Source organism: Teleopsis dalmanni, chromosome 2 (assembly GCF_002237135.1).
Source record: "Teleopsis dalmanni isolate 2A chromosome 2, ASM223713v2, whole genome shotgun sequence".
Taxonomy (NCBI): domain Eukaryota; kingdom Metazoa; phylum Arthropoda; class Insecta; order Diptera; family Diopsidae; genus Teleopsis; species Teleopsis dalmanni.
In genome coordinates this window covers 221,960,176-222,102,477 of record NC_051847.1, presented here as the reverse complement: position 1 = coordinate 222,102,477, position 142,302 = coordinate 221,960,176, and the positions used below count along the sequence as shown (strand labels likewise).

Sequence of the window (142,302 nt, the reverse complement as noted above, 5' to 3'; positions counted from 1 at the left end):
AAAAATTAATCATTTCATTAATCATTTTAATAAATTAATTAAAATTAACTTGAAAGAAGATTTTTACTCATATGAGTTAATTTTCTTTTTCCTTAATTGAGTCCTCGTCCTCCTTCGTTAATTTAATACTCGTCATAGAAAAAGAAGAAGCTTTGTAATTTCATAAATTCATAATGTGCGCCATATTGTGTGAAATTTCATTGCCTACTTTTCGGCATGTGAGTAATAATTTTGTATGAATGGGTTTGTGTTTAAGTGTGTGTGTATGTGTTCGCATTTATGGTAATCTACATTGGAATATGTTTTTGTTAATATTAAAGTTGTGAATAACTGACATCGTTTGGTTTTTTCTCTTTGTATACAATTTAAGTCGATTTTCAGAATAAATATATACTTTTCAAATAAATAATTATATGAATTTTCTTTTTTCTATTTTTGTAGCGAGTATTATAAAATTGATAAAAATAAATCCTATTTTGGTACATTTTATATAAGGAAAATATGTAGGTTATAGAAAATTTTTAATTTGGGTAAGCAATATTTATTATATTTTGAATTAATTTTACTTCATTTAGTTTTAAAATCTTATAATAGTCCTTTTAGTGCAATTATACTTTAAATTTACTTTATTTACGTGGTTTAAATTTATTTAGTTTATCTATGCTAGCTAATTAGTGAAATATACTATACAATATCTAATCTATATACAAAACAGATGATACAATCAAGGTTGTAGTAGTTGCAATTTTGATTGTTAGTACTTATTATTGTTTACTATTTAAAATTATATTTGTAAACAGATTCTAGTATAACAATCGCCAGTTTAAAAGATAGATTACTGCGCTAGAAGTTTTTATTCACATCTGCTATTAGAAAATCTTTCACAATAAGGGATCTGCCATGATTGCACTAGACTACTACTTTTTGATCCGTTTGATTTTGTTTTATTGTCTTGCTTTCTTAATATTTCATATATATTGCTAACAACAAAAGAAAATCTTTCACAACAAAAGATCTGCCATGATTGCACTAGACTACTCCTTTTTGATCCGTTTCATTTTGTTTTATTGTCTTGCTTTCTTAAAATTTTATAAAAATATAAATATTTTTATGAATCCAAATATAATAGGAAAATATATATATATGAGCACTAACAACTTAAACAGAATTATCAAATATGTATTTGCAAAATTCTCATAATATTTAAAGAATCAGAAAATATATAGTTTTGCTGCAAAGTAAAATACTACAATTGTAGAGAAATTTCAGTTTTTTCAACCACTTAGGTTAGGTTAGGTTGGAGTGACGAATTTTAGCCTAAAGTCCGCTTGTGCTCAAATAATGAGCCTTTGTGATATCACGGACCATAACTATTTATTATCACAGAGCTTTATATATCATTAAAATTACAGAATTATACATCTTAAAATATTGTCGATATTCTCACAACTGCATATGAGTTAGTATACAATTATTATTATTATTATTGTTAGGGGATATTTGCGACATTGCGACCGTCGAGTCTATTGTGAGGTCTGTAAGCCCTTTACGGAGTTTTATGGCCTCTTCCGTAAGAATATACATTCCCAAGAGCCTATTCCGTATGGGCATTAGCGCAGGGGATTTTAACAGCACATGTGTGACCGACTCCTCATTCTCTTAACAAAATCTACAGTTTTTATCCGTATGTATACCCATAGTTTGCAATAAGAAGTTGTCAATTCCATAAAATAAATTATTTGTTTTGAACAACAAATAACGGCCTATATTACTTATAGTTTCTCAAAGAGAAACATGTACAGCATTTCGAAATCATAATATCAATCCTAAGTGTTATTATATTTCACAGAATAGTATACTGTTTAAATATTATTAAATATTTGAGGTTAAGGACTTATACTTATCCATCAACCACACACTTGACATTAAATATGATAGATATGATAAATTACAGATTACTTGCAATTTGATATCTGCACAGTACACTTCAAAACTCGTGAACGCACGCATTAGTGCGAGTATCTTCACTTCTTCATATTTTAGTTGACTAGTAAATAGTACTAATTGAAAATTTATTATGTTAAAACCACAGTGTGTGCGCATTATTTCGAAGCTTATGTGAAGTGATTTTAATTTTAACATTTCAATTCGTTTCATTACAATTCAATTCGATGCCATTGAAGAGCAGTGCACACATTTGCTCAGCGAACATAGATATTTACTTTTATGATATTCAAGTTTCAGTGAAATTTATTACCGACACCCTAATAAAATTAACATCGAAATGGCAATTTAAGGGAATCACAAACATTCACAAGTACATCTAATCAATTTATCGCTCAATAATGGCCGAGCTGGGATTTCATTTTTACGCTCCTACTACTCCTGCCATTTGCTGTCAAAGAAATTTTTTTGTATTTGCACTGAGAAAAATCCTAGTAGGATATACTACTCAAATATGTAGAACAGAATTTGCCTATATATGGCCTATATAGCCAATTGAGCCACTGAACCACTGAACTGCTGAATTATTTTCATTTTTATTTTTATTTTTATTTAGTATTTATTCCATTTTTAGATAAAACTTTTTAATACGTGCTTAAAAGATTTTGACGTGTTTAGCGAATATATCAAATTTTGTATCTTTTTTGAAAAAACATGTAAAAAATAAATGAAATAAATTTTTAAAGTTTCATATTCGTATACCAAACCTAAAATTCAAATGATTCTGCTGTAAAAAGAACTACACAGGCTTTTTAAAGTCAATAAATATATAAAATATATATTTTATGATTTATAAACAATTGAATGACAAAACGTTTTCATTAGAAATATAAAATTTCTTTTCACTTTGAAGTAGATTAGTAAACTTATATTACTACTACAGTAACAATGATAGTAAATCACGCTGACTAATTCAGTTAGAACCTACGGGTTCATTGCGATACCACTACTAAACAGGAATCAGGAATGAAACAGGAATGAATTAAACTAAATTGGATACTAAATTTTAAGCTATATTCTAAAGTCTAAATAAAATATAATATGATGAGGTTCAATAGTAAAACCACACAGAATATGCCTTGAAGTCTCATTAGCTTCAGATACTAGAAGCAAAAGGTGACTAGTACTTTTTTGATAGTTTGTGAAACTGCACATTGATAAGAACCTCTGCATCTACCTAAACTAGCTAATTTCCAACGGGATTTCTTAAGTTGAATGAAGTTTTAAAAGGACTTAGTAAAGCGATTTAGAGTACTAGTAAAAATAGTTGGAACATAACACTGGGTCTCTTCAGCAGAAGGATCACTTCAGATCTCTTCTGCTGATACCATTACCCAAACGTATGTATTTCAAAGGAGAATATTAAGTAGAGTTTTAGGTCTCGTGTTAGAGACACCTAAAATTCTACTAGTCTAGATATTATAAAATTCCAGAATGCGAATGGAGAACCAAATTTAAATCATATTGAAAGTATTGTCTATTTTGTGAATTCATAGCTTTTTCTATAACTAGATCAATGGTATAAATGGTAAAATGTTTATAAAGATATTAAAAATATGTATGATTAAAAGGAAAAAGGGAAACGATTGCAAAATCAGTTGATTAAGTATGTGAAAAACGATTTAAAAATTATAAGTCTAAAGAACTTTAGTAAACTGACTATTGTTCACATTGTAGTGGAGAATGTAGTCAGATTATAGATTATAGATTATAGGAGATTATAGAGGAGAATGTGACACGCAAAAAATTATGGATAATGCTTTGGATAATAAAAATTAATTAAAACTTAAAATTTTGAAGGAGGCCAAGGGTCACACTAGACTGTAGTGCTAAACAAGAAGAAGAAGAAGAAGAAAATTTAAAATTTAGTGCGTTATAATTATTTACTATATTTTAATATTTATGTGCCATTGAACGTTATAATTGTGAGATTTTTCTTGTTAAGCTAGTTGCTTAAATACACATACTCATATTCTAGCTATTTTCATTAATAATTTCCAGTGTAACTATTTTCAACATACATTTCTTCATTTTTTCCTTAAAGTTTTATCTTTTCCTGTTTTTCAATAAGCATTGCTACTTTACGAACTAAGCTACTCTGTGACAACCGCAGAGCCGCTTGTTAAATAAAACGAAATGCCATTGTAATTGTATTTGCGGTTTGCGGTTTGCGGTTAAACTGAACGTTTTCTACAAGCCTCACACCAAAAACAAACTGAAGATACCACAGGCGTAAAAGTATCGATATTCCGCCAAAAAAAAAAACAACCACAAGGAAGAATTTCTATTTAAGCACGAAAAAACTGATAGAAAATGGAAATTAATTGAGGCAAATCTTTGTTCTAATGTTATTTTGTCCTCCAATTTAAACGCTAAGACCGGTGCCATTGTACGGGCTGAACTGAACTGATACCAAAGCTAACGCCGGCATCTCCTTTTTCCTTCAAGAAAAATTACAACTTAAGGTCATTTAAAGTTTTCCGCTGGCCATTGTTCAGTGATGAATGAAATTGTACACTGCTCTGGAGTGTGAAGCGGGTATGCGTACTTATAGATATGTATAGCTAGATATACGCATAGACAAGTATCTATGAATATGTGTGTGTTTAAGTTTGAGAGATGATAGTGTGCGGTTGAAATGTGCAGCTGTACCCACACGTATATCTGCGATTTGGTTAATGTTCACTTGATAACAAATTTCGGCGAATCTTAGTTACATGTTATCGGCATGTGGGGGAATGTTTGTATGCATTTCAATTCACGTTGAGAATATTGCCAACTGATGGCCGAAATGTATCCATATAAATACTCGTGTATATATTATATTGTAGCCAATTGTTTTACTATGTTCGATGTTTCACTTTATGATACTTGTTTTAATTGCTTTGAACTTGTACTTTGGTCGAAGCGATATTATATAGATTGGTGCTTAAGTAAGATAATTTATATGAGCACAGACACAAAGAAGAAGGCTACTAGAATTACAAAGCACACTTTCATATCTGTTGGGTATTTGCTTCGCATATTAACTGAAGTATCCAAGTATCCACATGTAAATGACTCCTTAAAAACAAGCTTTATGAAGTGAAGTGGTTTGAGATAGATAAAAACTAATAAAAACGTTGTAATGTGGTTTATAGATTTATATTTCACTTATAGTGAATAATAAAAAATTCTTAGAATTTCATTTGTTAGCAATGAACACGATTAGTACGGCATTTAGATAGTTTATTTATGGTGGTTTAGTAAACTTAATATTAAACCATTTTCATATAGGTACTAGCATATGTATATTGTGGTAAAGTCATATACATTGTAATTACTTCTTGTAGGTCCTATATCAAATGATTTTACCCAATATATCGATGAAATGGTGGTAAGTAAGAATAAGTCTCGCTGAAGAGGGGATGTTTTAGTCCGTATACTACATATTAATGTTAAGGAGTCGGACACACCATTCCGACAACGGTAATTTAAATTCTTTTACTTTTGAGATTATTTTAGATGTTCCTCCATTTTTAATAACAAAGACAGAAAAATCCTTGCTTATTGATGTAAATGTCATTTGGTACCAGTACCAATACCAGTACCAATTGAAAGTTTTATTGTAATACAACAGTTTTACAATATTACAACTAATGGATAGGGTACTCAATGCCCACCCTGGTGATAACGAATAGATACTTTAAGATCACTGAAAAGAGATTCTAAAGTGGATATATATCTTCTGGTGAGTGCGAAGAAGTGGTAGAATATGTGAATAGCATTATCCTCTTGGCAGTAATCATTGACAGCTGTCGATCGGCATTCCCATCATGTCTTCCTATTAGATAATTTCTTGTCAATATGTTAATTATAATGGACAGAAAGAGGTGAGTAGTACTTATCAGTTACTTTATTATTTTCTGATTGATGGTGGGCCATGTGTGATAGGTAATGTAATATATATGTTTTTAAGGTCTACTTTAATCCATCATATTTTACGGTCTCTTTTGATATAGCCAATTTAAATAAAGCTAAAGAGATGTTCTTATTTATTGAAATTTGTGTTATGGAACATAACGTGTTGCTGGTTTGGTTAGTTTTCTGGCCTTATAGGAACCATTATTTGCCATATCTATGTAGGCAATCCTTATCACCATTTTTACACTGGAGCTGAAATATTATATTAAACATATTTGTTTATTTGCATATTTCAACTCTATGTATAATAAATTTAGTTATGATTATCAGACTGTGAAACTAACTTTGATATTCGATAATAGTTTTGAGAATATTTTATTCTATAGTGCAATTTCAATTAAAAAAAGTTATGTTACTCTCATATCACAGATTGAGATATTAACCCTTTGGGTGAGCAATTTGGGTGTACATACACCGATTTGTTCAAATGTTTACATAAAAATAAATTTACATTATTATTTTTATTCCAACTGCAATAATATAAAATCTTAAGAATTTTAAAAAAGTTTCTTATTGACTGCTGTTGTGTGGTATTTATATTTAAAGTGTCTGTACACAGAAACGCAAGAGAACGGGTAGAAGTGCTTGTAGAAGTGCTTCATGTACAAGTATTGAGAAAAATACTGAAATGTAGTATTTGGTTTTATTGGAAAGTCGGTATCGATATGTGTCACACTTCTCAAGAATATTGGCATTTGTGTGCCAATGCACAAGGAATTCTCCAGTAATGGCTAGGGTAAAATGGTTGAGGTGCTTGCGAAGTTGCATTGTTCTCTATGTACTCCATGAAAGGCGGTACATACACAGCGCTTCCTTGTGGTAATATGATCAACTCAGATATGTGCTTGTTACTGGTGTAATTTGTCATTTCCTCAGGCAGTTAGTGGTAACAGTTTGAGAATAAGCTAAATTAGTTTTGCTGATATTAAGTACGTGCAAATACGGACGTTCATTCCGCTGTAAGAAGTGTCAATATATGATAGGAAAATATAAAAAGCATTAATGCACTCGTTTAAATTTAATAATTTTAAATAAATGTATTTCTTAGGTTCAAGGTTGTTTCTCTCAGCATTCTCACAGTTTCTGTTTTTGCTGGTGCCAGCAATTTGGTACATTTCTTTAATATTTTAATTATACAATATTTTAAAATATCTGTAAATGTTGAATATTTCAACAAATCAACAAAATAGAGGAAACAACAGAAAATAGCCTTAAGTGAATTTTATTTCGTCCAAATGTTTTAATGTCAAAAACCGAATTTTTTATATTCATTATATGCGCTTTTAGCATTTTAGCAATTTAACGTTTTAGCTGTGATTTATTTAGTATAACATAAATATTAAAAGCTGCTTACGACCGACTTTATGCTGATTATTTTTGTGGATAATATCTATAAATTCAATGCGATATGCGATGTGCGATGTGCCATATACGATGTGTGGTCAGTTTATTTGCTCTTAAGCAATCAAGGAATAAAATCATAACATTTATTGGACATAAACTCTCTATTTCATTAAAGCAACGTCGCCTTGCAACCAAACAAACGACAATCAGCGTCGGTTCTGTTAAATTAAGCCCAATTCCAGTTCACTGTCGAAATCTGTCCTAACACTTGTCATCATCGTGAAGCGAATTTATTCAGCCGGAAAAACCGGCATTTCCATTGCATAACGATTTTTTTATTAGTGCATTTTGCTTCCATTTCTCCGAACTTGTCGCCTGCACGTGCTTGGTCTTTTAGTTATTCCATTTACCAGTTTTTTTCATTCTGATTTAAAATTAAAATTAAAATTAAATGCAAACCGTTTTCGTGATATTTATTTCTTCCAAATTTGAATGTTCTTAATTCAGATGTGTCATCCGATGCCTCTTTATGGCTGGTTTTTGGTAAACTGGTTCAACAGATGTTAAACTTCAATAAATTGTTAAACACCGGAACTTCCGACTGCGGTCAGATTTAAAATTTTTCATATAATTTTATGGTAAATCGAATTCCTTAGTAGCCAGCAAAATTTTTGAATTTAAGAGCCTATTTTATCTGTACATTTAAATCAATTAAATAATCAATTAATATTGTAGTAATATTGTACTTGTCAAATGTAGATTATAAATACAAGTTTATAAAAAATATATTTAAAACAGTATCTTTATGAAAAAATGTTTATTATAATTACAAAAAAGACGCATTGCCAAAGCTCGAAATGTATCTTAACGTCAAGTATTATTCTTCTCATGGAGTACATTATTTCTACTAATACAGGCTCTAACGATTAAGTCTACAATTATGGAAATATTGGATTACATACAAACGTTTCCATGGTTTTTTGTTATTAGATGTTGTTATTTAATTCGTCGGTGGTGTAAAAAGTTATATCCAACGTAAGCGATCATGGTCAAAGGCTAGTAACTCTCTATAAACTTCAAAGCATGGATTGACGACAAATAAGGTTATGTTGAGTATTTTCTGGAATTGGAGGGGTATTGTCCATTACGAGCTACTCCAATCTGAAGCAACGGTTAATTAGGTCGTCTACTGCTCACAACTTGATCGCTGGAATGAAACAATCAAGGAAAACAGACTACAAACAGACTACAAGTTGTGTTACATCATGACAAAGCCAGGTCACACACCAAAGCTACCGAATCCAGTGCTGTTCAGCATGGGCACCTGCCAATAAAAGCATGGTTATCATTGCTGTTATCGCTGCAATGCAACTTCAGTTAATGCAAATTCAAACATACACTGGGCAGGCTTAATCAGCTTAATTAGTTATTCTTCTTCGTGATAAACAACTTACACATTTTTTCTCCATTTATTTATTCTTTAAAGCTACAATTTGTCAAAGAAATTCGCTGGTGTTTTAATTATAAGAGCAATTTTAGTAGCAATAACTTCTTTTTCATCTACATCGACGCTAAAAGATATTCGTCACTTCTTCTTACTTCTTCTTCACTTCTTTTATTCTTCAATCTGCTTCAAAGCTGAATTTACATTACCGAATGCCTTTAAGCCGATATCTTACTTTCTTGATTTTCCTTCAAATTTTAATCTCCCTAGCTTCATTTCTCTTTAGTCCCACTATTTCGAAGAGGTGCTATTCCTTTACTCCAATATTTCTCTTGATGGTTGCGGTTATAGAGAGCTAGAACATGAAGCTTATATCTAATAACCAATCTACTTTTTTAGTTTTAAATTTTTTTTATTATTCATTTTTAAGAGTTGCTTTTAGTGGGTTTGAACTTCACATGATGACTTTTGTTGCGTTTCATCTACCGGAGGGAGACACTTTTTAAATTAAAAGGCTTTACTGTTTTTATTGCCAATATTCTAATTTGTAATTAGCTATGGTAGATATAAGCAATTTAACTATCACTGAAGTTTATTCAAAAAGGTTCATTCAATTAACTGATTAAGATGGAATTGAGTAAGGAAGTTTTTATTGTCCTTAATCTTACTTAAAATCTTCCAATCTTCCTCAAAAAAACATAATTCAATTAACATTTGCTTAAACCGATAAAGAAAATGCTAATTAGTAAGCCAGCTGACTTGAGAAATGTAACTTTTAATTTTATTTTGTAATTAAATTGAATGCATTTGCACATTTTCCTAACGCCTTTCAACAACATAAATCCATAAAGAATTTACAGTGCGAATTTAGCTGACACACTTGGTCTTCTGCGATGTTTCCGATGTTTGTGGTTAAATGGAAAAGTGTGTAACTATGCCAAAGCTGATTGCATAATTATGCAAATTATATAACAATATCTACTAATGAATATTTCAAAGCAGTTAATTTTGTCCAAATCAACCAACAAATTAACGAGCGGCGGCACTTCAATTATATTGTAAAATTACACAAAAAAAAACTAAATAAACAAAATAAATATAAATAAATAGAATTACTAAAAATAATAAAAAGAAAAAAGACAAAAAATTATTTTGGCATAAAAAGTGTTCTCCTGAAAACAAGGTGCCAATGGCGCAGAACAATTCCATAGGCCATTGGGTGGTGCTGCTGCCGACTTTGCCGCCTTGTTTATGGAAAGGGTGTGCGTGCCGTAAAAAATACCAAAAAGTTAACGAAAATATTCGCAAGTTTCATTGTTTACACAAACGGAAAATAATTACCAAACATTAATAGAATTAAGCAGACACCAGACGCTAACGTATCAAAATAATTACCAAGCAACATTAAATTATGCGATACGCGCTTTATTCTCCACACTCCGGAATATAGCAAATCCATGCCAACAACTTGGAACTTAGCACTCAGCACTCAGCATAGAGTGGATAGCTGAGCATAGATAGATTAATATATTGCAGTAGGTGGATGGGCATGATGGGCTAGATTAATAGACGGACGGGCAATCAGCGCTGTAGTGCTGATGTTGGTTCAAAGACTTTTAGGATCATTCCGAGGCATTAGGTTTTTAACAGTTCATAATCATAAAATTTTATCATTTCTCATTAATGTTCTTTTTCCAACAAAAAAAAAACAACAACAAAAACAACAACAACAATAACAACTAGAAAAGAATATAAAAATATAGAACAGGCATAAAATATATATACGAGCAAGAAAAATATACAATACAATATATCTATATCTATATATATATATATATATATATATATATATATATATATAGAATCCATAGTTTGACTCATTTTACTTGCAGTAATTAAAATGTAAACCCTAAATTTTAATAATAATATTTTATTTTTTTGGGTTAAATAAATAAAGAATTTATGACAGTTCTGAAAAAAATCAATAATTGTTTATTTTAAATTTTATTTATATAAATTTTTTGAGTCCAAATTTATATGTAAAATAAAAATATTTATATGTATGAGTCAGTGTTTAGTCAGTTTAGTCAAATTATTACGTGGAATATGTATTAATATTTTATATATTTTTTATTATTTTTTTATTTTTAGTTTGAAGGTATTTTACTTAATCATTTATGTGCTTTCTTTTCGAATTGAAGAAATAAATTAATTATTTGAATTTAATTTGAACTTTTGAAATCAAATAATTTGTGAATGTAGACTGTTTGAAGTATCTATAAAAGTTTTTTATTATTATTTTATTAAAAACAAAATAGCAATTTATATGCGAGATGCGTTACTTTTCATGTACATTTTGAAAATAAATACGGCGACAATATTGCCAATAATCGTATATAATTTATATTTATATATATGTAAATATGTTTTTTTTTATATATTGTGTAAAGAAATTAAACTTTGTTAACTGACAAAATAAGCAAAAATTTTGCAATTTGAATTAACGTAAAAAGAAGTTGAAATTGAATTTGCACATGCCGTCATTTTGGTTTTTGTTTTTAAATAAAAATTATAAAAATAACAAATTTATATAAAATTTAAAATAAAATTAAAAGTATAAACAACAAATGGTTTACATTAAAAAATATTCTGAATGAACTTTTAACTTCTTAAAAACACATTCATTTACATTTTTGTTTAGAGAAAAACTTTCATTTGAGAAAATTTAGTTTCCAATATTGACTAAAACTATTCGTTAAATACAGTTTTAGGCTAATTTTATAGTAGATACTAATTTGTATATTGCCAAATATCCATCAACAAAGTTAATTTCTTAAAAGTGTATTTTTTTGTTATTATTCAAAATATTTTACTGATATTTATACCTATATTTATATTGACAAATGTACTATACTTCGTACTAACCTTTGATATATTGTCTATATCTAAAAATAAATTTATTATCTTTGTGATTTTGAATTTTCTTTGATATCTTAAATGTTGATTAAATTTAACAAAATATGCTAAAAATAGATTAATGCTTTCAATATTTTTAAGTCTATTATATCAATTAATATCAATAATATCAATTAGACTTATTTAAATTTTATAAATTGCTTATAATGACACTACAAAAAGAATAGTATTTAAATTTAACAATTAAAAATAAATATATAATTAATTAATTCAATTATTCTACAACTGGTTAATGATTTCCTACTAATATAAATACAGCAAGTGAATTTGTTAATAAAAACTTACACAGCAAATTAACAAAACTCCAGAAAAATGTGCGAACACAAAAGTCAAGTACGGCTTTAAGGAGCGCTGACTCTGAGCTTCAAATTTGGCAGGACACGAGTTCGATTCACGGTACTTTTAGTCTCAAAAAATTATTTACGAATAATTAAATACAAGAATTATTTTCTAGACCAAGACCAGAATAGTTAAGGATTGTAGTTCACTACTGTTCGAAAAACCTCTTTATAAGTTGCTTATATAAAATAATTTAGAGTTTGTTAGAAAATTAAAACAATTTACATTGATATAAATTAATAATATTACCAGTTCCATTTATATATAAGTCATGTCTATATGAATATTATGATTAAATTTAAACTGGTTATTTAGAGAAACGATTTCTACATTAAAAACTATTTTATTACTCAATCATAATGTCAATAGAAATAGATTTAAAATATACTGCATATACTACTTTATGACGATACGCTAAAAGTGATTCGAAGAGCATAAATGATACACTACTGTGGAATCACAAGCGAATATATGGGAAGCTGCCAAATACAAAATTACTGACAAGTTTCTCAGTCTAAGTAGATTTAAACTTACAATTATAATTACTTTCTTGACTAGACATATTTCTATTAAGTATTATCTTTCAAAAATGGTATTAAAGAATGTTGACTGTTGCAGATTCTGTGAAATGCAGAATGTAATATTCGCCCATCTTATCTGCCTGTGTATTACGATTACTAGATAATAATTCCAATGCTTCTTTTTAGACCACTATGTCAGAAGAAGTAGAAGTACAGAAGAAGTAGTTCTAATGTTTACGTTATGATAAAATATTAACGGGATACAGTCTAATAAGTATAGAGATCCAAGCTAGGATGTTAAATATGATAGCTTTAAATTTTTGTTGAAGTTGAGATAATGTGTAAAGGAAGAGAAAAGCATATGCTGTTTGCTATATCACTTTATTGCTCTTACAAATTCATGATTCTATAAACTTGAAATATTCTTTGTAGAGAGATAGATATCGATGATAAAATTAACAAATATTAACTTTGAAATTGTAAAACTTCTGATGATATTCGTTCCTTTTTTTATTTTTTTTTCAGATATAATATTTGTTCCTTAATATTTCAATGGAAAAATTGACAAAATGCATACCAAAAGATAGTTTTTGAAATAGGGAATAGGGAAAAAATCCTTTTTTTAAAAAGCAGTTAACAGTCGTAGAACCCAACATAATCTTTGTTATAGTTATTAACATTAAAATACCACATTTAAAAATGTTGGAAAAATGCTTAATTTACTTTTGAATGTCATTAAAATATTTATTGTCATGTTTGTTGTAATTTCTGCAATATACATAATATAACTTGTTTATTATTTTAAATATTTTATACATAAGTACTACTCATAAATTAGAATCTATTAACAATAATGTTATTTGGTTACGCTCTTATCTTTTTCTGACCACTCCATTACAAAAGCTATCAATGTCAATCACTTAACTTCAAAATCGAACTAATTTGCATCCTAATGAGTTTTGTTTTCTCGCAGAACATCGACTTCACGGCACCAGATTTGGCATATTTTCTTTCAAATTAAATTAAATGTAAAAAATTTATCATTGTATCTCACATGTAACAGAAACAGAAACAGAAAATGAAAATGATTTTCAAACAAATTTTGTCACTTTAAAAATCATTTTTCAAAAATTCACATTTGTAAAGTTCAGCAAAGCGTGAATGTATCTTTGAGATTGCACATAATTGATGTGAAGTGAAGATTTAGTAACTTACCAAATGTTGAACAAAAAAAATTAACTAAAATCATTAATATTCCATGTCACATTCACAGTTGTTAAATGTTACTTTAGAAATCATACGAAATACGTCCGCTTGTATTTCGAAGTATTATCTATACTTGCGTTGATATTAATTTTAATAGCTACAACAACAATAACAACAATATTAAACTCGAAAATCTTCTTATTTAATTAATACAAAATTTATATTATATCAAATTTAAACTTATTTAATTTATTTCTTTTTTAAATTAAAATAAATTATAAAATTTCAGTTTTGACACTAAATTTAAAATTTAAACATTATATATATTTATTTTATTCATACAAAGTTTTCCGCTTTCCGAAGTGATCCGTTCAACTTAAAGTTTTCCCATAGACTAAAAATGATTTCTAAACATTTGAAGCGTTTGAATTGAATTGTGCGGCACAAAAGAAAATAACCGCAGCGCAAGTAACTTAGCAGAGCGCCAAACGCCAAGCACCAAGCGCCATCAACAAGCCGCTTTTATTAGTAGCGATTAGAAAATGTTTGGATTCGCTATTGCAAATTTTACGCATTTAAGTTACAAGAACTGTCATCAACGCCGAATACGAAGCTTTCCTGTGAACGCATTTGTACGAAAATGCCGGCAATAACTGACGTCAGATTATGCATAAAGTAAACAATGAGTGCCAATGTTGCCGTTGCTACGAAACGGCAAAGCTTCAGAAAAGCTTTAGTTTTATTTAATGAAAATGGAAGCAATTTTTATTTTAAGCTTTAAGCTTTTGAATGTATGTTGTGGCTATAGTTTTTCGAAGCACATGTAATTTTTACTATAATCATATGGTAAATCCTTAGCTTCAAATCATCACCGCAAAGACAAAATCATTGCGCCTGAACTCACGCAGATCTGAGGTCAGTTATTGCTTAGTCTGAAGATCCTTCAACGTCTTCTATGAGCCCTCCGTTTTAAATTGATTGCTATTATTATGTTGAGGCTAGTTGAGTCAGTGCACTTGAGCACTTTTAGTTAATTGCGATGTTTCTTCATAACCCCTCTCTACGCCTTGATTGAATTATTGTTTCTCACTTCTTCAGACTAAGCAATAACTGACCTTAGATCTGCATACCTCCCCGAAGAGCCTGTAACCATTCTAAGGTTCGATAAAGCTGCATTGGTAAGCCTGTCAGTTTTCGTAATAAATAATTTCAGGGCTCTATGCTTTATGTATGTACTAGTATCAAATTTCAAAAGCATAGTAACATCATAAACAAAGTTAATTAATAGTCATATGATATTTTTTTCATTAATTAAAAAATAAATTTTTAATTATTTCATCATAATTTTATTTATGAATTAATTAATATATATATGAATTAATTAAATTAGTTTCATTAAAATAATATATTATTTGGGAAAAATATTGTGTTGAAAACCAAACCAACAATAAAGTAGTTTTGATCACAAAAATATTTAACTAACTAATATAACCAAAATAAGTATTATTTAAGAAGTCAATAAATTTAACATAAATTATATTAATTTACTTTAACTTTAAAAATATTTTGAAATATTTGTAGAAATAACATCTCATTAAAATATTGACGTATTTTAGATGAAATTTTAGACTATGATATAAAACTATATATATAATATTTTAAATATATCGTTTAGCTTTATATCAAAAAAACAATCATCGATAAAAAATTTTAATAACAAAATATTAAAAATCTGGTAACATCGTTTAAAATTGGCTTGAATAAATAAAATATTTTATAAAAGCTTTTTTTTTTACTACGAAAGCTCTTCTATTCATGAATGAAATATTTCAATGAATGCAACATTTAAAATACAGGGTATACATATTAATATATTGTACCAAAATACCAAATTTTTAAAAATATTAACGAAATAAAAAATTTAAATGAATTAAACAAAATGTATACAGTTTTTAAAAAATAATAATTTATTTTTATAAATATATGTATGAAACATTTTTAAATATTAAATTAAAGAACTTGATTTTTGTTAAAATTTTTTACAATATTGTGAAATTACTGTTATTTATAGTTTTTTTTATAATTGTTTAACTTTTATTATAATCACATTTAATTGGCTTCCTTATAAAGATAATTTAAAAACATTGAAATTTAGTTAATGGTTTTAATTACTCATTATATAATTACAGTTTACAAAAAGGGGGTAACAGTTTTTTTGAACGAAAAAACAACTATTTGAATCTGTTGAAATATTTTATAAAGCATTTTATAAAAAAATTTATTTTAAATAAGTTTTTTTTAAAAAGCTGACACGAGTACAAGTCACACTCTTTTCTAAAGAAAAGAATAATATTATAAGTGATATATATTTTTATTAACTGACATAACGTTATACCACTTAAACTCCATATATTCATTCATATATATTTTGGTAATCTTTTTATGGATATCATTATTTTTTTTTAAAACTATTTCGTTAAATATTTAATTTTACTTACTTTTTTGGCCCTACCAGACTGAAAATCGGGTTTGCAGTCTTGTACAAAAATCTAAAGACGATAAATCCTCTGAAGACAAGTTCTTGCCCTACGCTTGCTTTCTTAAATTATCGCTTCAAAGAGGATTAAAGTTATTATGAAGAATTTTTTTCTCAAATACAGCAGTGCAGCAGTGATACAGCAGTATCAGTGCTGTGAATGTCAATATATGAAGGTCAATGCGATCCATAGAGCGTAATTTTTATCTGTCGAGAAAAACCTCTAAATCCCAATTATTTACTTAGGCAATAGTAGCACTTATGGGTAATGATAATTCTTTGTCTGACATCCAGGATGACTTTGTTGTTGTTAAAATTGGTTTTTGTTTTTTAATATTTTAACTTTTGTTTCATACGTTGTATTTTGTGTATCACTACACATGTTTCGGTAAATTCGTCTTTCCCTCATCTGGAGAATTCCTAATATTGTTGTTGTTATTTAAAGCGGTACCAAAAGATATAAAATCCTTGATAGATTCTAAAGTATAGTAGATATTATTATATATTATTATGGTGAATATTGTTGTTTTGTGTTTTTATATTATAAAGTAATTTTTAATAATTCTAAGGAAATTAAATAAGTCCATATATAACCTTGTAAATATTAATGTTTTTATGTTCAACTTTTTATTACCACATCTGTCATCTGCGATAAGTGAAAGTTAGCTATATTAGTTTATCTGTATTTTAGTTTTAAGTGAAAGGAAAGGAATTATTAGAAATTAATAGAGATTCATTGATTCTGTATAAACGCAGAATTATTGTTAAGATTAAGTACAATTATGCATTACTAATCCTAGTAAAGTAATTTATAAATATTATAAATGAATGAAATACATATTTTATTATCGAAATGTTAATTCAAATTTAAATATCGTAGACAATTGTACAATTTATTGCATTCATAAATTTTTTTAGTTTATTTACATTTTTTTTAATGTATTTTATTTTTACATTTTAGTTGAGTTTTTAGAATAATTTCGGAGAAACCAGTTTAATAAATTTAACAATAAATGCGCAAAAAACCGATCAAATTCGCACAATAAGACTTTGTCAACGCAAATGCGTCACAAAAATTTTTCTATTTACTGAATATTTTTCCACAATGTTTTCGGAACTTCTTTTGTTGTGATTAATTAATATTTCCGTAAACATTTAAAATATTTCTTAACACGTTAATTTCAAAATATTGTTTTGTCCAAAAAACACAAAACATTTGAAGACCGTAGTAAATGAAAGCATGTTGACATATTGACAATATCCAAATCATAATAAATTTAGTTTGATAAAATTGTTATAATAATGAAATAGGAATTAAAATGACATTTAATTATAAATATTTTATCGACGATCATATCATTCAAATAAATAGCAACTATTCAGATACTCACAAACATTTCAATTATCGAGCAACTTCAAACGAGCAACAATGCTGTCAACTTCAACAGCAAAAACATTAATCACAAACATCTGCGGATTATAGCGAAAAATTATACAAACGTAAATTATAGAACCTGTTCTAAATATATATATATGACACACCCACACACCCAGACACCCAGACAGCCACAGATATACAAAGATACAAGATACGTTCTTCAACAACAACTCGAGACTTTTTGTTGGGGATTCCGCAGCTGACGATTGCGACTATCAATGACGCATTAATTTATTCACGAGTCAACGTTTCTGAGACGAGTCAACGACTTGAAATTCGTAGACAATTGGATCGGATTGAACGTGAAGAACGGAAGTTCGTTAGCGATTAGGGGAGAGTAATTGTAGTAAGCGGCTAAAAATTACGTTTTCAAAGCCTTCGTTAAATTTAATCTTTTAGCTGTAGCGTTGATTGAGTGACTAAAAAGAAGCTTCAAATTATTTTTAGATTTAATTTTAATTTTATGTAAACCTAAATGAATTAAAAGATAATTGAATTAATTTTACGTTTGTTTTGATTTTGTTCAGATTTTTACTTAAGCTTTATTCAAGTACGAAGTTATTAAACAAAATTTAATTAGCTGTCGTATATGTGTGCAAAAATTTCATTGTTACTCATACGTTACGAAACATTAAGTATCTGCAATCGTTTTACTAAAGGTATCTTTGGAGAAGTGGCAATTCCATTGTTAAAAAATTCGCACTATTCTTTGTAGTATTTTTCAAATTACTTTTATTTTTTCATAATTACATTAGAAATAAAAGACTGTTTATATGTTTACGTTAAAGTGCAAAAATAATTTACTTAATTAAAGTTTTAAAAGTAATAAATTTTAATGTGAGGTCAATAGAATATTAAGACTAATTTTAAAAATTTTGAAGTATCATATTTATGTAATTTGCATGTTATTATTATTTTATAAACGTCTAAGAATCACGTTTATATATATATAATGAATTTAAACTAATTACTTTGAGAAAAAAGTAGTGGTGTCACATCTATGTTAATACAAATAATTTTTTTTTTTAATTGAAAGTCTTTTATTAATTAACAAATTTGGCTACAGTAAACAGTATGAAACTACTGAGCAGACATAAAATTTACAAAACCATAATTTCAATACAATGCACTTGTATAATTTTAAATATTATAGAGGACTTCAATATCTTCTGGTATAATGAACTTCTATATAAATTCATATATTCTACATAAATTCAGAAAAATACTGATTTTTTCATATGATGTGCTAAATGAAGAAATATTTAATTCATACAAAATCCCCTTTAGCGTTATACAGCTGATCTGCTCACCTCTGCGGAAATGTCTATTGCAACATTCGAGGACTATAAAGTAATCGATAACACACTTAAATCTAACAAAAACATTCACCCAATTATAAAACAGCTTAAATGACGTTAAACATTAAAACAAATCGTTCAAGTCAATTTAAGTAACGTATACTCCTTGTAAATATAAGTGTTTCCCGTATATTTGAATAACGCTTATTTACCTTAAAAATCGAGTACAAAATACCTTGGAATACACCAATATAAACTTCTCACTCAACAACACCATATTGTAATAAAATATTTAACATATGTTTTTATTAATAAACGATAGGTTACTTCGAAATTTTAAAATCAACACTCTATAAAAAGAAATCTACAGACAGAAAGAGAGATATTTTACCCATCTAGATAGTCAATCGAAGGTTGTAATACACGCACTTTTCAATTCATCACAAAAACCCCGATAAGTTTTTTAGAACCTTAGGCAAAAATAGATTAATTAATTGATAATATAATTAATTGTGGTTATTTATCTATAATCTAAATTTTGTGGTAAAAAAATAGACTTTACAATGCTGTAATAGCATTCCTTGAAAATATAACATAATAGGATTCTGGAGTCATAATGGAACAAGTACACTGGCTATTATAGATTTTTTGTATTAAACTGCATTCGTAAGATCTAATGTTTTTACAAAAAGTAACAATTTCCATAAACTTGGAAATTCCTTACGTTACTCGCTTTACTCATTTTAATTCCTTGAATTGAAAACAATTTTTAATGAATAATCGTAAAGCGACTTACAAACACAAGATCATACACCTTGTTTTTATCTACAGTTAGTTTACATATTAAAAAATATTATTCTTTTTATTAAGTAAAAGTATTTTTATTGAATAAAAAACAATTCTATTTAATTAATCATTTAAGTCCACTTACTGACTAAGTTGGCCCTAACCACTCGTTTCTGAATTTGGGCTTAACATATAGCAACATCCATCTTCAGATGCCTCTAATAACTTTATTAAGTATATCTCAAATCTAAAATTCTTAGTACAAAATCAAATTCAAATTTATTTTTAAATTTTTAATATCCATGTTATTATTAAATTGTTTAAAATATGTATTGAATATAAATAAATAGATCCGCTAGAAAAAATCAATAACAAATTCAGAAGTAATGGATGCACTAATGGATGCAATTTAATTGATGTTTTTAAAAACCTTTTTTTTTTTTAATTTTAAATTGTTATGCAAGATGTCATGTCTACTAATGACACCATTTTCTAGTTAAATGTAGTTACTCCGAAACCTGAAAAACGCATCAGATATTTATGCTGCCAACGTCACAAATAATGGAGTTGTTGGAACAGCATGCTCTGATGAAATATTCAAATAAACTTTCAAACAACAAATTTTATTATTAAAATATTAATATAATTTTATTTAATAATTACATAAAATAAATAAAATAAAATCTATGAATAAAAATATTTAAAAGAAAAATAATAATTTTTTTTAAATAGATATCTTGTAGATATGTAGAAGCTTCGAGCTTAATGTATTACTGATTCAATTTCGTCAATGGATTTATATTGCATATACTATTAATAAAATAATAAAAAAAATGTTTATATGTTTTAAGTTCTTAGTGAAGTATACAGTTATCAGTTACTTATATATTGTAATTTAAATATAAAGACAATTGTCAGTTAAATTTTTAAAAAAAAAGGCTACTTTAATATGTGCAGCTAAAATTTATTTGAGTTTTTAGTAAATTTTATGTTAAGAATAATTACGTTATACTTGTTTATGCGCTTATACATACATATATCATTATTTATTATCTTTAGTTAATTATTTCCTCTTAACACTTTAACACTCTTAACACTCAATGTTCTTATACTTGTAATAACCTTGGCTATTGCTCATTGAAATCTTATGTGAAGTGAACTACAAGGTCAAAATGTATTATATTTAAGATTGGAAAATGATTGCACTTCCATTCAAAGCATAGATATCTGGTAGATGTGTCGTAGCATCACCAGTACAAGCTAGTATCGTAATTAATCAAAGTCACATTCGTACAACAGCACATTTAAGTGAGCAAGTGAATATGAAAATTCTGCTAGTCAAGATCTATTTTGTTCTTAGTTTGGTCTGTTAAAGATATTTATCAACAAACAATGAACAATTAAACAATAAGACCAAACCAATGTGTTCGTCAAATAATTTATTTTTTATTATTAAACATCAATGTAATAAATTGCAATTATAAAATTATAGTCTGCATAACGTGTTATCGGATTTATTTTATTTATTTTTTACTACAAAAATTTTAAAAATAATAGAATAATAAAAAAAATGATTTGAAAAATTGTTAATTATATAAATTTAAAAATATTTTAAAAATTTAATAAAAATTTTTATTTATCACATATATATATAAATTCTTATAACTGAAAAAGAAATCGAACACAAGTTGTCAGGGCTGTCGTATTTGATTGGAAATAAACATTCAAATATTAAAATACCACAATATATATTTATTAAGTATTATTTTAAGAAAAAATTGAATGAAATTTGTTTTTAATATTGTTACTAAAAAAAACTTTTAAATGTATGCAAATTTTATTTTTATATAACAAACTTAATGTAATCGAACAGACATCGATTTTGTCTTAATAGGTGTACAGTTTTTGGTTTAATTATTAATTAACCTGCTGTAACCTGCTCAAGGAACAGTACCAACTCACTTACTTACACCAATATTTGTTTTACAGATTTATTTAATAAATTTTAAATATATTAAATACTTTGATGTCATTGCAGGTGTACTGAAACTGAAATGGTCATAAATGTAAAATGCATATATTATTTACACGTAATATAAATTATTAATTTATTTTTAGTATCTAATTAAAATTATATTAAAAAGTCCATTAAAATAGAGTTTATTATTGTCGTATTCAATTATTTATACACAAAATTAAATAAATATTTAGAAAACTAGAATTGTATGCATACCATAAGTACATACATAGAGTGATAAATTTGTTAGGAAAGCCATACTATAAAATAAATATATATATAACTTGATATATGGAAATATATCGTAATGAAATATATGGTTTGAACAACTTACCAGAAAGTGTAGGAAATACTACTTCAAATATGTGTGATTTTTTATTGTATTTATCGAGCACAGCTGATATATTGAATTTCTAGTACAACTTCTAAGAACACATGTTAGTAGCTTTCTTTGCGTGAATTTAGTTCAGTTACAGACGACCTTAACAATTATTTGATTAATTATGCAAAAATTTGTTAGTTCGTTAGTTTATTCATAAAGTAATGTTTTCCTTGTTCATGTCAAATGAAATTTATTTACCCGCGTATCTAAAAGTAACAGGAATAGTTCAAAAAATTGTCTATAATTGTTTATATTAATATGATTGGTAAATCTAGTATAGAAATGTAAAATGTGTAGTACTATATACATATTTAAACCTACATACATATTATATCACAAATCACGTCACGTACATGTTTTTATTATATATATATATTAATCATATGACTTTGTTGTACCTATTTGTCTAGTGATAAATATGAATATATATAGATGTATATATATGTTATTATATAAATTATATGTACACAAAAGCTAGATATTTTAAGATATTCTTATATTATGCATGTAAAGTTATAAAAGTAGAAAGTTTATAAAATAAATAATAAATACTAACATATATTATTTATATTCACTTAATCCGTTTGAAATAACTACTAATTATTAGAAATTATTTATTTCACAATTTTCATTCATCATCTATGGTCTCAGGCACTGAAAACATAGAAAGACCTTAAAATACATATTAAGTCAAATATACAGATTAGATGTGGTTCAACTCTACTTGTCTATCATCTAACTATTGCAAGCTATGTGGTGAAATTTTATGATGACTATATTCCTTAGGTTAGAAAACAACGTATAGCTTTTATAGTTTTCTGACTAAAAATATTTTTACTTTGATACTCTTTGATACTGTTTGATACTGTTCTTTCAAGTTGCTGTAAATTGAAAAAATTAAAAAAATTCTTTGGTATATATTTGATTTGTGATGGCTTAGTTATGTTTCAACCAGACACAATATTTAAGAAGAAATTTATTTAAAGCATATCCGCTTGGTTGTTAAAAGGAATTATTATTTCAAGATCTATATTTGTGATTTGTGATGTCCGCCAAGGTTGTTAGTTTGTAGGCCCTCATAATGGAATGCCTTAGTCTTTTCAGCCTTGCTCATTTATACATAAAGTGTTAAATTGTCTCTTTTTCGTTTTTTTCCCAAAACTTCTGTGATTGCATTAAGGAGAATGCCCAGTTTGTTGTTATAGTTACATATTGTAAAATAACTACATATAATAATCTGATAAAATCTCAAAAACTTTGTTCCTTAATCATAAACCAAAACATATTCTTTGAGGTTTTAGGAGTAACACATTTTTTGTAAAGATATTTTCTTAAAATAAATATAAAAAAAGTGCTGATGAGTTATTATGTATATTGAGTATTATTTTAATTTTAAAGATAGTTGGCTTAACATCTTATTTACTATATTAATTTTATTGAAGTTGAAATGTCATTACATATATAGACTTTTGATACGATTTCACTCCTTTTTGAGTGTTAAAAAATTTGTTGATATCAATTGAACTTTTTCATCCATAAAGTATATATTATATGTATATAATGATTAATTGAGTAATTGTATTTTATAATCTATACACACTGTCTATCCATTAGTGTCCATTTAAATTTCTTTAAAGTAGTGCATGCATGCTGAACTCGTTAAGTCCGCATAAATTGCTTTCTGGTTACCTTTTTTATAGCAGCCTTTTCAAAAATAACTTCATTTTCAACCGGTTTGTCGTGTTTGCAATAAAAGGCTTGTACTGTGCACTTGAAGCTTTTATAGCAATACAGTTACACTCATTTAAAAGTAATAATCTGATAAAATAATATCATATAGTATATATTTAAATAAATATATTTTCAATTCATAACGTAAATCTATATTATAAAATGAAATAAATACATACTCATTATTATGCAATGGGGAAAAATTATAATATTTAAGTTAATATAAGAATATATTTAAGTTTGGATTTACTAATTACATGTCCGTATTATTGTTATACATTTCTATAAATAAAAATAATACGGAAATTAACATATTATCTTGTAATTTTAATTCCTTAATCGTTTAATCTGCATTTAATTTCTATACAAAAATTTATATATTCAATACAGAACATTTTCTATATATATGTTCTATAAATATTAACGTTAACTATTAAAAAATTATAAAAATGACATATAAATTTCATTAATAGAAATATAACTTTACTTACATTCGTTTCAGTTTTTTATATGGTAAAATAACTATTTAAAATATATGTTAAAAAATATAAATTATGATTAGGTAAAAATTGTACGAAAATTTATTTTTTTTAAAATTAAAGACATTCATATTATTAATATACGTAACTATAAGACATAAAAAAAAAATAATTAATATTTACTTCATATCTTATATATATTTTAAATTGTATAAAATTTAGAACTCATATCATATATTCAGTTCTAAAACAAAGTTACTAATTATCTTTGAAACTTAAAGACAAGTTTGAATTGTCTTTAAGAGGTACTTTTAAAATAAAGATTTATATATATATGTATATATATAACAGAAACAAGTATATATTTATGGAAATCTATGTATTTAAATAGAATATATTTTTTATATTAAATATTGTATTTGTAATTACTACACGAACTTTTTTGACAACACTTCCTTTATTGAATAAAAACTTCATACGTCATTCGAATGTTTTTAAATGCAAGTTTTTCGAACTGAAAACTGAATACTCAATTAGCTAAAATACTGAATTATGCCAGCCAATCATATTGGAAAAATAGCAAAGAAGCTCTCTTTCATGCTTTATCTTTAAAGCTCTATCTTTCATGCTCTCTCATTTAAGTTTCTATTCTATTGTACGAGTACAAGCTTAATAATATTGCACAATTGCAGCTGCGTAAAGTCGCTGCCTGTTTCCATAATGCTGCTTTGGTTTGCTCTTGGCTTGTGCTGCTGGTATCCGCGAGTTTTACAATATAAAAGATGGTCATTTAGCAAGTTCTGTTTAGTTCTTAAGCGCGGTGTTCTACGTAACGATCAAGGAATTAGCTTTTTTAACAGAGCGTGGATTAGCTGGATTAAAAAGGAATTTCGTTTGATTTAGTGAATTATATTTCAAAGTGTTTTAATATAACAAGTTTGGAATTTAAAACATAATAATAAAAATAAAAATTGTGTGCTCGAAAAAACAACTCTAATAATCAATGTAAGCGTTTAATATTTTTTAAAAAACAGTGACAATTTAACCAAATCTTTTTTAACCAAAAATTAATTATAAAAGTTTTTCTATTGTGTTTAAAAAAAGCAATGCCTGTTTATTGTATTTTTTATTTAATAGTTTACTTAACCAGAAAATATCCTTTTTTCTGCTACAAGTGTAAAAATATATTTTTAGCAGTGTATATAATAAAATCTAGATAATCCTTTTTTGTTTTACTTACTAGTATATGAATGTTCATGGAAAAAATAATTTAATTTATTATTAAATATTATTTAAATGATAAGTATATAATTTTAAAAAATTTTAAAAATATTAAAAGAGATTAAAAATAAAAAAAATTAAGAAAAACTAATTATAATTAAAAAATTAAATTCAAATAATATTAAAATTGAAATATATAATGAAATATTATATTATATTGTATTATAATAATACAATATAATATTAAATTATAAAAATATAAAAGTATGCATCGTAAAGATTTCGATTTCTTTTTCTTAATTTTTATTTTTAATTTTTAACAACAATAAAAAAGTTTTAAAGAATTGGCCTGAAAAAAAATATACTTATGACCAAATATTGTTTGGTCATAAAATAATTAACATTTAAAAGACAAATAGCAAAAGAGTGTAAAAACATATTAAATATACAATTATAAAAAATATTCTGAATTACTGCTTATATATATTCGTATTAATAATATTGATATAAATTTTGTATATCAATAGATTAGCAATATTTCTACAATAAAAATCATTAACTTAACTTTCTTTATATATCACAAACTCGTTTGAATTTTACATTTCGCAAATTGAGCCTACGTTATAGGCTTCTCATAAATTTAATTTCACAAAAATTAAAACAATAAAAAATAAAGATATATTATAAAACATAGTCATTTTCCATATTATTTTAAGTTGAAACTTCATATTTTCATATTCCTTTCATTCATATTTTTATCCTTACACTTTCTGAGTTTAATAATATATGGCTTATGATCGAAACTTTTCATTTAATACATTAATATTTAATTTATTATTAAATATTAATAATATAATTTATTTATATTATTATAATATATAATATTTTATAATAATATAATTTATTAATAATATAATTTATTAATATTTAATAACATATTAATATAATCGAATTTATAATTCTCAATGTCCTTTTTTCTTTTTTTGAAAAAGATTTTTTATTTTAAAGTAAAATACTTTTTTTAAAAATATATTTTATTTTAAATTTAGTTTTTTTTTTTTAATATATCTGCCTGGAGAAAAGGTCTGAATATAAATAAATTAAAGCAGAAAAAATAATAGTTATGTTTATGTTTCTTGTACAATATATAAATAATGTGTAGCCATTAAGAAATTATAATAAAACTGTGTATATGATTTGACAAAAATTTGAAAAAAATTTAAAAAAAATTTTTAATTGACCAGCTCAAAAATTTAGTTAAAATTTATAATTGCCGTAAAATTATTGTAATTATTTTTTTAACCTCGAGGCAACTTTAAATCGGTATTAAAATTTAAGAACTTTATTAAAATATTTTAATTTACTACTTCCAACTATTTATATGAATAAACCCAAAAACCTGGTTCACATGGTCTAGCTCGTAATTGCTGTTTTAGGCTAATAAAAAACCGATATGAAATTATGATAAAAGTCGATATTGATTTTTAAAGTTATTATTGTATATAATTCAGTAAAACTAAAAACTTAATAATACAATGTATGGGTAAACATATGTAGTAGTAAACTTTATCAATTAAAACCATTTTAAAAATATAGCTTTTTAACATGAATACAACGAGTTCTTGTTAAATGTTATATCTTAGAAAAGTTATATCTTAGAAAGGAATTTCAAGAAATGAATAGATATAACACAAAATAAATAAATGTACGTTTTTCGTATTGCATTTGAACACTAATTACTGATAATCTTCCAATTTTTAATTATTTTCAGAAATGATTTATTTATTATTTTTATAATATTATTAAACTTTATTGTTTTTAGGAGTTTTTATTTTCTTATTCAATTTTCATTTTATGCAATTACCTAGTAATTAAATTGTTATTTATTTGTAATTATACATACATTTCAGTTGAGTGGAGCTCCGACTTCATGAATGAATAAAGTGGTTTGTTTCAATCAATCAATTTATTTGGGTAATTTATGGTTTTAGTGGTTCTTATTTTTAAAACTGATCGAAATTTGATTATTATAATCATAGGTGTGTAGCCTCTCCTTTTTTCCTTTTTTGTCATTGCATTTCATTGAAACATAAAAATTACCACAAACAATGAACTTTAATTTACTTAATGAGGACGTTTCCTCCTTCTGGCTTATTTATTTTAATAAATGATCTTAAAGGATTTTTTTAAGTTCACATTGACTGGCGATGTATTTCTTTTCATTGTTTGCTTAAATATTATAATATGAAGTAAATTTTAAATTTTACTTGTTTATTAGTGTCCAGAAATTTATTTATAATTTGAATAATAATTTGTATTATTTCGAAATACATTTATTCAATTGCAGGTGTTAACTAAGACTGTTATTCTTTGTGAATTCCGAAGATTTTCATTAATTTATGCAATGTAGCTGCAAGTCGTAATATTTCGATTATTTTATAAAACCATGTACCTCATATCAATGTTGTAAATTGCAAAGTGTAAACCAAAAAAATTGGTTTACACCGTCCCCACCTATCTAAAACCGATTTATTTGGTTCTAATGCCACATTAATTATATGACTTTGGCATTTGAAAAGACTCGTAACTGGAATTGCAACAACTTTAAATGTTGCAATATTTAACCTGCAGCAACTGTTGCAAGTTAAAGGCCTTGAATATTTTGGTTTAGTTCTTTTCTGGTTGAATGGTTGGAAAATGCGGTAGTTTCACTTAAAGCAAAAATAAAATTACTTCAGAAAAAAAGCAATAAAAAAATTAAAATTTTATATTATTATTAAATATAATTTAAGATAGAGATATATTTATATAAATATTATAAAAGTATTATAATTTTATAAAGTTATAACTAGTTACATATATACGAGTTTCTTTGAGTTTATTTAATATAAAAAAAAATTCCTTTGGTATAGCTTAATATCTTTTTTATTTTAAATAAACTCCAAGTGAATTATACGAGATCATATGTTGCAATCATTTTTTTAGATTACGTTTTTAGATTATGTCTGCTTGCTTTTTAATTTTCTCTTAAAGCGTCAGTTTATGGACGCCTATTACATAAAGTGCTATGTCATAGCAATTTATCTTGAATGTTTTGAATTATATTAATATCCTACGATATTATTGATATCTTATCTGATATAAATAAATTTAGAAAAAAATTTTGTTATATATAAATAGTTTTGTATAACACTCAATAAGTCAATCCATTTCGGATACTTTAAAAACTTAATAAATTTAATTATTCGAAAATTAAACATTTTTTAAAATTCATAAAGTAAAACTCCAAAAAAATGTGCGAACATAAAAAGTCAAGTATGGCTTTCGTTCATTTGGCTTAGGTGTGCTGACTCTAAGCTTCAAATTTGGCAGGACACGAGTTCGATTCCTCGTACTTGCAGTTCCAAAAAAATTTTTTACACAGTTGTGTTCACTACTGTTCGAAAAACATCTTTATTTTTTCAAATTTAAAATATTTTCGTTAAGTTTATCACATCATTATAATAAATATGTAGAAATCTTTTTAAAATTTACTATTTAATTGATCAACAAACACATAATTATTGTTGTGCTTATTGAGCTATAATTGTGTTACCATTGTTCCAGTTTGTCATATAAAAGCAGTAAAAGCAGTGCTGATAAATTGTTCCTCAAGTCGGAAATATTTAGTCAACTAAATCTCTTTATGCACATCAGTCAGTTGAATAGGCAATTACTATATTTTAATTTAGTTGCTACAATGTACTTTTTAGTTCAGATAAATAAAGTGTGTGATTCTAGAATCTAAATTAGGTAGCTTCGTTTGACTCAATTAAGCGAATCAAAACAAATTACGACTGCAAACAAAAGCAGCAAGCAACAGAAAACACAACATCAGCAACCTCAGCAACCTCAGCAGCCTCAGCAACCTCAAAGCCAGAGGAGCAACTACAACAAGTGAGAGCAACATTTATTCGGAAGTAAATTTTATGCATTACATTAATGTTGCTGTTATTGTTGTTGTTGAATGATAAGTTCTATCGTTGCCGTCATTATCACAGCAAGCGCCTTCCTTTCATTACCAGTTCCAAAATAAAACACAAAAAAACGCCATAAACAAAAATCTAAATACATTTGCGCTTTTGTTTATAATTAATTAAAATTGTCTTTGCTTGGTGCTAGGAAGCAAATAGAATGATTCAAATGGCATTATCATTCGCTAATGTAACATTAATTTTAGAATGTTGGCTACTTATTACGTTAGCTATTTAAAACAATAAACTTGTCAAAGCCAAAGCAATTTCATAACAATTTGAATTTACCATACCGCGATTAACCTTGAGTTGCGGTTATTTCATAAAACCAAGAAGTTTTCTCCTCATCATCAGAATCAACCAAGTGAAAAAAAATTACAATTGCATCAATAAGAAAAAACAAAAAAAAAACATTTACGAAACAAAATTAAAATTAAAATTTAAAAAAATCGAATCTTAGAAACCTGTAATTATAGTTTTTATCCATTTAAAATCTATGAACTTTGCAATTATTGCGTATTTTTTGTCGGTAGCAACACTTAAAAATTCATACTAACACAGGTGGCAATGCAAAATAAGTAAATAATATTAAACAAAATATTAAAAAAAAAATTGAAAATCAAAAATTCAACAACATTTGTTAACATAGTCGTATGCATAATTAAGTTTCACTTCATGTTCATTAATGATATTTAATGTCTTTTTACTGAGTTCTCAAAATAACAGCAGTGGCAAACCTTTGGACCAAAATAAACTGCTCTTGGTATATGACAAGAGCGAATTAAGTTTATATTTAAAGATCTGGATTTAACTTCATTTTTATGAATATAATATAAATTTGTGTCCATTAAATCTGTGGCTATAATAATAAATAGATACTTTTGAATAAGGACTTACTGTGGGTATAAAAAGTAAAGCTCCATGTGATACAGCAGTGAATAGATAGAAATATGTATATTGTAAACCAAGAAACTATTTTGTCAATTTTATAAAATGAATAATTTATTTATTTCGCATACTGTGAATTCAGAATAGATATTTAAGAAAGTGACACGTTTTTTGTATCACCTTTCGACAACTATTTAAAAGTTAATTCGGGTTTATTAGGAGTCGTATATCTTTTTAGGTCGGCTTTAAATTTGCTAAAAACTATTAGCATCCGCCAGTATCTCTAATACGTGAAACATTGTAATCGACAATTCATTTAGAAATTTTCATTTGTCTGAAAATACCAGCTAGTGATATAATAGCCTCTTAACTTACAAGACTAAATATTCTTACTAAATATTTCAATAGGATGAAGTGATTATATTACAGTATTAATAGTAGCAGCTTCGATTTGAAATAATATTGCAATGATTCGCTGGTCGGATGAATAATTTTAGATTAATAATATATTACTAAAATTAATCTTTTTTATGAATAGTATTAGTTTTTTTGCATTTTTGTAATTTTATACATAATTATTTAAACTTTCTGTATAAAGAATTCTGATGTTAAACATATTGTACTTTTATTTCAGTACACTGATATAGCACTTTTGCTATATCCGGCTCGAAGGACCAAATGTACTTTTATTTTAATGAAGTACACAGTTTGAGTATATTTTAGCTACTGATTTTATTTAAAATAATGTTGTGTTTTTATACAAAAATATTTTAAGACTAATTTCTACATCAAGGTTAAAATATTATGATTTTAATGGACTGTATTACATTTGTCAAAGAAGGTTAAAAAAGGACGGAAGTCCCAACACTTGGGATTTTCCTCCTATTGTTTTTATGAATATATTTTATTTTAATAATTTAAATACGGTTGCTAAAAAATGTTACTATTTATCTATATTTTTCCTTAGTACATTATTCTAAGAATTTAGGTGATAATATAAACTATAGTAATTAAATATATGGTATAAATTTATGTTCATGATTGAACATTCTGCCGGAGGTCAAAACTCATGTTCGTGATTGAACATTCTGCCGGGGGCCATAATAAAATTTTAATCATAATTATTTAATATGATTATGTTGTAGTAGTTGTATCGCCTCCTTCATGTCTGACGCCGTCATCATATATATATAAGGTATTTTTCCTTCCATTTTTCCCAAAGCTTCCAATACTTATGCTTGAGAATTACTTCGAACTGCCACTGAACTGGAACTGCATACAATTCTGTAAAGATATTATTTAATGTTTGTGCCATACAAAATCCTCCGTGGTGAGGAGTTCCGGGGCCAAAAAACAGATATAAAAAGTAATTTGTGTTGAACAAAATTTTTAGATTCATTATTTGTAAATTTGTTTTTGAAGTTATTAAATTATTATTTAATTCAAATTTGCCTTCATGGTTATTGGTATCCACTGATATACCTAGGAGTTCATTTTCTTCGGATTCCTTTTCGTTGTAATGTTTATTATTAATATTCTCATTGAATATTTCTCCAGGTGCTTCAGCTTCGATTTTAACGACTTTACTGAGTGTGTCTTCAGCATCTTCAATTTTGAGTTGCGTTTTCAAACCATAGACTTGTTCTTCCAGCAATAGCTTATCACCTATCAGTTCATGCAAACTTTTGTTTTTGCCACGCAAGAACTCTACTTCTTTTTCAATATCAGGAAAGCTTGATAGGCGCGCATGGTTATTCTTCGTTATATCTTTCCAATCCTCATATGAAGCGATTTGACTTTCCAAATCTTTTATTTTTGTATTAGCAAAATCAAGTTCATTTAAATCTTTCTCATTTTGCAATTTCAAATTATCAAATAAACTTGCTTTTTCTTTATATATTTCAAGTTCTTTTCTTATAGCAGACATTTCATTACTAAGTAATTGTAATTCCATTGAGAGTTTGTCTGTATAAAGTCGATATTCTTCTAATTCGTTAGTTATGTCATTTTTCATTTGACGTACTTCTGTTTCTATTTCATCTTTTGCATTTTTAAGCTTTTGTATTGTATCTTCTGAATTATGCTTAAGATCATTCAACTCACGTTGCATTCTTACCAATTCTTGTTGAGCTGCTTGTTCACGTTTACGTACCGCCTGAAGATGTGTTTCTGCATCCTGTATCTTACCTGTGGAAAATTTGTGTTGTTTGTCGATTTCTTTCTTCAGAGTAGCTATTATTTCTTCTTGGAGTTTACTTTTGAATTTGCCAAAATCAACTTCTTGTTCTAATTCTGACACCTTTAAATCTATAAGCTCTCCTTTAAGACGTCTAGTCTCCCAAGGACGTGATGTCGACTGCTCAGCCTCAGTTAGCTTTTTTACTTTTTTTAGTCGTTTTACTTCAGCTTCACGATGCCAATTATCAATATCATCTTTCTCTTTAACTAGCTCTTCAGAACGTACTTTATGTTCAATTCGCAACATATAATAATAATTTTGCATTATATATATTTGCCTTTGCCAGCTTTTTCTCTCTATTATTAGCTCCTGTTTTTCTTCCAACTGCAGTCCTTGTATAAACATTTCTTTTATTTTGAGAATTGTTAATATAAATTTAGACATTATCTTGTCCTTTTCTGCTTCCTGGAACGTTTTACTATCTTGCACCATCTTGCTGCTTTTTTATGCTCTACTGCTGCTACGATGCCTTTTGTTATTATTATTACGTCAATGTTTAGCCCTGACAATGCTTTTGTTTTCCTATAGTCTCTTACCACTGGTAGAGGAAAATTATAGATTTAAGTTTTATTTAACTTCTCCTTTGATTATAGCATTTTTGCTATATCCGGCTCGAAGGACCAAATGTACTTTTATTTTAATGAAGTACACAGTTTGAGTATATTTTAGCTACTGATTTTATTTAAAATAATGTTGTGTTTTTATACAAAAATATTTTAAGACTAATTTTTACATCAAGGTTAAATTATTATGATTTTAGTGGACTGTATTACATTTGTCAAAAAAGGTTAAAAAAGGACGGAAGTCCCAACACTTGGGATTTTCCTCCTATTGTTTTTATGAATATATTTTATTTGAATAATTTAAATACGGTTGCTAAAAAATGTTACTATTTATCTATATTTTTCCTTAGTACATTATTCTAAGAATTTAGGTGATAATATAAACTATAGTAATTAAATATATGGTATAAATTTATGTTCATGATTGAACATTCTGCCGGAGGTCAAAACTCATGTTCGTGATTGAACACATATTTAGAATGTACTGCTGTATATTCAATTTTTTTCTCTTGTTGGTGTTGTTGTTTTGATTTGAGTTAGTGCTATTGCGCACTCTTACTCTTTTGTGGCTGGAGGGCTTATCCCTGCCCCACACTAAACTTTAACTATACTAGAATCATTATCATTTATTTATCATCTAACTAATGACGGACCGTAGATCAGCATATCTTTCTATGCGTCCTGAGGTGGACTTAAGGTTTGTTATGGCGGGGTTCGGCAACCTGTCAACTTTTGTGAATAATTTTAGGGCTCTGGACTTAATATATTTTTTCACTCAGTCGATTCTTACATCTCTATGCGGTAAAGGACAATTTTCGCCAAACTCTATTTCCTTTAGTGCTGATAACTAGCACTTTGGACATTTTTTTCTGCAGTTATTCTTTTGATTTTTTATTTTATTTTTTTAGTTATTAGCTTTAAATGGAATTGGCTAACAATTTGATTTTAACCTAATTTTTTTAGTATGTATATTTTAAACTTTAATAAGATATAATATTTGATTATTCTACCATGGAATCAAAGTTTAGTTTTTGAAACCATATACTTTTCTTTCTATTGATGATAGCTTACTTTATTGAATATAGTCAATATGCATAATATGGTTAATCAATATACAATTGATGCAATTGATGTAACGATTTTTAATGTTGAAAATTACTTCAATTTTTATATTTATTGAATATAGTAAAATATTATTATGTAGAAGTATTTACATTATAACACTTGTTATTTCTTCATTTTTTATATATGTACAAAATGCTTACATATTTAAATTAATACATAGTCTGCACTCTTACAGTGGTTTGTAATATTTGATCCATAGAGATGTATTGACATTAATTTAATTTTTTAATATATTCGTTATAGTTGCTACGCGTACTATATGTTCACTATATTCTACTTTAACTATTAAACTGTTCACCTTCCGTAGTTTACTAATATACCAATCTTTTCTTTATTAAATAATCTTGTAATTAAAGTGCCACTATATACTTAAAATGTCAACGTCAATTATTAAAAATATTTGTTAAAATAAAATGTTGTTTTTAATTTATTTTATTTTTAGTCTGAAAGTATTTCTTAAATTTAAACACATTTACGTATATTGCAAAAATATCTATATGAAAATGAATTACTTATTGAATTTGTTGAGTTATGGGCACATACCTACCTATTAATATGTCAATATGTAATGAACGTTACTTACATAGTCATTAATTGAACTGTTATATAATAAAGTTAAATCTCCATCTATGCTATGAAGGGACTTAACAAATAAATAAATAAACTAAATATTGAATTGAATTATTTACAGTGCAAAACATATCTATTATACGACCATATAAATTGTATGTATAATAACTATTAATATATATGAGTGTCAAATACTAGATTTATTTCTTATTTTATGACATCGTGATAAGTAAACCACAAGAAGAGCTATAAAAAATCACAATTATTATACTTTAAATACAATATAATTCTTAAGTAATTCATAGTAATACTATGACTATCAAGACTAAATCAAGAACTATAAAAAAATTTACAACTTAGTAATGACCACGTAATAATGGTTTTACTATACTACACGTATATTATAATATATTACATATCTGTCAAACACAGAAACAATCCAGTATTTAAAATCATTAATTGGCAAACAAAAATGAATAAATAATTCTATACCTCAAGGCAATTCAATTCTAGAAAAAAAATTTCTAGCATAATAAAAATTGCATAAAAATGTGAATTATTATTAAATAATATTTCTATAAATTTTATTATTATATTGTGTTTTTTGAAAAAAAAAAACTACTCTTAACTTCTATTTACAAGAAGTGAAGAAAAAGATATTATAGTTTAAATTTAAAAATAAAATCATATCGTGTGATAGAAACTTAATATTAATTTATGTTAGATCGTGTTAGAGTTATCGTGATGATGACTCTCAAGAAGAGTCGAAATATAGAATATAATAAAAAAATTAAACGTTGAATTATTTAACAAAAAGTGACCTATAGTCGAATTAAAAAATATATAAAAACCATTATAAATATATAAGTTTTACAAAAGAAAAACTTTCTTTTATCACTATTAATTTAAAATCAATTCGTGGGTGATCAGTTGTAAAGAGCTCAGTAAATTTATAAAAACATTATAAGAACATTTTGAAATTACTTGACAAACTTTAGTTACATTTTGTAAAAGTTAATAAGCAAAATAATAAAAATTTCTTAAAATTTCTGCATAAAATATAATATAAAAAATATATTTTTTTATATATACCTCAAATTACTAAATTTATTATTGATGTTTCATAAAAAATGTAACCTTTTTACTTGCTCAAGCACCATATCAACTTAAGCCATCAAGTCTTATTCAATATAAGATATTTAATTATGAAATATAAAGTATTGTGTAATAAATATTATAAAAATAAATATAAGCTTAAGTGATTTTTATTTTCCATTACTAATGTGATTCTTAATAATTTATAAAAAGAACTTTTAATTGTGGAAATTTTAATATCTTATAAGTTAGTATCTTATAAGTTACAAGCCGGTGTTGCAATTTGTAATAACAATAGTAATTTGTGTTCAGTTTCATGTTGCGGTTCATAAAATCTTATATGTTTTTAATTGATTTGATTTAAAAAATGTATCTTTTTATTATTCAATTAACTCTTCGATTGTAACAAAATTGTTTAGTTCGTAAGCGTGAGTAAAACTTTAATTGTTATTATTTTGGTTTACTGAGTGGCAGACTGGCAGACTAGCAGACTAGCAGACTGGTCATGTTAATTGCAACGTTTTTGAAACTCTAGTATGAGAATGATGGATATTTTGAGGTCAATTTAAATAGCTAAAAATAGTGAAACATCTGTTAACCAACAGATACATTCTATTTGTATATTGTAAGCCAAATTTTAACTGCATAATGTAGTTAATATATGCGCGTGTGAGTATATATGTGCACTGTTTTAATGGACTTGAACCAACTAACTAAAAGAAGGTCATACATACATTAATTTTTAGTATTATAACTCTTATAAGTGTGAAAATAAATAATAAAATAATTATATAACCAGAACTATATTTGAATAGATAGCGGAAGACAACTATAGGGCCAGTTTAGGCACATAAAGTATTTCAAGTATATCAAGTTCACTAAAACACCTTTAATTCAGCTAAAAGCCAAACTAGATATAAAACTAAACATAAAATGTAAAAGTTTATTTTTAATTACTATTTTTTATTATGCAACTGTTATAATAGAAAGTTAAAAATAATATTATCATATTTTATAATCTAGAAAGGATACTTCATTTTCAGAATACCAAGTTCCAAACTGTAAAGGTTTTATATTTATACCATATATATTAAATATTGTGACACATTACTTAAATATATGTAAGTGTTTATTTTGCATATTTGAATATTAATTTATTCGATTGATATTTTTTTAATTAATATTTTCTTGTACAGGTGCAGGTATGTTAATGTCTGCGTTTAATTAATATAAACTACCTGTATTTTAAGTTAACGTTAATTTTTCACTATTTAACAAAACAAATGTGGGCATTTGTCATACGGTTTATTTATATTAATACATATTTAATGTTCATTTTATGTTTATGACAAAATTGAAAAATACTTGATTTCTTGAGTTGCACTTCAAATATTGCACTTCGTAAATATTGCCCACAGCTTCGATATATTTCGCTTAAGTATTTAAGTTAGATTAGTTTATGTTAGGAACTACTGACTGCCTGCCACAAGACAAGTTAGTTTGAGTTCACAAAATTCAATGAAGTGATTTAAAATGATCTATGTATATAAAAGCAAACCGACTACATTTCTGTCGTACAACCAATTATGCTTGTGGACATCTGGTATTTAAGTAAAAAATTTAATCGAAGTGCTAATAGCACGCGATTAGCAGCGGTCAGAGCTTAATGTGTTAAAACAATTTGTTGCAAATCCGATGAGTAATTCTAAAAACTCATTAAGTACTTATAAAATATTTCAATTATGAATTTTTTCAGTTCGCACGCGATTAACGTAATTAAAACTATAATAGAAAATAAGTGTAATCATTTAATTAGAGTATAAATTTTAAAAATCTTTAAATAGCTTTATCAATTAGATTGCTTGCGCGTTAATTGATTTTAAAATTGAATTTTTTATCTTTAAATTTATTAGAGTTATCAAAGTTTTCAAACTGCATTGTAATGGGCCAATTAAAATTAATAGCATTAGTTTACCGGTTTTGCACGCGTCAAATTAGCATATTAATAACATATGTACATAAAAAATTATCATAAATAAATTTTTTTCAAATTAATATATAAAACAGATAATATCAATAACTCAAAAAATATCAAAAAGTACGAAAAAAATTGTTCTTTTAAAATTGGCCTAGAGCTGAACGTGTTAACTTATTAAATTATTAGGTTTAATTTAGTGAAAACTATATTTAGTATTATTGAATAGAAAAATAACAAACAGAAAAAACATTAGTTTCATCTTCGCTGAAAAGTATCTTTTGCAAAAGATTTGTGAACATATATATATTAAATTAAAACCGTTCTTATTAAACATTAATCCATCCGATATAAAATTTTGGCTCAAAGTTTGACATTATTTTATTTGCAGCACAATCAGTCTATACTTAAATATATTAACAAATAACAAATTTTCTTATCAATATTAAACAATTTAAATGTCAATATGTCAACGAGATCGATATGAATTTTCTGAGTTTAGGTTTTAGTTTTACTGCCTAAAATATAACTAAAATATATATAAAATATATCTTCACTTTAAATGCATTTTAAATAATTGCAAATATGTATCCATTTCATTTTTGTTATTTATATATTCGATAAATATATTATATATCTTATAAAATTATTATATTTTATTCTATTATATATTATGATACAAAAACTTTAAGACTTATACAATACAATACCGATAATTCTATAAAACTATCATATATAAATAATAAAAAGCGATGCAGAATTTCTTTATGAGGAATTTTCAATGAAACTCTATTTTTAAGTGCAGTTTGCATTTTTTCTTCGTTAACTAAAATAAAACTGACTTTGAATTTTAAAAAGCTTTACTTAGCTTTAAAAAAAACTGAGGTGTCAATTCATTAACATCATGATCATAATCATAACACAGGGTAACAACCGGAGTTCGATCTTGGCCCATTCTTCTTTATGTCTGACTGAGATATTCCAGTTTATCTTGTCTAGAGTTTTCATATATTTATCAATATTACAGTCAATAATACGAAGTGTCTTGTTTTGTGCCAAGTAAACACCATGCCTGTGCCTAAAACCATTTACATAAATTTTTTGCCACTCATAACAAGTATATATTTAATATGAAATTATATATTCATTATCTTAAATATATATTAATTAATTTTAAACAATAATGCTAGGAAGGAATGTAATAAAATATGTATATAATATGTAACATAAGTTTTTGTGATAAATAGATAGTAATTAGTGTAATTTTAGGTTTTGGTATCTATTTTTGAAAATAAGATAGACAACACAATGAAGATTTGAATAATAATAATACTTGTTATCGAACTTCGCATTTTAAACTCCTTTACTTTCCTTCTAGGTGCGCTGCATGCTTTTAAAGATGTTCTTTTATTGCACTACCTAAATACTTTAATTTAATCGACGTAATTACTTAATAAGTATTTCAAAATTTAATTTAGCTAGAGCAATCATTTTACGTAAATATAAAAAGCACATTGTTTATTAATGTAAAAAATGGAGACCTACTTTTCCCTCCCAATATTTAAATTAATTTTTATATTTAATATAATTTACTATCGGTCTATAAACGTTCCATAGTAACATATGACTTTTTTCTGCATTGCATACGGCTCAACATTGTTAATCACTAAAGTGCAGTGTTGCGACCAGCCATTAGAGAGTCAATAAAATATAATGATTTATACAAGCTTACTAATTATTAACGTGGCGCAAGAAATACCACAATTATACGATAAAATTATTATGTTTAAATAAATTAAAATAAATTTAACACAATAATATGTGGTTATTATAAATAAACTAGACCAACAGATTAAAGCTGTTAACAGCAAAAACTATTTAAAGCTAATTTATTCACGAATAAGACGAATAGATAGATACTTGTACTAATACAGGACTTACATTAACGGTGGTGAGAATGTTAGTGTTATCAATTCTAGATTCAAGATTCAAGTGCTTCAATTTCTCTTTGCTATTTGTATTTAAATTATATGGCAAGGAATGAGTTCAACGTAAAGCTTATATAATGTTAAGCTCGGAGGAAAACTACTTTCAATCGATTTTTGACGTTTGTCTTATTTACGTCAACTGGAATATCAACATACTTTATCATACATATGAACAACACACATTACCACATTGTCAAGTCGTGACTATGTGAATTCAACAAAAACTCTAATTATTTACTATTTGAATTTTGTTGAATTTTTTTTATCATTATTTGGTTTATATATAAATGTAGTGCTGCTAATAACATAAAAAATGCAATTTAATATACGAGTAGCACAGAAATATTTTGGCCTAATGCACTTCCCGAACGATAGCCTGTTACGATCTGTCAGATAAAAATAGCGCTGTTAAATACTGCTTAAAGTCAATGTTCTCTCATATATTTGCTCATAATAAATTCAAAGTTTTATTGCATTTATACTTGTTTTTTTGAAAATTAATTTACTTATGTTTACAATGATAAGATTCTTTGAATATATTTTGCATTGCTAACATACCAATATTTTTTGATATTTCTAATGAAATATAAGAACGAACTTGAATAACTGAACTGAATCACACCTCACATTGAACCAAAGTTTTGCTTATATTACATTAGTATATATAATATATATGCATAATTAATATATAGTATATAGAATTGCAAATATTTATTTATTTAATATAATCTGAAAACCAATTTTTTTATTTGAAAAAACTCCTATCTTATTAGATATATTAATAACTTTTTGGGTAGTGGTATGCAGGTCCGTGCCAGACATACATACTACAGTCCTTGGGTACATAAAAAACTATTTTTTAATTATTAAATAATATATAATTTAATATACATTAATGTATTAACATTTTGTAAAAGTTTTTTAATGTTTTAATCAATTCAATTACAATGCATTTATCAACATATTGATATAGTATTATTGACAAATTAGTAAATTAATAAATTATTATTATTTTTAACTAGTAGTATTTCACTTGTTAGAATTATGTGGTTTATAATATATCAATAAATAGAAGAAAAAAATTTCAACAGTTATTGCAATTTCTTAAATATTTCCGTTGATTCTGGTTGAAATTTCCCACTCGTGATGACGTAAATAAAATAAAACAGAACAAATAAATATTACAATACTCAGATATAAAGTAATGTTTTGCTTTGACAACGCATTTATGCACAATTTTAACCAGAAATGTGAAAAACCATCTTCAGTTCGTAGAGTCGGTCAAACAGGCAAACGCGTACACAAGGGGATCCCTTAAAACGTGCTTTCAATGTTTCAGTGTTTCAATGTTAAGTGAAAGAAATTAACTGTAAAATTTTCAGAAAATAACAGCATGAGTAATAAAAATCAGTCTCTTGGAATTGCAAAGTTCACTTGTATTACGAAATGTTGTGAGCCTCCATGCAAAGTGAATTTAATATGTCATAATTGAGAACATATTCAGATCGCTGCTTCAGATCGTGCGGTGGTGGCTGTTATGAATTCCATTAAGTTTTTGTAAGCTTCTCACTGTTCTAAAAATATGTTCTCTGTTACTGATTCTGTTGTTACTGCTTCTGCTGTTACTGCTTTTACCGATGTTCATGTTTCTGTTAGTGATTTTATCCTATACGGCAGTGGTGACTGAATGTGATATAAAAGATGGTGTCTTTGCAAATATTGATTAGTTCGCAGTGACAGTTTTGTTTGTTGAAATCGCTGAAACGTTTTATAAATAAATTTAAATATGTAAGATATAAATACATTTTTTTAATTAATAATTTTAGTAAAACAATATATATGAATTATTAAAAAAAAAATTATATTACTTTGGATTATTTTGTTATTTTTTGATTATTCTTATATACGAAAAAAGTTATTAAATATTTAATTTTGCTTAAAGAAAAAACTGTGATCGCAAAAATAATTTTGTGTAAACTAAAGGAAACTAAAAAAATAGTTTCTAAAATTCCCCTTTTATATGTGTTAATTGAATTAAATAAAAGCCTCTAGGTTATCACATTTTGATAATTGATAAAATAAGTGAATTTTGAATTAGATTATTATTGTTAATAACCAGAAAACTAATAAAAAAAGTTATATAAATAAATGAATGAAATATAAATAAAAAAAAATTATAAAAAATTTAATAAATATATATTATAAATATACGCCTTGCAGTTTGTACTATGTTAACCAATGTTTATTTAATTGTTACAATTACGAACCTGGCTCAAACTGTTTATTAAAATATAATAAAAAATTTGATAAACTAATTTTAATTAAAATTTTTATCTGTATTTTTATATAAATAAAAACAATAAATGTGTCAAACAAATGAAATAGAAATTAATATAATTAATATATTTTAAAAATTAAAAAAATTAACATTTTACAAATTTAATAGTTAAATGAATACAGAAAAAAATAAATTTAATAATAATATAAATAAATTAATTAAATTAATAAGTCAAGTGAAAGAATTAAGTCAATAAAATAAAAATAAATTGAAAATGGATACTAAAAATTTTATAACTTTAATTATTTCTACATTATTTTTTTATTATAATATGCATGTATTGTATATATATGTAATAAATATTTAATAATGTTCTAAAAAATTTCATATAGTAATATTTAACACCCAATTTTTCAAATTAAATTTATTTAATTTAATGCTATATTTTAATCACAGTAGTGTATTTTAAACTAAATATCAACTTTAAAACATAAAAACTAGAATATTTTTAAGAGATATTAGCAGCTCACAAGAAGACAAATCTTAAATTTAAATTAAATTCCCTTACTTGTTATGTTGAAATATATATTATATTTATGAAATAATTTAATTTACACTTTTAAAAATTAGAACAAAGTTAAAATTCGAATAAAAATATTTAAATAATTTTAAATATAATAAAAAAAAAGTTCATACTAAAAATTATTAATTTTACTTAACTTTCCCTTTATACATTATATTCCTCTTGAAGAGGAAGTTAATTTATAATTTATACATTTCATAAATATTTTATATTTAATAAAATAAAGCAATTTTCATCTGAGAAACAAAATTGAGAAATTTTTCAATCTGAGAAAATATAATTAAGCATAAAAAATTCTTTTTTTATATTAACCTGGTTTAAATCCAGTTAAAACGATATATAGTCTATTATCTCATTAATCTTAAATTAAATTATTTCTTTTAAGTTGATTTCAGATCCAAAATTAAATGCTCATACTAAAGTTGAAATTTAATAAAATTTAAAATCAAAAATTTAATAAAGCAATAAAACGAAATATTTTAATATATTTTAATATTTTATTTCAATAATATTACTATATTATAACATATAACTGTTTAAATTTATTATAGAATTATCTAAGATTTCTAACATAGCTTTAAAAAAAAATTTTTTATACTGTGTTGAAGTAGCAATATATAAGCTAAGAAATCACAATAGATATACATTAAATAAAAATTAATTTTAATATATATGAGGTAAAATAGAATAGAATTATAATAATTATTATTTTATTTTACTTTTCCGAAACTCATGCATGTTTACATATAAACATTTTCCGAATCTCATGTTTATACATATAAACAAATTTTTATTAATTTTAATTTAATTTTATAAAGTCACATAAATCACTGACACAAAATTTAAAAATTTATTTACAAAAAACTGAAAAAAGAATAAATTAGTTAAATTGAGCATATATGTTCAACTGGTTTCAAAACAAATGATAAAAATATTACTTTTGATATATAATATATACATTAAAAATCAATGAATTTTATTTACTTTAATTTAATTTTATAAAACTCAGAAAATTTTTTTTAAAAATAACATTATTTTCACTGAAAATTTACTTTCTGTTCATAATTAACATGTACTATAGCCAATGGTTCATCTTTCCATAATTTGTTACCTTAACAGAGCCGAATATAAAATAAAATATGATAGGATTGCTTAAAATTTAACAATTAAAAATAAAAATAAAAATATAATTAATTAATTCAATTATTGTATAGCTGGTTTATGATTTCATTCTAACTTGCTGTGTTTATCACAAATTTGGCAGGGCACACGATTTCGATTCCTGGTAACTGCAGTCTCAGAAAATTATTTACGAATAATCAAATACAAAAATTATTTCCAAGACCACTAATGATGGGTATTTGGCAATACTCAAAACAGCTGTATAGTCAGCCAAAAATTCAATTAATTAAAATGCTATAAAAATAATTTTTACTGTTGTAGCTCACTACTGTTCGAAACTTCTCTATTAAATACCACAGTTTCAAATTTAATATTAATTCATAATAATATAATGATAATACCAATTATAGTCGATATATGCAATAAATAATTAAAAATTGATTCACTCTATACTTTAATATCAATATTAAGTATTAATTTGTTTTTGAATGATTAAAATGTTTAACAGGACTTAAAATATAATTACTATTTTTTTGTCTCAAATATAATATCATACGATCTAATGTTGTGACAAGGACTACAATAATATTATAAATACATATTTTACGACTTGGGGTTTTTTACATTGCGCCATCGATTTTTTTCTTATTGAAATCTTTTTAGATCATTTTTCTAAAGATTTTTCTAGCATAGCACTTAGGTTATGATTGCCTTATATTATTAAATATTAAATATTATTATTTAAATTATACGACTTCCAACATATTTCAACCAACATATCGTATCAACCATAAAATTTCGCTCTCACACCTTTTACAAAAAAAATTTTACACTGTGACTTATTAATATATTATTAATATATATATAATTAATATATATAATATATATACTCCTATATTATTGACTTGATAGCTTTCCTATGAATACTTTTTCGGGTAACTGAAATTTTATAAATAGTTAATTTAAATTAACTATTTATAAAATTTTTGATACATTTTTTAATTCACATTCAAAAAATTTGTTGACAAATGCATATTCATGAAGTTAATACCTGGTATTTCCACAACTTTAATTCACACCCAATGTGTCATAAATTGAATGATTAACTACTACCATAATTATTTATTTATATACATATATTTAATTAACTGTGAAAAGTGTTGATTTAAAATATCAGAAGTGCAGAAACTACTTTATAAGTGCACCAAATTAAAAGAATTCCATTGAATAAATTAATAGTGACATATTAAATACAATACTGCATGGAATGTAATTAAAAATAAAAGTACATTTATTCTTTGTTTAATATTATTATACGGTAAAAACTTAAAACAGAAAGTAGTTTTTATTATCAAAACTTTATACACAGTTTCCGCAATATAATGGGAAAACTCACTCTTATTAATATATTCTGATTTACACCATTTTGCATTATAAAATCACTTTTACTTATACTTGATGCGTATGGCTGAACTATTATTTACTCATTAACTAGATTGTTCATTAGATATTCTACGCAAAATGGCACATTTTGCATATTCGTACGCATTTCTATCGACCAATGAAAACAGAGTTTCAGTTGCACTAAATTAATTAAATTAACTTTTAAGGTAAACATGTCTTACATGTGTAATTTAAAGCTAAGAACGTATGTCGGAAATATTTGCAATTTTTGAACCTGATATTTAGCGTTTAAAAATAAATTTTTAAAAAAAGAAATATTTAAAATTTTGTTAATTATGACAAGTAATTAACAAAGCAAACCTTAAAATCTTAAAGAAATAACATTCCAGTTATGCTGTTGTTAACATTTAGTTAACAGCCAATTAACAGTTAGCATTTTTACACATAAATAATATTGTTGACAATATTAAACATAGAAATACAGATATTCCGATTATAACTAAAGTTCAATCATAGAAAGAAAATAATAATACGTATAATATAAAGTATAATTAAGAATATACTATAAGAAACAAAAAATAATGAAATAAAAAAAATAAAAAAATAATAAAATATATTTGTTGTTAAAAAACTACACCATTAGTTCTTTAATAAAAAATAAAAATTGCAATTTTCATAGTTGCTAATAACATTCATGACCCATGGTAGGTGTCAATAGTAGGAAAAATAAACAAAGGTATTCTTCAAACAGTTCATTTTAGCTCATATTTTGCAGTTTTTAATGTTCTTAGCTACAGTATCTACTAATCGTTGCTGTTTTTAGTACTGTTAGATAGCACTTTCATTTGTTTGGCATTTTAATGCTGTTACCAAATATGTACTTTTATTTATTTTACTAATATATAAATCACGTTGTTTAAAGCTATAGAGGAATACAAATATTTGAGGAATTTATATTCAATGTAGCATTTTAAAAAAAAATATAATATATTATATTATTATTTTAATAGTGTTATAATAATTTTTTAAAGCAATCCCGTAACCATTCATATTAAATTAATATTATATATTAATATATTTTTTTTGTTGATTACATTGCTTTCTAAAAAAATTGAGTTTTGCTTAAGTAACTCTATTGAATAAATTAGAAATCTTTTTTTGTCAACTATAATATTTTATATACATTATGTTATTTTTAAAAATTGAAATCAATAAAATATAGAAATTGTGATAGACAGTTATTTATAAAATGTTATTTCATTTAGTTCGTTAAAAAGTTGATTGCAATGAATTTGCTTGTTTTATAAGTAACTCCTACTTTAATCATTTACTACTGATTTGATTACTGATAACAGTTGATTTGCTTTAAATTGTGGACTAATTGCCTTCTAGTTTCTGTAGTATGAAGTTTCTGTAGTGTGAAGTTTGAAAATAGCACTAACTAATATTTATTAATATTTATGTGTTAATATAATGACCCATGCTCTTATGCGCCCAATTAAGGTACATACTCGTATAATTTAATATTTCAATTAAGTAAAAACACTTGAATCAATTAAGCGAATCAAAACAAATTATTTATGTCGCTTGAATAATAAAACATGAGCAACTGTGATTCGGAAGAAAATTTTGTTTTTCATACTAAAATTAGTACAATATTTAAGTAGTTATAATATTTCTATATTTTTGTGTACTATATAAGGTTGGCTTATATTTTTACTTATATATATATATATATAGAATATATATAGAGTATATATATATAGAATAACATATATATATATACGTATATGTTATTTTATATATATATTTATATGGATTGATAGACAGGGTTAACTAAGATGTAATTATTTGAAAGAAGGTTTGAGATAGTGATAAATAGAGGTGGAAACTGGAAGCCGGTACATCATTCAGCAACAATGATTATTAATTAAAATCTATGAAATTTGATATTTTTTAAGATATATTTCTGTAAACTATAAATCTACTTATAAAAGAATCTATGAGTGAAAAGTATAAATATAGTCTTCAGCACATAAAACCTTTAATGACGCTGGTAGCAGAATATAGTGAAACCATTGTCTATATTATAAATATAAGTAAAGAGTAGAGTTAATTCTATTTACTAAAATTTAATAATAATCAAATATCAAGATATCTGTAGAGAAAATAAATTATTTGAAATTTTTAACATTAAGAATATTTATTATTCTTCATTTTTATTGTTAGTGCTTTTATCAAGTACATTGGGTATTATTTATTTTCTTAGCAAAATAAGATAAAATGGGCGATATCCCCTGATAGTAACATAATTATTCAATGGTTACATTTTTTTTGCTTCATTAAAGTTTTTATGAAAATAAGCAATTATTTAAAAAGGAAAAATTTATACTTAAATTTATGTAGCAGATCAATTTAAAAATGTTGCTCATAAATACAAATTACCAATTTATGCTGCACCCAACGACTAATGATCTATCGGTTAATTTTATTTAAATTGCAGTTGGACCAGAATTTTTTATTCGGCACTCATAAGTTCTCTGAATGTGAATGATTGAATTTTATATAAGAAAATAAATATTTTTGTGTAGGTTTATTGGTATTCTCGGATTTTCAACTAAAAAAATTTTAAAAATTAAAACTTACCAACTAAAAAATGATTTCGATTTTTTTTAATGAATTTTGGCATGCGCAGATACTGGTTTTAATTGCTGGAAATTTATTAAACCATAACCAACCCGAACGATTAAAATAATATTTTTATGGAAACTATTAATTAAATATTTGTAAAAATCAATGAAATCAATATGATCATGTTATTACATAAAATTATTAGAATCTATTTGGAGTTACTTGAAGCGCATAAATTGTATGTCATAAGATATTATAGATTAATTTGATATAATCATTAAGTGATTTTATTTACAAACTTGCAATATCTGCTAACATTTTATTTATTTTATTTTTTTTAATAAATTGCTATCATTTTTAACATATAAAAATAAAATATTATATTTATATTTAATAAATAAAAATGATTTTAGATTTTTCATTTCAACTTCAATTTATTAATTAAAATTGAAATTCTACAACTGGTAACTAATAACCAGTAACCAACAAAAATATTAACTTTAGACTCGAATTTTTTAGAAACTGTTACGTTATTAGATATATTTAGATTTAAATTGAAAGTTTTCTTGACTTGATTAACAAAAATTACTTTCTTAACATTTTTTTCTTACTGAACAGAACATGTTCACATTTAATATAATATTATAAATATTGTACAAATACTTTTTCGTATTCTTATTTTGGTACTGTGAACCTGACACTTTGACTTATGTTTATTTCAATAAATATGCTTGTTAAGTTAAGGTCCAACTGCCTGTTTGAATGCGGTGAGGTGAAATGATTCACGTCTTAACTGATATGAGTTCAACTCAGTAAAGCAATTCACATATGTACTCAAATAAGTGAAGTAACTAGTTAGTTAGTTAGTTAGTTGCGGTGGAGGGAGGAACGAGTCCTCCTCAATTAGCTAAAAAAAGACGTTTTGAATCCACAAAACCTCGTAATAGTGGATAGTAGAGAGAAGGTCAAGCTAGAACCAGCCAGAAGTATTTATAAAGGCAAGAATCTGGCCAATGCTAATGCTACAGATATCGCCAAGTGTATTGAAGAAAGGAGCCTAGTTCTTGCCAAACCTGGACATAGACATATCAGGTGTTCTGATGATCTTTTCTTCGAGATCTGGTTGACACACATTGCTGGAGACACCGCAGGGTAGGCCAAGTCCAGCTCCCTGCCTTCCTATGGTCAAGTGCCCTGTAGAGTCAGATATAATAGATATTAACCTTGTTACATCTGTGTATTAGTGAAGGAACTAATTATATTAATATTCAATGTTGAGAATTTTTTGACTTTTTTGACACAATAAATTATGGAACAATAAAGTAAAGAAGGTTAACACAATTGCAAATTATGGATTAACAATAATTACAAAGATTATAAAAATCTTCACGCTGAAACTCAATTCAGTTCATTGACTAAATACTTAAAAACACTTTGACTAAATATAGAATTTATGCAGGTCACGATGCACTGGTTTTCATTCATAAGTTTTTTGAATGAAAATTATAGTATTTCAAAAGATGCAATATTAGTCACGATTTTATTGTTATAAACATTTGAATTTTTCGTTTGTTTTATATTCAAACGTTCTTAGATATTGCATGATTTAATTTTTTCACAAATGTTTGCTTAATAAAGTTGAAATATCTTTATTATTTTTAGATTTAAGAGAAGGAAATACTATTCTTCTATGTAATAAAATTAAATAATTAATTTATATTTCTTTTCAATACAACCACTGAATTAACTCATAACTTTCTATAAATTTAAAACTTGAACTTTTGACAAAATAAAAATATTTCATGCATTTCATGCCATGCAGAAATTAGTATAATAAGATACTCTTAACATTACAACCTTAGATGCGCCACAGCTTCCCTTGATATTCATTCAATTACTTAGATATTTTTAACTATTTGTTTGTAGTTTTTAAAGTAGTTATCAACTGCATCAATCAATCTTTTTCATGGTTTTACTCTTACTCTTTCACCATCAACTTCAACATTATTTTTTGATGATTGCACTCTCCGAATGGTGCAGTACAAATGCTGGCTATTATAAAAGGGATCATTGGTTTTTTATTCATTATCTATTCGGACTGATTTAGGTAATCTAAATCCTTTTCTTACAACTTAACACCGTTTCAGTAGTCAGTTTCTTAGTCGCACAATTTCTTTATGCACGAAGATATACGAGGAATAGTCAGTGTATTCGAAGCTTTATTTCTCTATTAAAAATGCCACTCAAATGTCATAAAGATTAATGTCTATAAAATATGTTTTTATGGCACATATTCTTAAAGTTAACCATCACATAAATTGAGCCATTCAAATTGTTTTTAATAGAACAACTTTTTATTTGATAAATTTTCTTTAAATATTTTTGTTTTGTTTTACAGACAATGGGTTCTATGCCAAGAATATCAGTTGTTAAGGGTCAGCAACAACATTTGAGTCCTAGACCACTCTACAGAATTTTTGAAGAAAATTTAATATTACATCATGCTGAGAAGACGGCACTCATTTTTAATGATAACCTCGGCACTAACACAATACAAACTCCTCGCCTTACCAGTTATGATCAAATGAATCGTAGTGCAAATCAATGTGCACGTTTGCTAGTTAACCGAAATTGCTTTGCTCAATCCAACAGTGATGGTGACTATATAATTGCAGTTTGTATGCAGCCATCAGATGCTTTGGTAATAACATTGTTATCAATATGGAAAAGTGGTGCCGCTTACTTGCCAATCGATCCTTCCTTCCCCGCAAATCGTATACAACATATATTACAGGAGGCTCGACCAATATTAGTTATACATGATGACAACATTGCTGAATCCAGATTTGGTTTAACGCCTACAATAAGCGCCTCAGAATTATTCAATAAATCAGCTGAACTCGACCATGCCAATTTGTTACCCGAAGAAATGTTGGGAGGAAGTAATACAAATCTAGCAATTGTGCTATATACATCAGGTAGCACAGGTATTCCAAAAGGTGTACGATTACCACATGATGTTATTTTGAATCGTTTGCAGTGGCAATGGAGGTATGAGATTGTTTAATATTCCATTTCGAATAAATCATTAAAAATTGTATTCCCTATAACAGAGTTTTTCCATATACTACTGATGAAAAAGTGGGAGTATTTAAGACTGCACTCACTTTCGTTGATTCCGTTTCTGAACTTTGGGGTCCCCTTATGTGTGGTAAGTATACAATTGCTATATTTAAGGAAAAATAACTAGCTCTCATTTTTTTTCTTTTCTAAAGGTCTCGCTATTTTAGTTGTACCGAAAGCTATTACCAAAAATCCTGAAAAACTTGTAGACATTTTGGAAATGTATAAAATACGTCGATTGGTCCTTGTAAGTATATATTAAGTGTATATCAGTGTAGATCACTCCGTCAATATTTTCAAAATATGTATATCTAAATTTATTAACATTTATAACATTTTTAATTAATAATTTTTACTTCGTATATACTACTACGAGTATAAATATATATTAACTAACAGTATGTTCAAGTTGTCATTAGCTTGTAATAAATAATATAATATATATTTATTGATATTATGTATTACATAAATATAATAAAAATTTTAATTTATCATTATTATACAATTCATAATCTATATATATATATATATATATATATATACTAACTAATAGTACATTTAAGCTTTAAGTACTTAAGGATTTAAGGACTTCTTATAATATACTTCTAATAATATAGAACTATTTTTTAAAATTGATTTTCAAGCTAATCATTTAAGTTTATTTTAATAAACGGATCATTGTATACGTCATCCAATTAGTATTTTGTGAAATACATTTCAATTGGGATAAATCTGGTACTAGAATACAACAACTACCTGTGTCACAACAACAATTGTATTATATTTATCATAATTCAAATTATGTACTTCAACAAATTACATTTATTATGATACTATCTGTTTCTGCTTGACTATATAGTAATATATCACTTATTGGCACTTAAATATTACCATAAGAATAAATATTATTTGATAGTTAATTAAAAATATTTTCAATTTTATATATTAGTATATATAAAAATTTGTTTTTTATTATTTAAGGTACCGACATTGTTGCGTTCATTACTTATGTATTTAAACTTGGGTAATAAAAGAAATCAAAGTACAAAATTATTGTACAACCTTCAGATTTGGGTGTGCTCTGGTGAGCCACTGGCACATTCGTTAGCGCTGAACTTTTTTGACTATTTTGAGGAAGGAGTGCACACACTTTTTAATTTTTATGGTTCAACTGAAGTCATGGGGGATGTTACGTTTTTCACCTGCGAAAGCAAAAAACAACTATCTTCCTACGATCGTATTCCTATCGGTATAAACTACTTCTAATGTTTTCTAACTTATGCTCAACTAATAAAACAAACTTCTAGGTATCCCGATTTATAACACTGTTTTATACCTGCTTGACTCAGATTACAGACCTGTAAAGAATGGCGATATCGGAGAAATATTTGTGGCAGGCTTAAATTTAGCAAATGGTTACGTAAATGGACGTGATCCCGAACGATTCATCGATAATCCCTTGGCAATGGAGTTAAGTAAGTTAATTTCATTCAATCATTTTACAAATACATTTAAAACTATGATTTCTTGTTGCTTTTATTTCTTATTCGATTGATTTTATATAAAGTAAAAAGCTCATTTAAGCACTTTCATAAATAAATTCTATAAGATGTTTTATAAATAATTACTTTCACAACAGAATATTCCCGTATTTACCGAACTGGTGACTATGGATCCTCACAGAACGGTTGCATTATGTATGAAGGACGCACAGATTCTCAAATAAAAATACGTGGTCATCGTGTTGATTTGTCCGAGGTGGAAAAAATTGTATCTGAGCTGCCTATTGTTGATAAGGCCATTGTTTTATGCTACCATGTAGGACAAGTCGATCAAGCCTTATTGGCGTTCGTCAAGTTAAATGAGAATGCACCATTGCTAAATGAGTTACAAATTGAAGCCAAACTGAAAGATAAACTTGCCGAATATATGACTCCACAAATTGTGCTTATTGAGCATGTGCCCCTACTTGTTAATGGAAAAGTCGACAGACAGAGTTTATTAAAAATGTATGAAACTGCAAATAATAACGAAGGTGATAACAGTATTGTGCTTGACTATGATTATTCTTTGGTTCCTGACGAACTTAAACCGGCTGCACGAGACTTGTTCGAAACAGTTGGTCAAGTTATTGGTCGTTCCACACGTGCTACTCTAGCGCTGCAAAGTAACTTTTACAACTTGGGTGGTAATTCTTTAAACTCTATATTCACGGTAACATTATTGCGTGAAAAAGGATATAGTATTGGTATATCTGAGTTCATTGCTGCAAAAAATTTAGGAGAAATACTAGAGAAAATGGTAACAAATAGTAATAAATCAACCGATGAAGATTGGGTTACCGCTTGTCCTCACTTAAATATGGAAGCAATTCCACTGAATGATTCGCACAAAAATGATGTTATTCAGTAAGTTCTTTATGGTAAATTATTTTACATTAATGATCCCTAAATTGTATTATTATAGGATTATAGTCGACAGTTTCTACGGTAAAGCCGATTTGGAACAGTGGCTTAAGCCAGATATTTTACGTACAGACTATAGCGATCTAATACAGGTAATTACACTTCACACAATCGTTACGAATTCTCATTTTTATACTTCCTCTTTCTATACTTCCTTATTTTTGATTTAAATTACAAAAATTTGCTTGTTTCGTGCAAGCGTAACAACTCATTTGCTCTTTCGACTCTGATTTTTTGCTCTTTCGAGTCTGACTTTTTGTTGCTTTTGTGTAATATCTTTCGTCATTTGAAACTTGTAAAATGATATCTTAAGCTCATTTTGGAATATACGTCGAATGCTTCATTTCTTGTGCCACTGGATTACCATTACGACGTGGATTTCGTTCATGTGGAGCCTTAGACGCTTGTGGTAGCTTGTAAACAATATAAACAGCTGTCATTCGTATGAATTTGACGTAGTTGGCAATATCAATTAAGCAGATATACCTGTGTGTAGTTAGCAACACTTCAATCGCTTAACCCAATATATAATGTATTTTTTTAGTCCTTAAAGAATCATTTTTATAATTGTATTAAAAAAAATTTTTTTTTCTAATTCCAGGACATATGGAAGCCATTAGTAGAAAAAAATCTAAGTTTTGTTGTGCGTGATAGAAATACTAATAGAAACATTGGTGTTGCACTTAATTTCGATGCACGAGATGAACCAGAGGTAGAAGTTAGATCCAAACTAATTATAGTATTTGAATTCTTAGAATTTTTGGAAGGACCAATAAGGTGAGTCTACTTAAATAATAAGTTAAAAACAAAAATACTAGTAATTTGATTGTAGGGATAACCAACTTCCAAAGGGTCAAAATCAAATTTTACATTCTTTCATGATGGGTACACATGTGGAGTTAAATGCACGGGAAAACATCGCTTGTATGCATTTCATGGAAGATGAAGTACTAAAGGTAGCCACAGCACATAAATTTGCTGGTATTTTAACAACAAATACAAGTCCGTTAACACAGGTAACATTATATTATTATTTTTTTTTTTTTTAAATAACTAATGATAACTTTTACAGCAATTGGGTAATGATGTCTATCACTATAACATGTTACTAGATTATCAAGTGAATGAGTATGTCTACAATGATGGAACGCGTCCATTTAGTAACGCACCTGACACACAACGAGCCATAGTGCATTGGCGAGAAATAGGGTCATCACAATAATCACTCACAAAAGATTTCAAATTATGCTTTAACCAACATTGACTAGGGCTAACACACTTAGAGCAATTCGAATTTGTATTTAAATTAATTATTAATGTTAAGAAAGCACAATCAAAATTATTGAAAAGTGCAAGTACCTGTTATACATAATTTAGTAGATTCCTAGTTTCACTTAAAACATTAATTGTGTTATGTGTTATTTAATTGTAAGTCGACGTGTATCGTTTTGATAGTATTATTTTAATAAACTTTAGTATGTTGTCAACAAATATATAGATATACTCGTGATGTTTTATTTTTGATCTGTTAGCATGTAAGACCATTTTATCAGATATTAATCTCTGATTAAGATCTGTAAATAAACATTTTAATTAAATAAAATACATACATTTCTGTCAATTAAAAAAAATAGAAATTAATGTTTCAACCTAAAGCTCCATAACATAAATGAAACCATTTTATGCATTTTATATAGTTTTCACATTCATTATTATTCTATTTAATAAAATCCAATTAAGAATTATATGCATTATACATGTCCATAGAAATAGTAGTATATATACCACTTAATTTATTATATAATTTAATTTGCATACAATCAATTTATGATAGATTGTTTTAGCTCTTTCTTAGTCAAACTAATATTAAATATTTAATTTTACATAATTATATATTCTATTTATCAAGCGTTGGATAAAATTATTTTGTTTAGAATAAAACAAAAAGCAAAAAATTTAGATAAATACAAGCTAATAATTAAGATATTCTATTATACAGTTAATTTTACAACTACAGCACACTTAAATTTTAAAAATATCCATAAAAATTTTATTATAATTTGACGTAAATAAAAATATTGCACATAACCAAGCTCTATTTTCTTAAAACTGGATCTGGCTTTTACGGTAAGGCGATACTTTTACTGTACAATATGGAAAATCAAAATACCAATTCATGTGTGTGGTTTAACATTACATATGTATATAAAACGCAAAGCTGATTGTATAAATTAAAGGATTTTCATAAATTATAAATCTAAAAGCAATATTAGAAAACTTTTAGCGTCACAATTACATCGAATATTGGATGATTATATAAATTGAAAATAATTTAAAATAGACATAACCGTTAGTATACATTTTCATGTCATTGTCCAATAAAAGCTGTAAGTTGGTAAAATTTAAAGCAACATGTTAGCATCTTAGATACCACCCGCCAAACTTCGTAGATACTACCAACTTCTATATATAATATCCTTTAAGTTTTTGTCAATCGTTTTTAAGAGTTTCAATCAAATGGATTACTCCAATGTTAATAATAAGAAGTTGAACATGGTTCCATAAGTCCATTTGATTTCAAATATTGTTTTTAACTTCATGTTTATGTTTTTTAAAATTTATAAAAAGTATGCTATAGTTATATAAATGAACATAATATACAAATTTAATTTAGTAAATATTCTCCTAGTATATTCATTAAATTTCCTTTGAATCCGGTTGGCCAACAGTAAATTCCGATTTTTTTCGCTAATCTTTTTAGCATCTTTAGCACAGATTAGTGCATTTTGCAAGCGTATTCAATTGTGAAATCAATTAGCATTTCATACTTTTTATATTACAACTGAATTTTGTGCCTGCATTACACTTCCAGTGTCAGAAACTCCACTTTGATCGAGTCGTCGGTAATTTTGGAATGTTTTCCATTCACCAGTATTATAATCTAAACGTATATGGGACTCTACTAAGCATAATGCTGTACTACCATCTTCCTGCTGAACTTTTTCCTAATATGAATCAAAAAGATTTATATAAGAATTACTGCAATCACAAATTTTACTAACATAATATGTACAAAATTTTTACCTCACTTTCACCCAACTTAATAACCAAAACATTTTCTGGATTTGGACGTGGATTTTCTCGTAACCCAGCCATAAAACCAAGTATAAGCGCTTTATCAGGTCTGGAAACACGATTCGCTTTACGAAACATTTCATGCGCCTTGTGTACATGTTCGTTCTACACAAACAATGAGAGTTAATTAAAGATTGAAGATAGAAGATTGATATGGAATAAGCGTATTTAATATTAAAGATGAGAGTAACTTGTTGTACTTACAGATAGTGACAAGCCTTTTCGCTGTGGAGCTTGTTGCTGATTTTGCTGTTGCTGTTGTACTTGTACGATTTGTGTAGTTCGTGGTATACTTGGATTATTTTGTTGTATTTGTATATGCTGCGGTTGGCCAGATGTGGTAATTATACGTTGTTGGGCTGGTTTATGTTGTAGCACTATCTGTTGCGGCCGTATTTGCTGTTGCTGTGTTGCTGGTTGTGTTATAATAGTGCGTTGTATTTGCGTAGGTTGATGCGCAGTCGAAGCTGTTTGTACTTGAACCAATTGAGGCTGATGTCCAGGCCGTTGTATTAATGTTAGACCTTGTGGCAATGCTGTAAGACCTCCTGGTACATTTGTTACAACAGGTCTTATAATTGTTTGCTGTGTTTGCTACAAAAGAGTCTTGTTATAAATTGGATGTTAACACAATAATAATAAAATATTACATTAATGAGATTAGTTTGAGGTTGTTGAACAATAACATGCTGTGGCGTAATTGTATTTTGAGGAATGATTGTTTGCAGTTGGGGTTTATTAGTGGTCTGCGTCTGTTGTTGCAATTGTATTGTATGTTGCTGTCCAGTTGATTGCGAAGTCTTCACTAGGCTTGGCGGACCTGCCGCATTTGTCATCAAAGTAGTTCCGGTCCCAATATTTTGAAGTGCACTAACATTACTTATTGGTATTTGTTGATACATATCGCCACCTATATTACGTAATATAAGTCCTTTTTGCGGTAGTATAATCGTTTTATTTTTGTTGTTTGAACTAATATTCGTTCCAACGCCAGCATTAGCATTTGGCTGTACAACCATTTGGGTTAGTTTAGGTTGTTGTGTTGCGGATGTGTTCGAGACAATAGTATGTTGTTGCTGTGGTTGTTGTTGCTGAAGTTGAGCCTGCAAATGTTGCTGCTGAGCTGCCTGTGATGCGGGTTGTATTGTAACCGGTCGGTTTGGAAGCTGTACATTCTGAATGTTTAACATTGTTTGTGGCTGGTTAATGCTTGTTGATGCTATAAGAGGTGGAGGATTGCCTCCAGTTTGCTGCTGTCGCATCGGAGTCATCATTACATTTGAATTAGAAGTCTTTATCAAAATTTTGGTAGGCATTTGTGAATTTGTATTCGTTTGATACAATGTTGTATTTTGCGTTGCAGGACGTGTTTGTGCAAAAGATGTTAGCGAAGGTATTTGGGTATTTTGTTGTTGCTGAGGTGTTGAAGAAGTCAATATATATTGATTTGTTGCTTGCTGTACCGATTGTGATTGTTGTGTGTGCTGCTGTTGGGATTGTTGCGATATAACAGAGTTCCCAGCTGATGAGTTGGCATTACGTTTTGCAGGTTGAATTATAGTTTGCGATATTATGACTGGACCACTACTAGTTGCATTTTTTAATTGACTTAACGGCATTGATTTAATAGTTTGCGCGTTAGTGGCAGTAGTTGGTGAAGTGATTGATTTCTAAAATATAAAATATTACAGCATAAGTAACTCAATAAAGATATTAATATATTAATATATTACCTGTCGTATTGTTTGCGTAGGAGACGAAAGAATAACTGGTGTGTTGCTATTAATAAGTATTGGCTGTTGTTGAACTTGTTGTTGCTGTGCCGATTTACTCTTACTGGATGTTATTTTAACAGAAATATTGTTTGGTAAATTTGCTAAAGGATTAGCAGTTTGACGCAATTGTTGACTTAACAAATTTGATGTGTTTGTTGCATTCGTCGTAACTGTTGAAGTTCTTGTTATAGGTTTTATGTCTAATTTCTCCATTTTAATTGGGGTGGCATTGTTACGCACACTGGAACTGGTTAGAGTAACCGAACCAATAGTTTGTTTCGGTGGTTGTGGTGCAGCGCGTATTAAAACGTGTTGAGAAGGTTGACCAGATTGTGGCTGCTGTTGTATAACAACACGCTGTTGGAAACGAGAAGTGGGCGATTGCTGTATTTGTTGCGTTTGTAATACTCCTGAAGCTTGCGTTAAGATTTGTTGCGGCTCAACTTTTTCTACCTTAATATTTGGTGGCACAATAATTTCCTCACTCTTTATTTCTATCTCTTGTTTAAAACGTTTATTATTATGCATCAAACTATTACTGCTGTTAGCTGGAGTGTGAACAATACTATTTGTAACTTTTGATAATGCTGGTGGTGAAGTAGCTATACTAGTCATATTAATAATTGATTTGGCAGCAGCCTTATTATCCTCCATACTGGTGCCTATATGCGAAGACGTTATTGGTGTTTGTGCGTAAGTTAACGAAGGAGCATATTCTGGCGTAATAGGTTCTGACTTAGTAATCTCAATAGCTGAAATTAATGGCTCTTTAACGTCAAGTTGATTTTCGTCAACAGTATTGTTCTGATTTAAGTTAGAGGGAGGTTCAGATTTTATTTCAAAAGTAGCATTAGTAGAAGTTGGTGTGGTTGGCGATATGGCTGTAGCTCCTTGTGTATTCGATTGCGTAGGTGATGTAGTTGGCGACGATGAGTTCGCAGCAGAAGCAGCTGCTGCTTGCTTTTGTTCCTGTTTCTTTTGCTGTTCTTCCAATTGTTGCTCACGTTTTCGCTTTTTAGCCGCAGCATAACCAAGTGGCTGTTCTGTAAATTCTATTAGTTTGATGCCACCATCTTTACGTCCAGCAGGTGTACGACTTAGATTCGGTCGTTGCTGATTAGGTTGTATATTTGGTGAACGGAAACCAGAAGTTGGAACCCGAGATGGAATTCCCTTCATTGGAGTTGTGTCTGTCATTTTACGGGGCATACCACGTGAGCGTAATGGAATAGTTGGCGCTGTGTTTTTCTTAAGCGAAGACTGAGCGTCTGCCGATTTGTGGAGTAGTTCCGTACGTAAATTGGCGCTTTTTGGTTTGCGTTTAATAGTGAAATGTTTCGTTGGATTTTGGTGCTGCCCAACCTAAAATTAGGTATATTAATTTTGCGTAATTATATTTGACCACATTAAAATTTAATAAAAAATAATATATAAAAAAAAAACAAAAAACTTACCACCGATACTAGCGCATTTTTGTTTAAATATAGACACTCCAGCGGTAGCATTCCCAAATCGCTGTGCTTACTAACTAGCTTGCGGAGATCGTTCACCATATCTGTGAATATCGGGCGGGTTTCTTCGTAATCGGAAATTTCTGTATTTAGCGAACCTGTCGCTGGAAATGTTTTCATAGTTTCTGCTAACATGGAAACCCATAGTTCACTATCCAATCCGGCGACTTCGATAACTTCTTCTAGCTCAGTTTTCCACTAAAAAGAATATTAAAATTTGTTTATTTAAAGCATAAATGATTTATCAAATTTGTGTTTGTATTATAAAATTACTAAGTGCCATAAAATAAAATTAAACCTGTTATGTTATAGTGTTTTGTAAATCGTATACGTTTATTGTTAAACGTATGAAAATAAAACTGGCGGGATCATTATAAACGTATGTCCATGTATGTGTGTATATACTGGCATACATGTTATGTACTATATTTTTATTCCTGTTAAATATATTAAAGCTAGATTTCTACTAAATTGTTAATTGCATATAAAATAATTATTGTCATCAAAACAACAATGAATGCAATATAATGTAAAATATATAATAAGGCGGTATTCACCAACGCGCTAATACAAACAACAATTTCACCAACGTCAAGCAACTTATGCAAGTGCGTGTGTTAGTGCCACTACCGTACGAATTTTTATAGTGCTTTTCATATTTACCTCTTCAACCATACGGCGGGGAATGTGAAAAAAACTCAACAAAAGTTTTAATTTAACTTGCGTCTGAAGATCAACAAAACAATCCTTTATATTTCTTAATACTTCCTTGTTCAACTGCGAGCAAATTGACCCACTTATCCACGAATCATTAGATGTGCCCAGCTTATTATGCAGCCACAAACTTGTGTCGCTGTCTCTAACGTTCGACATTTTAACATATATATTTCTTTAAATTCGATAATTAAAGTGTATTTTTATGATCAAAATTTGTGTATATTTTACATAAAAAGGTTTTTAATATATTAAAACGAAGTCAGTTTGTTGTACACATCCACAGAAGAGAATCAGAACTGTAGAGTTGCCACCGAGTGCTAAAGAAATTAAAGAGCAAAAATATTGCCACAAAAATTTTTATCAAGCCAACCACTAAGTTGCCATTTGTTATGAATAATACATACTTTGCTGTGCTATACAAGCTTGAAGCTGTGTATGCTTGAAGTATGGTTCATACTTTTCTCATACTTACCATGTATGACAAAAAACTAATATTTAGTTTTCTTTTCTATCAAGCATATGTATTACTATTTGTGTGAACTTATGCAATCATTTTTACAATGCTTTGAACCAAATATAACATATTTTTACCGTTCAAACAAATATATTCCACATCAAACCCCTATTGTATTATAAAAACGAAATAATTCTTCAGATAATAGTAATGAATCCATCAACATAATGCATTTCATTTTAAAAGTGCACAACAAATAATATCGTATTGGTGGCTTTTATCATATGGTCAATATCGTACGTAATATGGATATTTGTACACTTATAGAATTAAGATATATTTAGGTATACGCATAATTACGAATTTTTGAAATTAATGTAATTTAATGTTAAAAATATAAATAAAAGCCTCAAAGTGCATCACATAATTCTTCTATTAAAAGATATGAAAAATTAATAATATAAACAGATAATATAAAAATATTTAGTAAAATATTATAATTTTTTAATAAACATAAAGATGATAGCTATTTATGCTCACGTAATCAGAGTAATAGAGTAATTGTAATACAATATTATGATATATTGTTTCATAACACAGTTTTACAGAATTGCCACGTGTAAAATCAGTTCCCATTATGTCATAGCATAAGACAAACATTTTCTGCCTTCAAATTCTTCTAAATGGAATTCATTTCGGGCAATGAAACACTGCATAATAAACAAACTGAAAGGAAGCAATTGTCGACTACAGCCAAGTTGTTATTAGCATGTACTGGTGGCATAGGTTTGGGAATAACTATTGTATGTGGATCTTTCGTCGCACCTGCATTTCGTAAAATATGTTTGCCATATGTTCCAGCCACAACAGAACAGATAGGAAATGTATTAAAGTTTTTACCTAAAAATAACAGCAGTAAGCTCTTGGATATTGGAAGTGGAGATGGACGCATAGTTATTGGTAATTAAAGTAGGGCTAACGACTTAAATACAGTAATAACATATTTACACAATTTTATAGCTGCCGCTAAACATGGATTGCATGCCGAAGGTGTTGAACTGAATCCATGGCTTGTATATTTTTCGCGTTTATCCGCGTTTCGAATGGGTGTAAGTAAACAAACGCGTTTTTTCTGTAAAGATCTATGGAAATTTAACATTAAGTCCTACAATTATGTGGTTATATTTGGAGTTGAACAAATGGTTTGTATCAATGAAGATTAAAGTAGATAGTTTTTAAAAATTACAATTAATTATTAAAACAGATGAAAGATATTGAAAAAAAATTGGTTGCAGAGGCCACCGATGCTAAAGTGATTGCCTGTCGATTTCCAATGCCTCATTTAAAGCCCGAATCGATTATTGAGGATGGTGTGAATACCGTTTGGTTTTACGATTTAAACAAAAAATGAGTTTTATGTTTTTAAGATTTATTTTATATGTTTATTTAAAAAGTCGCAACTAAGTTAAATGCACATATAGTAATTTACAAAATGTAAATAGCTATACCTTACGCCTTACAAAAAATAAAAAATTTTAAAGTTATTTGATATAAGTATAACGAAACATTAATACAATGCGATATCAGTTCAGAATAACGAAGTGAGGATGTAATATAAAGAAATTTAAAAACTGCAGTTGTATATATTTAACTGAGCATACAGAGATTCGTTACTCGACTAACACAAAGCTTACTTATTTAAAATATTAAGTTAATGGTTTTTAAAACCAAAATAAATTGTTTTATTTGCTAAAACCGTCGTCCTAAATATAGTTCTTTTGTTAAAGGATCGCGAAAGATTTCTTGAAATCCTGCTTTTAAATAATACTGCACTTGTTCCGCGTCTGATAGTCGTACATGAACGCCGAAACACCCATTTGCTCTTAAATTAGCCAATGTAACTGTCAATAATCTTTTAACAAGGGCATGATCAGCCGTTAAGCTGCTTTTTAAAACAGCTATAGATACAATGCCTGAATACGTATTGCTTACTTCTTTTGGGCATTCGTATTCCGAATTATGGAAGTCATTAATCATTCGAGTAAAAGAATTGTTAAACTTTTTATTTGCACTGAACAATTCACTGTTATCTAAAACTGATTTTGGGTATTTTTCTTGCATTGCTGGTAACCAACAGATACTAACTTTACGGACGAATTGTTTTATATCTACAGCAGCGGCAGCATAACCTATAACGTTTTTCGATGAGTCAAAAGCAATAGTGCAAAACTCAGGACTCAATGTTATATAGGATCCCACCAAACTATCTGATATGAGTTCACATAACTTTTCCGGCAGTGCAATATTTTCATCTTCAACAGTTCCAAGAGTTAAGTAAAATTTTGTACAAACTTTATAAACGTCAATTTCGTCTATGTTAGTGTAGGGTCTCAGAATGGTACAATCTGTTGTAGGCAATTCAGGAAGCTTGTATAAAAATAGATCATTTCCGGAATCCACTGGCATTAAACGCTAGAATTATAAACATAATATAATAATTATAATAATTTTGTAAAAATATATTTTTCGTTACATTTATAAATAAATCAAAATAAATGTTTGCATAGATATAAAAGTATCTAAATTAGATTTTATATTTTTAATGTTAATTTTTTCTTGCCAAAAGTGACGCGTCTTTATAACGAAAAGAAACTATTTAAAAGTTGGACGGATTCGAATTATAAAGAAAACATTTTTGGTTTTTGTCCATTCTTTACTATTCGAATCCTTTTAAATTTTATATAATTATGTAAATATGTACCAACATAAAAAATAAAAAAGCAAATAATCATTTTATAAATAGTGTATATGAAATTATTTTAAAATAAAACGAAAGCACATACTTGTAAGTCTGCTGTTAGACCTCCTCGAAATACCCAAGGTTCTTGATCACCAGATTGAAATGTCTCTTTCCAACCTTTGCTAAACCCTATTGCAACAATTGTACTTAGTATATTATATAATTAAATAAAAAATACATTCAAAATGCTTACAAGTGAAGCTTCCTTGAGTAAAACTGCAGATATTTGGTGGAAAGTGTCCTTGACTTAACCATTTTACAAATGCATTTAGTAATATTAACGCTCCACCAATATCCCAAATATATGAAAATAGATCATGGCAGATTTCTTTATTTGCGCAATTCGCTACTTTTTTTAACAAATCTTGCACAGAGTCACATAAAACTGAAAAAGCTTCAGCGCGTTGTAACCATTCAACAACTTCTGGTTTTGGTGATTCGGCTGCTGATTTCTTCAGTTCACAAAGAACATTTGCATTTGTTTTTAACCAGTTAAATTCATTTAATAATTTAATTCCTCGACTGCCATGCTCGAAAGGTAAGTAAAACAAATCACAGAGTAAAAATAGGTCCTCCGCTTTAATTTTGGCATCTTCATTCAAAATCCTTCAAAATGTAAATGTTGTTACTTCATTTTCATTTAAAAAAATATTTTTATATACACACTTTTCTTCTTCATCCTTCATATCTGCATTAGATATAGGCGAAGACTCAGAACTTTCAATTTGCATGTTACTCTGCAATTTGATGGAAACATTAATCATTTCAAAAAAAATATCTTAATAAATATGAAAAAACACTCACATTGCACTCATTTGTAGAAGTGGTCTCTGCCATAATAATATCTTCTGAATTAATTTTGCGTTCGTCTTTAGGAGGAGTTTGGGATGCTTGACTACTACTGCATTCCATCGGCTCATTTCCTGTGCTGATTGGACTTAAATTGTTTTCATCTGTCATATTGACTATATCAGTGGATAGAGAAGCGCTTTCTCGGTCTTGGGGTTTTTCATCAATTATTACGTCTTCCTCAAGATTACTTATAATTGGTAGAAGTTCAGACTTGTCCTTTTCTTCTAATAAATCAAAATTATCGTTATTTTTATTGTTGCTATCATCATCATGTTGGACTTCAGAGAGTTCCATATGTGATTTGATTATTTCAGTGCAAATGTCATCTGTTTTTAATGGAGTATTCTCTTTTGTATTGTGCTGTTCATTATCGATATGTGATTGGCATACGTCCTCGACAGTTTTTGCGTGCATTATAGGAACAGATACAACTGAAATTGGAATTGTTTTAGGTAGCTCTATTGCGGATGCGACACTCGAGGTAATTGGATTTAAAATATCATCATTTGTGACTACTTTAGTAGGAGAAACTAAAGAGTTCATCACAGGATTAGAAATGGGATTTACGGCTGAAGAATTCACAGTGCTACAAACATCAGCTAGAGCTCGAAGCTGTGTTGTGTTCACTTCTGGTACTGTTGCAGTTTTTGTATTGGTCGATGTAGTTGTAGTTGTGCTCAGACTCATACAAGTGTTAATTGATGGTATGATAGGAATTATTGGTAATACCACTATAAAAAATGTTTTACATTATCAGAATTTGCATAAATCATATTATATAAATTTACTTGTAACTTGTGGTTGAGGCTTACTTATGGGACCCCATGCTTCTTTTTCTATAAAAAATTCAGGCAGCCATTCAGCTATAGCGCTCCTATTGAATTATGATTTTAATATTCACAATGCATTACTTATGTCTAAGTATAACTTACTTAAGTGCTATTCTAGGATGATAAATGTTTTTAGAAAGACGGCAGTCTGTAGGTTCTTCGGAACTAATGCCATCTTCGTTTTCAGTTTCAAGTTTAATATCCGCAAGACAACCTATACATAAATTTATGTACAGATATTTCAAATAAATATATAATATTAGTAACAAATTAACAATTTTAAAATTTCATTAACATACTGTTCACTTTTGAGTCCATACTGCATTTAGACCAATGAGCTAGTGAGTGTATTGCAATAGTATTTGCATGAAATTCACAATTTGGATTTGTCATTACACCCCGCAAATGTGGTATTAACTCTGGGGAACGGCCTGAGTAGGGACCCAGGAAAACTCGTTTTTGATCATAATCATTTGCATGTAAGTTATCCCATATTACGGGTGGTCGACGCAAAATTTCGGTTATTTCCTGTATAGATTCTAGCGTTATTATCTTTGATATAACTTTATTACCAGTCCACATAATATCAATATCGTGATTTAGCTTAGAACCCAATGTATTTAAATATTCTGAATCATGTAACGTGGGTATAGCCCTGGAACTACAATATTGAGTTGGACAGAAAAAAAATTTTGGATTTCCTAAATGTGTGTAAACTTCATTTGTAACAGAAACCTATTAAAAAAATGGTTTAAAATGCGCAGCGGAACATATATTTATATCTTTATGAACCTGTGCATTGCCAAATGTTTGAAATACTTCCTTATCAACCTTGGAGAGCTCTGCTTCGATATCATCAAATAGTAATGCAAACGCCTGAAACATTATTTAAATACATTCGAAATATAAATATATATATATATATATATATGTGTGTGTGTAAATATAAACAATTTTAATTAGAATATAATACCTCGCAACCAAATTGAGAGACCTGGTCCAATTTTCTTTTCAGGGTTTGTATTTCTTTTTGACTACTGTAAGTCATATCTAAACCTGGAGATAGAGCATAATAAAATACAACATCGTGTTCTTTTGCCGCTGATATTAAACCTATTAAAATATAATAATAAATGTTTATTTTGTTTATACTTTTTGTTACTTACTCGATAAATGATCGGCTTCTTCTACAGTGTATAATTCACGCCAATAAGCCCGGTGCTTATAATCATCTTTCGGAGCATACACGTAAGAATCCATTCCCCATTTTTTTAACCTAAACGTGTGTATATTTTAAATTCGTTATTGTAAAATTTAAGAAACTCACTTCCGAAAAAGATCCTTCCGTTGTTCCATTGTCCATGGTCGTCCATAAAAGCCTATAAAAAATGTACGTCCACATTATTAATATCTCTAATGCATGATTATTTTCTACCTTCAATAACACCGCATATAAAATTTTTTTTATTGTTTTTTACAATTTCCGGCTGGGTACACTTTTCAATTGAATCTTCCATTCTTATTAATTAATTAATAATATGATTAAGTTCTCTAAAGTATTAACGTTAGAATTTGATTTGTTTATTACAATAACTAAGAGCACCAAGTAGAAATTGCAAACTTTCGTCAAAACAAATGCTGAACAACATTGCTATGATCTAAAATTATAGGTCGAATTAAGGTAGCATACAATTCAATCAGTTCATGCATTGCGTAGCAAACAAATGTTGCCATCGAAAAATATGTCCAAATAACGCATAAATATGCACAATACAATATTTCATAAATATGATTTATATGTTTATTATTTATTACAAATAAAACTATGTATATAAAATGCATTAACATGTGCCCTAAGCTAGCTGGCTTTATATATTAATATCGTTTGTTTTTGTTTGGGTTGTATGATTGAGACAAGAAATGCTTGAGTTAGTAAAATTGAAGCAGCCCATACTACTCACATGTATGACAATAAAAAGTAAAAATAGATGGCATACAAAATAGAAAAACAGAAACAAGATATAGAAAATAAAAACAAAACAAATAAAAAGAAATGTCAAAAGGCACATACATTTGTTTGCGACCAGCAACTTACAATTATATTAATAATTTTAATTTATATGTTTATTTCCTATATATGAGTTTGTCCAGAAAATTGTGTTGTATTATATATAAATCCAGTGGGAATATATTTTATGAATAAAATTAATTTCAAGTTAGCTCAGTTGAACTGAACAAATCATTAATGCAACCCTTTATTGTCATAAGGAATTATCGCGATGATGATGAACTTAAATGCCAAGAAGTTGTACGAGATTATATTATGTCCTTTGCGAGGAAATCTTTTTGTTGCTTCTGTTTCAGAGAGGTAAGAATTCAGCCACTTGTACATATATAAAAAACACTCAAACTTACATATTTATTACAGATAACACTGCAATTTATTGTAATTACATGGGCAATATTATTTATTTTCCTAGGAGTACCGCTTACTTTTTGCGCACTTACAATCCCTGGTTGTATATTTTTTCTTTTTTCTGGAACCTATTTTTCATTCTATGCAAAAGCTGTTGAGTTGATGAAAGTACTGCGAACATTTAAATGTTAAAGAAAATAACTAAATAATAAATATGTATGTACTTTTTTATAGACAAAACCATCGCATTCACTAGTTGCAGAATGTTATGAACCATTTCTTTTTCGTTGCAAGCCAAATGAAGTAACATATCTAATATTTATGGAAAATGCACCATATGAACTCACTTATATTAATAAATTTAGGAAAAAGGTTCTTATTTCAAATCATTGCATTATTGTATTTAAATGATTCTTTGTTTTTAGATAATAGCCACTGTTAGTGTAAAAAATCATAATTCGGTGTATAATGGTGCTTGGATATATCGTTTTGCCATAGATAAACAATATCCATTTCATAAAATAGCAGAACCAATGATCAATCTGGTATCAAAAAATTGTTTCGCAACGGGTTATACAACACTGGAGTGTACCATATCAGAATGGCAGGAGGATGAACGTGACTTTTTTGACAACTTGGGGTACAGATTCTACTTAATAACTTAAGTAATACGTTTTGAATATTCTTTTCAACAGATTTGCAACACGTCAAATTTATCACAAACAAATAATAGGCAGCAGCTTAACAGTGATGAAAACTCAATTAACGTGCGATTTACGCTCGGATGAAGCTTTACAAAAAAAGAATTAAACTAGTATTTTTCACAAATTAACTGGTATAAAATCTCTATGAGTATTTTAATATAATACATTCCAATAAGTACACATCACAAAAATGAGGCATCTTTAACCACAAATATAAATGTCAACAAACTTTTTAAGTTACTTTTATATACTTAATTTACTGAGAAGTACGATATATCAATATTTTTATAACTGTAAAATATAGTATAATATAATTAATAATTGCTTTGATGAACAAGTAATTATATATAAATTTTTAGTATATATAAAAGAATATATTGTTTTTTATTGTCTTTCGAAATTGTTTGTAATAAGATGAAAGAAACGTTAAAGATTAAACCATATTATATGTATTCTACATATTCTTGAGCCGCATGACGGTTTAGCCTTATCCGTAATTTGTCTAGCATCAAATTAAAAGAAATAATCGAATGGAGCTTAATACCGTAACTACTTGTAGATTCTATCATGTTTTCATGTAGGTAATACTGCATAAATAATTTAAATTTGTAGTTTATAATTAAAATTTAGTTGCATTAAATGTAAGATCGAAATTTAAAAATAGAGTCATAAAAATTCATTAAGTTTATAGAAAACAATATCTGCACCAAAATTAACGTTAAAATTTAAAGTTAGAGTTATTTTGATAGCATGAATCATAAATTAAAGGTAGTAAACTGCTATGGGCGACTTTAGCTATTATAACGTATTGTGCTCATTAAACACAATAGTGCAACAGTTAGAAAACATTTTTTCAAAATATAAGTATATATTTTTTATTGCAATCGTATAGTCCTTTAGGCTGAAAATAAAAATATGTCGCTAATTATAATTATTTAATAAAAATTAATTGATATTATAGCCTAAATATATGTAAATGATTTTAGAAAATACAATTTTTTTCGTATTTGAACTAAGCACACTAAATAACACAAGTATTTGTTTTTAATATTTTTTTTATTGTTTGAATATTTTGTTTTTATTTTAATAAATAATATACATTAAATAAAATGTTAATCTTCCAGCAGGCAATCAATTTGTTTTTAGATTACAATTCCCTTTAACTTTCAATAACATTTCGTTATACGTGAATATTTTCGGTGATAAAGGTACTTTTATTGTATTTATTCGTAATAAAAAAATATAATTAGCAGCAAAAGAAATAAACATTATTTTAATAATATAGAAAAGCTAATTTAATTTAAATAACCATGCTTATAGATTATTTTTCAACTTGGCTGCTCTAGAATATAGTTCCGTCCAAATCAAAAAATTCAGCATTTAGCTGATTTACTATTTAACGACAGCACCACCATTTCAAAAGTAGCAGTCGGTAGCGTTGTGATATCACTGGCAAAGCTTAAATTGTGGCAGGGATGTTCGAAATTTTATATTCTCAAAATGCTTTTATTGGTACTAATCTAATATAAAAGTTAGAATTTGGTTTCATGGTACACTTCTCTAGGAAGGACTTTTAAAACAACTTTGCGCGTCGTTTTAATTCATTTCGTCTCCATTGTGGTAATCTGTAAAATTCAGCTCTTGTGCATTGCAAAACATGTTCAAATTCTACGTCAGATAAATGTCGCTAAAAATATAGAAGGTAAAAATAACTACATAAATATTTAATACTTTAAGTATACCTCTAAATTGCAGCGGTCCACGTCTGATGGTAGACGATAATTTGTGATGATTAATAAGTGATAAGGATAAATTTTAGCTGGTTCATGCACAAGCATCGAGTGCGCCATATTTGGTAAACTACGTCTTATTAAACCAGCTTGTGGATAATGATAAGAAAGCGCTCCAGAGTATGTACTTGACGCAGGCAATTCACCACCCATCTAAAATTAAAGTTAACACGGTTTTCTAACAATTTTAATTGAGATTTTATTAATAATTTACCAAAGCACGTCGGTCTCCTTCTGTAATGGAATCTACTGATGCTTGAAATATTTTTTAAAATAGAATTAATGTATTTTTTAGATTAATCATATTTTGAATCTACCTTCTGATTTTCCACAGCTTAAATCTGTACTATGTGTTTTATCACCCAATCCTCCATAAGAATAATCCTATATAAATTAAATCAATTTTTATTATAGTTTTTGATTTCATTAAAATTTATTTAAATAAAATATTAAACCGACCATTTGGTAAATTAAATAAATATGTATTTTTTTTATGATATGTGGAAAAATTAAATTAAAATTAGAAAAAAAATTATAGTAATATTTGCAAATCATTAAAGATTATAGTTGTAGTGACGACATGCATTTTATTCATAAAAATAATTTTCATTGAATTAACTAATTATATATGTGAGAAGGTATTTTACACTTAAATATTTTTAAGAAAAGTAATATTATCTAGACCGAACTAGACCAACAATGATAATAATAATAAAGATACTTTATAAGAAAAGAATTATAGAAATGCAAACTGGCTCGCATTTTTATCCTTTAAATAAATAAAGAGTTTGGTCTTTCTAAAGCTATAGTCTTATCCGCTAGTTTTTAGCCACTTTTCAGATTTTTTAAAATTATTGTATTTTGCAAACTGATAGAACTTTTAAATTATTAAAATTCTTATTAAGGAACAATAATATATTGATTCTTTATACATAATCAGTGTTTTGAAAAAATAATGAATAATAAAATGTTAGACTTAAGTTTTATGAATCAAGATGAGTTATAAAAAATCTTACAATTTAACACTTAAAGCAAATACGGAATGAAATTAATGGAATGAAAATGTATTACTATTACATGTGTTGGTTTCGGAATACGGCCTGAAAACATCAAATATAACTTCAAATATTTTACTTTGAACCAAAATATATGAAAAATAATAAATTAAAATTGATTAGAAAATATAAAAGTAAATGTATAAATATTAATATTCAATAGTCTTAAACACATATATGAATTTTATAATCTCATTACGATTATAATGAGATTATTCTTTAGTATCTACTATTTGGTTACATTAAAAGAAAATGTAGTTCTAGTTGATATAAATTTTAAACATATTTTATCATATGATAAATTGTTATATCAGTTGTTCATAATATATCAATATGAATTGTTTAAAGGCGAAAAAGTTATATTATCTATTTCAAGCTCATATTTTATTTTATTTTTTTATTTATTTATATAATATATATAAAAAAATCTATTGTAAATTGAATATAGATTTTTTAAACATTTGTTATAAAGGGTTCTAAATGCATTTTAAAAAGCACACGTTATTTTGCACTGCACTAAATTTCATTTTTAATAGTTGCAAAAATCAGTAATTTTAAATTGAGTATAAAAAGTACTATTAACATACTATCAACAAATAAAAAAACATCTAACTTCGATTTCTATCAGCCTATTAATAATTTTTTATTATAAAATATAAATTTATATGTTCATTTCAATTGTGCTCGCATGCAGAACTAGGTCAATGCATAAACTTTTTTATTAGAGCTTATATATGTTAAAGAATAATTGTTAAATAATTGGATTAACAAAATGAAAATTCTATAAAATAAGTATTAACAACATTTAAAGCGCTTACAATAACTGCACCACCATGTACATTTGCACCGGCGGATGAGGTTGAACTAAAGGTATGAGAACGAGGAGCCAAGCCGTATCCGGGTTTAATTATATGACGCAGTGAGCTCACCACTAACGACACGACGTCGAAATTTGTACATTTTTGCATATTTTTTTAACATTGTGTTGAGTGTTTTAGTTATAATTTATAAGATGATAAGATGAATGAACGAACGTTGATGTTGGAAGTGTGATGAGGTATGACAATTTTGCGGTTTGTATGGATGATTGAATTTATACGTGCATGTTCATAAATGATCGTTATGATTTTATATAAAAAGTTGAATTATTCACCAGGAACCCATATTAATGTTAGTGTAAGTCGGTGTTCATACAGCAAGTACATTAGCAGCAACCAATGGCAATAAACAGCAATTCCAGTACCCAATAATAATAATAAGCAGCAGAAAGTAAAAATAGAAATGTAGGTAAATATTATATTACTTTTATGATCTATACAACTGCGCACATAATTGAGTACTTATATATGAGTAAGTTTAATCTATGACCACCTATACTGAGAGATATTTGTACACATATAACATATATAATTAAATTTTACACAATTGTGTTATTGTTACAATTCTGTTGAAGCATCGTTGAAATGGTTCGGCTAAATATTTCAAAGAACACTCGTTTCTTTAACTTACTGAACTATATCCAGAGCGCATATAAGGCGGCAAGGTTGATGTTTTAAAGCCATATCCAGGCTTTGGTGGCGATCGGTAGGAATGTATTGCTAACAATAATATTTGGTATTGAAATAAAATGATTAAAAATGAAAAACAGAGATAATAATTAACAAAAATCAAGATACAATTATAAATCCATGAAATAATAATAATAAAAAAATATTTTAAAATTGAAATAAAAATTTAAACTAATGGTTATCATCATATAACTTAATTAAAATGTATTATACTGCATACGAAATTTATTATAAAATAAATAAAATTATAAAACAATTGCAGTTAATTTTATTTTTAAATAAATCAAAAATATTTAAAAAATATATTTAACGAATAGCCCTGCATCTTTCTTCATTTTTATACATAAATTATTTTCTTCTGAAATTCTAACCTTTCTTTTTAAGTAACCTAAAATTAGTTTTAATTTTTCTAATATAAAAACATTACATTAAACTAACTGTCTTCTATAGAAGTTTTAAATTTAATTACCGTTGTAACTAGGCGCATTGCCAAGCGATTTACCAAGTGAACCTCTATAGCTGGTTGATCGATCGAACGCTTCATCTTCGTAGAAGGGTTTCTGATGATCCAAATTACGTGATGGCGAGGCACCGATAGGTGATTCGTACCTAAATATAATAAACTTGTGTATAAGATGTATTCCCTATGCAGATTCGAGTATAGATAACTATACCTTAATTTATGAATAGGTTCTTTGGATGCTGATGGTGTACGTGATGCATTTCTTGGATCTAAATTATTTTGCTTCCATTTCCTATATTTTGCATGTTCTTTAAGATCTTTGGCTATCACTGATCCGATATTAGAATTGAGTTTTTCTAATTCTTCAGCTTCTCGTTGTAGTCGTCTGATAGTTTTTGAAAAGTAAAGTTAATGTCTTTTACTTAATAAATTTAAAATAACTTACAATTGAACTTCTCCATTCTTGGTATTATCGACTTCGTCTTCATCTGAAACAGGAACTCCTTTATATGAGTCACTATAACGTCGCCTTCGCTCAGGATCTGTGTAGGGATATGGTGGTGCAGGAAAATCATCTCGCTCAATTTTTGGTTTTTCACCCGGTGGTGGTTTTTTCGCTGCTGGATAATGTGATAATTCAATAGGTTCTTCATTGTTCATACCTGGACTTTTAGGACGTGGCGTTTCTGATCGTATTGCATCAACTAGCACTTTCATAGCACTGCGCGTTCTTGAATGTGGACGCGACGATGGCCTGCTACCAGACACAGAACCACCAGTACTAGTGGCATAAGAAGATGGGCGATGAAAGTGTGGTGATAATGGTGTTTTATCATATGGATCAATTGGCTTCCTAAGATAATGAGGTGCGTCCGTCAAATAACTATACGTATAAATACGTGAAATGTCTTCATATCCAGGCCGACCATATTCCCTCAATATCAAACCAGGACTTACAGTTCGATAGTGCTATAATTGTTATAATATGTTATTAATAAATTTATGCTCATAAATTTGTTTAAATTAGTAAAATATTTAGCACTTTAGCGCCCTTTTAATGTGCAGCGGTATTTATAGGATAAAAATTATGTATTTACGAAAAAAATAATATAAATAAAATGAAATAATAATATAAAATAAAAACAAACCTTGCGGCTAGAGGAATAAAGTGAACCATTAAAACTCGGTGTTCTGGAACGCATGTACTGAAAACAACAACAAAAACCATTGCAAGCTGATAAAGAAGTGAAAACTAAAATGCATAATAATATAGGATAAATCATAAGGTTCTAAAATAGGAGGGATGCCAGTACAGCAGGTGCGGCAGTTTGACAATCATGCGAGCAGGCGAGTGCTCAGTGTGGTTAGTGGCTTTGCGGGTCTTTATTTTCAATATATATATATATATATATGTGTGTGTATATATTTATATAAGGTGTGAATGTGTTGTTCGGTGATAAGTGTATTTATAGCCAAAGAATTGGTGCACCTCGCCATGCCATATAATATTTATGTATATATTTCAATTGAAAAATAACTTACCATTTCACTAAGTGCACTAGAGCTAATGCGATCGCATTCAGTATCTGTAAAATTACCGTTGCTAGTAACACCGGTACCATTTAAAATTATACCAGCTTCCGATGGACCAGGTCCACAACGAGGATGCCAAATTGCACTACCTTGTAGGTACATTTCTTCACCATCACCAAATGGATCACCACACTTTGTGCAACGTGCACATGTTGGATGGAAGTGATGATTATCTCCTGCCTGTAATACTTTTCCGCTTATGAAGCGATTGCAGTAAGCACATTTTACACCAAATGATTTTTGATAACATTTCTCACAATAAGGTACACCATCTTTACCCATATACTCTCCATTTAAAACGGAGTTACAGGATTTACATCGGAAACACCAAACGTGCCATTGACGATCTAAGGCGACCAATGCCTGACCTTCTTTCAAAAGTTCTCCACAACCAGCACAATCGTTCGGATCATAATCTTCTTTAATGCGAGCCCTATCTGAAATCGCATTACTCATCTGCTGATGTGCTGTAGCCCTAGTAGGACTTTCTGCTAACGGTGGTGGCGATGCAGTGCCATCTTTATGTACTATATCATTAGTTTTTTGCACAGGCGATGCAGCAGGACCTGCAACACAGTTTTCGCATAATACTTCCTTGCCAGTATTAGTAACCTAGAAATGAAGAAATTCTTCAGATGCACGCATTATTTAAATAATGTGTATGTGTATGTACTTTGCTTCCAGACTTAAATGGCTTACTGCATTTGGAACACGTAAAACATTTCTGATGATACGTCTTCCCCATAGTTGAGACTACCTCTCCCTCTACATATTGCTGGCAGGCAGCGCATTTTGTTCCGTATAGCCTCTGATAATCAGGAATGCAATAATAAGCACCATCCTTTGTAAAGAAACCGCCTGTAGCTAGTGATTTCTTACACTGGCAGCACTGAAAACATGCCTTGTGAAAGTGTTTATCTGCCACACGTAGAACTTCTCCAGAACATTTTTTGTCGCATTTTGCACAGTAAATTTTTTGTTTTCCTAAAAATAAAACAAATTATTATGTGTATTTTATATAATCGTTAGTTTTCAATGGATTTGCAAAAAAATTTATATCAAAAATTAAATTAAAAAATATGTTCGAAGCCAAAAGACAAAAGTTTTAAAAGAATTTGTAATTTATATTCAAATGTTTGTTTATAAATTATTAATATATTATTCTATATATTGTAACATAATATTATACTAGTAAATATTTTCAATATTTGTTTTTTACTTTACAGTAATTTTATTTTATAACTTATTATTAAATAATAATAGTCGTAACCTTACAAATATGTGGGGTAGAGCACGATCGTTTTTTGCCTCAAACACGTAGTAATTAAAGCAATATTTATATTTATGTTCTATGTAAATATATATATATGAATATGTATTAATTTTTCTAATGTTGTAACACTTAAGCAATTGTATTTTTAATTATTTACATTACATAAGGTATATTTGTATAACAATCAATGAAATAAGTGTATCCTCCATATAGCTTTTGTAATATAAAATAGTTACGAAATGAACCACAAACTAAAGGCAAAGAAAGCATTTAAAAAAAATGAGGAATTATATAATGTATGTATAGGTTATACACATATATATTTTATACAATATAAAATTTTCCAAAATTTTCCAGAAGACTTCATATTGCGATTCTTTCTTCTATTCGAATTATAGGCTAGCAGTTATAATTGTACCTGAAAAAGTCAAACTACTTGAGTAACTGCTTGAGTTCTCTAAGTCAACTAATAACTAATAATAACAAGATAAACAATTCTTTATTAAGTATAATTATATTTTTATTATTACAGAGTTTTATTGCCTCTTCCGTAAAAATACACATTCTCAGGAACCTATTCAATATGTGCATTAGCGCAAGACATTCTAACAGTACATGTGTGGCCGACTCCTCATTTTCATCGCAGAATCTGCAGTTTGTATCTATATGTATACCCAGTCATGTAATTTTATCAATTATACTTATAAAAAGATTTAAATCTAATACTTGTCTTTATTTTGATTCAAGTATAGTCAAGTATAATTTCAAACAATTTAAGAATGAGTACATTCTTTTTTACAAAAAAAAAAAAAGATTTACATATATTCTCATAACTTAATTTATTAAATTTATAAGAATTTAAAGAAATGTAATGAATTCCAAAGCTACTTAAAAACAAATGCACAAGGACGAAGTATCTGTATTTGCTGCAATCGAAAGCCTTGAAAACCTTGTATTGTTCGGCTGAAATGTATGAACCAGTAGTAGTTGTTCGTATCTGATTTTGACCTATATAGAAAGCATACACGAGTACCTCGAGAATACGGAAAGAAACATATTCACCTCTAAAGGTAGATGAAAATAAGTAATAAATAATGCAAACAAATTCTTTGCGAAGTTTGTTTGTTTGGCAATTTTTATTTAAAAGAGCAAAAAATATTATTCATGCTAATTGCATCTAACGATGCGATAATTAAAATTTCGATATTTACAGAAAGAACAGAAAAGAACAAATTTTTAAATTAAAAAGACCTCGAATGGATTTACTGTTAGAATGAATTTTTAGCCGGAATATAAAATTTGCTATGTGTGAATTTGTTCAAAATATGAATAATAGATACAATTGTGGAATATAACATCACCGACCGTACGCTATGCGTACGATGTATGTATATGCATAAAAAGGTAAAATAGAGACATACAGTAAAATCGCATAAAAAGTATCTTGTAGATATATGTTAAAATGAAATGAAAACATGATTTGGTTATATGGACAATGCTGCTTTCCGGTATGGACATGTACATGTGTACTTGTTCTTCTCTCGACACAGCAACTGCAGAAATTTATTGCGTGTGGCAATCCATAAAATTGGACATGTAAAAATTTTATTTCAAATGTTGAGCATGTATTAGAAATATAATTACTCAAATACGTGAAGTCATAAGAAATAATGAGGTCGGCAGAGGTTTGGGTCAGCATGGGAAGTAAATTTAATTACGGGAAACAGTGGCGTAACTACAGGGAAGCAACTGGAAGCAACGCTTTCGGGCCCCCGAATTTAGGGGGCCCCACTATAAATTTTTGTATTCATTGTATTTCTTTTTAATAAATTCTCAAAAGTGGGACGAAACGTTTTTTGTTGGAATAACATCATATTGCATTTTATAAAAGATACGTAAATTTTAAATTTAAAGTACATAATATGTATGTACTTCAAATAAAATATTAAACCTATTTATGAAATAAAAAAGTTTTTCTAAGAAAAATATGTGTCTTGATCGAGAGTTTATATGGAAGCTATATCTAAATTTAAACCCATTTGAAAATAATTTTGTACGTTGTCTTTTGCAAATATCAGTACTGTATACACCATATTCCATTTGAATACCTTTATTAAAAACGGAGAAACCTCATATCCGATTGTTAAGTTTATATCACAGCTACAAGAAATAGACGTCCAATTTTAATCAAATCAAATGGTGAACAGGGTGCGCTCCCGAAAAGTATGTGTATAAAGTTTTATTCGAATAGTTCAAAAGCTGAGAGAGTAGTTTGAACTGTAAAAGTATACTGATATATACTTAATGGTATTTCCGAAGTTTCCTTTAATGCGTTACGAAAATCTTGACAAACCTTATATACCCTTTTTACATTTTTTCGTGTAAAGAGTATAAAAAGGGGGGCCCCTTAGTATGTTGGTAAGGGCCCCTTAGTTAGAGTTTGCTTACAGGCCTAAAAAATATAGTTACGCCACTGACGGGAAACCTATAAAAAGCTTCGTCGGTTAAGAGTTTATCTACACTATAAAATTGTTCGTTATTTTCATATACGAAATGACTGTTTCTGATTTAATAAATTATTGAAACTCAATCTACTATGATCAATTTTATGAACAATTTTCCTTTACCATTTGTGTTATTAGTGCATAACAATATTTTGAAATTTGATCATAAAATATATTGGTACATTTGTACATTTTATTGATTACTTGCTAAAATGTGAAAAGGTATGTATTCAAATAAATATATATATTAGATTTATTAATTTGGACTTTAAGATACTGCTGATGTTACCTTAACTGGTATTCAGCAGATGAAATCTGCCATCTTAATAATAAGTTCATAATAAAAATATATACTGATTATATACAAAATTTATTACTATTTGATTTTAATAAAAATGCATATCTTCGCGATTTTTCGAAAGATATCACGTATATCTATCACACAGAATTAAAGGAATTGCTCCCTTGCGTTAAATACTGAATACGTTTTCATCAATTTACAGATCTTGAAAGAAATATTTACGATAATTACTATGTAATGTAAACACTACAAACTTAACACAGATTATAGTAACGGAGATCGGAGATAATTTGTATAGATAGCAGATTTTGATATATGATTATTGTGAGCATATGATTTTATTGTTTATTGAGTTTAGATTTTAATGAGTTTATTGAAGCATTCTTTTCTGTGATCTAAAAACGTTTAATAAATTAATGTGATAAGAACATATAATTTAAATACAATATATCTTATTAATCAAAAGACTTCAAATCGTTGATTATGATTATATGATCATAGTATCGTACGGTTTGGAATGTCTTAACATATAGCAAACAGTTGCAAATGGAAAGTAAAACAAATAAACAAGTCACCTTAAAATTTTTCGGCAGACATTGTAAAGAACTGTGTTATTTTTAGTAAGTAAAAATATTTTTAAATCTCTCAATCTTAATGTATGATGTAGAGATCTTGTCTATGAAAAATTCAGGAGGAATTTGTTGCTTTGAGACTAAAACAGTTTTTTTTCAGGCAACTACAAGATAAGCATTGGTTGCTTAAAATTGAGATATTACGTTAAAAATAAAAGAGATTTGATGTCCACAATAAAGAAGCGATTAAACCTACAATAGCTTTAATAGAGTCAAAATGTGCAATGAATAATTACATAAAATGAAGATGAGGATAGAGAGATGGAATGAACATTATGGTTGTGCAAGTCATATAAGAATATTTGACGATAATCGTAACCACTAGAGAAAAATAATGGTTCACTGAAACAGGGCAATCCACTTTTTATATACTAAATGAGCCCGTTTTCCATGTGGCAAAATTGAATTCGATGTATAAGGTTATAAACATTCAAAAATTTAAAGAATTCGGGTAGTACACTAAAACTTGAATTGAAATTCTAGCTTAACATTTTTCTACTCTATATTTTATTTTATTACTAAGTCAAGAGGTCAATTGAAAAAATTTCATTTAACACAAGACTTGAACTTATCAAATAAATGTTCGTTCTTTATAGGTTGAAAATTTATAGAATTACTTGAAATTCTATAATCCCCAAAACAAAATTAAAAATAAATTTTAATTTTAAAGAAAATTTAAATGTTTAAATATTCAAATTATTTTATTAATTTTACTTTATCTTTTGTAGTCGTCACTGTTTTAAATGACGTCATTTCTAAATACAGTCCATTTTTTTTTAATTTAAAATTCAAGGTTTGTATAAAAACAGGTTAAATAGAAATAATGAATTTACAAATAATTTCATGTTTAAAATTCAAATACGATTTTTATTTAAATATGAGATGTGTTGTATTTTAAATAATCACAAAATGTTACAACACAAACTTTGTTTGATGTATTAAAAAACAGTATTTTTTAAACTTTAGTTGTTTTTTAAAAATGTTAAATAAGTTTACAATTAAATTACAGTTACATCATTTTAAAATTTAATTTATTCATTTTTCTTTCTGCGCAAATCTCAGAATAAACTTAATATGGTATATGCTTTTTGCCGTCAGCCGGCATCATTATTATGATATTATTGCAGGTTTTTTATCTCGCTACATACTAAAATAACAAGGGAAGGCTTTTGCTAAATCAAACTTTGGGGTGAAATGTGCTTGATTATTGTGTCAAAATCTGTTGGTAAGGAGAACCAACAGATGATGTTTCAATGAAATTTTTAAATTTCATAAAATAAAGCAATGCTTTATTACGCAGTTTTCATATCTATTTATTTTGAGAACGAAACGTAACATCATATACAAAGATGAATATTATATAAATTTTCAATTGAGCAGAGATAAAATATGTGTAATTTTAAGTATAAAAGTCATGATGTTTAATTTGCATACATACAAATTATTTACTTTAAATTATTATTTGCATAAGGCGACCTTTTGAACAAAATGTTCAGTATAATTTTAAGAACAGTTAGATCAATTTATTATAAGATTTTTTTTTAAATCAAATTTAAAATAAATTAAAAATATTAACATAATATTTTATAAATTAAATAATGTATCATCAATAAAAAACTTCCGTAAGAATGATTATTATAGCAATTACCAACACTGCAAATAAATTATGGTTTGAACGTTAAAGTACTGAAAAAAATTTAATATTTTTAGAGTTACAAATACAAAGTTATATATATAATTAATTAAATTACATTTCTGTAATTTAAAATTACTGCAATGTAAATTACTAAAATTAAAATGTTATTTTAAAATTACTTAAAAATTTAAAATAAGCTAAGTTAAAATATTGAATTTTATTATATTAAATATTATAAGTATTTTAATTTTAATTTCGTTATTGTTTATTGAAAGTTGTTATAATTAATTACCAAAAAGAAAAAAAAATTGTTCCATCAACAATTATTATGTAATGGAAAATAAAGGTTAAAAATAAAATGCACTATCATACTTAAAAACATTTTTAAATTACATTGGAGATTAGAAAATATTTGAATATAAAATATAATAATTTTTTTACGAAAGTTTACAACATTACAATTTCATGAAAGTTAATTTAAATTTCCCAATTCCGTTTTACTCTATTATTGAGCAAAACTCTATTATTGAAAGTATTATAGAAGTATAAAAATTGTAAAAACACTCAATTTATTACAAACAGTTTGGACCCTTTATTGATAGCACATGATATTTGATAAGAATTTTATTGGTTTGTGCCGCTATCTTACATTATAATTCTCACCTTTCAATGTTTTATTAAACTTAATGTTTAATGTTAATAAAAAGTAAAAAGTAAAGTTATTGATTTTTAATTAAAAATATTATGTTAAATACACATAACCAGCATGGTAGTTTTGCGAAATGAAAAATGAATTGAAAATATAAATTTACGTAACTATTTGTATTATTAGTGTTTTTTTTTTAAACTAACAATGATACTATAAGTAATAATTATAACACCATACCATTTATCATTATGTTCGATATTGTATAATGTTGAGTTCACAATAATAATCATCTTTTAGTAAACACATATATGTGCATTAGAAGTCATATATATACCGCTCAATTGAAATTGGAGCACTTCACCTTTCAGCAAAAAATTAAAAAATTTCAACATTTAGATTTAAAAAAAAAATAAAAAAAAATATGAAAAATTTAAATGTCGTCAAAAAACATTTTGACATTTGTATTAATTTGTTTTTGTGATTTAAAACTTTTGTGTCTAAATAATGATAAAAACATTCTAATTGGTCTTATTATTTACTTCTTCTTTTTCTTCTTCTTGAGTTAGTGCTATTACGTACTTTTACTCTATAATGGCTGGGGGGATTATCACTACCCCACACTAGGCTTTAACTAGGCTAAGAAATCAAATCATTTATTTGTCTTTTAGTTGATAAATCAGCTTATTTTCCTGAGAATCCAGAAGTGGACTTGAGGATTGTTAGTGCGGGGTTAAGTAGCGTATCAATTTCAGTGAATAATTTTAGAGCTCTGTCTCTGATATATTTTTTCACTGAGTCAATCCTAAGATCTCTATGTACGTCTGTTAATCTAATATACCATGGAATTTTAAACAGTCTTCTTAAAGCCAGGTTTTGAGCTATCTGTAATTGCTTTAAGGTAGTATTTGAGGCTTTGCTATATGTAACACATCCGTACAGTAGTGCTGGTCTAATTACTTGCGTATAAAGTAACTTTTTGTTTTTAAAGTTGAAGTGATAATTATTAAATAGCGGCTTTAATAAATGTAGAATCTTAGAGCAGGTATTCCGTTTGTATTTCAAATGTTTAAGCCAATTGAACCGTTTGTCAAAAGTGACCCCCAGATATTTTATGCTATCCTCCCACCATATCTCCGTGTCACAAACGTTCACTCTTAGAGGATGCTGTCTTCTTCTTCTTGGTTTAGTTAATGTATTTCAAGTTCAAAATGTATGTATTATAGTATTATAATATTCTTATTATTTCTGCGCAAAAAATATATATTATTACAGATCAATTAATTTACATTGTATATTTTGTATCTGTCAAACTATAAAAACTGTTTTTAAAATTGTATTAAACGAAATATTTTAATAAATTATTTTTCTTTCAGAAAACTTCATAATCTTTATTTGACTTCTTAAAACAGTATATCTGGGATCTGTTCAGATATTTCCTCAAACTTTTAGTATGTTTTAGTTACAATTTATTTTATTTTCGACTATTGGAAGGGTTCCTTATATTGGATACATACGACAGTTTTAGAAGTAATTTTAGCTGTCAAAAATTACTAGCAGAAAAATTTGAAATGACAGTTTAAATTAAAATCAAAATTCTCGTGTGAATCTAGTATTAACTATAACGCAATCCATTTTCTCGTACATATATTTATGTTTTTTTAGTTATGTCTGGAGGCTTGAAATATATGCTTTAACGTTAAGTTTTTAACCATACGTAATTATACAATGTCAGTATATGATATTCATCGGGACAGAAAATTACACCTCTTTGTGTGTTTGTTAATATTCATATTGTTTTTAATGTTTATTTTCTTTTTATTTTCTCACTTGGTCGAAGTGATTTTACAATTCTAATGTATATTATTATTTTTTCTTCTATATGAATGTTCCAAATGAATCTTTAATCTAAGTTGTGTTCCAAGATATTTAACTTTTTCATTTTATTCTACTTAACAAATTTAGTATATAAAATTCATTAGAATAGTTTTCTAACTATAAAATCTATAATAATACAATAAAAAATACCGTTATTAAAACGTTTACGAGCTTTTAACTTTCTTGACAATTTAAAATATATGTAACTATTGTATGCTAATAAAAATTAAATTCAAATAAAGTTATAATATGATTTCAATAGTTTAAAAATTTTAGGTTTTTCATATTTTTCAACACTGGTTACCAGTAGTCACAGTTACCAGTAAATCAACTAATTTCTTAACAGTTGCGCTTAAATTATAAAACCTACTGTGATTTGAAGAAATTTTATTTGAATAGAATCTTGAACTAAATTAATACTAAAAATAAGGTTAGCAGAAAAATGTAAAACACTTTAATGAAGAGGTTTTTATACATACATACTATGTACTGGTATTAAAAAAGAGGTAATAGCAAGCAAGCAAGCAACATTTGATTGCCTTATAAGATTGTGCAAAGGCACTCGTGGTTTTTTCTTTCAGTACTTAACCGTATTGAGTGTATTTGAGCACACCATACAATAAAAATGTCTTTATATATTTATATGTGTATGCTTATAATTATTGATAAGACACGACTTGAATAATAAGTACAACAATGACGTATCCATATATATATAGGTATTGATAACTATTATGCAATAATTTTAAACGTATATGCATATATAATTAATTTGTAGCAGTTAAAGCTATTGAATTATGTATTCTTATATCATCCATAGTAGTTATATGTCCATTTAATAAATGTAAACAAAACTAAATATTCTTTATTTAAATATCATGAAGTGGTTAGAAACCTGCAACAAAATTACTACATATGATTTCCATTGTAGTTTTCATTTTATAAAGAATTGACATAACTTTAGAGGTCACTTTTACAAAACGATGATGTCATTGTTAGCATGAAAGCATCATTAACAAACAATCACTTCGTCGCTGGAGCTTCGTATTTGTTGCTAGTAGAGTTTGTGGAGTGTTTATTTAAGCATAAAATTTTTTTATACAAAATTACTTTTATTTTATCATTTAAAAAATATTTCAAATGGAGAAATTTGAAATTATTTTATAAAACTTACAAAATGAAATTAAATTCTTTAAAAAATTTAGGAATGAACAGGGCAAAAAAATTTTTTAATTACGATTTCATTCCCCCGTTTTATTTGGTTAATCAGCAAGCTAATTATAGAAATTTTTTTTTATTATCACTCCAGGTATTAAAATAAACATGATAACTTTTTATTTTTTCTTTTAAATAAATTCGTTGAAAAAATTGCCTCTCTTCATTAATTGTTGTAATGAAAAATTTAGTAGTAATATCACTTCATTAGGCTTTTATACAATTCATAAAAATGTTCATTTCATAAAATATTACACACTATAACACTATAGTATAAAGTAATGTACTTTATTTAGTATTTAATGCTTTTTTTAAATTGTACTAAAATGTTTATATTTTATTATTTTCAATCATTACATTTTACCGGGAAGACTCGAGGAAATAGCATGGCTGTGAACGATAGCAGCAAAAGTATTTCCCATCAACATTGTGGCTAATGTTTTTTCGCTTGCAAAATTTACACAGGTGAAGTGAAATGTAAAAGGTCTGTTAACTATTGCCTATCTATGGTATGCAACAAAAAACAGAAAGAGAACAAAGTGAAAGACACATTAATTGCTTTTGCTTATTACATTATTACGATGCGTTTTTGCTCTGCATACCCATACGAATTGTTTTGATTTTTTGTTTCCCATAACTTTCAAAAGATATAAATTCAAAGTAACGCCTTCAAAAGCTCTTAATTTTTAAATAAGAAATATCCGCTTCACATAATTACTCGATATACAAAAGTATTATGCTCATGGATATTTTTATATGTGTATTTTCCGAAGTCTATGTTTGTTACTGTTTAAAAATAGAATTTAATTAAGTAGAAGAAGAGTCAAGTGCAGTTGTGACCCACATTCAACTCGTAGTAGCTGCTTCACTCCTACGGGATATGAGATGCACTAATCTATTAAAATCGAGAGCCAACAAACGAAACGGAAAACAGTTTCATTTTCATTAGAGCATTAATTTCGGCAAAACGCAGAGATGTGTAATATAATACAATTTATTTATATTAATGCTCTTCTTGTTTCGTATATAAATATAATAAAATGGGATATCCATTTAAAATATTAATAATTCTCAAAGTACGGGTTATAACGGCAAGTAAAATTGCAGTAAACGGTAAATGTTGTAAAAAAGTTCAACCAACGTACATTCAATCGATGGTGATATCATTCTTCGAATTTCGAACTTACCAAAACACAATTATTCTAACTAGAATTCTACTCAATAAGAAAAACTAAAACAGGGAGTGGACTTTTTTTATGCTTTGCATGTATGTTTGCGCAAGAGGGTTGCCTTCGAATACTTCATGCACTGCTTCAAAAATTGACAAAATAAATGCCGAAATAAAATACTAAGAGACAAATTATTCAATTGATTACTGTTTTATATAATTGTTTACAAATCCTTTTATATCGGCAAATAATATAACAATTAAATCTTGATGAACTGCTGACGTTCATTGGCCAAAACACAATTATTTATCAAATTTTCTTTTAAAAGTCTTCTTACCCATTTTATTTTTAACACAACACTAACACCAATACTTCTTCAAATATATTCCTTTATGAGTGTGAGTATCTTGTACAATTCTCGATTCCAATTCGCACTATCTTTGCCACCTTAGTTCAGTGATAGATATATGTAGATATGTCTTTATATATCTATTCAAATATATATTTTAAAATTTTCGTAATTGAACTAAGAAATTTTACAATTGTATCAAGTACACATTATAATTGCATATTATTTATTTAATAATTTCACATAAAATCATTGAAAACGACACCTTATTTTTTTTTGGGAAAAACGCACCGTTAGAAGACCTTTGCGATCGAGAGGAAAAATAGCACTGCTGAGCATCTTAATCGAATAATTTTGTCGTGCACAGAGTATTCACACAGATACTCACCAACACAAATGTTCTGTGTACAGTAACTTCTGCGCTGCAACATACAAAATGTACGCCGTTCGCAAAACGAACTTCTACAAAAAGTAGTAAAAATCAAACTCTTATTTATTTAACCGATTCGAAAATTGCATGACAGAACTGAATACCATTTAAAAAGCTTACATATACCGTTTCAAAAATTATAACAAATATAATGATATATTGATATTTTTTCGCTGTTACTTAAATATCTATATAATACCTTTAAACAAATTGGAACAATAATTAATTAATTTTTATGTAGAAAAATTTTTATTGTATTAATTTTATCTTCCCTTTTTTTCTAATTTTTATACATTTACGATTTCTATAAGCTAATATCAATTTTTAAAATGAAATTTTATACAATTAATTTCATTTTATGAAAAATAAAACTAAGTCATGATCAATTATTAATTTAAGCCCTCTTATTTAAAAAAACACGTTTATTTGGTAACCAGTGATAACATCAAACATGAAACCCGATACCCTGATACCCTAGTAGCTGAGGCTACTAGACGCGGCCAAGAACGATTCACGTCTAAAATGGCCAAATAAGTAAGAAAGTGAGAAAAAATAAAAAAATATTAAAATCGAATAAAAGTAAATTTAAAAATGCATAACTTATAGGTAAGTACCTATGTAGGTGAGAACCTACGTTTCGGAGGTGAACGTCCATTCAAATCAATAAATGGCACTCACCGTACACTTAACGTTGCGATCAAGGATGTTTGTTTATAGAAACTATATATGCATAACTAAATGGAATCAGTCGTCATACAAAATATAGAATGCAACTATTATTCATCAAAAATTGGTTACATAGTTGTTGTTGTTGTTCTAACCCGCCGGGACCTGAAAACAGATAACATGAAAGGTTGGGGAGGGTTACATAGTAATAAGTTACACTGTTGCACAAATATATGAAGACACCAGACGTGAGAACCAACTTTGAGGTGTGTTACTATTAATTTAAATACCATATTAAAGAGTATTTATGTATTTATGAGTAATAGACAAATAAATCGCCCAACAACGTACAACATAGGTGTTGTGTTTCGAAATAGAAGTTTGAAAACTCAGATAATTATAAGTCTTTAACAGTTAGCAAATATATTACCGACAAACGTACATTGCTAAGTCATTTATGAATATGAAGAGTGTATATACTGATTCAAGTGTCTTATTTTATATGCTTCAGTCACAGCGACAATAAGACTTATAATAATTTATTAATTAAACTATAAATTTTGTTGTTTTAATATGAATGTGGATTTTATTATGTTTCATACATTTATTATTTTATATATTTTTATTATACGATTTCTATAATAACATTACCAACAAAAAATATATATATAATTATTTAAAATTCCAAAATTGTTAAACAACTATAAATTTTCTTATATTCAATTTTAAATATACATTTTATAAATTAATAAAAATCTTAATTAAGTGTGCAAAATTATGAGAGACTCATAAATTAAAACATTGTTATACGATGTAGGATATTAACGATTCTTTTCCTCTACATCGAAATTTTGAGAGCAATAAAATTTTTTATTGAGGACAAACGCTCCAATTTTTAATCGTTTTATATTAATTTAAATAAATTGTGTTTAAAAATTTTTTCTATTTAAAAATTTAATAAAATGGTTGTTGTTAAACTTTGAACGGATATGGTATTCTATTGAACTATATATATGTATATATATATATTTATATATATGTATATATATATATATTTATATATAAATATATATAAATACATATATATAATATATATATATAATATACACATATATATATATATATATATATCATATATATATATATATATATATATATATGATTTCGCTTAATTACATTAATTTTTTAATCGTTTATCAATTTTTAATCTTTTATGTAAATGTAGTATAATTAAACAGTATTAGAAAACTACTTTAACATAACGAATTCGAATTATCATGTATGGGATTATGATACAGGGCTTAAAAATTACTTATTCTTCATCAGTGTCACCATCACCATCACTTGAATATCCTGTTAGTTGTGGTCGCCTTGCAAATGGGGCTGTTATGACTTGCCTATCTCAAAATGATAATTAGCTTTGTTTGATAGTCTATATAAAATACTAACGCTATTCTCCGATAATGATTAAGCCATTCTTCAAGCATCTGTGCGACTAACAAAGGTCTTTTTCGTAGTTTTTGTTGTGCTACTAAGAGACCACCTTCTGTCACGCATACATCAAGCCATTGTCTCATAATCACTTCCTCACGACCCATCTTATAAAAGAATTTATATTAAATATAGTTTGTAATAAATATAAATTTGACAATACCTCGCACTGCTTTAAAAAATGTATTGGTAGTAATTTGGATTCACAATCCATTAATGGTAAATATGTTACATTTTCAGGTTCTTCTCTTCGCGTATCAATTCGAACGTATGATTCCATTGGCACTAGAGCACTGAAATGACCACGTGTGTACCCCAGTGCTATTGGGGATTTTATACAAAAGTTAACTTCCCAAAATAATGGTAGATAGAGACCTAATAATGTATACATTTATGAAATTTAATTATGCGAGTGTTTAAATCATTCTTGCCTTCAAATCGAGCGTAACCAATATCTTCACCACGAAAACTTTTTACATATTTTACACCGTATACAATGATTGGTCTACGAAGGATGTGAGCTAAAGCGAATATATGCAATTGTTCTAGCGAAGCTCCAGGTTGGCTGGCAAGTGATAGCAAAGTTGCCCAATCTTCTTCCCATTGAGCCTCTTCCAGTGAAAAGTGCAACATAGAAGCCTGTATCATTTCATATTCTCTCCAACGCGCATAAAAACTAGATAATAAATAAAATAAAAATTTAAAGTACGATCAAATAAGCAAATGTTGATTTTTTTTTTGTAGAGCTAAATTACATCTTTTTAAAAACGTAAAATAATGTTAGTTATATATCTAGTTACTAAAAATGTATTGCAATAAAAATTTATTGCGGATATTTAGATAAAAATGATACTTCTAAACGCATCTTTTTTATTCTCTCTTGATAATGATATAAGAATCTTAAATAATAAAAACAAAAACTAATTTCTTACTTATAAGAATCAGATGCTGTTTTATGAAATACCGAAAAATTTATCGGGCGATGTATCAGTAACTTGGCGTACTTTTACAAAAACATATATACATATATAATGTTTTATTAATGTACCGAATTACCAAGCACGTATCAAACTCCATATAAATATTGCAAATAATAACAAACAATTGATATCAACAGTATGTTAAATGAACCCAAAATGTTATATATGGTGTTACAAATGTATGTAATGGTTATATAAGTAATAACTGAAAAATCATTATATTATATTGAATATAATATAATCATATTTCTGCGCGTTTTCTATCTATAATATTTTCATACACAGATCCACTTTGATGTAAACTATCCGCTAACGCACGTCGCAATGTATTATCACGATCAAACACTCCCCATGTAGCTTGCATAGCAGAGTCAAGCAAACAATCACCAGCACTACGATTCCATAGAACTAATAATCGGGAACCTAGACGTGCAGTTATTTCATTCGACCAATTAAGTGCAGGTGGCGGATTTTCTAGTTGTTTCTGAGCATCACGATCCAATAATTCATCGTAAAGCTGTTCTTGTATAGGTATTGGTAATTCTTCAATATCTACAGGTAAGGCAAAAGTCGCATGTTCTTGAACGTAGTAAAAATTAAGAACTGATTTTCGTAAACGCAACATATTCGAAAAATGCCTTCGAATATCTGATGCGAGATCAGGAGCTACATACGAAGGTACGCGTTTAATACCTGGACCTGTGCCAGAAATCTGTGCTAATAACATTGGTAACATTTCTTCTCTATGAAAACGTATTGCCAAATGTATTAGAGTATGACCAACATCAAAAGCAGAATTTCGATTTAACGCTGCTATCTCAGTACTCGTTAGTGAACGTGCAGGATTACCTCCACAAGATAAATAGGCTTCGACTGCACTATAATCATTTTCTACTACACCTAAGAAATAATATAATTTATTGAGCAATTTTAATATAATATTATAGATAAATTATATATTCTTACCTAGGCAAGCATTCAACCACTGCCAATCAACTTGTCGCCTAATTTGTCTTTGTCGCCGTTCTTGACGCTCTTGAATTGTATCACAGTTATTTATGGTTTCAGAAGAACCTTTAATAGATAATGTATATATTACAAAAAAGAAATTGCCATGTTTATAAACATTTTTGATGTATTTTACCTAGTTGATAGACGTGTTTATTATTAAAGGAATTATTTGTAGACACAGTGCCTTCATTTTTATCTTCTTCGTTTAAAAAATTGTTACACATGGACGAGATTTGTGTTGATTCACAATCTGTTGTTACTAAAATATTGGTATTTACTTCTCTCGTTTTGCCACACATTGAACATTTTAGACTCTTAGGCCAATTTTCATAAGTACATATCTATGTGAATCATATGTGAATGAAGAAAAATATGCAATTTTTTATTACTTACATTGCACGCCCACTTTTTAACATAACAATGCTGTTGCAGCGAAAGAGAAGAGTTCTGTTGAGTTTGAGATGAATTGGCAATGTTGTTGAGATGGGTAGTAGTAGATTGTTCAAAAGGACTTGTGCTGCGATTTGATGCAGCCCCAACGTTACAATTATATTGTCTAATACCAACTTGATCAATATTACTCTCTGAATTCATTTGCAAATCCATTATATTACTGGCATTCAACTCTAAGTCCTTTGAGTTCATTTGCATACTTTTCATACAATCTTGAATTCGATTTACAGTCAACGATTCTTTATTATTTTTATTAAATGTACTCGGAGTATCATTATCGTTTATTATACTAGAAGAAGCCTCTTCTTGCGAATCAGTCGAAGCCACGTCTATAATATCTGTAACAGCACCACGTTTAGTATAACATTGTACACAGCTTAAGCTACGGGGCCAATTTAAATAGGTACACATCTTACAAGCCCATTTCGCATCGGCTGATGAATACTGAGGAGTTATGTTTGTATCTGGTCGGTTTTGTGTGCAGCACGCATTATTAGTAGATGCCTCAACGTCAGCCATAGCGCCTCGTTCTTCATCATTTTCAAATACAGTTTGTGGAGGACTTAGTCTATGGAAAGTAAATTTTAATGAATACAATTTAAACTGAAACTGAGTTTTTTCTTACCGAAAAATATCTTCATTAAGAAGAGGTTTGGACCCCTTGCACATTGTACATTTTATGGACGATGGAAAATTTTCATACGTACAGTAATCACAGGTCCATTTATGCACTTTTTCTTCGCTTGAATCGCACATTTTTTGAGTGCGAACAAGGATGTCTCAAAATTTGCCAGTAAATACTGCTGTTTAAAGTTATCAGCTCCCCTTTAATTGAGTATTCATAAAAAATTTTTCTTTACAGTAAATTTAATTGTGGTTACTATTAAGTTTGTTTTTCAGTACATAACGGTTGTTATATACATTAAATTCCTTTTGTGATAATAAAATCTTTTTAAAATAAAATAATTAATTCATTAGTACCCTTGACCCTGGTAAAATATAAAATCTGGGAATCAATGGTAGTTATTTAAGGAAATTTTAACAATGGCATTGTCATACAAAATACAAAATCTCGCACAAATCAGTTTTCACACATCACTTTGTTTTTAGTTTATTTAAAATTATACGTATATGTAGAAAACGAAAATAACTTAAAAAAGATGTACGATATGAATAGCTATATATTTACAATTACAACACAAACAATTACAAAACAAAGCAGAAACTTTCACTGAATGTTTAGATCAACTGTTTAAAACACAATTACTGCTCAATTCCATTTTATTCTTTTAATTATTAAAAATTATTTACCAAATTTCTATATATTTAAGTAACCAATTTAAAGCAAGTTAATTAACAACAAATATTTCTCTGGGTAATATGAAATATATGGCAGAAAAATATTTTTATAAGCTGCCACTAATTTCTTCTTTCACATGACATATGTATGGTGTTGCCAGAAAGTTTGTCTAGTATATGTTTACCATATCGTAATATATATATGAAAAACTCATTTTCACTTGCTGCAGTATTTTTTTGACTTTCCAATTTATCATAAATATATAAAATTAACATTTTTTACTTTCTTATATCTATTTCTTTATTCTTTATATTTTATTTAATAGTATTTAGACACAAAAATAATGTTATTCTATCAGATATATACATGTATACCTAATTGACACTTTCCAGTATATTTTGTCAGACGATCTGTCAGAGAAAAATAAAAACAAAATAAATTTCGGTTTGATAGTGCTAAAAGTAAATCGAAATGGTAGTTTTATTGATATCACACTATCTAACACTAACATCGGATACTTTTTTATTTTCTATTTATATTTTACTTCGTTTTAATTGTATTTCTTTCACAGAGTTTATATAAAATACACAATTACAAAATTAACAAATAAATTATAGATTGCTTAAATCAGTTACCATTTAAATTAGATTTAATTGATTATATGAAAATAATTATAGCGGCTTAAAATTAGAAGCAAACAGCTGTGATTGTCATATAATCAAAGCAAGTTTCGCAAGGAACTCTTAAATTAAGTAACCCTTAAGTTTTCGATATAGAACACTAGAGTGTAACTTAACATTTTAAATTAATTAATATCACCTTAGTATTAAATTAACACTTAAGTGTGTGTTTTAAATTGCCATTTAGTGTTTGTATTTTAAGGTATGTGGAAAATACAACTCTATTCAATTATCGAAATAAGTGCTATAGAGTATCTTGTATGCGATAATGAAAAATATAACAACAATAGACAAAAATTATTATTTCACGTACATTTTGTGGTGAAAAAACAAATTTTATGAATGTGTAACGTATACAAAAATAATATTTAATTATTTTATACAATTTATACACTAAATTTACAAACTGAACGAGTTTCATTGTCTGGTAACTTTTTGATAAACAAAGAAAAAGGCGGACGAAGAACAAAGATCAGCAAAAACAAAAATAGACTTTTGTGTACGAAAAATAAAAAATAAATTTCTTTATATTCATAAATATAGTTGCTTTGTTATTATTAAACAACAATTATTAAATAAGAGCTTCGATAACTAAGTATTACTTTTATAATAACTACATTTAATAAATGTACTTATTTTTGATATAGTACAATTTAAAAGTTTGTTTTCTAAGTTTTTTGTGGACTGAAGGCATTGCATCTTATTACTCATATATAAATTATAACTTAAAAAATAAATCAAATACTTTTTAAAATTCGAAATAATTTATATAATTTATAGTGTAAATAGTTCCAGAGAAAATGAATATTCGGACAAGGGCACTTATATTTTCAACATTTTTTGGAAGTTGTGTAGCTCTTGGTTTATTACTCGTAAGCCTCACAACGAATCACTGGGTTCGAGCTACACCACGTCGTAGTACTGCTCCGGTATATATATTTTTCATTCTGAATAATAAGATATTAATAAATATTATTTAAAGGAATCAAAAGGTGAAGTAAATTATGGATTATTTTACGGCAATATAGATTTGGATTCTGGCATTGGGTTAAGGACTACCTCTGTTAATGGTAACGCATTTCAAAAATATTTTTTTATTGTTTTATAAAGAAATCACTTGTTTTAAGTTTACACATTATTACAAACGGAACCTGATACAATGAACTTTTGGTTATGGTTAATAACTACACTTAGTACCGGATTTGCTTTGTTGAGTTGTGCAATTGGTGCAATTGCAGCAGTCCTCAAAGCGGCTTCTGCAGCAAGAAAACGTCCAAGTATGGTATTACTTTTTGCATCAAATATATCTGCTGCAGTCACACAAGTTGTTGCTTTTATAACTTGGCTTGTCCATTTTTATCAATATCTCATACACAATGTTCTTACTGTGAAGGATATTGAACTTAAGTGGTATAGTCATGGCCTTGCATATTTAGGTTATAGTTTCTATTTAGTGATCGCATCAACATTAGTTGTACTACTTAATCTTATAATATTACTATATGCTAGACGGTCGGAAGTACGCAATGGGCATAGACTGGAGCCTCCAAGCGAACAAAAGAATATAAGCGCCATTATGCTTTACTAGCAAAATATATATTACTATATAATTTTTAAGGAAAACCTCACGCATCTCAACAGTAATTAATTTCTAATAATTAACTGCCTAAAATCTTAAGGAAATACTTTATAGTACTGTTAACTTACGACATTATTTTAAGTATAAACTATTTACGTAAAATATACTCATTTTGTACTTTCTCAGTGAATATATGTTAGTTATTCTGTAAATGGGTTTAAAACGAAATAAATTGTATTAAATAAAATATTTTTATTGTTAATTTATTCTTGCCGAGAGTGATGCGCCTTTATGACAAAAATAAACTATTTAAAAATTTGTATTTAATTAGTGACACCAACCAAAGCACTTGCTGTGCTTTAAATTAGAACGAGCTTATAAACTACAGCTTTATTTGGAAACACAAGTTCAACGAATTGAAAGTGAATTTATTAAGTTGCCTATTTTTTGTATCAAAGCTATTCTTTTGTAGAGACATCTGTTATGCATATTTTTTACTTACTATATGTAAAGCGCCTTTTTTGGGTGCAATTTTACAAAGAAGCAAATGTTTTTCTGAACAATATTATTGTTTATATTTCCTGCAATTCTACTGATGGTGAGTACTTGTTAATACTCGAAACAGCGTTGTATGGTCAGTCAAATTTCAATAAATTAACTAAAATTTTTGTCTCTCTCTTTTGTTTGCTATTCGAATCCGTCTAAAATATTTTTAGTTAAAAATAATTTAATACGTATTTTAATTTTTAATATATATTTTCAAAATTTTGAGTTTTGCATTATGAAACCAAATTAAGTTTAAAATCATATGAATTATTTGTTGTATCAATTATTGACATATTCAGAATATTATGTTTAATAAAATTGTAGTGGAGCATCGGTTTGTTCCAAATTTATCGTACTTATATGACACGCTTTTTGCATTAAATATCGACTGACGTTTAGTAATATAATGTTAATTACATTTAAACTAAATACCGCCAGTAATATGTAAAATGAATAATTCAAATTTGCATGATTTTCCGATGAAAATGTTAATTCCAGCCGCATGGTGTCTGTGATGGATATGTTATTTTTGAGATAAACGTTAAATAATGCGCTCCAAGTTGATAATGTTAATAGTGAAAAAACTATAGCTGATCCATTCCATATATATAACCCAAATATGTTATAAATTTGTTCTATAGGATTTGTGTAAAAATTAATTAAAGCAAAAACAAACGAGCTTAAAGTAAAAACATTTGTCAGGACAGTAAATATTAGAGTACTTATCCAAAATCCGACTGGTATGAAATGTGACCTCATGTCAGTGTTCCTCTTACTCACGGAAAATGTAACATCTAAAAAGAATATTATTGCTGAAGCTGCATAAAATGTGATTAAATACAATATTTGCTATCTCTACTGAATATGCTTTTTTAAGTTTTTAAGATTAAATAATTTTTAAGGTCCATATTATGCATACAATCAAATGATCGTCAGTCATTACATTTGTTGTTGCTTTTAATTTTTTAATTTGCATCTTAAGCACCCGCAAACGTGGGATTCTTTTGCATAATATGTCCCTAATTGATGTTAAAGTTAACAGAATTTCAATGTGCATTATATTTAATATATACATAATTTTATTTTTCCACTTTTTTACTGTATTTGAGGAATTTAATTTTAATTGTTATGGCAATAAATAAGAGCATAACTTTCAAACAAAGAATTTACGTATTATAAATACAACAATTTTGTTCACTATGACATCAATACTAGTAATATAGTTGATAATATTATTGCTTTGGTATATCGTTGGACACAACACAACAATGAATTACCCGGTGTGAGTGAATCCCTATGGCGACAGGAGTAACTTAAAACATATAATGTTTTATTAACACTGTGCTTCAATCATGAAATATAATGTCCTGATTAAAGTTTTTCTTTACATGAATAGTAAAAAAACAATAATTACACTACGGCAAAAATAAAACTTGAATTTTTTCCACCTTGACTTACTTTATAACCGAATGTACAAGTCTCCTCAATTCCTAGCCCTTTATCAAGACGACATCGTCTGCGTCTCTTCTGTTTTACAATCGTGTGAATAGCAACCCTATGAACATAATTGTCTGAGTCTTAGTCAGTAATCCCTTTCTCTTTTCCCCTCACTTGTTTTGCAAATTTGACTTATATATATTTCTTATCTAAATACTCAGCTTTTCGATATTCTAATGTCTCCATTTCCCTCGATTCTTGAAATACTGTTTTAGCTTTCGACTTTATGGTTCAATGACTAGTTTTAGTTATGTTTTAGGTAGATGTAATTAGTTCCAGTCTCACACCGAGGTTGATTTGAGGCCAATAACGGGTTAAAGTTAAAAAATTATGGTTTGACAATCTTAACATGAAATTTTAATTTTAAAGGATTCAAATTTCATGTCTTCATCAAATTTATTACGAATAAATAGATAAATACTTTTACCTTAAAAATTCTTCTCAAAATTTTTCGACTTGCCTCTTAAAAGTTGGGCTAATTCTAATATTTCTTGAAACCCTGTAAAAAAAATCCATTTTAAGATATATTTAAAAAATCCATCCTTTTGAGAGGGAAGGAGAGGATTTTGGACAAGGATATCCAAGGTAAAAAGTTTGTTTACTTATTAGTAGTAAATTTTCTGAAGGTACGCCATTTATGTGTCTTTAAATGAAAAGTCTTTATTCTTTATTTATGGTCTCAACTTTTCAACTTCAATCAATTATTGCCAGAAATACAAATGTCTGATAAAAAAAATTTCAGATTCACTCCGCAAGTGAAAGAATTAAGTATTTTGAAGAACTATCACTGTTGGTCACATTACAAAAATTATAGAAAATATATTTTATGTACTTACTGTTTTGGTAAATGTTATTGTTTTTATTTTCACTATAGAGTCTTTTAGAAATAGCTTGTTCGCACGGTTCTAACCCAAAAGTACCATTTAAAATTTTGTTTAGTTCACGTTCTCGTTGCAATTGTTCTCTTTGACAACTATACATGCATACACCCTCCTTAAAATTGCAAACAACTGTTTAAAATATAATTTTATAAATTATAATTATAATTGTTTTAAAAATGATAATACTCACTGGCTAAATTAAATTGAAGAGTTGCTGCCAGTTGTTGGCGCAATAGAGTACCTGAGAAGAGCCCGTAGTTGACGCGACTTTGCAAACGTTCTGTGAAAACTGCAGTTGCATCAAGCTAAAATAAATAATAAACATTTCCATTTAAGTCATTAGTTGTACTTTTTAATAAAAAGTTATACCCAATTATTTGTTGTGAGTCCTAATAACGAAAGAATACATGACACACCTGATACAATACAAATTGAACCAATAAATTGGGTTTTTATTTTAGCCATGGCTCAATAAACGTGTATTCAGAACTATAAATGTTCGTGGCCTATGAGATATTAACTTTAAAGTATTCAAAATGACAAGAAACTTTAACACTCTTATCTTATCTTACAGTTTTTGACATTTATTGATTCAATAAATTCTTCTTTTGTTTTGTAGTAGATAGTGAAATATTCTTTGGATATTGAAGAGAGACTTACAGGCATCAGCACAAGTAACGAACTCAAGAAAAATGCTCATACCGAATTATGATGCTTTTATGTACCTAAAAAATATTATAGGTGTACTTCTGAGTCATAGTTAGCTCGAAATTTTGTGAAATATGTCTAATGACTAAACATTAACAGACATTTTTTGATAAGTCTAAGAATAAATAAAAAAGGTGATTGTCAAATATATTTAAACTTATTTTTTACTGTAATATACCTATATGAACTTTTATAAATAATAATTAGTATATGATGTTGTAGGCCAACAGTTCATATACACATTAATCATTTAATAACTACATTGTTATCTGATTACTGCTCCTCACACACACATCGGTATATTGCACCGATGAACATCCTATTGGAACTCCGAGGAATTTCGCTGGTATCAGTTTAAGTTATGTGTTTAGGGATAACTTCCCCCTTGGTGAGGACTGTACACTACTACTATCAATATCTAAACTACTTACTTTTCAAACCAATTCAATTATAAATATATGAATGAACTTTGTGTTACGAGAGCCGTGATCAATCCAGCAACAACAGTATCATCCGTTTTGTCAAAGATCATTTTGGCATGCTATTCAAAGTCAAATGACAATATACTGAAACAGATCTTTAAACGTACACAAAATTTTATTAAAGCACGAGAAAGGCCGTTGAAGATATGAGTGGTTGAAGATATATTCGAGATTAGGAATTGCAAGAAACTACTATACGTCAAAAGTGCTTTACGAAACACCACTGAAATGGATGGAAGCTTTACGAAGAGGCTGGAAGAAACGGGACAGTTATTACTGAACGTTTACATCATAGGCTATGTCACTTGTGAGTAAGATAATCAGACTATCAAGGGTACTCAATTCTTGATTAATAGCCGAATTGACCTCTCCCTGGCTCGTAAAAAATTCACCATCAATAAGATGAAATGGGCAATATCCACCTTCAGCCCATTTAAATTCCCTGGAATTGATAAAATTCAACCATGCTTACTACAGTCATGGCACAGTGATGAGTCCAAATTGGAGGACGGTGGCGCTAGAACGAGAATTAAAGGATCAACATATGTAGATACCAATATAAGCCTCCTCTCAGACAGTCAAGCAGCTTTGAAATCACTAATGGCATTCACATTCACATTCCAATCGAAGTTGGTTTGATTGTTTTAGTTTTCTTAACTCTGCTATGGATATCTGTAACTCTGCTATGGATATCGGGACATGAGTGGCACGAAGTCAATGAAAGGGCGAATGTCCTGGCCAAAAAGGGTGCAAAAACACATTTCGTAGGCTCCGAACCTTTCTGTAGTGTTAATAACAGCTTCAAAACCAGCGTAGTAAGTGAAAGGGAGAAACAAAATCTAATTGACTTCTGGAGAGCCTAAAAAGGCATGTGACAGTCAAAACGCCTTATTATTCCTGAAAATATAAAGGCTGAAGCTGTTCTGAATTTAAGCAGAACAGATATCAAAATCTATACGGAATTGCTAGCAGGCCACTGTAGACTGTGATACCATCTGAAAAAGATTGGTCCAGCAAACAATGTTTCCTGCCGACTCTGTCAAAAGCAACAGAAAACAGGCTAAAGGCTGAAGCTGTTCTGAATTTAAGCAGAACAGATATCAAACTTTATATGGAATTGCTAGCAGGCCACTGTAGACTGTGATACCATCTGAAAAAGATTTGTCTAGCAAAAAATGTTTCCTGCCGACTCTGTCAAGAGCAACAGGAAACAGCAAAACACGTTCTATGTGTCTGCCCAACTGTGGCAAAACACAGATTTAACTATCTAGGCAGTGGAGTTTTAAGCACTGAACACCTTGCTAAAATACGGCCAACAATTGTGACAAAATTCTTCAAAAGTTTGGAATTGGACGGATTGAGCGAAAGGCTGCACAAAAAAATCTTCCGATCGCAGTGCATGCATAACCTATCCATAATAATAATAATAATAATTTTGATGCTTAGCATTTTCTGATGTGACTTAAGTAATTTATATAGGAATACCTTAAGGTATGTCCATTAGTACCCATACTCTAAGATTATCCATACTCTAAGATTAGTGCTTAAACAGAAACTTTATAATGATATAAATATTGTAAAGAGTATCAACTGTAAGACCAATTACTCTGAATTCCATAGAGAGTTTGAAATTTCTTACTTAGAGCACATGCTATTTGGGAAAATGCTTTCAAGGAATCAGGAATCTTTTCATATTAACTTTTTGTATTAATAAAATGTGTCAAAATAGTATCCTCATTTAATTTCAATCAATTATTCATTATTCATTTTTTTGTGATTCAATTCAATGGAATATTTTTATTTGTTTCATAAGGAAGTGGAACTCACATGTCGTTTGCAAGTTATAAAAAATCTATTAAGACATAAAAAAGTAATCTGTAATCTGGCATTTTGCCTAACAAGCCAATCAACTGCATTATTCTTCAAATTGAGTTGGTCTTCGAACAACCAAAAAGAATAGTGCATACATAAAAACGATCACAATGATATTTTCTTTCTTCCTGTTTCTTTCCTATTCAGCCTATTTTATTGTTTTGCAAATATAGAGGAAGTCTTCCTTTTACTGCCTTCCTTTCAATTACATTTTGCAGTTCTGTGTCGACAAATGACAACTGTGATCTTTATTGATCGTAAGCAGTTAAGTTTTGGTATGGACAAATTATGTCATCATTAGATTAAATTGTTTACTAATTTTGATGGGAAAACGTCACGGGATATCACAACACCTAAGCACACAGCACAGGATATAGTTTATTTTGTATTTATTAGTTTGACCGCAGTCATAAATATCTGTTCCACTAACATTTTGCATAATATATTGTACCACCTACTGTTAAATAAAATTATAAATTTCTAAATGAATTACTTATTACTTATTATAAATTTTATTTTCTCTTAAAACTAGATTTTTACATAATAATGCCATTAGTTTAAAATTTAATAAACTATCACAGTTTTGCAAATTTCAAAGTCATAAGACTTGATGGTTCATTGATACCACCGACATTATAACTCATGATATCCCTTTTTATACATTTACAACGGGAAATATATAGAATTAATATATTCAACTGTTTTAGTGAATCTCATGATTCATAAAAGACTTTTATATACATTTATTTAAAAGAAAAACAGCTTTTATAGTGTATATATAATGTACTTAAAAATAAAAAAGCGCAATCTCAAGGTAAATATAGCCGTTGAAGAAATAAGACAATCTTTAGATCCTTACCTCCAATTTTCTTCATTGGCATGAGAACAATGAAACCACAAATCTATTGAGTTATTAAAGTCTGATTCGACATTTAAACCGTAAAGACTCAATTAATCTTTTTGGCAATTGACAATCATATATAATATTTAAATTTATTTTATTAATTATTTATTAATTGTTAATTTCATTTATAAATAATACATTAATGTTTACAAATAAAAAAATAATTTTTAACATAAAAATAGCAACAGTTAAATTAAAAATCTCCTCTCGCATACCCAAAACCTTTTTATTCACACTGTATCTCAATATTATCCAATAGAAATAATAAATCTGTCATGGATGAACCTGTATCTTAAACCAAACTGATATAAAGAAATTGTATGTTCTTGTGATAAATTTCTTTGTGCCATACTATCCACTTTTCCTTCAAGCAATATAATAACTAAAAACAAGACCTCAGAAGGTGGTCTCTACTAACCCAAATTTCGCAACAGCACACAACACCGAAATGATCTGTTATTTCGCCACACACGAAGCAGTCCAACTGGCGAAGATTGAAATGTTTTCATTCTTACGTTAAAGAAACTTTTGACATCAACTAAAGAATGAAATATACCAAGAATGTCTATGTTGGACTCTGCAATTATAAAAATATTGAATGGTAATTGAATTGTGAGAGCCAGGAAAGCCAATTTAATATATATTCCCTACCAGTGAAATAATGAAATAAAATAAAATAATAAAATGGAGAAATTTCATCCCCTTCAAGTGAACGCAATTAAATTGCGGATACTCGTTGGTGAAAGAATAGTTTTTTTGCGAACAACCAGACCATTGTGTGTGTGGAGAGTTTGCGCATCCAGGGAAAGCAAACATTTTAGAGGTGACAAGTTCTTTTGATTGTAAAATTTATGGGTGAAATGCTTTCTATACATATTATTGATATGTAGCCATACTGTCTGGAGTTGTCCCATTTTTATGTGCAATTCTTCGTTAAACATTTGTTTGCGGTTTCAAGAAATGCTTTTATTATTTAGAAAAGTCTATAAATATGTTTTTGATTGTAAAAAAAAGAAATAAAAATTACATGCTTTGTAGTTTCGATCTTGAGAATGCAAATCTTCAACTTGTGTGGCTAAGATTCAGATTAATTCAGTTACATATACTCGTATATGTACATTTAGAGAGCGTGCAACGCAACATACCTTTCAAATGTTCTGTCAGTTCCAATAAAATAATTTGCAAAGTAAATCCTTTTGTTGATAAGATTCTCAAAAGGTCAAAAATAGTGACGCTTAGTCAGAAAAATCAACTACAAAAATAAACAGATTGAAAGATATTTTCTTGATAATAAAAGAGTACCAGCATAAATTGATAATGTCGTTAGAAAGTAATGATAAGAAAATATCGATCAATACAAACAAGAAATAATATTAGTTTGATTGTCCTACAAGTATTCGACTTTGCAAATTGCTTCATAGATATAAGATAACAGACACTAATATTATAAGATGAACTAATAAAACGACACAAATTAAATAAAATGCTTGAAAACTTGATTACTAATTTAATGTGTAATAATGCTAACATTATAAGTAGATAAAAATATACGCCCCCAGTAGAATGAAATATAGTCAGCATAATCGATCTTTTGTGCAATCATTGACCCTAAGTGTACGGAAGACAATTTTCCTTTCGAATTAAGCATTAAACGTCCGTCGGTAAGTACCTTCTAAAATCACACGGGACCACAAGCTATCGTTACAGCACAAACCGCCTGGCACACAATAAAGCCTGACTTTTGTAAATAATATGGCATAAAGTCTTAATAGTTTTAAGTAGAGAGGACATTCTTTTTCTTGGGACAGATCTATCTTGTTGAGGTGATAGTGTAGATTTAACCTCTTCAGGTGGTATTTCAACAACCCTAGCTTTATGTTATTAAAAATAATAGAGCCTCTTGGTAGCAGAAGCGTACGCATGCAAACATTTCGTATTATAGGCATTTACAGAATAAGTTTTGAAACCATATAATTATACCAGTTATAAGTAGATATAGATGAAATAGTTTTAAATAAACAATGGATATTTAGTTATTAAATAAACATGTGAAAAATATCATGTGAAAATTTTATAAAGTTTTCGGTAGCATTTGTGCAGTAACAATATGTCCATTTAAATTACTTTATTTGCTTTGTCGTCTTCCTAATTAATGTGTTTCTATTATATTTTCCACAGATTATGATTTAAAAAAAACCAAAATAAATCTTTGTTAATCATGGGTAATTTTATTGTTTGCTTAAATACTTCCAATTCTTTAATTTGCATTGTTGGATTTTTCGCCTTTTCGGATAAGTGGGTATGCCCAGAAATCGCTAAACGGTGCGTTTATCCGCATTAATACTCCTAATAAGTGGAAAGTTGATTGACTGTCTTTGAGTAGACAAGAAGATAAACACTAATATTCTCCTAAACATCACTAATGCCACTGTAAATGCGAGCTAATCCAGATGCCACATTTTTCGGTCGTGTACGGTAATGCGCAATCTGCTTTTGTGTTGAGACAGTCGTCGATCAGCGAGAATTCTACCGCGCATTTACGTGTTTACTTTGCAAGGGATTCTTTTCTCTTCTTCCGCTTTTTGATAAAGTAATCTCTTGCATATGTAGAATATTTATAATAGGTCGAGTTTTGGTATCTATAATGTTGTATTTAAGATAATTTACAATTATCATAAAAATATATGATAAATCGGGTGATTAAGCAATGAATTTTTCAATTTCTAATATTTCTAGCGATTTCCTTATATGTTTGAAAACAATTTTTAATTTATTTATTTTAGCTGATATTTTAAAATAAATAATGGAAATTCATATTTCAAGAAAACAAAAAAAAGAAATGGGTTTTTTCAATTGTAAAAAATCCCTTCAATTGTAATACATTTAGACTTCAATGTGGATGCAAGTTCATATTTAAGTGAGTTTTATCAGAATTGCAAGATAAGGTTCAGTATGTTAGCAGACAGATATCCAGATACCGTTCTTCTGTTATTGGGGTAGTCTGCATCTTGAAAATGGAGTACGTTATATGCCTTGTTCTTGATATATTTTTTAACAGCATCAATTTGAAGGTCTGAGAATATATTAACTATTTTCATATATGTTACTAATGAGCGTTTAGGATTCTCTTCAGCATTGTATTCTAGCAATTTGTAGTTGTTTGACTGTTTTGTCATAAGTACCGCGACAATATAGTACGTCAATCTTTTATACTTGTTTCTCATGTAAAGCTTGGAGTAGACAAATTAAATTAAAATGGTTCTGTGAAAAGTTGATACTTTTATTTGTTTGTAAGAAAATGATGATAATTGTTTGTTTCTACTTCTTTGCAGAGATAATTTGTCTCAGCATTATGTTAATTTCGCCTGAGAGTCTGGTTTGTATCGCATTTGAATGAATCTTACTGCAATGATCCCTTAGATTGTCATATCTTAATATATATCTTATTTTAGTATTTGAAACTAGAAATTTTTTTCCCTCCGAATTATTGATTTCATCTCATTTCAGAGATCTTTGATAGGTAGTCAAAATGATGCTGTATTTAAATAAATTACACACAAAATAAATGAGTACATTTACATTTATTATTTTAATCCACATTCTTTTTAAATTAGTTTGTTTTTGAAATGGTCTGATTGGTCATTTCTCACATCCTTTTCAAAAGAGGCACAACTCGAAATTCGTCAATTTTCAGAAATTTCACTTGAAGACTATAAATTTTGACGATTCGAACAAAATGTAGAAGAATTAAAAGTCCAAAGTGCATGCTTAATTATTTTTTGAATAAATATAATTAATATTGTCGTTAATAGGATCAACAAGTTTTTAGATCATCCATTCAAAATCATATAGAATGCTAATTATATCATAGTTGTTTAACAATATATATAACTGATACTTTTATTGATAATAATTTATTGTGGATATATTTTGTAGTTCATCAAACCACACACATCATTCACATTGAATGCGACAGCAATATTGTCTTGATGTCTGCCGAGTAAACTGAAGTATTGGATCACGTTTTCATCTCCCGATGCATTCTAGATAAATGTTGTTTTTTATGATATTTATCAATAAAAAACTTTATAGTTTTTCAAAAATTTCTTTTCGAATTACAAAACACACATCTGACAAATGATAATCAATAAATTTTAAAACTCGAAAAAACCTTAACGTCTATAACTGTTATTAGTACTACAATTACGAAGTGAAAAAGTAACAATTGAGATTAATCCAATGATACAGTTTCCCCCTTTAAAGTGATTTGGGTTTTTAGACGAAAGTCAGAATTATTTGATTTACGCAAAGAACTTGTATTTGAATTGTCCTTTATTTTTGTATAATAGTTAGACCTCCTGCAGTGAAGAATCAACTGGACAATTAGAGACAACAAAAAATGCAGTAGACGACACACTGTCTGGGAATCTTCTCACATTCACCATAACAGGTAGGTGTTGCTTGCACGCCTCTATCAACCGAGTATAACATCCTATTGTAAAGGGAAGTCAACGAAAAAAAAATCGACAAAAAAAAAAAAAAACAAATAATCACAGTTTATTGAAACCAATATTTTCTTGATTCTAAAAAATTAATTTTATAAAGTGTGTTGCAGGATTTCTTTTGTCAAATTGAGTTTGGCCAAATTTTGAATTAACACAGACTTTGTGAGACTTTGTGTCTGCACTGCAAGGTGTACTTAGGGCTATAGAAAGTAGGATTTTCATTGTAACTTATAGACCATGAATGACATTAAATGTCAAATAAGTAATGGCAATAGAACGTGAAGTTCTTGAGCAATTCTATCACTGTTGGCTATACTGTGAGAAAATGTATTATTTAACATAATGTAACAGGTATATTTTTTATTATTAATATTATAAATAATTAGAGTCCACATCGCTCAATGTATGTTATAAAATTTAAAATGTATATAGTTGAATTTTTTTATCTAATATGTCTGGAGTTTTTTGAAAGGTGAATATGCTTGTTAAGTTAACCATTGAATTTATCCTACTTTCATTTAATTCTTTGTAATTGTTTAAGTTTTCGTTTTTAACCATAATCACAGCCTTAACCAGAGTCTTATTTATTATTATTTATTATTATTTATTATTATTTATTATTATTTATTATTATATTATTTAGAATTTATTAATTTATTAAAAACTATCACACTTCCATTTAATGGTTTGTAATTGTTTAAATTTTCGTTTTTAACCATAATCACAGCCTTAACCAGAGTCTTATTTATTATTATTTATTATTATTATTATTTAGTATTATTTATTCTTATTATTATTCGTTATTATTTATTAATTTATTAAAAACTGTCATATTTCTATTTAATTCTTTGTAATTGTTTAGGTTTTCGTTTTTAACCATAATCACAGCCTTAACCAGACTCTTTAATATCTTGCTGTGTAAGTTTCGTAGGCGTTTAAATATTGTAACTAATGTGTGGGTTTAATTCTTTTTGGTAATATATTGCAAAAATCTATTTGTTTTTTAATTTATACAAAATCCTTGCGTTTGTGACTTAGCATATTGAAACTGAAATGTTTTGGTTGACATATGAACAATTATTCAGTTAATACATTTCTATCAATTGTCACTTGCAACTGCAATGTCTTTGTTTAATTTTTCATCTTTGATGTTCGACGGCATGATGCGATTTAAGCATGAATGAAACGTTAACCCTTTGTCGGCAAATTTGCTCATGTGGGGATTTATCTGGCCTTACCTTGCAAAATTTCTTGTATAAAAGGTTTCAATTTGAAATCATTAATTATTCTTGATAATTAAATTAACATTTGAAGTAACCAAAAGTAAAACTATAATAGAGCACGTTTCATAGAATATTTGTATTATATGATTATATTTCAACTCATTGATTTTTTAATAGGAATTAAAAGTATGTATTAAAAAAATTTTTATACTATCATTGAAATAAAAATTGGCCTTCCATTCAGAATGTTTTTTCTATCTTTTCATGTGAATTTTATTGTATTACAAAAAGCTCTTCCAAAAGCAAAACATATGCATCCTAAAATTACTAATAATATTGAAGAGGTATTTTCAGATGATTCCCACAGAAACTTATTTTTTATCATCCTTCGCCATCTTTTTACTGCTGTTAGCTGGCGTAATATACATTTATTTAAATGTATATATTTAAACAAGTTGAGAACTGATTACATATGCAACTGAAGTGAAGGAGTTTACTTTATAATTTACACGATTGCAACTTATGTTACAATATGGCATGTTCAATATATGACAAAATTATTTTAAAGTAAGTGAAATTGAAAATTTTTTTATTATAAAGCATGATTTAGATCGGTAAAAATGTATAAAGATCGTATGCTTTGAAATGAAATAACATATATATAGATACAAATTTAAAAATATACAAAAAATTTTACAAAACTTGAGCTATAAAAAATTACTAAACACATTTTTTGATCGAAAGGAAATATGGTATCGCGAGTGTAACTAAAGGAGGATCCCCCGATAAAAGATTTTTAAGATAATATACAGAAAACATTCATCTAGATATTCATCAATCTAGTTTTGATTCCTTCAGCGTTTGCATCACAATGGACCACTATGCTCACCTCTCTTACCCGTCATTAGATATCTCTAATGACTTCGTCAGAGCCCAAAGATGAGCTAGTTAAACAACCTGCTTTAGACAATATTCGAAAATAATCTAGCATACCGACATACAATCTTCCTTTATATGTAGACATTTGTACTAATCTTAATTTTGTCATTTTCCGGTGCTTACACAATGTATATTAAACATGTAAGAATTTTATTTTCTTTGTGACCTTGATTAATTCCAAGATCTTTTCTCTTCATTATAGGTTCGAAATGGTTTTAAGTCTTTAAAGTTTTATATGATATTGCAATGTAACGTTTATTTACGTAATAATTTTTTATCAATGAACTAATACTTGAAATAGTGTGAGCACGTCACCGAAGTAGGATTATACTAGAAAATATATTTATTTTTATTAATTAAAAGACCATTGAAAAGATCTTTAATTAAAATATATAAAAAATAAGCACCTGAAATAGATGCCGATATATGAAAAGATCTTACTAGTAAATATTTCATAAATAGACAAATAAATATTAATAAATAGACTCATAATATGAAGAATTAATAATTAATAATAAGATTAATACGTTTTTAAATAATTATGAATTAATAATGAAACTGCAGCCTATCTGTATTTTTTGAGGGTATTTATATATTCTGCTAAATGGATATTGTTTAATAATCTTTTAATATAATAATTATTTAATTAATTTATAGTTATATTAAAATTATATTTGTTTTATTTAACGATAAATTTTATTTAATTATTATACTATTTTACTATATTATGCTATTATTATATTATACTATTATATTATTATTTAAACAATGATACAACTCTTGCTAATTATGACATGCGAAATATTTTAATTCTAGAAGTACCTGCACAATTGCAAATTGTAGTATTCGTACGATGAAACTATAATTTACGTCGCGTATTTCTTAATCCAAGGGATTAAGCATATAATGATCATTAACCCGAAAAAATAATGTTAAGTAGCGGATTAAGAACACAGAAACAAAGATTGCAATAATATTTTTAAACCACAGGAGTTAACTCCTAGCCCTTGCTGTACAATTTTACAGTAAGGGTTCCAGACAATCATCGAGTAGGTCAACTGCAAGTGCAGGTAAGTAATTCGCAATAACCCTTTCGAGGTGTTAAAAATTCTTTCCAGTACTGAACTAGGTAAATTGGCCTGCAATATTAAGCAGGTCTTAGAGAATAGATAAAAATATTATAGGTATATAGAACATATAAAAAATATTTTACCTCTTAATACTATATTTTATTTTACTACTTTGTTCCTTTAAAATTTAAAGACAATATTTTTTTTATATAAAGATATAAAATTCTTGTTTATTATAAATATATTCAATGTTGTATTTATTTTGTAAATATTGTATATTTCACTAAAAATATATATTTATTCTTAATGCTATACATCTTAAAATTAAAAATATGTTTATATACACTTATGTTAGAAATATCACTTTCTGGTATTTTGCATATAACAATTTACACAAATGTACTTGTAGGTTTTTTCATTATATATTGATTGCCTGCGTTTCATGCACAGATTCATAAGTTTTTTATAAAAACACGTTTCTCAGGATAAATATGTAAATATACATTTTAAAATAAATATTTTATTATTTGCATAATAGTCGTAGATGCATATTGAGTTGCAGCATATTATCTATCTGCCCACTTCTCCGTTTGTCAATTGGTAGATATTATGCATAGGTAGATTTACGATATTTTGTTTGCGCACCAGGTACAGAGTTGAGAGTAGTTTTGTTTAATCTTTTACAATATAAGTTTTTTTGTTGATACAGTGGTTAGGAACGTGCGGCGAGCAGGCGACAATCATCGTATTTATCTACTAGTATCCATACACATATGGAGGATACATAGGTACAAATATTGCAGGACCTAAGTGACGTTCCTGTGGCATGTGAGTTTTCATATGTTTCTTCAGGTGATCGCGGCGACCGAATTTCTTGCCACAAGCGGTGCAAGGATAAGGACGCAAGCCAGTGTGTATGCGTTTATGACGTGTAAGCTCTTCATTTCGGGTGAAGGTTTTGCCACATGTTTCAACATCGCATTTAAATGGTCTTTCACCTAAAAATACAAGAAATAAATTTCGTTTTAATAAAAATTACAAATACTAGATATACTAATGTTGAAGTAGTTAAACAAATTAACTCTTCGCAATAAAATTTGAATACATAATTGTAAAAATGTATTTTAAATGAAAAATCATTCGACATATTAGCAAACTAAGAAAATCAGAACAGGACAATCTTTTCAATAATTACAGTTTTTACTTATATTTACTTTATTTACTTGGATTAAAAATTATTAGAGTTTATTTGTTTTAATTTGAATTTAATATAAAATAAAAAACTTAGTAATAAAATAAATTTTTTAATCAACTTTAAGAATTTGTATGTCTAAGAGCTTTTATGACACGATAAATTATAATTGTCAAACTTACCGGTATGTATGCGTATGTGTCCTTTCAATTGACCATTATTGGAAAACGCCACATCGCAATGTGGGCATTTAAATTTTTTCGGACGTTGTTTTCTAGAATTCATAACTTTAAGCTGTGCCTCTTCAGCTACAATTCGGGCATATTCTTGTTCCATAACACTTAAAGTATATTCCACTCCAAGAGTACCAGTTGGTGGTAATGGTGGATGGGTTGAAGTTGGAACAGGAAGAGTATTGTTGACATTTACTGCAGCGGCAGCTGCGGCGGCCGCAGCTGCGACATAATAAAATTCATGGTGTACTGGCGTATTGGCCATCATTTGATGAAACTGATGATGATGATCGTACGTCGGGCCATATATCCGTGAGCTATATCCGTACGATGAATTTTCAGCTGAAGATGAAGGCTCTTCTCCCATGGAGTATAATACACTATTTTGTTCATTCGGCTGTTGCGCAAAACTATTATTAAGCCCATCTTCATAGCTGTTTTTACTACTATCACTGGAAGCACACTCACGGTCGCTATCGTTGCCATTATAAGGAATACTAAAATGATTCTGTGAAGTTGCGCATGGCATCGTTTCAGCTGTACTGCATTCAGTTTTAATATTATTTTCATTATTTGTATCTGAATCAGTGGAGGTATTTCTATTTGTATCCCATGGACGGAATAAACGTGAATAAGTTTGCGGAGGATGCATATTAAAGTTTGACATTTTTGTTATTGTTTTTCACTTTCTTATATAATTTGCACTTTATTCTTTTTTTCAAAAATTAGTAGTCTTTCGAATTTTCTTCGAATATTGTTAAATATATATACACACGAAAAATAATATTGATAGATTCACCAAAACATAAAAACAGGCGTTCTGCTCACCTCAAGATCTGAACTCAAACTGAATATCTCAAATCTCTGCGCTTACATTTTAAGGAAATCTGAACAGTCTGAGTAAACTGCAAAATGTATGGCAGCATATATATTTCTACCTACTTTCCTTGAACACAAGCAGTGCAGACATACACACGCACACACGTACTTCATCCCTAATCCCAATTCATCCCTGCTTCAGTCATTGATTGGTGAATTTTTCACAATGGCTACTGCAGCACATGAACTCAAACACTCAAACTAGTAAACATTAGTACGCACACACACTACACAACACTACAAGAAAACGCAGAACAACAATGCAGGGTAACTCTTTGCTACTCGTAACGTAATGTTGTATGACGTATACGTATACGTATACGTATACGTAGAGAGTCCCTCGTGCCGTGAAATCCTGCTATAATGATAAACTGTGTCGCAAACGTCATGGCCTTAAATATTGCCAAAATTTCTTCCTTACAATTATAATGTCATGAAGAACTATTGCTCTTTTTTGGGTTTTTGGTTTATATAAATTTTTTTTACAGCTTGGCGCTGCAAATATGAGAATCTAAGGGCGCAGGGTACGCATATTGTTCTACTTGCAGCGAACTTTTATAATTTTTATCTACAATGAATACATAAAAACCTAGAATATTCACTCAATTTCAGTTAAAGTCGTTTAAAAGCAAAAGTGTTTGTGTGTATGAATTTTACGCTTACCTTCCGGCAAACCCTCCACTTGAATTATGAAAAAGTTGTCACCGCAAAATAAAATGGTCTATTGGTAGCATCCACCGATTATGCATGAAACTTTTACGCGAAGATACGCGCCCTTGATTTTGCGGGTTTGCAGTTAGTTTCTTCGCTGTTTGGTAAGGGATTTCAAGTTGGAAACGTTTATAAATTCAATTTATTATTGAATTAAAGATGACGCGACATTAGTTTTTGGGGGTTGCTGTAGCTTGGGCGCGTTATTTTCCTTTATCGTTTGCCTTTTCTCATTTTTATCTCACAATTTTAATGAGAATTTCTAGATTGCAGCATTAATTAGAAGATTTTAATTTTTAAATTAAATTGAACGGAAAGACGAGGAGCGGGAATGAGTAAAATTATAATTTAAAAAAAAATATTAATAACTTAACCAAGATGATTATTCCTTTTGTTAAAAAAATTGTTACGTTAAAAAAAAGAGTCCTTTACAAAGATAGTTTAATTACAATTCAATAAGTTATTGATTTTTTAAATTATTTTTTAGCAGTATATTAGTATTTTTTTTGACTTAACATTCACTTAGATTTATAATATTAAGGTCCTCTTTAACCGGTTATTATAAGTTCTAATATCATTTATCAACAATAGTATGCAGGACTTACTTAGTTGGCCATTACACACGTGATTCATCCTTGGCCGCATTAAGTAGCCTCCGCCAGTCAGCCCGATTAGTTGCTTGCTGTCGTCAGTTGGTAACACCGGGCGCCCCCAAATTGTAAGTCATCTGGTCCTTCCAGCGAGATTAGGACGTCCTCTACCGCGTTTTCCACCTGCGGATACTGAATCAAACACTTTTCTAGCCGGAGCATTTTCTTCCATTAACACGACATAACCAAGCCAGCGAAGCGCTTAACTATGTCAATGTCGCGGTATAGCTCATACAGCTCATCATTCCATCTAATTCGATACTCGTCGCTAACGTGTATGGGACCATAGATCTTCCGAAAAATTTTTCTCTCGAATGCGTCTTATACCTTCTCATCACTGTTGGTAATTGGCCAAGCTTTTGCACCATTCAGGACTAATAAGGTGAAATATAATAAATAGTGGAGATATGCAGTTCAATTTTTAATTTTTACTTCCTATTTATTAAGTATTTAAAAATATATATTCTCGTCCCTATTGGCGTAATATTCAAGATAACCGTCAACTTAAAAAGCTTTGTAATCACCGCCATCACAGTTCAGAGCTGTAATTGCTTGTGAGTTACGTAAAATAATAACCTGATCCAGCTATCTAAATAATATAGAATTGTTTTATATGATATTTTATATGACGCCTATGTGTTGGAGAAGATGAGAATATCTGTCGCATTTTGTGTTTTATTGTCTTTGCTTTTGGCTAGGAAGTGTATTTATATACTAGTATAGAAGTTTACGACCTCATCGATAACTAAATTTATTAATTTCACAGTTCTCTGCTTCACTCGCAATATAAATTCCTATTATTATTTATATTTATTATCTTATTCTACATTCTTAAATAGATCGACAGATCACTCGATTTGATTATGGAAAGCTATATCATGTTGATTGTAAAATAGACTCCTATGAAGTTAGTGACTTAAATTTTTCCTTTTTATATTTTTTTATTCTTTGAAAACTTAACACTTTCAATCTCTACATTTTTACTCACATGTTCGGTTAACATTTAAGTACTAGATTCAAAAATATGAGATACGAAAATAGCATTTATTGATTTAATTCCAAGAATATAAAAAAAATAAAACAAAAAAAGAGATGATAAAGTTATAATAAAGTAAAGTAAACTTAATTGAATCTTTTAATGAATATTCATTATAAAAATTCTAAGTTATACAAGACATATATATAATAAATATCACTGATTACTGATAATAGATATTTGTAATTATTTATGAAAACGAATTACTGTTTTAAATTTAATCATTTAAGACTTATTCTCCAATATAAATTCATATTAGATCCGCATTTATAAAAATGAAACAACCTTTGATAAGCGATTAACTAAGGATGATGATTTAAATCTCGAAACAAACTACCATAGATACTCTTCCAAGGCTGTTGAGTAATCAGAACTACTCTAAAAGCAAACTGTAGCTGATGGAAAAATTGAGTAATATATTATTGAGTATAATTAATTCCAACAAAAAGCTTCGATAATATCAACAAAAATGACTTCTATAACGAAATTCCCAACCAGAAAGTGCATGCAATAATCAAATTTTATTTTTATATATTTAAGCGTAAAAAAAAGTAAGGAAGACTTTAGTTTTTATTATACTCCACAATAGTACACCAAACAACAGTAAAAGTCTTAATCAATTTTCAACAGATATATTGTATTTATGATTCTGAACGCTGGAAACTGACAGTATCTTTAAGAAGACATTAAGAATATTATATACAATACTAGAAAAACAGTAACTAGTCAACAAGAAATGTTATTCTGAAAAAATTTTTTATATTCTCAATGCGAAGACAGGATGGTATATGTATTATCTCCTTCATCTTCAATATCATGCTGTCTTCTGCTTGATGGAAGATATCTAAACTATGAGGAACATTTATTTTCTTAATAGATCAGCACAAATCTTTGCATATCTTTGAGATATAACATTTGTTTGCCGGAATGAAAATACATCTATACAATTTTACAATTAAAGGCAAAGCTGAATAAATTAAAATTAACTATGAATGATTCTTTCCACTACAAACACAAGAGGTTCAAGACGTCCTTATATGTTTGGGGGCAGTAATAATCTCGTATAAAGTATAATAACACACTGAATGAAAGCTGTAATTCACATATACTTATCGATGTTTAGTTATTTGAAATCGAAACTTATATCTGAACACAAAATCCTGAACTTAAATAGAAACTGACAAAGATAAGATACTGAGATTCACGAAAATGGCGTTATAAATAATTTATGGTTCAATATAAGTTCATAATGTACAGTACAACATTTTTTGAAGGACGAAATTAACTATCTGACAGACGATTAGAATGTTGTAAGATTTGTTAAATATTGAATATTGGGCTAGATTTGATACGTTACCAGAATTAATTCTTAAAAAACATAATCGAAAATAATAAAAACACGTAAGTCGTTAACTACAAAGATAGTCCGCAGTGACGGAGCTAGTGAGCTAGACCAATACTAAACGTGGTCGATATCAGAACTGCGAGGTAGAGTTATTTCATTACTGAGTTATAAAAGTAAAAAATTTACATTCATTCATTCAATTTTTTCTACTTTAAGACCTACTGAATTTTTTTTAGAATTAGAATTGTATCATAATATGTACCAGCTACTATTTTTGCTTCAATTGATAGAATTGCTAAGATAGTCTCGCTAGGTTTTAATTTATTTTAACTTTAAGAAGCTTATTTCTGCAGAAGCTGTACTGACTGGAACTCTGAGGATGATTCTGGTTACTACATAAACATTTAGATATACTTCCTCTAAATTACATTCTTTAATATACAGGATGACTTTATATCGTTGATTGAGTCTAGTGCGTTCGATAAGAGACCAACAAAATTGTTTTTGTCTGGTAAGTGGAATTAAGATTTTATGAAATATGTATCTACAACGATTTGCGTGGCTCCAGTGATGCAAGGCTCCTGTGACACGAGGCCGTTAGCGGTCGCCGAAGTCGCCGACGCCTAGCGCCGCCACTGAACTACAGAGATGATGCAAATTATGATCCAAATAAATGCTTTCAATATTTATTTGTTTGTTCTTTAGATAATATTAAAATTTAAACAATTTTCAAATTTGATATCACTCTACAGTGCTCAATTAAGTTTGAATGTACAATTTTATGTTTAAACAGTCTGTGGTGGCCTCAGTAATCCTAGTTGTGATTAATATTATATAATTTAAGATAATAGTAGTTGGAATTTTAATATGAGAAATAATTGATACATTAGTACCTCTACTATATATCATGTTTGGTTAATATATTAAAACAAAATTCAAATTCCAGATAAACAAATAATTCAATATACTGTATTATTATGAATGACTTGTAGTCAATTGTTTTGAATAAGAATTAGATTTTTAAAGGACATTATTAAATGATACAATATTTCATCATAAATTCTGTGATTTTGTTAAAAAATGCAAATATATCTGTTTAATATATGAATAAGTTCATCTCCAACTAGGAGAAATCTTTAGCAAATTATTTCTTGAAGTATAAATCTCAAGTATTTTTGGTAGCGATTTGCTAATAAACCATCCGTGTTGTCAAAACAATAGGACAAGAAAAATTTATTAGGGCTTTAAACGCATCTTTTGTTCTTAAGAAGAAAATACTTAATTCATTCATAAGCAACATTTCATTCATAACTAAACTGAGCAGTCGGTATTTACCTATCAACATTTCCTTCGTAATATCCTCAATCGCGTGTTTGTTTTAAAGCATTTCTTGCGCATCTAAAGTACATTAAGGCGGACTACAAAAACAAAAAACTCATCCTAAGGAATGCACTATCCATCTTGATAGTGATTTAATATTGGGAACTTCCACATATTAGTCTAGCTATCGTCCCCGAAGTGTTAAAATATAATTATGGATTTTCCACTTTTTTCTCGGGCTAGAATAAAATAACACCTACCTAAACAAAGGTGTACTTGTAAATTGAGAAGAGGAAGTTGTAAAATAATTAATCCTTTGTCGAATGGCAGACATCAGTACAAATAATACTATAATTTGTTTATGAAAATAGTAAAAAACTGATTTACCTGTGTGCAAGTGATAACATGCTGGAAATAAGCATCCTGATGTATTTAGTTGTGATGGCGCCACAATAGATGAATGTGCAAATCGAAATATTTCTCACAAAAAAAAAAATTAAAAACCATTTTAATTATGCTACATACTCATAGGCATGAAAGCATTATACTTAATTCAAGTATAACACCCACAAAAAATAGTAATTTAAATCAGAAAATCGACCACAAATCGAATTAATTTAATTATTATTTAATCTTGCATGAAATAAAAGTTAAAAAATATTTATACAACATTTTTTACACTGTTTTTTAATCTTAGGTTTTAGTGTGGTAGGGGCTGACTAGCTTTTTAGTCATTTCAAATTTCCTGTGAAACAATAATTATTTTTTTTAGGTAATCCATCACATTAATAATTAAAAAATTCATTAAAACATCAAATGTTACCTATCAATGTTAACTATCTATCTATATCTATACCTATATCTACATCTATATCTATATTTATATATGATATATTTAATGTCCTCGTTTTACGCCATAATTAATATGAGAGAGATATGGAAATCAACTGGGAAGTTTTGGTCTAAAACATAATCTAGTGCTAGTCGTTGTTATTTTTGTAAATAACATTAAAATTATGTAATTAAATTATAAACACCTTATAAACCCTTTGATGTGACCCCTTCGTCAAATTTATTTTTTAAAAAATCTGTCATTTCAATGTTCAATAAAAAAAATAAAAAATCAAATGCTTTTCTATTAAATTACTTATATTAAAATAAGATATATATATATATATATATATAAGATATATAAGAATAACTATACAAATACCAATAACTATTATTCAAACAGAACTTTTACAAAAACATTAAGTGATACATCAATTATCTGAATTTACGTAACATGTTCCAAATAATTGTTCAATCCAAGAATTCTTTAAGCCGCGGCTTATTTTAATCTGGATGATTAAGTATCCTTTTTGCTTTCAGCACACTACAAATTTCTTTAGAATTAAGCATTTCTTTAGAATTATGTATCAGATTAAAAAAAATATTTCCATAGGTATTTATATTAATTTAATTTGAAAAAGAACGGTCGAAAGTTAGGTAGTTGCAGCACGATATACATGAAACCACATCTAAAGAAAAGCAGCAAATAGCGTCAGATTTAGAAGAAGGTCCTATGGCCCACTGGAGGAAATGGACAATAGTAATAGTAGTAGTAGAATATTATTTGCATTATATTGAGATTTTCTCACTATGATCAAGATTTTGAACAATTTTTTTTTTTATTGACTTTAAGTGTGAAATAAAATATAATTTAAATATCTTTCATAGGACATCTTACAGTGCTTCATTATTTTAAGGTAATTTTCAATGACGACAAATAACTGACATTAACTCATATTATATTTTCAAAGCATCTAGAGTTTCAGGACTGTCAGCCTAAAAAGTTCAGTGGTGCCGAACTTGTTCTTTGACTTGTGACGTAGTCCTGTTGAAACTACATGTCTGATTCATCTATACCTATGTTTAATTTCACGTCATAAAAATTGATAATCTTTTGAAAGTAACGAACAGAATTTAAAGAAATATTTAATAGTGATCTTTTATTATTTTAATAAATTAGCTGTATCGAAAGATGTAATATACTTATGAAATCTAATTTTAATATTAATTTTTTAGATAGAATCTTAAGTATATAGATTATTGCGATTAAAATTTGGCACAGATTTACTATAGGTATATAACGTGTAATTTTTTCTCTTCTTTACTACATGATTAATATTAATTGGTATTAGTATATATGCTGACGAGTTCTATATCTTCAAAGGCATAAATATCGAATTAAATAAAACATAATTAGTGCATTATTTTTATTATTTTTTATGACTTTAGTGAAAATAATAAAAGTACACCGAAAAGTTTATAAACGTTTCATAATGATAGATTGTTTTCAAAGTAATCGATCCTAAATTTTTCGAATAATATTGACTTTCTTCGAATAATATAAAATTCTTTTGAAGTAAAAAAAATCTCATTTCTCTAAAAACGATATCATTTCCCATATTTTGTAGATGGCTTCATAAATGCTGCAAATTATAAGTCCCTATTCATATTTAGAGTAGGGACATATAAATACAAATTAATATATAAAATAATATAAATTATAAAACTTATCTAAAATACTCTAGACTTACAGAAGTATATAACATCTTTTCTACACCTACCATTCCTGTTGTGGTGTGAATACTGAATGAATTATATCACCACTGCTTGCACAACTAGCGCTAACATATCATAATATGTCATTAATCTAAATTCTTGAACTTAAAAAATTATTAAAATTCCTTTAAAAAATTCGTCTTTAGAAAAAACATAATTTATAACCATTCGATAGCAACATGGATGGGTCAGGTCTACAAAGTGACATAGCCAATCGCGCTAAAATCAATTGAATTTCACGAAAATTTGTATTGAAAATAGTTATACTGGTTCATTGATTTAATTGCTTAAAAGACATTCCTAATATTTATTTATTTAAATATAAATTAATAAGTTTAAGCTTGTAATAATTGTGAGGTACATAAAATTATACATAAGAAATTAGAAATGCTTTCTTAACTAATTCACATACACTTATACTTATGCTATATTCTTTTTTATATTATATATTGTTGAAGCCGTTAAATTTTAATATCAAACGCCATAGGCCTTATAAGGCGTTTTAAAGGATAAAACATATCGCAGCTGGAAAAAATGTGAGAACGGTTTCTGAATGCCATTGAAGGGAGCATACGAAAACGCACTTTTACGCAAATCATAAATCAAATTAGTTTCTCAAATGAATGCACTCGACTAAATCAGCGGAATTGATACTAAGGGCCATTTTGAAAAGGATGGCTTCTGCTTCACAGTTGCTCATTTGAGGAAAACTTGAATTTCACACAAAAGATACAACAGTGAAGGGTAGCCGGCAAGTGTTCATACAAATGCATGTATACGCACAGATATATATACATTCATTTATGTATGATTGTATATAGAAACACGCGCTTTCTTACATTAACAAAGACAAACTGCAAATTACGTGGCCAGATATCGATTAAAATTTATCCCGTGGCATGCCGCACACTCAATCGCGATTGTTTTTGGTTAGATGTCGCCGTCGTTGAGACCCATAAAAGCAATAAATGACAGTGGAAAAACCAACCCTGGCACGGTAACCGACACATTGTCAACAGACAAACAATACCAAAACAATTCAAAGTGAAAACATTTATTTTAACTACAATATTCGGATTGGAAACTAAAGGAGAATTCAAAATCCTCAATATAAAATCTAAAATGAAAACCTTATAAAAGATAACCACACAAATAATGACGGCAACGCTGATAAGTGTTAAAATCTATTTGTATCTGATGAAGAACAACCATAAAAAACCACATAAAAACACTGAATTTGGCGCGATCGTACTTATGATCCATTCACTAAATAATACACATATATAAGCATATAAAAGAATCCTTGATCCTTTTCAAAAATAAATATAAAAAGAAAAAATATTTTATGTGGCTCGTGATTATGAAGAAAGCGAGCAACAGTGTGCCTAAAATATGACCAAGGATGACACGCAGCTAGGACACATCTGTACCACAAAACAAAACGCTGACCAAAATCTGTCACTGTGATAAATATAAATTAAAAATGATATTAAAAATATTTTGTGTATCGTCCTAATTATAAAGGAAGATAAGCACTAGAGTGCTGCTGGCCTCTGCTGTAGCCTGGGTGTGCTCATATGCTGCATTGAAATAAGTAGGGTTGTTTCTAGGCGTTATGATGCTGACATTATACAGGAAATTGATGTTGTGTGTGTAAGCAGATGCAGAAAGCAAATGGCGCTTCAAGCCCCGCCTTCCTTTTGAGTCTGAGTGCTACTTGACGATATTGCAGAAATCGTACCGGCATACGCTACTTAATTTTAGCAGTCTTATAATACGAATAAATCTACAAACGATATTAATTTTATATGAATCTATCTTCTTTGAAAAATAATCTCTTATCTCTGACTCTTATTATTTATTTGTATAAAACTCCAATAAACATTTTTAGCTTGTGCTCTGTAGTTCTTAAATATGATTTTGACTATTCATTAAAATAAAATTCACATCCTTCCTTACATTCTACTCATAAATTCAATATTTAATCTATTATCTTTGTTTCATGTATGTTGCAAAAAAAACTTAACCTTAATCCGATCATGTCAATAATCCGCTTGTAATTCGTTTCATTCATTTAAATTGAAAATTGGTTCAATGATTTAATAGCATAGTGTCCAGTGCCAAATACTCATTGTCCAGTTCTCATTGCCTCACACCAGTTCCAGAAAGCAAAGGCCAAAGCAATGAACTGCGTTTAATCGTTTCATTATTTACAAACGCTTAACCTACAAAAATAGTGCACATACCTTTAGAAAGGAGATCGGACAATTCATTATTTTCTATTCGTTTTCTTCATTTTACCTGATGCAAATCTATTTTGCCTATTTAGGTAAAATATACTAACCGCTTTATTGATTTGAAAGGACTTCAAAAATTGTACGTTCTAATTTAAATTTCAGTACAGTGGGAAATGAAGTTCAAAAATTCATAAAATATTTATTGCTCACAATTGTTCAAATTTGACGTAAAAGTATTATATTTAAAAATAAAATAAAAATTATCACAAAAATCAATTTTTATATATATTTTATATATTATAATCCATTGATGATATCATCATGCATTGGTAATGGATTCAGTATGTTTAAATTCACTTCTATGTGTATCTATATTTTAGCAGTATCATACAAAATTTTTAGCAATGGAGCTAAAATGTTTTTCAAATGATTAACTAGCTATCATATGAAGTTAACATAAGTATACTTGATATTATTACTAAAGGCTGACTGATTAATATGTGGTTATTGGTGTCATGCTAATGAATAAATTCGTAATTTAATTTTTAATAATTTTAAAAATATTTTTGTATCTATTCTTCTTCTTCATAGTGTCCGATTCCTCTAATGAGTCGTAACGATACTCTTAAACCGCACTCTGTTAGGTGCTTCTTTGCATATATCGTTCCATGTGTAGTGCGCTTCTGTCATTTCTATTTCAATGGTCCTTCTCCAAGTTAAATCCGGTGCACCAAAGCGTCTGCTGCCTTGTCGGTTCCACGTCAAGGTTTGTTGTGGAATGTGTTAATTTGGTCGTCAAATAGTATGCCCTTATCCAATTCTATTTTCACAACTCCTCTTCGGTTACAGCAGCTTTTTGATTTGTTTGGAGCAAAAGAAATATATTTGATATATTTCTAGGATTTTCCGCAAGCATTTATTTAAAAATGTGTCTATTAATAAACGCTAACCACGTTCAGTTTCCAGATAAAAATCTTCTTCTCTATTTATTCTTGATTTCATTTAAAATACAATATAAATAAGCTCTAAAAAATTTGAAGTAAACTATATTTTTTCTGTATTATTTTAATATTTACCTATAATTATTTTAATATGTAATGCTATGCACGCTTCTTATAGATTATATTAATTTGTAAATTTGTTTTTAAAAATAACTTTGTCAGTCTTTCAACAACCGTTTATTCTATTATTTTTTTTTTATATTATTGTTTTTTATATTATTTAATTACATATGTTATATTATATTTACATCTCAATACTATAAGTATATATTGATGGAAGTTATTGTAATGTTTTCAGGATATTCTCTCTCGATAATGAGTATTTCTTCAACTTTTAGGAGATTGACCAATATTTCATAATTAAATTTATTAACGTTATTGTATTTAGATAAGGTTTAAGTCACCAACGTAATTGTATTAATCCACTTGAGCTTAGTGACCTATTGTGTTGCAGAAAAAGTTTGGAGGACTTGAAACCATTTCAAACTTTTAAAGATGTATAACATATAATTTGAATACACGCATACATACACCTTTCTCACATGTGCGAGAGCAGTAATTTAAAAGCTTTCTACCCGATGTTGATACACTAGCAATCCCACTAATCCTCAATATAGTATCTTAATGAGACCAACAACTTTTCTATTTTCTATTCAATTGGAAGAAGAACAGAAACAATTTAAAAATTCTTTGCAATAAAGTGAGATTACTCTTAACTTCCAATTGCAAATCTAAAGCACTTTGTCAAGCTAGCAATCCCTTTTTTGGGATTGCTTACGATATTTTTCCCATCTCATTTGACTAAATTGAGAAAATTTTAACAGAACGTTGTTTTAAAGATGTTAATATAAATTTTAGTATTTATATAATTTGTTCCACTGTATACTCCTCGCATATTGTTATGGATATGTTATATCTATCATATTAAGAATTCAATATTATTCAATTTGGCGTGTAACTCGCTTTGCAGATTATGACAGATTTGCTGAAATCTATTTCAATTCTCTCTAAACTTTTAATTTTGTCACATAACAAATGAAAACACAATCTTACAAACTTCCTACCAAACATTTTTAAGAATGAAGTAAAACATTTGTAAAGCGTTTTTGTCCGATTTGAAAGAACATTCTGTAATCTTAAGTGGTCGATGGTGACAGGCACAATCCAAAGAAGTCAAATGCAAATTCAAATGCTTATGCTTATGCTGCCCAACTGGCAAGGTAATCAGTTTCCCTCTCACAATGAATTGTGTTGAAGCCTTTTCACACTTATTTTCTATACATTGAGAACAATGAAAAGATTTTGTACTTAATGATGAATATGTACATTCCTATCCGAAAAACCTCTTTGCATGAGACACTGTTTTTTGTTTTTTATTTTGGTTGCAAGTAGAAAATGCAAGAATAAGACTAGCTGACTATGTCATACATTTTGATGAATGGAACTAGAATGTTAGTCCTGTGGTGACTCTAACAGAGTAATTATGATGGAAAGGTGCAAATAATAACCGATAAATTCATGTTTACCTAACAATAGGCTCAAGTCCGGGTTTCTATAAAAATTTAAATGTACTACAACGTTTAAGTGAATGAACCTATAAGAAGTAGTAAAGTTAAGTAGCTCAAGTGGACAATACCAGTTCTATGTACATACAAACATTTACTTTACTTGCTTTCAAACGATTTAGTTAAATTGTAACAGGCGACTTGTTAAAAAGATTTATCTGTAGGCAATATATTATTAAGCCTTTAATACTTTAATGCTAAGGTTATTACAGAAAGTATAAATTGAATAATATTTGTTGACATCTATGAATCAGTAGAAGATTTTGAAAAAATTTTTAATAACATTACAAATTAAGAATATATATTTACGCTTTACTTTACATAAAATAATCCAATAAGTTTTAGTTAAAACTGTATTAATTTTGCACAAAGGGAAATAAATAAACAAGTACGAATCTGACGGATTCAGACCTTGTGTCACACTTTAATTTGATTGATCGACGATCTGAAAGATGTTCCAACAATTGCGTCCTTACATTTGACATGTTACGCTCGTGCGGTTACGGGGACTCCAAATATAATTGAAGCGCAAAATTTAGTTATTTTTTAGGTTTTTTATCAAAAAATATTACACAAAAAAATTTAATAAAATAAAAAAATATGTAACAAAATATGAACCATTTCTTGATTGATCACATTCGCAAAAATATATTTTGATATTAAAAATCTATTGATTACTTCGAAAAAATAAAGGTTTCGGATGCGATCAATTCATATAGAAGGCATTTCTTGAAATGCAATGCATTTCCAAATATTTCCTACAACGGGGGTGGCATTGAAGGTTTTTTTATTTGCAAATAATAGATTTATAATAGAAAGAAGTAAAACCCATCAAATTTTTTTTAATAAAGAACTGTTCATTGTATAAATATGTATAAATTTTAAAAATTTTATTGTGTTATTATCATTAAAATACAATGTAATATAGTTTTTTTTTTAAATAGAATTGAATTCATAAGAAGAATACATTGACTCAATTGAAAGTTGTGTTACAAATAAATTTATTTGAACTTTACATAATTAAGAAGGTAAATTTTGGAAAATAATACGAAGCAAATAGGTCAAGTAGGGAAATACACCATCTCGTAATCGAAAATTTTTGTTTTATTATAAAATAAAGGAGTACTTAGGTATAGCCAACAGTATATAATAGATCTTCAATTACAGGATAGCTCAGCCTAACTACAAGTTTTAAGACTGCTATATTGTTTCATTTAAATTTAGATGTTTCTCTACCAATAGAACATAATACTCGAAGAAAAGTTTTTTAAATTCAATCTTGAATTATTGTTATAAACCCATTGTACCTTGATTTATTAAGAAAATTTGCATTTTTTAACATACCAAAACTATGATATCTTATAGAGTTGACCTTGGTTTGTAGAATGCACTTCACTGAGACTGAAATGGGTTCGTATCTGGTGATCGTAAAGTCGTATGTATGGTCGAAATAAAGTGTGAAACACTATGTCTCAGCATACGCTTTTCCACCGAGGGGTTTGTTTGTTTACGCCTTCAAAACAGCTTGAAAAACTTTTTGTTGGTAAATATTAAAATTAAAATTGATGTCAATGTCCCAAAATACCAGCGGAAAGTAACCATCGACTATCAAGATCAGCCAAACCGTCACAAATGATGATGCTTAATTTTTTACGGCCATTAAAATTTCTAAATGTACGTATGACTTATATATTAAATAAACTCAAAGACATTATTTGTTTAAAAATTGCTCAATTGGAAAATTTCTCTTATCAGAAAATATGATATTAAGCAAATCGTGGTGTTCATGCCAGCGCAATAGTGCCCTCACTCTATCGAACCTAGTTTTTTTTTGAATATTGATGAAATTTTTTTTTTGGAAACTTGTGAAGTTTCTCTTTGGACTCCGTTTTGGATATACGTTCTAGATTATTTTCGATGGCTTGAATTTCGTTAATTAGAACTTTGACTTTGTAAACTACTTCTAAACACATAACCACTGACTCACTCTATCAGTTTTGCCACGACCCGTAAAAACACTATCTACAAAAATGTCTTTACAATTTGTTGTGTTCTGGTTGAGTTCCAATAACAACTACGTTTAATTTGACTATTACATTTGCATTCCATCACGGACAAAATCGACGATTAATGGGCGCGGTGTTACTCTGTAAATTTAAAAATAAATTGCTGACATACAGACAGATAGCAAGCAGATAAACATCTTTGGACTGATTCATCTTTTCACTTTGATTAAGACTGCTTATTTATAGCAATTAAAATATATATATCCTTCATAATATTTTTACTTAATAAAATCATTTAGTGATTGCTAGTGAATAAACTACACAGATTATGTGACCTGAGCATTGATCATTAGTGTCAATTTGCTAACATTATGATGTCATACAGTTGAATAACTCAATGGGAATAATTTCAAAATTCATTTATTTTCTTCGACAAAGTCTGTCTGGTCTAAGATTTATTTCGTCTTCCAATTGTCTTTAAATTTTTCATGTAAGGTGTTTGTTCATCTTGCCTATATCCTGCTGCGCCCTAAAATTTTTATCCAACATACTCACTTTTGTTTTAGCACAGATCTAATAAATTTGCAAAGATTACTTGATTTGTTATATACATATTTGCAGCATTGCTTCTTCCTTAATTTTTCTTAGTAATAGATTTTCGAGATGTTTTTTAATATAAAGATTTAGATACTTTCGTAGTTGTCAATTAACAGAATTATTATATAATATAATGAATACACGTGATGTATACTTATATTTTTGTATATTTGTGTTAAGCAACCTAGATAGATGAAAAATAAACAATGTGCAATTAAGCTAAATTGATCTGATCGAGTTGCAATAAAATAGGTATTAATCGATTATATAAAAGTATCGCTATATTTCCAGAACAAATATCGAAACACTGTTTAGAAAGGTTCAACGCTAAGAAGTTAAATATATCAACATTAGACTTTTGTCAAAGCTTGAATGACGAGATTAAATAGCAAAACGTTGTTTTAGACTAAACGGTCTAAGAATTCCATCAGCAAATAGACTATCAAAAGTCATCAAAGCCTCAATAGAAAAGTTTGCGAAATAATAATTATTGTTTTAAAAGAGAAGATGGAAGGCAATCGTTATACAAAGTATAAGTAAATAATAACATTATTATAAAACTATAATTAATAGTTTTATAACCTAATCCATTGATAAGTTATATGATTCTACTAAAGAACTTTGTTTTAGGAAACCTATCCTACTCAAAAGAAGTTAATAGACCTCAAATAGAAACCCGGTGATTCAAAATTTTTAATAGTAGTATTACACATTATTATTGGAAGTAAAATATATTAATGGTTCTATTATTTTAAAGGTATATTTTTTTTTGGGGAATAGATTCTATGCTCATAAAATATAATATTATGGCCTTGTGAATAATAAATAAGTACTGGATATTTGTAGTACAACAGTTCAAATTACAATGGATTATTATATCTCAATAAAATATGACTTTTGCTAAAAATTTTGAAAAATTTTTATCATTGAAGAAAAAAAAGAACAAAACCAATAAATAATAAACCTAAAAATTGCGGAAAGTCTACAATATTTGCCTCCGTCAAGTGTTACCTATTCAAACAATAAGGAATAATGTTGGTTGCAAAGGTAGCCGGTTACCTTTTGAAGTAGTCACCATTGATATTGACACTTGATTGTAAGGATTTTGCCACAATATCCTTTTAGAATCGGCGTGTCTGATGTTTTATTCATAGGATGTTTTGCGACAAATTAACTTTGAAATCAGCCGACCAAACACTCAATTGAAAAACGTGTCACAATGACGAATGCAAAGAATTTCCATTATTCTTCCTACCTGTTGTCACCGAAAAAATACACACAATTCTGCAATTATTAAGACAGAATGAAAACTACTGAAAAGCATGAGTTTTTAGTAATGAAAGACACAAAATTATTTATAGCAGTCAATTTAGCAGGTTACAATTTAATTTTAGTTGTGAATATAGCTGCAAATCTGACAATTATCCTACTTAGAGTTACACAATCATAATTCCAAGAAAATCATCAACCATCAAAAATACATGAAGAAATAATGAAATCATTTATGACAATATGAACAGTAATAGAGTATCTAACATAAGCGTATCTAAGCGGTTGTTAGAAAATACATCTAATGAATTTTATCAATAAAAATTATAAATTATTTTCTTAGAATTACATATCGTCTATAGGAATACTTTAGTTTAAAGAAAAACAGTACAGATAGTTGGAGTGACATGTTTGTATTTCGACTGTATCTAAACTAGTTCGTCATCAAATATATCATATAAACAAGCTCGATAATATTATATCATTGGGCGTACCAAGCGTGATGTAAACTTTCCATCTATATTGGCATTGTCGTAACTAACAACAACGATGTCAACCTAGAAATAAGAGTAAGAATTATTATTGCCGATCGGTATTACTATGGTTTCAGTAAGTTATTGGACTGTGAGATTGTTCGAAAGAAAAGCTCTTCATAAGATCTTTGGTCCACTACTATTCAACGAAAGCTACCGCATCTAAATAAACCACAACCTATACGAGCTTTATCATTACATCGTGATCGTTTAGTGAATAAACATACAGTTGTTGAGAACTACTTATTGGACGAGACTGGAATAGACACGCAGGCACCAAGGGCGGCTAAAAAGGAGTGATAAGTTAAACCGAAACTCCATAAAGGGTTGACCAAATAAGAAGAAAGTTGGATACAATAAGTGTACAATATAGCCTGTTGAAAGAAATCTCTTTGTAATGGGTGAATAATCGACATAGAAACGGATAAAGAGTGTAGGATTGGATATACACTAAAGCGAACATCATTACTAAGAGGAATCTATCATAATCAAGGAAATGGTCATTCCAAGGAGGAGGTGAAGGTGTTCTGTTTGATATAAACTGCAAAAGTAGAGCCTGATATAGGTGAGATAAAACCATAAATGCTGCATAGATTCAATTAGAATAAAAAGATTGCTAAAGCTTCAAGTACACATTAACAGTGAACAAAAAGGGACAATTTAAATATACGTAATTAAAACCGCAGCTCATATTAATAAATGGTTTTGTTTTGTCTTTATGTCTACTAAAGTTTTTATATATAATTACTACATTAACTGCTCAAAAATAAGATACGATTACTAATTTCGAACCTTTTGGTTGCATGAACGAATTAAAGTAAACAATCGACTCAGTAACAGCAATCGTATGACATTAAAGTTTTAAATCATATAATCTAAAAAGCCGATTTTTATCCCTTCTCAACCTCCTGTAAATAATCCAAGCGAAAATCGATTTAAAACGCTTAATTTAAAAGACGTCAGCTTGTCTACTTTGGTTGGCAGAGCCTGTTTGGCCACCAATATCAGGTATCCTTACGCCACATAAAAGCGAATTGACATGGTTTCCTATGAATAAATTTGTTGTGGTAGCATCAAATGTCTACAATACAAATATGACTTTATTGCCAACAATACCTTGTCGCATAGTGTGTTCGTCCTTAAACTAATTTTTTTTAGAAAGACATGCTGGTTTGCTTCCATGACATAAATGCTAGTGTCATTATTTATGTGCTGATTTCTTTAAAAAAAAAAAGGTGTCAAAAATGTGTCGGTCCACGATACGAAGGACGATACACATTTTCCTCTCCTATTGAATTGCTTGAGAGGTGCAATGAGTGTTTGTTTTCTTTCGTTTGTAGCACTTTTATAAAATATTAATACTTAGAAGAAAATCTTTCGATTTTTATATAACAATCCTTTTGAGATCTTACTCAATAAAAGACCTTTTGTGGACAAATTTCGATATCTTTGAATGCTATTGTTAAATGTTTAATGTTTGATATTGCCATTAATATTTTCATGCGGGAATCGTAAACGTGTATGTTCGTATTTGTTTGTGGTTCGTCATACAAATGGTTTTCGGAATTGCAGCAGATACAATTTTATTTTGTGCGGAATAATCTTGTTGATAGCTGCGTGATCGCCCTTTTTTGACTTTGGGTTTCTGAAAAATAGATTTTATTTTTTTTTTTTTTGTTATTTGCATTTAATTCAGCACAAACCAAAATGATGTCGTAATGCGTTTAGGCATTCGGATTTATCATCCCTCCTCTTCAAATGTTGAAAACTGCATTGTTTACTTCTGGAGTGCCGCATTACTAAATGGCTTTGAAAGTGTGAAAGGTGAGGACAAGGGGTGTATTTCATTTTTATTTTGGTTAACAATTACAATTGCGGCTTAAGTTTGCAATAATAATACAAATTACATAAAATATTAAAAGAAACTATGAATATTTAAATGCGAACTAACTTTTAAGTTGAAATTGATATATCTTTTCGAATGGAACACTTCAAAACGGTTTGTTTAAATGCTTTGAAGCAGGGTTGTCCAAACCAGATGCGATTGCTGGCCAACAAAAATCACTGTAACAGATTTTAGCCGCAGATTTATATAAGTTTATAGTTGTTTTCGAAAAAAATAGAAATAAGGTTATAATGTTAAATTTAGTTTTATTAATTTATCAATTCAAATGCATTTATTTGGTATACCATACAAATAAAATAATGTGGTTTTACCTGTTCACCAAAAAAAATTTGCGTAATTGTAGTAGATTAAAAACATGTCGCCGGCTGTACAAACATTAGACGCGGCCGTGTTTTGGACAGCTCTGCTTTAAAAAATAGATAAATGCCAACCAGCAGCTTATCTCTTAAAATAGTAGTTTAAAAACTTAAAAAGTTCTATTATTAACATCTATATTTTGAATTTTAAAATATTGAATGTTGTCGAATTCGAATTGATTTTTTTTTCCTACTCTGATCTATAACTTCAACAGACTCCGTTCAAAGGTGTCCCTACAAATAACTTTTATTGTACTTATAAATTGAGAGTTTCATTAAACTTATTAATTTATGAAATTATAAAATTTGATTTACATTTCATTTATAAAATATTTGTATCTATATGAATTTAAAATTTAGTTTATAAATATGTAACATAGAAATAATTAATAACAGAATAAGTTAAGTGAAGTCAAAAGTATACTATGAATATTTGAAATGTTCTTATATTCCAGCAAAGCATTTAAAAATGTGAAAGTAAAAGCTTTCTATCACAGCACAAGTTTTATCCAATGTTGCCACACTCGAATGTATTTTATTCACTTTTGTAAATAAAAGTTTTGAGAGAAAAAGCTTAAATACTCCCAATATTAGAGTGCGTAGTAGTAACGGTTATTGCTTATCTCATGTAGCAATTGTGGTGAGTATGTGAAGCAAATGAAAATAGATGTGTTTGAATTAATTTTGGTGGCTACTATCAGTTTGCTCAGAGAATCGCATCAGTTACTAACGTGAAGCATATAAAATAAATTATTTTATTAAAAAAAATTAATATTTCATATAATACATCATTCTCATAGGAAGAATAGTCTTCCTAAAAATAACCTTTTGCAATGGTTATAAGTGCTATATGAAAATCTTCAAGTAACAAAAATATTTTTAAAATTATTAATTAAAATTTGCAAAACAGGATGCAATGAAGTGCATACTTATAAAATAATATGAAATTTCCTGTGTGTAAAAATTGAAAGAAACACAATTTTCGACCTTTTCTACGCAACGGTATTTCTTCTGTATCTGTTTTCCGCACACCACCCACCGAAGTTTGGGCAAAAGTTTAATATTTCGTGGCAAGCAATAACATAAAATTAAGTGAAATTAAAATAAAAAAATATTTATATATTCCATTAAAAAAACCAGCAGCAAATTTTTACTTAAAATAATTGATCTCTAAGTGCTGCGTGCGCTAAGCTAATATAATAAAATTTCAAAAACGACAATAGGAAAATGGTAATTCAGAATGATAATAATTATTAAATAAATTGTTATTCCATCCATTTTTTATACAAAGATATAAAAAGAACTTATTGTTTAAAAGAAGCATTAAAGAAAACAATTGTATTTCCTTAACGCGGTGCAATCGCTGACAATTTCATGAATAACAAAAGCAACTGCGATAGCGGAAAATAGTATTTTTGCTATTTTAGTTGCTTGGTTTTTGTTCCTTTTTCATTTTTTCATTATTTTGCCTTTTTGCCTTCAAAATTATGTGGGAGGTATTGTCATGCAAATATGATGTAAGTCTCATAGGGTAAAAATCGTATTGCATGGCTGGGTTATTGGGTAGCTGGGTAGCTGGGTAGTATAAGCATAGCACAGAAAGATGAAGAAGAACAAAATTATAATCATGTCGTCATTGTTTTTAACTTTTGTTGTTACTTAACAAAATTTATGTTACAATAACTATAGCAAATAAAAAAATAACAGTTACTTAAACAGCAGCAGCAGTTATTGACCCACACTTGCAGTAACTTGAGCGCACTTTTATAGCAACATTTACACACACATACACACACATAGCAACTATACGGCCACCCATTGATAACAACAACAACAACATAAAAATCTCACAACAAAATTTGTAAATCGATATTGTGTACGGCTGTGGCCAAGTGGCCCACTGGCGGAAAGCCTTTGAGTCGTTACGTTGCTGTGGTGACTTTAGCCACGTTGCTCTTTTGATTTTGCACGCTTGTTTCAATTGCTTTAACATTAACTTCTGATTTCTATGCTTTTATGTTTGAATTCTTTTTTGCATTTGCTAATAACAAAATTGATTTAAAATATGATTGAATTAATTTGTGTTAATAGGTATATGGTATGTATGTTTCATGATAGGAATACGCACACAAATAGGATATATATTTATAACTCATACGTACCACCGCACACATATACTCGTACGTAGGAACAAGAACATTTCTAGCGAAATGTTATCAAATAGCAAAAATGACTATAAAAAATGTAAACAGAAGCTAACAACAAACAACAACAAAAATTAAGTGGTTGGCAACGTGTTTAAATTGTGAGATAGTATGCGTGTGAGTAGAGCGATGCTGCTTTTATAAGATTAACACAACTGACGTATGATGTCATGGTACTGAAAAAGTGCTGCTGGATCTGCATTTTTGCGCTTTGTACCAAAACTCTTTTTCTTATTTTCTTATTTTCTTATAACCGAGGAAGTCTTACAAAAACTTTATAGAGTAAATATATTTGTAAGTCTTTATGCAAATCATATAGAAGCAATAAATCTGCAACTTTAATAAATGCAGTTGATTTATTCAAATGCGAAACGGCGGTTATCAGCCGCAAAATATATATGTTTTTGCTGTGTTAAACCATTAATATAAATTTAGACAGATTAAAATACTTAAAATAGAGAAGCAAAAAAGACTGTTATTAAAATAAGACAGAGTTGAATAGCACAAAATATTATGGCAACAAAAGTATATCAAATTTCAACCATTTGACAATGCATAAAATCATTACATGAATGGAAGCCAGTCATAATTCCCACAAGTTTCCAAGTCAAACTAAATTCCATGTTAACTAGAGCTAATGTATACCAAAAAATAGTTGGATATATACATATATAAATATTTTGTCTACATAAATATTATTATTTTTTAATATATAATAATCAAATAATAATAAACCATCTCTATTACTGGGCATGTGTAGTCCATGATGCGTTTTCACTTTTATCTTCGTAACAATTAATGCTTCAGCTCGGTAATGTTGTTTAGTAGCCCAAAAAGAGGACCAATATATAAGACAATTGGAAATATTTAATACAAGCAGAATGACGTAGGCAAGCACTCTACATACATATGTAACCTCGGCATGTTGCTGACTAACTGTAAGCTATATTGGAGATTTTCTTTTCTTGAAAGATAGGAAATCCCATTAGACAGTAATATATAACATTTTATCTTTTTAATGATAGATATTCTTATAAATCTTATATACATGGAAGTTAGTTATCGGTTGAGTGTAAAGTTAGTCAATAATAAACAATCACGACCAAATATGACTTATTACTATTATCATTAAAACATATTAATTAAAAATATTATTGTATTATAATTTATGGATTCAGTTTATTTATAAGTAGTTTACAATTATTTCTTATTCGTATTGATACCCATACCCGTTTCTATATTTTAAAAATTTTTAATAAGATCCAATTCTTTATACTTCCGTTGTTGATGACAAAAATTTCCAAAATATTCAGTCTATGCTCTAATCTTGACATATGTCCTGCTGAATATATTGACAGAATTACTAGGAGTAAACTGTTCCTTTTAATAACTTATATTATACTTGTAAATAGAAAATTGGACAGTATTTTCTCAGTCATTGCTCGGCTAATACCTATTGTTAGTTTCTTTGTCTATAATCTTTAAAACTTATTTGTGTCCTATATGAGTGCACTTTGGATAAGTATAATTTTTTAATGGTTTCCGTATACATATAGTGTATATTATGATACATATGGTGTAAGTGAAATTTATTTTGAATGGTACTATCATCTCGCCTTAACATAGCTTGCTTTGGGAAAATATATATAAATCGGTAGATAGAATTACCTATTTTGTGCCATTTGCACAACAATAGTCAATACGTATAAGATAACCTCACATCTTTTGGGTTTACCCTCCAAACTTAACTTAGCTTTCCTCAATGGGATTGGCTTTCATTCCCTTGATATTTTTAAATTGGTGGAAAGCTAAAATAGTATCAAAGTGATATAACATATATGATGTAATTGAAACTTATATTTTATAGAACTTATCATAGCTTTTTTAAGGAAATAGTTTCTACATTTACGCAAGGTATATAAATCGGTAGATATCTCAAATGGTACAACAATAGTTAATAGACATAACATAAACTTACATAACTTTCTTGAATGCAATGGTTTCCCTATCATCGATAGATGTACAAATTTACAAAAAAAATTAAAAAAAAAAAATATTGAAATCACTCGGTAGCGTAAATGGTAACACAGGTATTCATGTAACCTAAGTAAGCCCCATATCTTTTAGTGTATCATTGCTATCCGGACTTAACAAAGCTTCCTTATCTCTTGGTTAAATATAATATATTCTTTGGAAATGTTATTTTCTTAACACAAAACTCGTTTTAGTTGTAATTTCAGTTAAAAAGTATTTTAAAAACTTAACGAAATGGTTTTCACTTTCCTCAAAAGATTTAAACAAACTTGTAAGATATTTTGATTTTTATACGAATTTATGAACTTAGTTATACTTTGCACTTAATAGTTTTCTTACAATCGTATTTGCTTTCAGTTGAATTACGGCTGCTACTATTAATCCGTGGTATCTGTCTCGTGTTACATATCTTTTGGTTTTTTTTTTGGAAGCAAAGGCTCTTAACTGCCAAATGACATTAGTCGTATGCTTTAGTAGCACCACAAGTAATGCTAATAAAAAATAACATTTGAACAAAACTAATCCCCCAAGCTATTGTCTTTACAGCCTTTATAACCACTTTATTGTAGGAGGCACTGTAAGAAAAAATAAAAAACATGAAGAAAGCCGGGAAAATGTAAGAGTATGTGCAAATTGTGAAAATGCGCTAAAATCGCTGCCTTTGTGATAAATATGTTAAATACTATCTGTCAATATTTTAACTTGCATCATTAAAAGTATTAAACATAAAACATCATATATCACCCTATAACCAGACTTTTCTGGTAATCATCAATTGATATCTGTTTGGAAGTAATTCTCTCCACCTATGGCAGAAAATGAGCTAACATTATTTTTATTAAGATTTAGAAACTTCTACAGAAAACGCTTATATAAAAATTTTTATATTTAAAAACAGTTACTTCATAGTTATAATAAAAAAGTGCCAACCCTTAATTGTCTAATATGCAATGTATATGCATAAGTTTTTTTTAGTTAAATCGGGGAAAATTTATACATATATCTTATATATGTTAAAATTTACCAGAGACTTTTATTGTTTCTGTCTCTGCTACACCTCTCACATATACAACGACTATTATATAGAATCTTTTAACATTTCGATTGGTTAACAGAGTTATCTCTGTAGCTTGTATTATCGGTTTTGAACAAGGGCATTTTGAACCAATTATATCGGAATGTTTACATGAAAGATAAATTTTCATTTAATAATTTATTTTAATAGGTACATATATATGTCAATTAGTACAGCGAAACTTGTGAAACCATTCGGTTCCATTCTTTAGTAATTTATCCTAGGACAATATATTACCAATAGGCACATATAAAGTAGTAATAGTAAAAATAATAAAAGTAGTCAAAACAGCTTAACTAAGTAACTCCCTGAATAAACCGTTTAATCTATGTGTGGACACAATATATCTAATAGCAAAATTATATATCTATTATGACCGTACTTTAATAAAATCCATGTTATAATGTTATTGTAATCCCTATGACTGTTATAAGAGAAAGCTGCTCAAAATAGATTTGCATTCTACGCTGAATAAAGTTTATATATTATTTGAAGCATGATAATGTTAGCTAAGTTTGAAAAAATATTTAGAAACTATTAAAAACCATATTAATAGATTTCTAATTTTCTTGATTTGAGGACTAATTCAATTCAAATTTAAGATAAGGTTATGTTTAAAAATTTCAATATTTATTATTTTAGATAAGAAGAAGAAATCGACGTGCCCGCCTTTGGAATATGGGTTTGTTATTACTCATATACTATTGCGTTACTGTATATTCAGCAAAAGGTGAAAAAAAATCCGAAGGACTATTTGATATCGAGAATTTAGAAACAGAGGATGAACTTTTAGATCTTCCATTGGCAAATAGCAGCAAAGAAAGCATAGTAACTGAGGTAAGCTTAATTCAACAAATAAGTCAAATATTTAAGTATAATAAATATATGCTGCTCATTATATATGTTTTAGGCAAATATTGTGTCTACAGAACCAACGTACACAACTAAAAAAGGTGCTGTACCAACTTGGCGTCCGAAACGAGAGAACTGCACACCTCCAGCTATCGAACAATTTCCTCAACCGTTAATGAATAAATGGTTAAGACAGCATGGCGGCCTGATAATACACGTTCTTGTCGCTGTTTTTACTTTCTTCGGCCTAGCCATTGTCTGTGACGATTATTTCGTTGCTAGTTTAGATAGATTATGTGAAGAACTGAAATTGTCACCTGATGTAGCAGGTGCTACATTCATGGCTGCTGGCAGCTCTGCACCTGAGTTGGCGACTGTTGTTATCGGTGTTTTCTTTGCCCAAGACGATATTGGCATTAGTGGTGTAATTGGATCTGCCGTCTTTAATATAATGTTTGTGATATCAGTGTGCGCACTCTGTACAGGTACTGTGTGCCAACTGAATTGGTGGCCACTCGTCCGAGATTGTTTCTTTTATTGTCTTTCTATACTTGTCATGCTAATTATAATCTTTAATGACGTTATATCATGTGTAAGTTACTTAGTTCATACTCTCGATCTTTCAAATTTATTAATAGTGCACAATAATTTCTTGTTTTTAAATTTAGTTCGAATCTGTATTTATGTTACTTTGCTATGTGGGTTACTGTGTAGCACTACACTTCAATACCGAACTGGAACGTTGGGCAATGTCACTTAATCTTCCTTTTAAACTTCCTACCAAAGAAGAACAGTCTTCACTAGTCACTTATAAAAATATACCGGAAAGTAATTATACACAAGGTGGTCAGCAACAAACTAGCCTATCTCAAGATGCAGATACAAATACTTCAGGATCCCAGCAGCAACAACAACAACAACAGCAACAACCGACTACAGACTATCAAAGCTATACGGATCCTAACGCAAGCTGGGATCCAAATGCAGCTTGGGGAGATCAACCAGCTAATCCAGTCGGAGTCAGTGCTAGAACTACTCAACCACCGGTCGATGATTGGGGCATGAGCCAATTTACTGCTGGTCAAGGTCAAGAAAATATGGCCTATAATCCTGACCAACCTGACGCTGTCGTAACACAAACAGCTACAAATGATAATAGTAAATCTGTTGTTGGAAAGCCACAACCAGCAGGTGTAGATTACTATAAATCAACTGATAAATCAAAAGAGCCACGTCCCAATCCGTTAGAAAGACCGACCGAGGGTGGACTTCCAACACTGATCGCCTGGTACGTTGTTTATCCCATACATTTTCTTTGCCAGAAAACTATGCCAGACTGCCGCTTGGAGAAATACCGTAATTGGTACCCATTCACTTTTATAATTTCAATGATCTGGATATCGTTTTACTCATACTTCATGGTATGGATGATAACAGTAATTGGTTCTACATTGGCCATACCAGATACAGTTATGGGATTGACATTTGTTGCTGCTGGTGTTTCTGTGCCCGATGCCCTAAGCTCAATAGCAGTTATCAAAGAAGGATTTGGTGATATGGCCGTCTCAAATGCAATTGGCTCTAATGTCTTTGATATCCTAGTGTGCTTAGGTCTTCCGTGGTTTATACAAACAGCTATTATAAAGCCTGGTTCACATGTAAATGTAATATCAAAGGGTATGTAAAGACTACTGAAAATTGTTAGTAGGATGCTTGTGATAATTATGAATAATGCATGTAAGTCTCAATTTTGCTTGGGTAGAATTCAAATTGCATGTGCTAGAAATGTGATTACAAATGAGTGTGGTATTCTTATTAGACATGAGCTGGAATAAGATTGCACACAATCGCAATAAAAAATAATAAAATACGTTTGGATTTCAATATGACTAATACTTATAAGAAATATTTCAAAAAGTTAATTTGCTAGAGTAATGATTCATATCTTACATAAGGTTGACTCCTTAATATGCGTAATGAAGCAAATTATTCTTTTCTAATCGATACGAATCATAATTAATGATATTTATTGTTGAAACGGAAAAATTTCTTATACCATATTACGCATATTAAGGATAACTCCGAATATCAATTCTTTAAATGGATACCTTATTATATATGTTAGATTTTAATCAAAATTAAATAATTTAAAATATCTTATTATATTATTAATTTATTATTTAGGCTTGGCATATTCCACACTTTCATTGTTTTCGACAGTCATATTCTTATTACTGTCGACACATCTTAATGGCTGGAAGTTGGACAAACGTCTTGGAATCGTACTCATGCTTTGGTATCTCTTCTTTATAACTCTAGCATCTCTTTACGAATTAAATGTGTTCGGCTACATGAATCCACCAGAGTGTGTCAGTAAGTTGAATTTGGCTTTTAAAGTAGATTTTTTCGTTTTGAAATTTATGCCCTTTCTATTTCAGGCGACTATTAAACTAAAATATAGATTTGCAGCAAATACGAATATAAATCAGGCGAATAAAGAGTACAAACAATTTTACACCCTTGTATTTGTACTCAGTAAAGAAAAAAGTAAAATAACAACATTTATTTAAGTTTAATTTTATCAAATCATTCAAGTCTGTTGTTAGTATAATTACATAAAAAGTACATGAAGAAATTGCAGTGCAATTATTCAGTTAATAACATAATTACATTCCATAAATGTTGCACAAATGCTGTAGTAATCAGTAGCTGACTGCTGTAAAATTTTTAGTTATTTGTTAACCCTTAGTTGTTAGTGGTTGAATGAACACTGTTCAGTCTGATCAGCTGATTAATGTTAACTAAATATTAACTAAATGTTAACTAAATGTTAAATGTTAATTGTTAAATATTGGTTTACATTAGTCAGATGTCGAGGTCTTTCTGAGAGTTAAGAAGACACATATAATCGTATAGCTTTAAACTGAATAATCAATGCATTATCATATACATAGCAGGCATAGACAAATTTAGCAATATATACAAATACTCATATATCAAAATTAAAAATCTCACATAAAAGCAAGACCGTTTAGCACAGTATATTAATATTATAAATATATATATACAAAATTTTTAACATACATATATAAATAGTTACAAATGTAGAAATATTTAACAAAAACATTTTACATTTTTACATCGCACGGATTTATAAAAAACAAAAAACGATATTGAGACACTAATGTAGATAGGTCGTACTAAATAATTATTAATATTTATCTACAGAACATGTAAAGATATAAAGATCAAATTAAAACTCAAAGAATAATATAAGCAATAAAACTAATTATTCACTAATTATAAATATACTGCAATTATATTATAATAATAAATACAAACTGACCATAACAAAATGACATTTAATAAATGTTTAATAAATAAGGCTAAATAATATATTCCCCTAAGCTAAATTTTAATTTTAATTTATAAATAAAATTTTTAATAATAGTTACGTTAAGTTGCTTTACCATAAATCAACGATAATATAAAAACAGGAACATTGAGCTAAAAAAGGTTTCAGTTTGAAATTTAAAAGGAAAAAATTTAAAACATATAATTAACAAAAAATCGCAACGAATTTTAAGTTTCTATTTAAATAATATATATAATTAATTTAATTAATAAATATCTATATAAAAACATATTGTTAACAAATAAATTATTTTTTTTAATTATTTAAAAAAATTATATTTATATATACAATATATAGTCAATTTTGTGCATATATTAAAATATAGTCAATTTGTCCAAACAATATTATTAAATTTAATATTTAAGTTTAAAAGTAAATTTAAATAGATAATATATGCTTTTAAATATTATTAAAATTATTTTATTTAAATGGCTTAAATAAATTATATAATATTTTAAATATATGTAGATATATTTTATTACTTATAAACAAGTATTAATAAAAGTTATATATATTATTTTATGTATAAAAAAATAGCATGAGATAATATAAAATGATTAAAACCTCAAAGCAATTATATATAAATTTGTAAAATATTAATTAGTACGTACAAATAAAATAATAAAATGAAATGAAAGTATTTTGATGTATACAAATCCAATTTCTGTTCCGAAATCCGAGAAGACTATATTTAACTACATAATAATAACTGAACTTCCCTGGCACAATACTGTTCTCTTGAATGACATATGCTGAGAATAATTACCTATAACAATAATTAAGTTTCAAAGATTTTATTTTAGAATAGCATAAAAGCGCTGTTAATAATATATATAAAAAAAATATCTTATATAAAATAGCAAAAACTTGTTAAAAGCTATTATTGCATAAAAGAAGTTGTATGTTCAATCTAAATTTTAGTAAAATGTTATTGTGATAAACGTGAAAAATAACATTTCCAAAATAGTTAGATAATTTTTAAATTTCAATCAAATTTATGTGTTCGGTTTAAAACTTCTTAATGTTTTAAATTTTAATTAAATAAAATT

The 142,302-nt window shown here is 28.0% G+C and overlaps 11 protein-coding genes across 21 annotated transcripts; 5 read left to right on the top strand and 6 right to left on the bottom strand.

Annotated features, from left to right (window-relative positions):
* Positions 1–25,285: 25,285 nt before the first annotated feature.
* LOC119680074 (mycosubtilin synthase subunit C) lies at positions 25,286–55,242 on the top strand. Of its 2 annotated transcripts, none has more exons than XM_038092708.1 (11): positions 25,286–25,469; positions 50,558–51,210; positions 51,273–51,370; positions 51,435–51,529; positions 52,264–52,531; positions 52,590–52,757; positions 52,922–53,690; positions 53,749–53,839; positions 54,349–54,524; positions 54,580–54,763; positions 54,820–55,242. In XM_038092708.1, exons 2-11 carry the CDS (start codon positions 50,561–50,563, stop codon positions 54,967–54,969), a joined length of 2,649 nt encoding a protein of 882 aa, XP_037948636.1. In that variant the 5' UTR covers positions 25,286–25,469; positions 50,558–50,560; the 3' UTR covers positions 54,970–55,242. The 2 variants fall into 2 exon arrangements, with proteins under 2 accessions (XP_037948636.1, XP_037948637.1); XM_038092709.1 differs by lacking the exon at positions 25,286–25,469 and adding an exon at positions 41,870–41,929.
* A 421-nt stretch (positions 55,243–55,663) lies between these two features.
* LOC119679158 (negative elongation factor A) lies at positions 55,664–61,173 on the bottom strand. Its single transcript, XM_038091358.1, has 7 exons — positions 60,832–61,173; positions 60,112–60,366; positions 58,616–60,019; positions 57,533–58,552; positions 57,087–57,476; positions 56,832–56,987; positions 55,664–56,752 (listed from the first exon to the last, which is right to left on the bottom strand). Exons 1-7 carry the CDS (start codon positions 61,039–61,041, stop codon positions 56,579–56,581), a joined length of 3,609 nt encoding a protein of 1,202 aa, XP_037947286.1. The 5' UTR covers positions 61,042–61,173; the 3' UTR covers positions 55,664–56,578.
* Positions 61,174–61,964: 791 nt separating this feature from the next.
* Positions 61,965–63,129, top strand: LOC119683233 (ATP synthase subunit C lysine N-methyltransferase). The gene is made up of 3 exons (XM_038096872.1): positions 61,965–62,299; positions 62,360–62,541; positions 62,604–63,129. Exons 1-3 carry the CDS (start codon positions 62,023–62,025, stop codon positions 62,748–62,750), a joined length of 606 nt encoding a protein of 201 aa, XP_037952800.1. The 5' UTR covers positions 61,965–62,022; the 3' UTR covers positions 62,751–63,129.
* Positions 62,881–67,452, bottom strand: LOC119683232 (protein O-GlcNAcase). The gene is made up of 13 exons (XM_038096871.1): positions 67,257–67,452; positions 67,149–67,200; positions 66,988–67,097; positions 66,795–66,934; positions 66,614–66,697; positions 66,121–66,556; positions 65,924–66,035; positions 65,780–65,865; positions 64,944–65,722; positions 64,806–64,876; positions 64,333–64,745; positions 64,183–64,268; positions 62,881–63,811 (listed from the first exon to the last, which is right to left on the bottom strand). The coding sequence occupies exons 1-13, from the start codon at positions 67,336–67,338 to the stop codon at positions 63,089–63,091; spliced, it is 3,174 nt and encodes a 1,057-aa protein (XP_037952799.1). The 5' UTR covers positions 67,339–67,452; the 3' UTR covers positions 62,881–63,088.
* A 454-nt stretch (positions 67,453–67,906) lies between these two features.
* On the top strand, positions 67,907–69,223 carry LOC119683231. The gene is made up of 5 exons (XM_038096870.1): positions 67,907–68,189; positions 68,250–68,405; positions 68,472–68,609; positions 68,663–68,877; positions 68,933–69,223. Exons 1-5 carry the CDS (start codon positions 68,067–68,069, stop codon positions 69,045–69,047), a joined length of 747 nt encoding a protein of 248 aa, XP_037952798.1. The 5' UTR covers positions 67,907–68,066; the 3' UTR covers positions 69,048–69,223.
* A 755-nt stretch (positions 69,224–69,978) lies between these two features.
* Positions 69,979–87,195, bottom strand: LOC119683230 (actin-binding LIM protein 3). Of its 8 annotated transcripts, none has more exons than XM_038096862.1 (12): positions 87,002–87,195; positions 76,084–76,394; positions 75,360–76,022; positions 74,966–75,022; positions 74,263–74,786; positions 74,029–74,202; positions 73,824–73,963; positions 73,296–73,384; positions 71,049–71,115; positions 70,946–70,986; positions 70,684–70,884; positions 69,979–70,628 (listed from the first exon to the last, which is right to left on the bottom strand). In XM_038096862.1, the coding sequence occupies exons 1-12, from the start codon at positions 87,003–87,005 to the stop codon at positions 70,515–70,517; spliced, it is 2,385 nt and encodes a 794-aa protein (XP_037952790.1). In that variant the 5' UTR covers positions 87,006–87,195; the 3' UTR covers positions 69,979–70,514. The 8 variants fall into 8 exon arrangements, with proteins under 8 accessions (XP_037952790.1, XP_037952789.1, XP_037952792.1 ...); XM_038096861.1 differs by lacking the exon at positions 87,002–87,195 and adding an exon at positions 82,643–82,795; XM_038096864.1 differs by lacking the exon at positions 87,002–87,195 and adding an exon at positions 82,643–82,795 and having other exon boundaries at positions 70,946–70,980.
* A 2,083-nt stretch (positions 87,196–89,278) lies between these two features.
* LOC119679473 (ubiquitin thioesterase trabid) lies at positions 89,279–93,375 on the bottom strand. Of its 2 annotated transcripts, none has more exons than XM_038091847.1 (10): positions 93,356–93,375; positions 92,670–92,869; positions 91,985–92,612; positions 91,725–91,932; positions 91,547–91,654; positions 90,862–91,480; positions 90,032–90,276; positions 89,764–89,975; positions 89,559–89,707; positions 89,279–89,506 (listed from the first exon to the last, which is right to left on the bottom strand). In XM_038091847.1, the coding sequence occupies exons 2-10, from the start codon at positions 92,798–92,800 to the stop codon at positions 89,422–89,424; spliced, it is 2,385 nt and encodes a 794-aa protein (XP_037947775.1). In that variant the 5' UTR covers positions 92,801–92,869; positions 93,356–93,375; the 3' UTR covers positions 89,279–89,421. The 2 variants fall into 2 exon arrangements, with proteins under 2 accessions (XP_037947775.1, XP_037947776.1); XM_038091848.1 differs by lacking the exon at positions 93,356–93,375 and adding an exon at positions 92,926–92,944.
* A 1,045-nt stretch (positions 93,376–94,420) lies between these two features.
* On the top strand, positions 94,421–95,813 carry LOC119681107. Of its 2 annotated transcripts, none has more exons than XM_038094184.1 (4): positions 94,421–94,523; positions 94,805–94,953; positions 95,007–95,094; positions 95,152–95,813. In XM_038094184.1, the coding sequence occupies exons 2-4, from the start codon at positions 94,825–94,827 to the stop codon at positions 95,610–95,612; spliced, it is 678 nt and encodes a 225-aa protein (XP_037950112.1). In that variant the 5' UTR covers positions 94,421–94,523; positions 94,805–94,824; the 3' UTR covers positions 95,613–95,813. The 2 variants fall into 2 exon arrangements, with proteins under 2 accessions (XP_037950112.1, XP_037950113.1); XM_038094185.1 differs by lacking the exon at positions 94,421–94,523 and adding an exon at positions 94,584–94,619.
* A 636-nt stretch (positions 95,814–96,449) lies between these two features.
* On the bottom strand, positions 96,450–99,024 carry LOC119685653. The gene is made up of 4 exons (XM_038100002.1): positions 98,897–99,024; positions 98,718–98,832; positions 98,483–98,656; positions 96,450–96,943 (listed from the first exon to the last, which is right to left on the bottom strand). The coding sequence occupies exons 1-4, from the start codon at positions 98,990–98,992 to the stop codon at positions 96,459–96,461; spliced, it is 870 nt and encodes a 289-aa protein (XP_037955930.1). The 5' UTR covers positions 98,993–99,024; the 3' UTR covers positions 96,450–96,458.
* Positions 99,025–110,986: 11,962 nt separating this feature from the next.
* LOC119676805 (transcription factor Sp5) lies at positions 110,987–112,322 on the bottom strand. Its single transcript, XM_038088064.1, has 2 exons — positions 111,605–112,322; positions 110,987–111,228 (listed from the first exon to the last, which is right to left on the bottom strand). Exons 1-2 carry the CDS (start codon positions 112,320–112,322, stop codon positions 110,987–110,989), a joined length of 960 nt encoding a protein of 319 aa, XP_037943992.1.
* Positions 112,323–132,593: 20,271 nt separating this feature from the next.
* On the top strand, positions 132,594–140,881 carry LOC119680529 (probable sodium/potassium/calcium exchanger CG1090). The gene is made up of 6 exons (XM_038093379.1): positions 132,594–132,903; positions 137,629–137,823; positions 137,897–138,430; positions 138,507–139,515; positions 140,023–140,211; positions 140,277–140,881. The coding sequence occupies exons 1-6, from the start codon at positions 132,901–132,903 to the stop codon at positions 140,285–140,287; spliced, it is 1,941 nt and encodes a 646-aa protein (XP_037949307.1). The 5' UTR covers positions 132,594–132,900; the 3' UTR covers positions 140,288–140,881.
* Positions 140,882–142,302: the final 1,421 nt, after the last annotated feature.

Bases quoted from the DNA above. Each gene is read 5' to 3' on its own strand.
- LOC119680529 (XM_038093379.1), top strand. The intron at 137,824-137,896 runs GTAAGCTTAATT...TATATGTTTTAG, and splicing joins AAGAAAGCATAGTAACTGAG to GCAAATATTGTGTCTACAGA. The intron at 139,516-140,022 runs GTATGTAAAGAC...TTTATTATTTAG, and splicing joins TGTAAATGTAATATCAAAGG to GCTTGGCATATTCCACACTT.
- LOC119683233 (XM_038096872.1), top strand. From the start codon at position 62,023: ATGGAATTCATTTCGGGCAATGAAACACTGCATAATAAACAAACTGAA. The intron at 62,300-62,359 runs GTAATTAAAGTA...ACAATTTTATAG, and splicing joins AGATGGACGCATAGTTATTG to CTGCCGCTAAACATGGATTG. The intron at 62,542-62,603 runs GTTTGTATCAAT...TTATTAAAACAG, and splicing joins TATTTGGAGTTGAACAAATG to ATGAAAGATATTGAAAAAAA.
- LOC119681107 (XM_038094184.1), top strand. From the start codon at position 94,825: ATGAATATTCGGACAAGGGCACTTATATTTTCAACATTTTTTGGAAGT. The intron at 94,954-95,006 runs GTATATATATTT...TATTATTTAAAG, and splicing joins CACGTCGTAGTACTGCTCCG to GAATCAAAAGGTGAAGTAAA. The intron at 95,095-95,151 runs GTAACGCATTTC...ACTTGTTTTAAG, and splicing joins AAGGACTACCTCTGTTAATG to TTTACACATTATTACAAACG.
- LOC119679473 (XM_038091847.1), bottom strand. From the start codon at position 92,800: ATGTGCGATTCAAGCGAAGAAAAAGTGCATAAATGGACCTGTGATTAC. The intron at 92,613-92,669 runs GTAAGAAAAAAC...TACTTTCCATAG, and splicing joins CTTAATGAAGATATTTTTCG to ACTAAGTCCTCCACAAACTG. The intron at 91,481-91,546 runs GTAAGAATATAT...ATTATTTCTTAG, and splicing joins GTGGTTGAATGCTTGCCTAG to GTGTAGTAGAAAATGATTAT.
- LOC119683230 (XM_038096861.1), bottom strand. The intron at 71,116-73,295 runs GTAAGTTAAAGA...TAATTTATATAG, and splicing joins TGCGCTCTGGATATAGTTCA to GATTATTCTTATGGAGGATT. The intron at 70,885-70,945 runs GTAAATTATTAA...CTTTAATTTTAG, and splicing joins AAGGAGACCGACGTGCTTTG to ATGGGTGGTGAATTGCCTGC.
- LOC119685653 (XM_038100002.1), bottom strand. From the start codon at position 98,992: ATGGCTAAAATAAAAACCCAATTTATTGGTTCAATTTGTATTGTATCA. The intron at 98,833-98,896 runs GTATAACTTTTT...TATTTATTTTAG, and splicing joins GACTCACAACAAATAATTGG to CTTGATGCAACTGCAGTTTT. The intron at 98,657-98,717 runs GTGAGTATTATC...TATTTTAAACAG, and splicing joins TCTTCAATTTAATTTAGCCA to TTGTTTGCAATTTTAAGGAG.
- LOC119676805 (XM_038088064.1), bottom strand. From the start codon at position 112,322: ATGTCAAACTTTAATATGCATCCTCCGCAAACTTATTCACGTTTATTC. The intron at 111,229-111,604 runs GTAAGTTTGACA...TTGTATTTTTAG, and splicing joins ACACATACGCATACATACCG to GTGAAAGACCATTTAAATGC.
- LOC119680074 (XM_038092708.1), top strand. From the start codon at position 50,561: ATGGGTTCTATGCCAAGAATATCAGTTGTTAAGGGTCAGCAACAACAT. The intron at 52,532-52,589 runs GTATAAACTACT...ACAAACTTCTAG, and splicing joins CTACGATCGTATTCCTATCG to GTATCCCGATTTATAACACT. The intron at 54,525-54,579 runs GTGAGTCTACTT...ATTTGATTGTAG, and splicing joins TTTTTGGAAGGACCAATAAG to GGATAACCAACTTCCAAAGG.
- LOC119683231 (XM_038096870.1), top strand. From the start codon at position 68,067: ATGCAACCCTTTATTGTCATAAGGAATTATCGCGATGATGATGAACTT. The intron at 68,190-68,249 runs GTAAGAATTCAG...TATTTATTACAG, and splicing joins GTTGCTTCTGTTTCAGAGAG to ATAACACTGCAATTTATTGT. The intron at 68,406-68,471 runs GTACTGCGAACA...ACTTTTTTATAG, and splicing joins AAGCTGTTGAGTTGATGAAA to ACAAAACCATCGCATTCACT.
- LOC119683232 (XM_038096871.1), bottom strand. From the start codon at position 67,338: ATGGAAGATTCAATTGAAAAGTGTACCCAGCCGGAAATTGTAAAAAAC. The intron at 64,746-64,805 runs GTGTGTATATAA...TACATTTTGAAG, and splicing joins ATGAAGGATGAAGAAGAAAA to GATTTTGAATGAAGATGCCA. The intron at 64,269-64,332 runs GTAAGCATTTTG...TTGTTGCAATAG, and splicing joins TACTCAAGGAAGCTTCACTT to GGTTTAGCAAAGGTTGGAAA.
- LOC119679158 (XM_038091358.1), bottom strand. From the start codon at position 61,041: ATGTCGAACGTTAGAGACAGCGACACAAGTTTGTGGCTGCATAATAAG. The intron at 60,020-60,111 runs GTAAGTTTTTTG...ACCTAATTTTAG, and splicing joins AAAATGCGCTAGTATCGGTG to GTTGGGCAGCACCAAAATCC. The intron at 58,553-58,615 runs GTAATATATTAA...TTTATATTTTAG, and splicing joins CTACGCAAACAATACGACAG to AAATCAATCACTTCACCAAC.